Here is a 110,172-nt window from a genome sequence, read left to right as displayed (position 1 = left end):
CTCAGTGTTAAGTCATGGCATGTATTCAGAACACTGATTAGGGTGGCAACCCTTTTTATAAAAACCGGGAGAAATTAAAAAACAAGAACTTGAATTATTCTTTTGAATGCTGCGAAATTTTATTGTAACTGCCGCCTTTAATCATTTTTAGCGTTATCAAAACGTAACAACAGATGGCACCGCATGTCTTCTAACTCGCGCTATAATCTTTTTTTATTGAACCCTAATAAGTTTACTGATATGTACCAAATTTTAACTTTGCGCAGAGGCAATATCGTAACCAATGAGGTTAATCCGAGGTGCGATTATTGCTAGTTGAAAACTTTACCAATACCCCGCCGTGTGGACGTGAAATACCGTCCGCTATGGCAATTTTTGAACGGCCGTTAAGGCCTAATAAATAACTAAACAACAAAACATCTTTATAGTTTATACACAATAAACAATTACACATAATAGAATTTAGATAATTAATACATAAATGTGTACACTTAAAACCGGCTTCTCACGTACCTGCAGCAGGGGCAATTTTGAAAGTGGACCCTTACTTTACTTGGCTCCTTAAATTTATTATTTAATAATTGTGATGTGTATAGACAAGCAGGGGCAATTTAGAGAACAACTGAAGTTGTTCCCATATTGCCCCTGCGGCAGGTACCTACCGCGGCCTAATGAAACATTATAAGATAATCATCACAGATAATCATTATAAATGTAATACATTCCGAATATATTCCATAATTAATATTATAAATGCGAAAGTAACTCTGTCTGTCTGTCTGTTACTCAATCACGCCTAAACTACTGAACCAATTTGCATGAAATTTGGTATGGAGATATTTTGATACCCGAGAAAGGACATAGGCTACCTTTTATTGCGAAATATGTACCACGGGCGAAGCCGGGGCGGACCACTAGTCTCTTATAAATATATCTTAATTTTCCATTTTCCTAAGGTATATTTCTACTATACCAGACTTCGAAGCTTTCTTACACATTTAAACTATCAACCATTGCGCCTTCAGGAATTGAAATTAAACTAATATTTCCTCAAACGATAATATACCTACCAATTTTTAATGTTAATCATTGTTTGTTTTAAATATTAAGAGGTTACCAACGTGAACTGTAAAATATATTAGGCCCTTCGCTCATGGAGCTACTCAAAAAGAACTAGTCACAAACTCAAATTACTAACGAGTTGCCTGAGCGTCACAGCCCATACATGTTCTATGGAGATTCGCACACGACGCGACTAGTTACTAACTGGTGAGTAACGCGTTAGCAACCAATCACGCGCGACGCATCGTGCTGGTCTCCACGCTACTGGTTTCCCGAGTTTCTTTGTTTTTTATGATAAAAATGAACGAGCAAACATTGACAAGTGACTGAAACCTTATAACTTGAGTAGCGTTGTATGCGAGATACAATTTGTAACTGGTTTGTAATCGTAATTACTGATTAGTTCAGTCATTTTTGAGTAGCTCCATGAGCGAAGGGCCTTATGGTTATCTAATGTTGTATTTTTAGAATGACATTGTAAGTATAATAAACAAAACCATTTTATTATATTTATTTAAAAGTAGGTATAATAACTTAAAAACTACTAATAAAGGGGTTTAGTAATTTCCTAGTAAAAAAATCATCATAGTTAATTTGATTTTAAAACTGCTTTCCGAACCTGTGCTAATTATAAAATTACGTATTTTGACGATTCAAAAGTGCAGGAATCCTGTCCGATTAGGGCCCTTCTGGCCTCCTCCACTCAAGCGACAGCTCAAGCCGAGGTTCGTGGTCCCCGTCAAGGGGGGACGCCCTTGTGCATGTCGCTACCAGGATGAACCTTCAGTTCACCCCCGCGTCCGCGTTAAAATGTAGAAGCCCTTCTGGCTAACATTGAGAGACACCACACAAAAAAAAAAGTGCTTAAGGAAATCTAGTGGGGAATTTTCGAGCCGGATTATCGAAAAAAGTGTGCCGCGTCGCGTGTGTAAAGTGTGACGTGGAACCGGAAATCCACGTGTCCCATCTTCCCCCGTGATATTTATTCATCGTAAGCTCCTATAACTACCAGCAAGCAGTTTTCATTATTAAAGTGTCCCCAGTTGTCCGAAATCATAGCATTATTAGCAGCATTTAGCGCGACCTATATAGGTATACAGCCCCCCTAGTCAAGTGGCTTTCTGTTAGCGTAGCGTTCAATAGAATAGACTACGAATGTATGAGATTGACGTAGGCTGTACATAAACGTATCTACAGCTTACGTCAATCTCATACATTCGTAGTCTATTCTATTGAACGCTACGCTAACAGAAAGCCACTTGACTAGGGGGGCAGAAAGCCACTTGACTAGGGGGGCAGTCCACTATTAAAGTAATACGTAAACCGTACATTTTCGAATCTAGGAAAAGTTTGAGCTTGAACTCAAACATTTCCTTCCACTTCCACACACCGAAAAATGCAAAAGATTCAAATCTTTTCAATTTTTCTGATGTGAAATAATAATATTTTAGGTAGTTACAAACATTATACAGACTAAAAGTGATTTGAACCTTCCATCGTTTGAAAAGTGTGTTTGTTTGTTTGCCTTTGTTTCACATCAGGGTCACGCTACAATTTTTGATACGATTTTTGTATATAGGCTACTTTTTACCTCAGTTTTAGAGAGTAAGATAGGCTACACCGGTGAAACATCTCATTCCCACGGGAATTACCTTTGACTTCACAGACGAAGCTGTGGGCAACAGCTAGTCTATACCTACTAAATATTATAATGCCGAAGAGTTTGTTCGAACGCGCTAATCTCAGGAACTGCTGTTCCGATTTGAAAATTTATTTCGGTGTTAGGTAGCCCATTTAGTACCTAGCTCCTAGTTATTATACTGTGTAAGACCAACAGGAGCGGAGCACTGCGGCTGAAACCGCGCGGCACAACTAGTATATAATATGATTCATAATTCATAAAACCACAGTGGTTTAGCGGTTAAAACTGACCTACAAACTCGAGGTCAAGGGTTTGAGAATGGAGCTCGCATAAAATTATCTTGATAGGTCTTTACCTATCAAGATAATTTTATCGACATTATCCTTTGATAGTAAAAGTTGTGTTAATAAATCGGCTAGGCTTTATGTCATAAACTTATAAGCTTTCCGCTCGCAGCTTCGCCCGCGTTACCTATCTATAATTTATTAAATAACATGTACTAAAATCTGCAACCACTCTATCCTATTAATATTATAAATGTGAAAGTTTGTATGGATGTTTGTTACTCTTTCACGCAAAAACTACTGAACCGATTACAATGAATTTTAGCACACATATAGAGGGTAACTTGGATTAACACATAGGATAGGTTTTATCCCGGAAATCCCACGGGAACGGGAACTATGCGGGTTTATCTTTGAAAATGCGGGCGAAGCCGCGGGCGGAAAGCTAGTATATATTATAGCTAGGGTCATAGGCATAGGTCATAGGGTTCCGTCTGTAGAAAGCTGTCGGTAAGTTGCCTGACGAGACGTTTTTTATAGGAAAGATTTTCGCTTAGGCTTAGTATACTATTCGTAATTAAAACGGAACGTTTCTCAAATATAGGACCCGGGCTTATGCCCGGTTTCTATAGTTCCTATTTAATAAGAAATTATCGAATAAGATATAAATCTTATTCGATAATTACGAAAATAATAATGATAAAAATAATTTGGAAAATCCAAAAGTGCACGCCTCATAATTTTTTTTTAATAAATATTTATTAATTATTATTTTTGTTTATTTAATAACAATTAAACCACATCGAATCAGACCCTGAAAAATGAAAGGGTTCTATTCCTGAGCATACTCAAGCGTAAGAGAAAAAAAAAAGACTCGATTAGTAAAGTATTTCGGTCGCTATCGTGTTAACAAGAAAAAGGATCCGCACATACAGACACACGGACGTCCAAGACAGAACTTTTTTAAACTGTTATTTAACTAGTTTAAATAACAAAAATGACATCAAAAATATCATGAACGTTAAAAATAGTGTTTTTTCTTAATATGTGTGTGTATGTATTATCTTACAAGTGCAATGTATGATACATAAAGACATTTTAAGTTTGAAAAATCAGATGTTTTGCGCGAAGTGACAGTAGTACCCACCTCAACGCTTCGCTTATGAGGCGTGCAATAAAGCTTGATTTAAACCCGTTATTAAAACATTTAAAGACACTTCTGTATCTGTAATCACGTGAGAAGGTACCTATAATGGTCATATTTATCTTTGGTAATGGTTTCCTTTAATAGCTTTTTGGGAAAAATCTAAATATTTTACTTATTAAATTAAATTAACTGGATTTAAACCGGATCTAATATTTATTGCTATTGAATAGTAATTACAACATTTTTAATATGGGCCCTCGTCATCTATTCATATAAAACTCAGAGGTGACTGATATAGTCATCTATCAACGCACAGCCCAAACCACTGGACGTAGGCTGAAATTTGGCATGCAGGTAGATGTTAGGACTTAGGACGTAGGCATCCGCTAAGAAAGGATTTCCCGAAATTCTTGCGGGATCAGGGAAAAACGGGGATGCACGTACAAAGTCCTGGGCGGAAAGTAGTAGGTTTATATATATTGACCAACGGAAACTCAATCGTTTATTATTGAGAGTAAAATTTCAAAGACGCATCATGGCAATATATTCAAGTCATGGCGCAAGGCGGCGATTTTGATTTCTTTGAATCTTGCCAAAGAAGTTTCACTTCTGACACGTGTGCTCTGCACACACACTTTTTATTGTAACGCGGTTTGATGGTTTGAGAGCAATAGCAAATAATATGAACATTTGAATTTGTACGAGAGCTTACATGAAAAAATAAAAAGTAAATAGGTACTTACATATTATTTAAGGCATAGAGTTAAAGTACCTATATGTACCTATTTATTTAAGACCTATAAGACGATAAATACCGGGTTAGGTATATCCAAGGCATAAATTTAGGCGTAAGCGAAATCCTATGTGTATGATCAAAGGAAATAAATAAATAAATAAACAAATTATGATATCGCTTTCAACCAAGAATATTAAAAAGTAACAATATGCTAATGAAAAAAGGTGATAATGTATTCTGAAGAAATTCGTATGCATAAATTAATATAAATAAATCACAGCTGCCTAACAAGAATGATAAAAGGAATATTTCTAAACGTTGTGGTCAGTTTTTCATATAAATTTTTAATCTAATATCATTTACATACCTATTATATTTTTAACTCTATCGTTAAGTAACAAACTGAATTGAATGTGACAATTCAAGTTTTATAAATAAAATTTCCAAAATATTTTCGTAGAGGTTTTCGTAATTTACGTTACTGAAAAATGTACATCCTTATTTACTATATTAAATTTTCATAATAAATGCGGAAGCTTGTTTTTTTTTTAACTGAGTTCAAAAAAAAAGGAGGAGGATATCAATTCGGCCGGTATATTTTTTTGTATGTTTGTCCTCCCTTCACTTCACTTCGATTTTTGTATTTTGTGGTCGTACAGATATTGTTGCTTTTTAGTTAATACATCCGTGGGAATTTATTTTGACCACAGACGAAGCCGCGTGTACAAAGCTAGTATTTATTATTATTTCAATATTATATTATGCGTAAATTGTTTCTGTCATGATTGTCATTTCGTATTTACCGTCATGCACTACATATACCTAAATACGTGTGAACGTCTTCGCTTTCAAGGTAAAAATGTTATAAATAAAATACAATTGCATACCATTAATTTGTTTATAAAAATGAATTACTAAACGTTGCTAAGGGGCAGAACAACGTCTGCTGGGGCAGAGTTTAAACTTATAAAAACGTCTCAAAAATAGCCGCTGCTTTTTAAACAATAGGTACAATCGAAATATACATCTTCATATAGGTAAGTGATAATACAGAATTGAAAATATAAAATTACTACCTGTCCGCCCCGGCTTCGCCCGTGGTACCTACATGTTTAAACTATCCTATCTCTCAAGTTGGATCGAACTGTACATGTTGTGCGAATTTTATTATAATCGGTTAAGTGGTTTAGGAGTCCATTGAGGACAAACATTGTGACACGAGATTTATATATATTATTAAGATAATTAAAGATAAAGTTCAGGAGTCAGGACTGGACTAGGTTTGGGAATGGAAAAATCCGACCAACCATTGATTATTTAAACTGGAAACAACTTCCAATGATTTTTTTCATCGTATAAATGTATCAAAAATGTAAAGTAAATATCACTTACTTTAAATTACATTACTTGTTAAATTATTATTTTATCGTTTCCTTTATATATCAAGTTTCTTCCAAACCGGATAATAAAAAAAAAGACGGGTTGCACTCCTGAGGTGCCGGCAGAAGTGAAAACTTGATTATTAACGTTCAGCATGTTTGATATTTTGGAATGGTATCCGTCTTACGCATGGAAAAAAAAGGGCTAAAAAAAAAACATCCGTCTTACGCTTTTTCGATCAGGCCTCGTGTCCTGACGCGAGTTTAAGATTTTATACCCAACGCCGCTAAAGAAGTTTTCACTTCAAAAAGTGTGGTACTCGGGAACTGCCGCGGTAAAGCTATTGCATGCTATGACTTCAAGCCACACCTCCGAGCCCGTCGGAGTGGGGAGCGTGAGGTTATTTCGTTACGGAATTTCTCGATTCGGTCCCCACGCTCAAGGCCCGCGGTAGAAGCTATGCAATAGCTTAAATACATTATTTTGTAAGTTTTATAAATCGCTCTACATCTTGACGTGCGGACAGTTAAATGAAAGAATAATATTTGTAATATATTTTCTTTTCTGTTTAAAGGAAACCGGTATTATAAAACGACCGTTTAAATGATAAGGACTTATTTTTCAATATGTTTTTTTTTAAGTTGTAGCTAAGAATAAATAAATTTTATCTTGCGCAAGAATTTGCAAGAATCTCAAAGCAGTCTCAAGCACATTGCTTCGTCGACAAAATGTTTTTCCGTAAACTCCCCGGGAGTCCGGGACTAAAATTCACCGCTGCGAAGTGCGATGTAGTAAATATAAAAAATATAGGAGCTATTGCCTCAAATTTTCAAAATTATTTCAATTTAATTATTTAATTACGTCATTAATTACGATAAAAGCTATGATATTTATACAACGCGAACACAGTATTACCATAATAATATTTTAATACTGTGACGCGAACGTCACGTTCAAAGACCGAAAACACTCTTTGAGCGAAAAAATTGCACATACAAGATTTTCTTAGACTTCCTTTTTTACATGCGGCCTACTATAGAATATAGATATATGTACATATATACTATAACTATACTAATCTTCTTATATATAAAAATGAATCGCAAAATGTATTGGTAAGCGCATAACTCGAGAACGGCTGAACCGATTTCGATAATTCTTTTTTTATTATATTCCTTGAAGTACGAGGATGGTTTTTAAGTAGAGAAAACGTAAATATGTACCACGGGCGAAGCCGGGGCGGACCGCTAGTAATATTATAAAGCTGAAGAGTTTGTTTGTTTGAACGCGCTAATCTCGGGAACTACTGGTCCGATTTGAAAAATTCTTTCGGTGTTAGATAGCCCATTTATCGAGGAAGGCTATTATTGCCTATAGGTAGCTAGCTACTAGTTATTATTCTGTGCTATAGGCTATCTATTATCATCTCGCTAAGACCAATGAGAGCCAAGCACTGCGGGTAAAACCGCGGGGCACAGCACAGCACAGCAGGTTATTTTTTTACCATCGCGTCGTGCTTATAATTATCAAGCCCCAAATTGGGACTGACCACAAAGAATAGACACTGGATTCTGTTTTGTTAGACCAAGGTTTTGACCCCAACTGAAGTGAATGAAGGATTATTAGAGAGAGGCAAACGAACATCTGATTGCGAAATGTTTAGGTTCAGATATAGTGTATTAGATCATATCTAGATGGTCTGAAAAGCGAATGTATATAGTACATAATATATATTACTAGAGGCCCGCCCCGGCTTCGCCCGTGGTACATATTATTATTTCGCAATTAAAGGTAGCCTATGTCCTTTCTCGGGTATCAAAATATCTCCATACCAAATTTCATGCAAATTGGTTCAGTAGTTTAGGCGTGATTGAGTAACAGACAGACAGACAGAGTTACTTTCGCATTTATAATATTAGTATGGATTATAATAAATAGATAGTATCGCTTCAAGCGGTAAATGAAGAAGAATTTAAAATTAAAATAATGTATTCCTCAAAATGTAATAAAGTCGCATCGATCCTCAGTTTTTGGTACTTTTGACCACGAAGTGAGATTTTATTTCTCAAAATGTAGCAAAATTTTGTATTCCTAAACTTGTGTATAAGCCAGTCGAATAAGAAGTAAAATCTGTGAAACAAACTACGCAGATAAACCATTGAACATCATGCAGAAACATTGTTTTTTCACCAAAGAGGTTATCAAAAGTCACGAACCTGACCGTCAAAGAAGATAGAATTATCTACACAAGATTCTAGGTCACCACGAGGGCATTTAGTGCTTTTTTCTCAATCCAGATCAAAATCTAGAATAAATCGCGTTTAAATTTCGAAATTAATCGTCAATAAAAAAAATAAAAAAAATTAATACTCGCGTAAAACCAAACACAAGAAAATACTATAAATGATAAATCTAGAAAAATATTTTTAGCGTACTTTTATTAGCTTCACCTGTTTGTATGTGATCGACTCCTTTTATTTGAGTTTGTCAGGATGTGTATGTGTGTGTTTGTTACTCTTTCACGCAAATACTACTGAACCGATTACAATGAAATTAAGCACACACATAGAGGGTAACTTGGATTAACACATACTTGGATTAACAGGATAGGTTTTATCCCGGAAATCCCACGGGAACGGGAACTGCGTGTTTTTCTTTGAAAACACGGGCGAAGCCGCGGGCGGAAAGCTAGTATTTTATAATGGCGATGTTCAATAATTAGAACTTAGAAGACATCCTTAATATAATATTATTTAAGTTTATGAGTATCATTATGATGTAACGGAAGTATATTCTAAACAATACGCACATTGTATCCATAATAGATCATAATATAATATTGAATTGATAATAATTGATAATAGGAAAATAATAATAAAGAACTTACTGGAAAGATGTATGACATAATTGTAGAAGTACTATTTTTTGTGTTATCTGTGCACCCACTTCCTATACATTTAAAATTTAAATATTAATTGTGAGATGAAAGACGATACTTCAATTAAAACCGGCGGATTATCGTGTTTTGGCCCTGGAAGATAGATGAATGGTTCTTCGAGCTAAAGGTTATTATACGTTTCGCAACCGGCGACGAGCGCGCGCGTGAAAAGGCGCGCAAATTGACGTTTATATTTTTTAATACTTTTTTTTTAATTGCGCGTGCCATGATTCTGGAAATAAGTAGTGTTTGTTTGTGAGTGTTTTGTTTTTTTTTGTGTGCTGGCAGTTTTATTATATGGGTAAGTTACTTTTTAAAAATAATTATAAGAGTTAAATTTAGTCTTGAGACTTATTTTCGATTTAAAAGTTATTTATAGTAATTAGGTATGTACTATATTTTTGTCGAGGCAGATTTAAAAATAATTCTAGATATTGTATTTAAAACCATACCGGTTTTATACACATATTCGAATTAATAAAATAAATGTGAAATATTATTCTGGAAAACTCTTGCACAATTTTAACAAATAATAAAATAGAGAAAATTTAATTATTATTTTTAAAGATGAAAATTCTCGTACATTTTCGTATTTTTGACTTCATTTTAAACTAGACAAGTCTTACTAAAAACTAGACTTGGTTAAAGTTATTACAGGGACGGCAAGAAAAGGCAGTCACTTAGGTTCAATGTTCCTGCATAATATTTAGTCCACAGACTTGCGGTTAGGCTCTAAACATTGTTGAAATTTTTATACTTATGCGTTTTGAGTATGCATTTTGTACCTATTTCGAAAAAAAAATTGACAGATATGTATTGGATAAATATTGTATTATAATATAAAATATATATAATATACTGTATATTGTATTATCTGTGACTAATTTGAAGCGAGTTTTCTATCATTTGTTTTTTTTTTTAATTTTCAATTAACCTGTCTGTTTTAGAACTGCTGGATTTGAATAGAAATTAGAACTTTCGAATTCCAAACTCGCACAGGGTACTTTAAATTAAGAATTAGGTATGTAAAGGTCATGTTTTATAAAAAAATGTGATATTTTTCCTTGAAAGTAATAATTTTCCTAATTCAGGACTGTGTAGTGTGTTCATTATGATCGCTATTTATTTCAAGAAATTAACCGCATGTAACGTGTAAGTACTTGGCGTATTATTTAAGTAACTAAATATATATTCTACTTACTAGGTACATAGTTTGGGGTATTTTTAGTATCACTACATAGTTTAAAAAAAAGGTCGCTTTCTCCGTCCCTATGTCCCTATGTATGCTTATCTTTAAAATTTTGATGCGGTTTTTTCAATAGATACCTACAGTGATCATAATTTGTTAAATTTTAGACAACGCGGGCGAAGCCGCGGGCGGAAAGCTAGTAAAATATATTGTAGAGTAAATAAGTTAGTATTGGACTATGTTCGAAGTTAAAATTGAGACTTGAGAGCCACATTTTATTGAATCAAGTAAGCTTTATTTGTTAACACACAATAGCTTACCGCTCGCGGCTTCGCCCGCTTTGTCTAAAACCTATTAAATTATATAATAAAACCTTCCTCGTGAATCAATATCTATTAAAAAAACCGCATCAAAATCCGTTGTTTACTTTTAAAGATTAAAGCATACAAAGGGACATAGGGACAGAGAAAGCGACTTTGTCCAAGAGGAAGGTTTTAGTAGGTATATAGGTATATTAGGTTTTAGACAAAGCGGGCGAAGCCGCGGGCGGTAAGCTAGTATTGTGCTAGTATACTGCATATTAGCCTAACCATACTTACTAGCTTTCCAACCGCGGCACCACCCGCGTAGTCAAAGGTAAATCATAGTTGCCAAAATATATCATCTAAATCGTTTCTGTGATTTAGGCGAGAAGAAGAAACAGACAGGCGGAGTTAATTTCGCATTGATTGAATATGTAAAAATTAAGAAAAACCCTCAATCCAGATGGAACCGGAGTAAATTAGCATGTATTCAATATAATTAAACAAGAGGTATGTACCTCTTTATTTTTCCTTAAAAGCAACAGCTAAATTTTTATTAGTGACCATACGATAAGTGACAAAGTAAATATTGATTATATTTATTGACCTTTGCAATGTAATGCTTGTATCTTCAATTATTATACATACTTAGGTTGAATTTAAATAACTAGTATTAATCGCGTGGTTCTACTCGTACGTAATAAATATTCCGCTAATAAGTATACATAAAAATTTATTATATTAGTCCATAAATAGGCATTTAAAAATTTTAGAAATAATAGTAATACCTACTAGATTTCCGCCCGCTGCTTCGCTTGCAGTTTCATAGAAAAACCCGCATAGTTCCCGTTTGTTATTACTGAACCGAACAATAAAATTTGTATGTAGGTAGCTACTCATAATAAGACATAGGTTATTTTTATCCCGGAAATCCTACAGGAACGGGAACTATGCGGGGTTTTCTTTGAAGTCGCGGGCTAAGCCGCGGGCGAAGCAGCGGTCGGAAATCTATTTCAAAAGCATATTGCAATTCTGTCTGCTATTGAGAAGCATAAGAATGCAATTTCTTAAAGGCGACAATTTTGGTACCTATCTTTGAATTTTGCCAAAGAAGTTTCACTTCTGACAAGTGTGTTCGGCACGCACGCTCTTTTTTTATAATAAATCTACACCCTCACAAACTGTCGTATAATATTTGTAGGATTAGTATCTACGACTTGTAGGATGACGTCGGTTTAATGTCACTGTTATTATACAGGGTGTCCCAAAAAGTAGTGATGAACGGAAGCTGGGAGGTAGAGGACCTAGAGAGCTATCCGAATCACCCCCATGTATGTTATGCGATTTTTCGTATTTTCGGAGTTATGACATTTTTTTCAATTTTTCATCTATCGCTGAGTACGATGAGATTTTTATTTATGGTGACGTGACTTATTGCGCTAGATGCTTGATTTTGTGTGGTAAGCTGAAAGATAGGCCAATTCAGTATGGTAACATTTACTATCGTTAGATCTTCGAATGGAATAAAAAAAGAATTAAATGCCAAGAAAGATAAAATTACCCAGTATGTTCACAACTTCAAGGGCCCATAAAAAAATAAAATCACATAAAAAAAGTTTTCCATTTGGCTTTTAAAAACTCGCTCTATCTATCAGGTAGCTACCCTAAAAATTTCATTTTATTATTCAGAAGGCTTCAATCGAAAAATTGAAATCTAAATGTGGTAAGTGCAAAAATTTTATTAACATGATGATCATTAAAACCAAATTAAAACCCATAAATAGGTGTTTAATTACCAGAAATTTTTAAAATAACCCCGCTGTTGCTCAATGCAAGTGCGACATCACCGTAAAAAGTTGTCTTTTAAATGTCTGAATGCCCTTTTATCATTTTTAATGGTTTCTTCTGCTACTATGAATTTCCGGGTTATTTCGTCCAAATTGTAGCATTCTCTCAAGTAGCCGAGGTCTTTTTAGTATCCCCATTGAAACAAATCAATGGGGTTTAGGTCGAGGGACCGTGCAGGCCAGGCTTTAAGGCAGGCGTCACCAGCGCATGCGCAGGCTGCAACGACCAATCCATCTTTCAGGGTATTTTTGCCCTTTAGCCTGGCCTCGACGGTATCCGGACATAAACCCTATTGATTTTTTTCCGTGGGGATACTACAAAGACGAGAGACTGCCACAATTTGAACGAAATAACCTGGAAATTCATAGTAGCAGAAGAAACCATTAAAAATGATAAAAGGGCATTCAGACATTTAAAAGACAACTTTTTACGGTGATGTCGCACTTGCACTGAGCAATAGCGGGGTCATTTTAAAAATTTCTGGTAATTAAACACCTTGTTATTGGTTTTAATTTGTTTTTATTAATCATCATGTTAATTCAATTTTTGCACTTACCTCATTTAGATTTCAATTTTTCGATTGAAGCCTTCTGAATAATAAAATGAAATTTTCAGGGTAGCTACCTGATAGATAGAGCAAGTTTTTAAAAGCCAAATGGAAAACTTTTTTTATGTGATTTTATTTTTTTACGGGCCCTTGAAGTGGAGAACATACTGGGTAATTTTATCTTTCTTGGCATTTTAATTCTTTTTTTTATTCCATTCAAAGATCTAACGATAGTAAATGTTACCATACTGAATTGGCCTATCTTTCAGCTTAGCACACAAAAAAAATCAAGCACCTTCCGCAATAATTGACGTCACCATGAGTGAAAATATCACCGTACTCGGCGATAGGTGAAAAATTGAAAAAAACGTCATAACTCCGAAAATACGAAAAATCGCATAACATACATGGGGGTGATTCGGATAGCCCTTTAGGTCCTCTACCTCCCAGCTTCCGTTCATCACTACTTTTTGGGACACCCTGTATAGAAGAGTACTGTACTGTAACTCAGGAAGGAAATGTAAACAGACTAGAAAGATAAATGTAGAAGATTAGCTAATAGCTTGCTCTGTTCGCTTGCTGACTGACATCTTTAAAGTTTAAACAATGATAAGACTCAAGCAATAATAATACAAAAAAATCTACAAATCTAATTCTTTTCTTTACAACAATCACTAGTATTCATTTTAAATTATTAGAATTGCCATGCGTTATTGACTCAAAGCACCTGAAAGTGAATTGTAAAATATTTTGTATCCGCCTTTTAAATAAATAACATAGTTAAAAAAAACTAAAAAACATGGTTATTCTAATGAAATAATTATTGATTGTCACCGATTCTTGGTAGGTTTACAAAGTTTGAATTAAATCTGATTAAAGTGGGTCAAAATCGAGTCTAAAAGACCCTGCACATACAAAAGTACAGGTGAAGCTAATAAAAGCGTGTTAAAAAGTCAAAAATTCAATAATTTTGTTGACAATTTTGTTAGGTTAGGTTAACCGGTTCCCGCCATACGTCCAAAAACTAGTATCTTAATCCATCAAGATACCATTATAAATATTAATCGAAAACAAGTTTCGTCAGTCTGTGCAACCGTTCCCCTGAACTTAGTGCTACATTCACTGCGCGCGAGACCTTTAGAGGGTTGCCATGACTACGGGTTTTCCCGCGCATTTTCGGACGCAGTGAAATTGAAAAAACTTTTTGAAATATTTTTTTTTTAACCTTCGGAGTTCGGGCTTCGACGGAGAAAAGTACTAAATAAATAAATGCGCAATAATCCATTTTAGATGATTTTTCAGCGTTATTTTTGATATTATTTTCCTACTTTTTTTTTCTTTTTCTTACACTCGTTTATATAAATTGCTAACGACTATTTTCACATATTACGGTCTATACTTAAATTGTATAAAATTATATTATGATTCAGCGTTTAAATTATTAATTATCTACTATTTTATTAATTATTCTATTGTGCAATATAGACCGGGAGATACTGACACAAAATTTCGAGTCATTTGTAACAGGATGGCGGTTCTACAGGGGTCTTAGTACGCAATGACAAAAAGAAAAACGATGGTGTGAACGGTGGTACCGGCGTCTTAGTCGCGTGGGCGTTAGTCGAACTCGTCGGAAAAATAGCGAAGTCAAACGATTTGTAACACAAAAATTTTATAATTTACCGATAGCCCATAAAAAAGAAGTAGGCGGTAGTGTCATGCCATACTTTTCCGGTGTGACTTACAGCCCGCCATACCGACGCGAATGTGTTGATTTAAAAAAAACAATTCAACCATTTGTACCAGGCTAACTTTTGCACAGGTAACCATCGTCGTGCAGCCATTTACGAAAATCGCCATGCCATACTTTTCGGACGATTCCAAATGGTCGCCATACCGCCGAAAATCTGCAAATTTTTTTTTCGCCGAATCATTTGTAACACCCTAAATTTTTTTTTCAACAACTCCTGAATGATTATAAATAGAAGTGTGATAATGCCATACCTGTGGGAGGTGGCGAATGTGTATAAGATTTTTTTTTATTGTATGATTTTATTCGTATTTTGAACGATTTGTAACAGTATGGCATTAATCTTTCCTATAAGTTTGAGGTTCAACAAATATAAATACAAAATTTCAAAGATCTAGGTGGTAGAAATCTTCACTTCTATAAATTAATAATAAATTTATTTATGAAGTATGGCAGCACTTTTTCCCCCTACTAGAAGTATGGCAAATATAATAATGGTTACATTTTATCAAATACTCTCCAAAAATCCAAATGCAATACTGGTACAAAAAGTTTAACGAAAAAAAAATTTTTGCAGATTTTCGGCGGTATGGCGACCATTTGGAATCGTCCGAAAAGTATGGCATGGTGATTTTCGTAAATGGCTACACGACGATGGTTACCTGTGCAAAAGTTAGCCTGGTACAAATGGTTGAATTGTTTTTTTTTTAATCAACACATTTGCGTCGGTATGGCGGGCTGTAAGTCACACCGGAAAAGTATGGCATGACACTACCGCCTACTTCTTTTTTATGGGCTATCGGTAAATTCTAAAATTTTTGTGTTACAAATCGTTTGACTTTCGCTATTTTTACGACGAGTTCGACTAACGCCCACGCGACTAATCCGCCGGTACCAGTGTTCACACCATCGTTTTTCTTTTTGTCATTACGTACTAAGACCCCTGTAGAACCGCCATCCTGTTACAAATGACTCGAAATTTTGTGTCAGTATCTCCCGGTCTAATATTATTGTTTGTTTATGCAGTATTGCGTATTAGTAGGCATAAAGGTATTTAATATTTTTTTAAGTGAAATAAAATTGTTTTATTATGCTAATAATAAAAATTATGAATAAGAAATACATTTCAGTCGTTTTAAATTGCAATCCAATGACAACATGATCGATCTTTTAGATATTTTAACTTTTCGCGCTTTTTTTTTAATAAAAAAAAAACATTTACTAACTAAAGTATAATAATTATTAATTAAATATAGTAACCCTACTCCTCCTCACTATGTTTATATTGACAGCTATCAAAACTTATAGAACGTAATACATTGCTTACCATATACGAGACTTAAAATCAACATTCCTTTCAAAGCTAGCAATGTATATCACATTTATTTATACTCGTAAACATAAAACGAGAACTGAGTAAGGGTCGAGTTTCTCAATTTATACCAAAAGGGAGTGTTCGTTGAATGCAGCATTTAGACATAATTATAAGATTTCCTAATTGTACTGAGAAATACGCACGTGCCTAGATGATATTTACTTTTTATTAAAACTATAGGTATTTCCACACTACTGCAATGGTATTTAAGCCGGAAATTTCAAATGTAGGTTATATATTTACACAAAAGATATATTAAAGTAAAAAGTTCTAGATGTTCTGTGGTCTAGATAGGTTACTAACACAACCATAACACAACACAGGATTTTCAAAAACGGCACACTAATACACACATATTATATTTCGTAGTAAGTCATTATATTTGCATAAAATAAATAACAATAATAAATTATATAAAATGAATTTACGAAGTTCAAAGTTACTATAATTAGGAATCTTCTTTGACATTAATAAGTAAATTGTAAAAATAATAACTTACACGTACATTTTAAAATACACAGATTTCTGTTAAACTTGTGAGTGAAATGTTTTGTTTCTGGACCGCTTTTCATGACATTTTCAGTAAATAAAAGGCATTTAAAACCAAGCAAATACCTAAGTACCTTTGGTAATTAAGTGTAATTAAGTGTTAAGTAGGTACTCACTTGAAATAAACATAAGTACATAGTAAGTTTTGTTTATTTGTTTTTTCTCACGACCGCCGACATGACTATAATACCTACATCTAATAATCAATAATTATATTTTAAGAGATCAGAGATCATTGACCCCAACTTAAGTCAAGCAAGAACATTGTTGGCCTAAATTGAAATTAATTACAAAAATATTTACTTAACCAACTGTGCTAGAAAGGGGGTTATGTTTTTGCGTATATTTATGATAAGCTGCGCTTCGTGGTTTCACCCGCGTGGCTCCGCTCCTGTTGGTCTTAGCGTGATGATATTAATTATTATAATATAGCCTTATAGCCATCCTCGATAAATGGGCTATAGCTAACACCGAAATAATTTTTCAAATCAGACCTTTTTTTTTATAGTGGGGAAATCTTCTAAAGATACCCACGGCCCCCGGGGAAGGAGCCGTGGGTTATGTCGGATTCTTACCGACTAAAACCCCACTGTGTTCCGTCGAGCCGCTTTAATGATGGGGCCGCGGGTATTTGTTAGGATTCTTCCGCGACCAAGTTCCTGAGATTAGCTGCTTTCCGAACCGGTGGTAAATAATCTCTATGACGTATTTAAAAAATGACAAACCAAATCCTATCCTACCGTCCTATCCTATCCTACTAATATTGTAAATATGCGAAAGTTTGTGAGGATGGATGTTTATGTGTATAATGTTTGTCTCTTTCACACAAATACTATACTGAACCGATTACAATAAAATTAAATTAGCACACATATAGAGGGTAACTTGGATTTACAGTTTACACATAGGATAGGTTTTATCCCGGAAATCCCACGGGAACGGACACCAAGCCACGGGCGGTAAGCTAGTCATGGATAAATCATTAAAGTAACTTTTTTTGGAAACTAGGTTCTGTTATAATTTCATCCTATTCCGTAATAGTCGTAAGACGTTAAATCATAACAAACAAACAGACAAAATTTGCATTTTAAGTTCAAGTCATTAATTAGTAAAATTTACATACCGTCATATCCTCCAACATTGCCTTTCCAGCCTATCTTTGCCCAAATAGAAATTTTAACTTTCCCGAGTGTTTATGTGGAGTAGCATGACATTTAAGACTTGTTTTGTTTTTTGGTAGAAAATTAAAGTCTTTTCTCGCAATACTGATTAGATAGCACATGTATAACGTCAATCAGTCTGCTGCTACATGTCGACAAAGAAGGAGATGTTTTGGTGGTGCCAAATTTTTCTAAAAAAACTTGTCTCTGATCACTGGGAATCAATTAGAATACGTGAATATTTCTTATTATTTATTAAACTAGAATATAAAAAAGGAGGTTATTTGTTATTTCCAAGCAAAAATACGTAGTATTATAGGAGTTTTGTCGCTGGGCAATGTTAGGTTAATAAACGTAGTATGACCTATCCCAACATTGCCCAACCGTTTTGAGGTGCTAGGGCTGACACATTTTTAACAGACTTCTCAAATAGGTAGCAAGGTAATTTTTTTTAGGTGTAAATTAAGTACACAGCATGTTTTTTCTTTTAGGTACCTAGGTAGGATTGTACGAGTATGTATGCCTAGCTAGGTACTTTTTAAATGTTTAGTAGAAGTTACGTATAGGTACATAAATATTCATAATTTCAGTTTCATTTTAAAGATATACCTAGAAACAGTACGAACGCAATATTATTGCATGTGTACCTACCTATTACTTGTTACCCACCTACATATTTTATTAAACTTAATTTTTTCATCCTTTACCTAGTTTATTTTTTTGTGACAACCCTAAACCCTAAAGATTTTTGTATGAAGATTGTGAGAAAATTACACCTAACTTTGCCCATACAATTTAATGAAGATCTACTTATTTTGGATCATATTTTGTAAGAGATTCGGCATCTTTGCCTTGTCTTGTACTTTGTCTCTTAAAAACAGCTACGTAAGTCTTAAAATGGCTGAAATATTAAAGGTGGGCAAAGTTGTATACTTTTCCACCTTATTTCGCCCACCTCTTTCTTCCTTATTTTTAGAGAAACTATTAAGAATATAATTATTTCAAGTATATCTATTCATTCTAAATTCAATTCCCTACTCAAATAACAGCATCAATTCTGTCCATATTTTGTTTTTTCTTGTATATGATCAAAACACTGTGAAAAGCGGGCAATGTTGGAGGATATGACGGTACGATAACTACCTATATTAAATAATAATAAATTTATCATTGTTTGCAAAGCAAGTGTCGGCTATTTGCACAACATACATACATTGTTTACATGTTCTCTGTAGTATTTACAAAATATGTATTGATAAGAATTTATTTTTAACCGATTCCAAAAAATAAGTCGTATAATATTTTGGGTATGCTATAACAATACTTTTTAACCTTTGCTACTCGATAGATAAGGACCTTTTCATAACTAAATTCTTGAGTGAAATTTTAATAAACAATAAAATATAAAAGCTCTTCAAACAACAACAGGCTTTTAATTTAAAATTAATAAAAATAAACCAACTAAAAATTCTTCTTATTCAGTATCTATGGTATCTACTTAAGTAAATCAGATTTTGCGTGTCAAAGATCATTCAGAAGAAACGATAAAATACAATTTAATAATTTGTAATTTATTTATTTGGTTATATATTCATAGTACCTATGCATTTAATACAAATTTTGACGTTAATTTTGGCATGTTAACTTATTGCAATTATGATAAAAGTGAACGAGCAAACATTGACAAGTGACTGAAACCTGGCCCTTCGCTCATGGAGCTACTCAAAAAGAACTAGTCACAAACTCAAATTACTAACGAGTTGCCTGAGCGTCACAGCCCATACATGTTCTATGGAGATTCGCACACGACGCGACTAGTTACTAACTGGTGAGTAACGCGTTAGCAACAAATCACGCGCGACGCGTCGTGTCGGTCTCCACGCTACTGGTTTCCCGAGTTTCTTTGTTTTTTATGATAAAAATGAACGAGCAAACATTGACAAGTGACTGAAACCTTATAAATTGAGTAGCGTTGTATGCGAGATACAATTTGTAACTGGTTTGTAATCGTAATTACTGATTAGTTCAGTCATTTTTGAGTAGCTCCATGAGCGACGGGCATCTATATATGTACTAATATAATAAAGCTGAAGAGTTTGTTTGTTTGTTTGAACGCGCTAATCTCAGGAACTACTGGTCCGATTTGAAAAATTCTTTCGATGTTAGATAGCTCATTTATCGAGGAAGGCTATAGGCTATATATCATCACGCTACGACCAACAGGAAAGGAGCCACGGGGGTGAAACCGCGCGGAGCAGCTAGTTTATTTATATGTATCTATTATAATTAATATCCTCTGAGGTCGTTAAACTCCGTGAACAATAGTTATTTATACCAAAACAAATGAGGGAAGAAAATCATTGAGCATTTTTCATATAAATATACGATTTTACACACATAAATTAGCAACATAATGTCGAAAAGCACTGCATAATGTGATCACAAGGTCTAACAGAGGCCAAGTGTAAAATTGCGCAAATCCGAAACATCTTTCGATGTATTCACTATCATAATATATCTGATGTGACTTCGATAGAACAGTAATTCTTTAATATGTATATATATTATTATAGAATTAAAATAATTCAGTCTATAAAAAAATATTGTAGAAGCTCCACATTTTTCTTTTTTAAAGCGGTAAAACAGACTAGGTAGATGGTGTACGCAACTTGCGACTTGTTTTAATTTTTTACTAGCTGTGCCCTGAGGTTTTACCCGCAGTGCTCCACTCCTGTTGGTTTAGCGTGATGAACAGCCTATAGCCTTCCTCGATAAATGGGCTATCTAACACCGAAAGAATTTTTCAAATCGGACCAGTAGTTCCTGAGACAAGCGCGTTCAAACAAACAAATAAAACTCTTCAGCTTTATAATATTAGATAGTATAGATAGATAGATTATATAGTATATTTTTTTTATTATTTTTTTATTATTTGCTTGCTCTGTAATAAAGTTTAGGTAAAAAGTAACGCTTTTTTTATGAAAAAGTAAGCTGGGCCAAAAATACTGATTTTGACTTTAATTTATTATTTAATTTTATTTAATAACATTCATAATAATCACAAACTTTGACTGTAAAAGCTTCGATAGTAACCGTAAGTACATGCATTTTAAAAACAATTCTTATACGAGCGCGGCTTCGCTCGCGCAGTCAAAGAAAAACCCGCATAGTTCCCGTTCCCGTGGGATTTCCGGGATCGCGTCATTTTCCCGGGATAAAAAGTAGCCTATGTCCTTTCTCGGGTATCAAAATATATCCAAACCAAATTTCATGAAAATTGGTTCAGTAGTTTAGGCGTGATTGAGTAACAGACAGACAGACAGAGTTACTTTCGCATATTTTTATATTAGTATGGATTGTTTTAAATAATCACGCTACGCAAAGAAAAATATTGCAAAAGCTCAAAGTGCAAAAGCAGGATTTTTTTTTCTTTTTAGTTCAGACGAAATTGCGTAGGTACTTACATCATAGTAGATTATTTTCAGTTTTAGAATATAAATAATAATTGAAATTTAATTTAATTAAAACATTACCTTTCAAGATTTTTATGTAATTTATGAAGCAATAAACAACTTGTATTATAAATTTCACAATTCATAATGCTAGTCGTGACTTCATTCTTTACATTAAATTTGAAGAGACACGCTAATTATATAGATTACTAGCGGTCCGCCCCGGCTTCGCCCGTGGTACATGTTTACGTTTTCTCTACATAAGAACCATCCTCGTACTTCAAGAAATATAATAAAAAAAGAATTATCGAAATCGGTTCAGCCGTTCTCGAGTTATGCGCTTACCAACACATTTTGCGATTCATTTTTATATATAAGATTATCTTTATTGAAGGTTATTTTTAGAGTAGATAAAATTAAAGCACTATTGAACTGTTATTGAACTTTGTGATTTCAAAAAAGGAGCGGCCAAGTGCGAATTTGACTCGCTCATCAAGAGTTCCGTATAAACTTGTTTTTTATATGTTGTAACTGCAAATTTATAATTTTTCCTTTTCGTTGCTTCGTACCTTCAAGATTCTCTTAGCGAATGTCAAAAATTGCGAAAATTTCAGCTTTATACCTCCACGCGTCGTAGAAAAATGGTCTTAACAAATAAACAGACGGTCAATCTATACTAATATTATAAAGCTGAAGAGTTTGTTTGTTTGTTTGAACGCGCTAATCTCGGGAACTACTGGTCCGATTTGAAAAATTCTTTCGGTGTTAGATAGCCCATTTATCGAGGAAGGTTATAGGCTATATATCATCACGCTACGACCAACAGGGGTGGAGCCACGGGGGTGAAACCGCGTGGAGCAGCTAGTGAAGTGATACTATAAGTGTCCGTTTTTTCCTTTTGAGGTACGGAAACCTTTTTTTTAAGTGGGTTATATACCCACAGCCTCCGGGGAAAGGGCGGAATTATGTCGGATTCGCACCGACCAAATCCCCGCTGTGTACCAAGCCGCATCAACGACGGGGCCACGGGTATTGTAGAATTCGTCCTAACAACATCGTATTTTTATGACAGAGCAAGTAAAAGGAAAGGACCACCTGTTGTTAAATAGTTGACACTGCCTATTAAAACGAGCTTTGACGGCTTATAAAATAACTCATTAGTAACCATCGAGATAGAATGTACTACGTACTAGAGAGGCGATCGCTACTACACTCTCTTTAACACGAGCTAGAGGTAAGAATCACAAGTCTCTTTAGTCTGTGTCGGACTGTGCCCCCCGCTTGCCGCGTCAACACGTGTTATTGCTCTGTTCAAAATGCCTTCGTGTTTGCTTAGATATTGTTTTAACAGTTCCCATAATACAAACAAAGCCCGAGGAGTGACTTTTCACCAGTAAGTTTCCTTATTATGAGTAAGTCATGCATTTTACTAATATTGTTATCATTTTGCGAAAAATCACCACGCGTTCTGCGTTTCGCGCCATTTTTCATAGACTAACAGCACAGACGTGACACTATCGATGAGTCTGTTAAAAAAATGTAACTGGATTTTTTTAACTATGTGTATACAATATCTACTAGGAAAGATTACCGTGGTGTAGTACCTAAATATTTATACTTTTACCCGACTACGCAAAGTAAAACGGTAGGTTATATTAAGTAATATTTATTTATTTACCTATTTTTATTTATTAAAAAAAGCCTAATCAATAGTTGTTCCAATAGGATTTATAAATTATTATGCACAACAATTACAAATAAACACAACATTCACAGAAACTAATACAGTAAAAGTTCCTTAATCGCGCTTCCTTTATTCGTGTTTTCACTATTCGCGGATTAAAAAAATGCGACCCAATTTCTATATTCACGACTAAAATTTTTTTTTATTCGCGGATTTAATAAGTACATACATAATAATAAAATTATTCCAATAGGTATCTTACCCAATATCCTTGTCAAATGGACTAATAAGAAAGTAAAATAGATCTTATAACAAGTTTGCCTAAAGTACATAATATTATGTTCTTAAATGATATCGCCGAGGCCTTTGACACAAGCCGCCTTTGTCGCAAGCCACCTCTGCAGCGATTGATGTTTTTGAGAATGTAAATAAACAGAATGGAAGCAACCTTATAACTCAATAAATAAAGTATATTTTTAAATGTAGTTCCGTTTATAGTAAAGTTACAAAAATTGTGATCGAGTAAGGGGGCGTCCATAAATTACGTGAGGTGTTTTTTTAAATTTTCTGCACCTCCCTCCCCCCCTGGTGAGATGTCGTGAGAATTTATTCAACCCCTCCCCCATCCTCGAATCTCGCGTGAGATTTTTCAAAATGTGAGTTTCTTATACGTAAACGCCATCAACATTGAATCATCGTATCCATTTAAATTACATCATGAAGCAAAAACTGATAAAACTATTGATTACTACACAAAACGACAAAAGCTTAATAAATTGATATTATTTAAAGGAAATTAAAATACATAGTTTAATATAAAATCCTCGTTTTATTAATTCCCTAGTATCAGTACCACCAGATAGTACCGAGTAAACAGATTGCACAATGTGTCGCATCTGCACGCATTGCTTAATCTTTGAACTTGAAGCCACGCCTCGCTCGTTCCACACGTACCCCACCACATCGGCCGCGCGCAATGTTTTTGTTTGGAATAACCCCTCTAGTAATATATCTCGATGTTAGTAACACGCTTTTATTATCTTCTGTATGTATGTAACAGATTTTACACTCGATCTTGGCTTTAAACAGACAGATTTAATTTAAACTTTGTACACGTATCAAAGATCGGTGACAATACAATAATTTCATGAGATTATCTTATTATCCTGAAATTAAAATATCAAAATATAGCGTATAGTTAATAAATAAGCCAGTACTGAAATAGTACAGTAAGGAAATCTGTGCTACTAGGACTATGTGCATATTTTAAAGTGAAACTTTTATTACATCGTCTCAAACTTTTTGGTCTGTGTAGCGCATGTCGCGTCTATCGCGGCTGCCGAGTAGGTAATAGGTATACCTACTCGGCAGCCGACCGACACGCGACATGCGCTACACAAAGCAGTGTTCGGAACCGTTCGAACAGTTTCACTTTTACCGTGGTTTCATAAAACCACACATTTTTTTTTGTAGGTATTAAAATACATACCTAATTTATTATCTCAGCTTAGATCTTAAATATCAACTGTTTGAGCAAAATTTGAGCACAATATGGATACAATCTAAGAGTCATACATATTGAACTTTCAAGCATAAATAAATTGTATTACTGGTAATCTTCTGGTAATACATAAACTCACTCATTTGTATAGATTATGTGCAATACATTGCATTAAATAGACATTTTAAACATAACAGTATACTAATGATGCAATTATTTTTCATATCTCATTATAAATTATTTCTGAAGAACTATGCCACACAAATTGCTAAATCTTCATATCAAGTCAAAGTCAAAGTTTACATTAGGGCGGCGGTACACGGACCGCTTCAAGCAGTTGAGACCGACGGTTTGAAGCCGCGACAGCGCGGTGAACTATAGACATTCATTCACTGCCGTACATGGACTGCTCGAGCTCGCGACCGCTGCAAGCCGTCAACTGCGCGGTTTGTAGCGACAGCTCGAGCAGTCAACGACCGACCGCTCGAACAGTCCGTGTACGTCGCTCAGCCGTTAACTGCTGCTCGAGCCGCCCGTGTACGGCCGCTCTTATTTCGATTGTTCCTCAAAGATTCATCTGACCTTCAATACAATTTTAAAATACAATGTTTTATTTACTTTACACTTTATTGCTCATAGAATTAATTATTAACTTTAAAATAGAAACTCTCCGGGTTCCGTAAAAAATCTAAAAGCATAGCTGTAAAAACTTGGTTATCCATCTAATACGCTAATAAATTAATTCGTGTTGCTTATCTTATTTTTTATAATATTTTTTGTTTTAGCTTAAAAAAATGTCTATCACGTTTCATGAGTTTCATTGTTGAAAGACGCACGAAGAGACAGACAGACCTACGGATAGCGAAGTCATAGTATTTATTAGCACAGATAAAATAATACTCTACTAGTAGCATAGATAATAATAAGTCCCGTTTCACCTTTTAAGGTGCGGAACCCTAAAAACTCGACAACTTCCGACGTCCTTTCGAGCGTAGCTAAAAAATATGACCCACTTCTGTCGCCTACAAAGGGACAATTATTATTATTATTCACACGGTTAAGATGAGTCTATCAAGGCTACATAATTGTTGCCGTGACATTGACGATGTCACGCTTAATCCGAGACTTATGGTTGTATAAATATTGAAGTAACCTCCAAAAAAGGAAGCTATTATCACATCCATTATGATTTATGACTAACTAGCTGCTCCGCGCGGTTTCACCTCCGTGGCTCCACCCCTGTTGGTCGTAGCGTGATGATATATAGCCTATAACCTTCCTCGATAAATGGGTTATCTAACACCGAAAGAATTTTTCAAATCGGACCAGTAGTTCCCGAGATTAGCGCGTTCAAACAAACAAACAAACTCTTCAGCTTTATAATATTAGTATAGATTGGTTTGGGAATAGCGCTACAAGGATATCTTGGGCACGTGGTGAAATTCGGAACTAATGTCATCTTGTAAAACGTCATTTGATGACATATCGGGTGCATTGTTTGATGCAGTTAGGCTGCGTTTTCACCAATAATGTGCCAGGATGTGTAGCGAGGAATGTGTTTGTGAATAACCAATAGCATCGCTTCAAACGCTTCAAACTTCAAACTAAATGAAGCGATATGATTGGTTCTTTACAAACACATTCCTCGCTACACATCCTCATAATATGATGTTGGTTCCAGTATTTACAATAATTTGAAACAAGCCATTCCAATAACTCAAACTACTATTAGGTATATACTTAAATAAAAATTACGGAATTACAGAATCATAGCTTCATCGCTCACGCTCTTCTGAAAAAAAGAAATATAGTTATAGTAGTTATATGGTAGTAACTTACTTTCTTCTTTCGTAAATTGTTGGTAAAATAAAAAAAATGTGTTCACTAAAAACTCAAACAATTGACGTTAAGTTTATCAAATTATTATTATCGGATAATTATTTGATTTTACTCAATGACTCAACCTTATAATAATTTCTCTAAATGCGTAGTACATATATTATGATTCTAATCATTTTCATTAATATTCAAGACCCTGTTTTAAATTACATTAAAAAAATCAGTTTTATCAACAACTAGCGGTCCGCCCCGGCTTCGCCCGTGGTACATGTTTTCGTTTTCTCTCCATAAGAATCATCCTCGTACTTCAAGGAATATTATAAAAAAAGAATTATCGAAATCGGTCCACCCGTTCACGCGTGATGCCGTGACCAAGGGTAATATGGATTCATTTTTATATATAGAAGAAGATTGATTTGTGAATTCATAAAAGATTAAGAAATATAAATCCTTGAAAAAGCTGTATATTAAGTTAATATGAGTTTATTATCACTGCAAAGTAATGTTTTTCTTTAAATACACAAGGTCTGCGGTTATGTTTGTGTGTCAATGAAATAAAACTACGCCGCATGTCTATCAATATTTTTTATCTATAACTGTATAATAATAAATATTAAATATAATTATAGCGAAGTGGAAATAACTTAGTTCTAATAGGCATAGAGAATGAAAGACTATAGATTATAGCGTTATTAGTTTTTTAAACGTTAATTTTGACGTGAAAATTATGACGAATAAAAACCGGCCAAGTGCGAGTTTGACCCGCGCGCCGAGGGTTCCGTATAAACCTGTTTTTTATATGTTGTAACTGTTAATTTATACTTTGGAGAATTTGAACCCTAAAAAGGTAAAAAGTGGAAATTTAATACAATTCTCTTCTTTTTCAGAAACCAAATCCAACATGGCAGATGACATACCAACTGTCAACTTGGATGACACATCGTCAGCCAAGACAGATTCGCCGCCAGACAGCAATAGAGATTCACTAAATAGTCTGTTACATAAGACCAAAGACAAGAATGAGAATTGCATAGACGACTGCGATCTAGGGAAGCAGTGCTCTATGATATGTACCGATAATTCAAATGATTCGAAGGCGCGAAATGCGTTTTGTTGCAGTAAGTTTTATTTTTCTTATTAAGCTATGCAATTTATCTGACACTTTGAGCGCGTCGATCGAATGTAAAAATTCCGTAACGAAAAAACCTAACACCCCCCACTCCAACCGGCACAGCGATGCGATGCTATGCATTAGCTATACCGCGGCAGTCCTCGAGTGCCACACGTATTTTTTTGTTGTAAGCTGAATATAAACTGCATAAAAATGTATATACATATTACATACAATGGCGTTTCTGAATTTCTGGATGAAATAAAATTAAGGATTTGTTTTTATCATGATACAATATTAGGATCCAACGGATGTGCTAAAGTTGCTATTAATTGTATGAATAAGAGCCTTACTTAAAAACAGTATAATGTAATTAATTTTTATGCATTCTATTAGTTTTTATGCACTACTAGCTCTGCCCCGCGGTTTCACCCGCATTGCTTCGCTCCTGTTAATACATGATGATATAATAATATAGCCTACTAGATTTCCGCCCGCGGCTTCGCCCGCGTTTTCAAAGGAAAACCCGCATAGTTCCCGTTCCCGTGGGATTTCCGGGATAAAACCTATCCTATGTGTTAATCCAAGTTACCCTCTATATGTGTGCTAAATTTCATTGTAATCGGTTCAGCAGTTTTTACGTGAAAGAGTAACAAACATCCATACATCCATACATCCATACAAACTTTCGCCTTTATAATAGTATTAAGATATTACTCGTGGATAATGTAGCTTTCGAATGGTGAAAGTATTTTTAAAATCGGTCCAGTAGTTTATGAGCCTATTTATTACAATCAAACAAACAAACAAAGTTTTTCTCTTTATAATATTAGTATGTAAGTATGTTTAAACAAGCCTTGCAAACACGAACAAACGTTATTTTCAATGCATAGAGTTACGAAAGCTAGTGCAATAAAATTTAAATGTTTTACTGTTTCTTTATGAACAATGATGACATTGAAATTATGAATTAATTGCTTACGAGATTTGAATAATAATTATAATATTAACACGTGCTTAGTAGTGTCATTGAACGATAAAAAATAATGTATAAAAAATTAGCTGAAGTGTTTGTTTCTTTGAACGCGCTAATCTCAGTAACTACTGGTCCGATTTGAAAAATTCTTTCGGTGTTAGATAGCCCATTTATCGAGGAAGGCTATAGGTTATATTATATTATGGCATATATTAATTAATAAGGATAGACGAAATTTGACTCATTCATGTAAGTTGAATTGACTTTACTGCATTTTGATAAATTGATGGCCCACGCCCCAAGGGTAGATTCTAAAATTTATCCAAATTAAGCAGTCTATAACATTATTAAAGAATATTTCTTCAAATCTTTTGCTTTCTCTAGTTTTTTTTATAGTAATCCTATATCCAAGTCAAAATAATCCAAATTTCATTAAAGTTTTCACGCACAGACATAGTGATTCATTTTATATTACTTAGCATGAAAGTTGCGCTTAGATTAACATCAGAATCGAACCAAATATGTATATCAAAATGACGTACTTATGACGTCATAATAGTAAGGCTATCGATTGTATGCACTAACCTAGTTTTTAATTAGGTATGGAAACACCTGATGGGACATGTCATTTGAATATATTAATGGACCTAATTTATCAACATACCTATCATAGTACTAGAATTAGAACTACTACCAGCCCCCCTAGTCAAGTGGCTTTCTGTTAGCGTAGCGTTCAAAAGTAGACTACGAATGTATGAGATTGACGTAGGCTGTAGATAACGTTTATCTTCAGCCTACGTCAATCTCATACATTCGTAGTCTATTCTATTGAACGCTACGCTAACAGAAAGCCACTTGACTAGGGGGGCAGGGCCAGGCAGGGCCGTATTAGCACCTCTTATTTCCTTTTCCAGTCAGATAACGCCGTGAATTGAACTGACTGGCAAATTCATATTTTGATCGCAATAACCAGCCATGGTTAATTATGGTGTTATAGATATGTATTTGCTAGTTAGTTCAATTCACGGCGTAAACTGACTGAGAATAAGAGGTCATAACTCATAATATGACCACAGATAATATAATACTGTACTAGTATTACACTACTAAACTTACAACCTACCTACTTTTAATGGATTTTAGGAAATACTATGATCTACTGAACCTGACGATTAACAGATATATATAGAGGCATACTACTTCTTACTACGTTTTACCCACGGACGAACTCGCGTGTAAAGTCGAGTATTTCGATAGTTGATGTGTTATTCTATTAGGTATATTATAACCTATATACCTGTAAAGTTTCATTCAAATCCGTCCAGTAGTTTTAACATGAAAGAGTAACAAACATCCATCCATATTCCATACTTACAATCTTTTTTGCGTTTATAATATTTGCTCGCGTTTTCCAAGAATCCGCATAGTTCCCGTTCCTGTGGGATTTCCGGGATATATCCTATGTGTCCAAGCCATCTCTGTAACAAATTTCATCCAAATCGGTTTGGTAGTTTATTTTTAATGCGTCAAACATCCAGACGTTCATCCATCCATACTTTTTTGCTTTGATAATATTATTAGTTTGATCTATTACCTCTAAAAACTATCTCTCGACCTAATTACCTAACATCACGATGCCTATGAAATACGTGTGCGGTGTGACTGTTGTCATAATATCTGTAATAAAACCAATTGTATTGAAATAATGACTGACCATATATTTTATACATCCATCGTGAGAAAAGAAATATTCAAATAGGTACAACTAAGAGGTACAATTCATTCCTCCCGCGGCTTCGCCCGCGTTTTCAAAGAAAAACCCACATAGTTTCCGTTTCTGTGGGATTTCCGGGATAAACCTTATCATATGTGTTAATCCAAGTTATCTTCTATATGTGTGCTAAATTTCATTGTAATCGGTTCACTAGTATTTGTGTAAAAGAGTAACAAACATACATACATACACATACATCCATCCTCACAAACTTTCGCATTTATAATATTAGTATGTATTTAAATAGTAGTCGTAGTAGTCGACGACTCTATATGACTCTATAATTGTAATTCTTTGGGAATCGTGGAATAAAAAATATATTATTTTTATATCTACAGAGAAAAACTGAAAAAAGTTGTTTATAATTGACATAGGTACAAATTACAAGCCTAATAAAAAGCCTATAAAAGGTTATTGTAATATTGTATATATTTATGTTAGAGTTTTCCATAAAAAAGATTTACGCATAATTTAAATTATTATTACCTATCATACAGTTGTAAATATTCATATACCTGTATATATATAATACTAGCGGTCCGCCCCGGCTTCGCCCGAGGTACATATTTACGTTTTCTCTACATAAGAACCATCCTCGTACTTCAAGGAATATAATAAAAAAAGAATTATCAAAATCGGTTCAGCCGTTCTCGAGTTATGCGCTTACCAACACATTTTGCGATTCATTTTTATATATAAGAAGACTAGCGGTCCGCCCCGGCTTCGCCCGTGGTACATATTTACGTTTTCTCTACATAAAAACCATCCTCGTACTTCAAGGAATATAATAAAAAAAGAATTATCGAAATCGGTTCAGCCGTTCTCGAGTTATGCGCTTACCAACACATTTTGCTATTCATTTTTATATATAAAGAAGATAAGAAGATTCATATACCTGTATATATATGTCGTGGCCATATCGTAGATTTGCTCATTTCATGAAATGGCCAACATAGTTTGGCCAGATCGTTAAATCGTCAACGTTTCACGATTTGGTCATCGACATTATTTTGGCCAGATCGTATAAAATATCTTAGAAAGTCCATAAAACATTAAAAAATTCAGAATATTTTAAGAACTTGTTTATTGTCATTTAAGTTAGTGCCGCGGTAGCGCCGGCCGCGGCGAATACCAGAAGCGAATGGTTTTTTCAATAGAAAACAGTTAGGTTAGGTTAGGTTAGACTGTAATAAACAACGCACGAGCCGAGCGAGCAAAGCGAGCGTGCCGCGGCAGCGGCCGGCGGCGAGTGCCAGAAGCGAATCGCTTTTTAAAAAAGAAACAAAAATGGTCGCATTTCGTGAAATGGCCATCCACGTTTGGCCAGATCGACGATCCGGCCAAATGTGGATGACCAAATCGTGAAACGTTGACAATTTAACGATCTGGCCAAACTAAATTGGCCATTTCATGAAATGAGCAAATCTACGATATGGCCACGACATATACATGTCAACATTGAAACTAATTGATATCTTCTAAGACATAAGAATTTTTAAGAAAAGGTTTCTTCATCACCACATAGTATAAAACAAAGTCGCTTTCTCTGTCCCTATGTCCCTATGTATGCTTAAATCTTTAAAACTACGCATCGGATTTTGATGCGGTTTTTAGGGTTCCGTAGCCAAAATGGCAAAAACGGAACCCTTATAGTTTCGTCATGTCCGTCTGTCCGTCTGTCCGTCTGTCCGTCTGTCACAGCCGATTTACTCGGAAACTATAAGTACTACAGTGATGAAATTTGATGGGAATATGTGTTGTATGAACCGCTACAAAAATATGACACTAAATAGTAAAAAAAAGAATTGGGGGTGGGGCCCCCCATACATGTAACTGAGGGATGAAATTTTTTTTTTCGATGTACATACCCGTGTGGGGTATCAATGGAAAGGTCTTTTAAAATGATATAAAGTTTTCTAAAAAACATTTTTCTTAAAGTGAACGGTTTTTGAGATATCAGCTCTCAAAGTCGTAAAAAGTATGTCCCCCCCCCTCTATTTTTATAACTACGGGGTATAAAATTCTAAAAAAAATAGAGGTGATGCATGCTAATTAACTCTTTCAACGATTTTTGGTTTGATCAAATTATCTCTTATAGTTTTTGAGATAGGTTGATTTAACTGTAATTTATTATATTTGCTGCTACGGAACCCTTTGTGCGCGAGCCCGACTCGCACTTGGCCGGTTTTTTTTTAATTGATAGAGTGATTCAAGAGGAAGGTAGGTATATAATTTATTATGTTTTAGACAAAGCGGGCGAAGCCGCGGGCGGCAAGCTAACTGTATACCTATAATATTTTCATTAAGTTTCTTTGTGTAACGGAAACTATAATTTATATTTTAAAACAAGATAACTCTTATTATAATAACACTAGCTTTCCGCCTGCGGCTTCGCCCGCGTTTTCAAAGAACAACCCGCATAGTTCCCGTTCCCGTGGGATTTCCGGGATAAAACCTAGCCTATGTTACTCGTGGATAATGTAGCTTTCGAATGGTGAAAGAATTTTTAGAATCGGTCCAGTAGTTTATGAGCCTATTCATTACAATCAAACAAACAAACAAACAAACAAAGTTTTCCTCTTTATAATATTAGTGTAGATGTAGAAGTGTAGATATTAGTGTACCTAGATTAGTGTAGAAGAATGTATTTCTCACTATTATAATAATAATCTTTCTATCTGTGACTTTATTTTCATGGGAATAGTGACGTATAACATTACCTTTTAAATTATAATTACAACGTTGAAATAACGTTAGAGCGGGGGCACACGATGCGTTGCGGCGGCGCGGCGGTGCGGCGCCGGAGCGGTATCGCTGCGTCGTCTTACATAGAAATATCTGTGGCATGTCACACGATGCGCTCCGGCGCAGCACCGGACTTGTAACCACCAAGACGAGGCGGGGAGGGGTGAATGCGGTGCGACGTCGGAGCAGCACCGCTCAGTTGTTTTGCATCACAAGGAAGGACACGCTGTGCAACGCTGCTACGACGCCGCTGCGACAGAACAACGTTACGGCGCCGCACCACTCGTGTGCCCACTGACACGGTGAAATCTTTGCGGTGCGGCGCCGCAACGCATCGTGTGCCCGCGCCCTTACTTGGGCCGTAATATGACCTCTTATTTCCAGACAGTTTACGCCGTGAATTGAACTGACTGGCAAATCTCTTCCCCTATCTTTCAAGTTGGATGAAATTGCATACAATGTTCAAAATTTTGATACCTAAAATCGCTTAATATTATAAAGCTGAAGAGTTTGTTTGTTTGTTTGAACGCGCTAATCTCAGGAACTACGAGTTCGATTTGAAAATTTCTTTCGGTGTTTGATAGCCCATTTATAGAATTCTTTCGGTGACCATTTATCGAGGAAGGCTAAAAGGAAGGAAGGCAATTATATCATCACGCAAAGATCAACAGGAGCGGAGCAATGCTGGTAAAACCGCGGGGCACAGCTAGTTTAGAAATCAAGTCTACTTTATTTTTCTAAATTATGAAACGCTATTAGTTATTTATTATTTTAATGTATTTATAGATGTATTTTAAACTATATTCATATAATATTATTATTATTACAGGTTCCATGGGCCAATCAGTATGGGGCGTAATTCTGATGATAATGTCAATTAGTGGTTTTATTTATTTTAATCCCACCGACATCATGCTATGGGAGAAACTAAATATGAGACCTGGTAAGTTGTTTTTTTTTTTATATTTTTCATTGATATTATGAGCAATGGCAACTTTTTTATAAGTATTAGGTTCATTTTGCACGCCTCATAAGCGAAGCGTTGAGGTGGGTACTACTGTCACTTCGCGCAAAACATCTGATTTTTCAAACTTAAAATGTCTTTATGTATCATACATTGCACTTGTAAGATAATACATACACACACATATTAAGAAAAAACACTATTTTTAAAGTTCATGATATTTTTGATGTCATTTTTAGGGTTCCGTAGCCAAAATGGCAAAAACGGAACCCTTATAGTTTCGTCATGTCCGTCTGTCCGTCTGTCCGTCTGTCCGTCTGTCACAGCCGATTTACTCGGAAACTATAAGTACTACAGTGATGAAATTTGATGGGAATATGTGTTGTATGAACCGCTACAAAAATATGACACTAAATAGTAAAAAAAAGAATTGGGGGTGGGGCCCCCCATACATGTAACTGAGGGATGAAATTTTTTTTTTCGATGTACATACCCGTGTGGGGTATCAATGGAAAGGTCTTTTAAAATGATATAAAGTTTTCTAAAAAACATTTTTCTTAAAGTGAACGGTTTTTGAGATATCAGCTCTCAAAGTCGTAAAAAGTATGTCCCCCCCCCTCTATTTTTATAACTACGGGGTATAAAATTCTAAAAAAAATAGAGGTGATGCATGCTAATTAACTCTTTCAACGATTTTTGGTTTGATCAAAGTATCTCTTATAGTTTTTGAGATAGGTTGATTTAACTGTAATTTATTATATTTGCTGCTACGGAACCCTTTGTGCGCGAGCCCGACTCGCACTTGGCCGGTTTTTGTTATTTAAACTAGTTAAAAAACAGTTTAAAAAAGTTCTGTCTTGGACGTCCGTGTGTCTGTATGTTCGGATCCTTTTTCTTGTTAACACGATAGCGACCGAAATACTTTACTAATCGAGTCTTTTTTTTTCTCTTACGCTTGAGTATGCTCAGGAATAGAACCCTTTCATTTTTCAGGGTCTGATTCGATGTGGTTTAATTGTTATTAAATAAACAAAAATAATAATTAATAAATATTTATTAAAAAAAATAATGAGGCGTGCACTTTTTAGTCCATTGAATGAGTCCCTCCAAGGGGGGTCTAGAGTGCGTGAGTTAGTAACGTAAGATGTTTCTTCGGAAACATGTCAAGAGTCCCTAGGTAATAAACATACTAAAACCCCGGGACACTAGGAGGAGCCCCGGAGTGGGGGGAGGGGGGAAATGGGTCCATTTTTTCATTTTTCGCTTAAATCTCAAAAACGGTACATGTTAGAGAAAAACTTTCAAGGAAAAGTTGAAAGGCCATAAAATTATCTATAAGTTGTACCTAAATCATTTTTTCCTATATCCTACCGTTTCTGAGTTATACGCAGTAAAAAATGATTTTGGCTCAAACAATTTCCCCATACTATACATCAATCGATCAAAAAATATTTCTTTCTTCCAAAAAACTCAAATGTGCAACTTGTGACCGGTACTGATAGATTGCTCATAATTAGGTCTATAATTGGTAAAATAAACACATTCCTCCATGGAAGCCTTTAGGAGGAATCGATTGTCAAAATATTATATTAGGGTAGTTTGAGTTACTGAACTTGATCTTTTTATTTTTTTCTTCCAAAAAACTCAAAAGTGCAACTTGTGACCGGTACAGATAAATTGCTCATAATTAGGTCTATCATTGATAAAAATACTAGATTCCACCACGGAGGCGTTTACGGGGAATTGAATTTTATTAGGGTAGTTACGATACTTGAACTTTTTATTTTTTTTCTTCGAAAAATCTCAAAAGTGCAACTTGTGACCGACACCGATAGATTGCTCATAATTAGGTCTATCATTGATAAAAAAACCAGATTCCACCATGGAGGCGTTTAGGAGGTATTGAATTTTATTAGGGTAGTTACGATACTTGAACTTTTTAACTAACTACACTAATAAAATTCAATTCCCCGTAAACGCCTCCATCGTGGAATCTGGTTTTTTTTATCAATGATAGACCTAATTATGAGCAATCTATCGGTACTGGTCACAAGTTGCACTTTTGAGTTTTTTGGAAGAAAAAAAATAAAAAGTTCAAGTATCGTAACTACCCTAATAAAATTCAATTCCCCGGAAACGCCTCCGTGGTGGAATCTAGTATTTTTATCAATGATAGACCTAATTATGAGCAATCTATCTGTAATGGTCACAAGTTGCATTTTTGAGTTTTTTGGAAGAAAAAAATAAAAAGTTCAAGTTCAGTAACTCAAACTGCCCTAATATAATATTTTGACAATCGATTCCTCCTAAAGGCTTCCATGGAGGAATGTGTTTATTTTACCAATTATAGACCTAATTAAGAGCAATCTATTAGTACCGGTCACAAGTTGCACTTTTGAGTTTTTTGGAAGAAAAAAATAAAAAGATCAAGTTCAGTAACTCAAACTATCTTAATATAATATTTTAACAATCGATTCCTCCCAAAGGCTTCCATGGAGGAATGTGTTTATTTTACCAATTATAGATCTAATTAAGAGCAATCTATCAGTACTGGTCACAAGTTGCACATTTGAGTTTTTTGGAAGAAAGAAATATTTTTTGATCGATTGATGTGTAGTATGTGGAAATTGTTTGAGCGAAAATCATTTTTTACTGCGTATAACTCAGAAACGGTAGGATATAGGAAAAAATGATTTAGGCACAACTTGTAGATAATTTTATGGCCTTTCAACTTTTCCTTGAAAGTTTTTCTCTAACATGTAACGTTTTTGAGATTTAAGCGAAAAATGATAAAATGGTCCCATTTCCCCCCTCCCCCCACTCCGGGGCTCCTCCTAGTGTCCCGGGGTTTTAGTATGTTTATTACCTAGGGACTCTTGACATGTTTCCGAAAAAACATCTTACGTTACTAACTCACGCACTCTAGAACTTTTTATTCAATGGACTATTTGGATTTTCCAAATTATTTTAATGTGTCTTCAAAAAAAAGTTTTTTTTATTACATATTTTAACCCACTTCAAAATGGTAGGAGATTTTCAATTCGACTGACTAACCTATTTTTTATACCTACTTAATATTTCTTTGCTGTTCTTAAAATTATCCAGATTTAATTAGCAGTTGTAAAGTCTACTCGATCATGCCTTCCAAGCCAGCGGTCGTGGGTTCGATTCCCACCCAGGGCAAATATTTGTGCGATGAACGTAGATGTTTGCTCTGTGTCTGGATGTTAATTATCTATATAAGTATTTATTTAAAATTATATACGTATGTTTATCAGCCATCTGGTTTCCATAACACAAGCGAAAGCTTAGTATATGGGATCAGATCGTGCCGTGTGTGAAAATTGTGCTGAAATATTTATTTATTTATCAATTATCATCATTGTCAGCATCGTTTGAGATCTTGTTTTAATAAAAAAAAAAAATTTGAGTATTTTTTCTTTTCTTAATGGTAATGTTTTCTTAAAAATATAACAGACTAGGTTTCCGCCCGCGGCTTCGCCCGCGCAGTCAAAGAAAAACCCGCATAGTTCTCGTTCCCGTGGGATTTCCGGGGTTGCGTCCTTTTCCCGGGATAAAAAGTAGCCTATGTCCTTTCTCGGGTAAAATTGGTTCAGTAGTTTAGGCGTGATTGAGTAACAGACAGACAGACAGAGTTACTTTCGCATTTATAATATTAGTATGGAAGCTGTATGGATGGTGATAATCTGTATTTTCTTATACACACTTTTTAATCTGTTTATGTTCTGACAGGTCTCCCGCCGTACGAGTGGTGGTCTGATCCACCAGACCAAGTGCGTATGAGGGTGTACGTTTTCAATATAACGAACCATGATCGATTTCTGGCGGGTCTGGATGAAAAAATCAATGTAAAAGAAATAGGACCAATTACGTATTTGTAAGTATCGTCTGTTAATATTTTTTGTTTAGTTTATATTTTTAGATAAGTATGTGAAAGAAAAAAAAATGTTGTGTGGTTTTATGAAACCACGGTAAAAGCACAGACTAATAATAATATACTACGTATACAAACGTAAAAGTGAAACTGTTCGAACGGTTCCGAACACTGCTTTGTGTAGCGCATGTCGCGTGACGGTCGGCTGCCGAGTAGGTATACCTACTCGGCAGCCGCGATACACGCGACATGCGCTACACAGACCAAAAAGTTTGAGACGATGTAATAAAAGTTTCACTTTAATATTTTATTTGTGACGTGACAATGTCCTATAATTCCTACAGGAGTGGAGCCACGGGGGTGAAACCGCGCGGAGCAGCTAGTTATAATATAAAACGCATTGTTTTCCTCTAAATTATTTTACAAGATTAGATTATATTTACATATATCTATATGTATAATATATATATGTGTATTTGAATATTGCTTAATCTTTTTTTAATTACGACATACTTAACGACACATTTTACGACCGTTACATTTCCAAATATCTTTATTTAAAACTTTCTTATCAGTGTTCTGATTTAATTAATGGTTTTATTATACGCGTTATTTAAATTGAGAGTTTCCGAAACTATTTCCAAAAATTTTCTCGTTTCAATAATTATTGCATTGTTAAGTAACTCATCAATACTAAGCAGAAGAGTTTGTATGTATGCTTGAACGCGCTGATCTCAGGAAGTACTTGTCCGATTTGATTATTTCAGTATTATATTGCCTAATTATTGAGGTAGGCTAGTTTTATAACATCACATTAAATACCAATACGAGCGGAGCAATGCGGGTGCAGCTAGCTATAATGTAGGGTTGCCTGGAAGATATTGCCTTTCAGCAATAAGGCCGCCTTTTCGTATATAATAAATAAATAATGAATAAAAATAGATTAATGTTACGTAAAGTTTTTGTTTGTCTGTGGATATCTCAAGAATTATTGCGCTTGTTGTGTTACTATTTATGTACCTTTAAGTATAACTAACCCTACATAAATATATTTTTCCCAAAATACTAGACTTAAGACAAGTATACAGAGTGTCCCACTGTTGGTATACTCAGCTCAAAGGAGGTTATAAATTTGCATACGATGAGTACGTAAAAAATACTTATAAAATTCCAGATGCACTTATGTGTACCTACACCCATAACAAGCAACCCGCCCAGCTGTGCCACCAGCACGTGAGCTATTTTTCATAGAGAATTCAGTATTGATATACTAAGCGCGAAGTCTTACTTTGCGCTTAGTATATCAATAGTGGGACACCCTGTATATATTATCTGTTGATATTATCTGTGCTTATATCATCTTATTTATTTCAGAGAAAAATTATTACATTCCAAAATACGTTTTAACGAAAACGGAACCATGACATACGAAGCGAGGAGATTTTTGATCTATCTTCCAGACGAAAACACCATCAATATGAACACAACAATTATTGTTCCTAACTTGGCTTTGTTGGTATGTATAAAAATTATAATATTATCACTACATAGTATAAAACAAAGTCACTTTCTCTGTCACTATGTCCCATTATATGCTTAAATCTTTAAAACTATGCAACGGATTTTGATGCGATTTTTTTAATAAATAAAGTGATCCAATCATTCAAGAGGAACGTTTTAGTATACAGGCAATACGCTCGGATTTGCTCGGGCCGAGCGTGCTCAGGCTTCTCAACTTGAGCGGCTCGGCTAAATGAGCCGCATTCGCCTGAGCATGCTCAAGTGGATACAAAGCTTTAGTCATATGTGTTATAGATACAGATGAACAAATAAAAATACGTTTATATAAGTATTAAAAGTTAAACCTAAGCAATAAGCATACCTTCATATGCCTTTCATATCATATTTAAATAAAAGCAATTTGTTTGTAAATTATTACCGTTGTTTTCTTAAAATCTTGTTAGTATAGGAATGAACCTACCTACAAGTTGTTTTTAATAATGTTCTTGCGAACTTGAAGTTTAACAATTATTATATATTTGTATTAAAATAATATTTTATCACTTTCCCATAAAAATAATACTAAAACTTTCAAGTTCACGTCCTTTCACAACACAACCTCATGAATATTGAATTCTATGCAAGAATTATTTTAATAATCTGTCAAAATTACGATGTCAAGGTGAAAGATTGTGTTTTTACGTAATTATTAAACGTTTTTAGGGTTCCGTATACAAGGGCAAAACGGACCCTTTAGCGTTCTAACAGACGAACGGCAAGTTGAGAACGGGAGAGGCTATTTCAGCCAGCAGGCAACGGCTGCCGTCAAACGTCAAACGCTTGCAGTTTGCCGTCAACGCAAACTGCAAGCGTTGTTACTTGTCGATGGCAGCCGTCGACGTTTTGACTGCTGCCGTCGACGCGTTGACAACTGACGTCGACAGGTGGCGACGGCTGAAGTAGCCTCTCCTGTTCACAACTTGCCGTTCGTCTGTTAGAACTCTTAGTGAGATTTCGCTGTCTCTCTGTCGGTCGTCTGTCATCAGGCTGTATCTTATGAACCGTGATAGTTACTGAAATTTGCAGAAATTATATTTCTGTTGCTGCTATAAAGCGCAATACACATTGAGCCCGCCGGGCCGCCGACATATGTCGGCAACTTTTTGTCGGCGGGCTAGTTGGCGGCTTCACTTATTACAAGCCGGAAAATTTAGTCGGTGACATGTCGGCGGCTTGAGATGAGAAATTTATTTGACAGTCAACTACAGGTCGAGCGTCGTCGGGCAACTGAGCGCAGGCGTACCCAAGCCGCCAACATGTCGGCGGGCAACACGCGCGGGCGCATGTTGCCGACATGATTCTTTTCATACAGGCCGCCGGGTTGTGTCGCCGGGCTTTGTCGGCGGCCCGGCGGGCTCAGTGTGTATTGCGCTTAACAAAAAATATGTATAAATACAAAATCGAGTTTAAGCAACGGTTGACACGATCATAAATTGGACGGGTGACCGATTTGTTGCAGTTACGCTTTAGCTTATATCTACGGAACCCTGAGCAACACGCGTCCGACTCGCACTTGGCATATTTTTATATTATTGGTACTTAGCAAAATTACTGCAGTAAGAAATAAGAATTATAATAATTGTGGATCCTTATTTATTTAACGGAAACCTTAACCTTCCTAATGTGTTTTGATTTCGTAATGGCTTAACAGTTTCAAATGTGTTTATTATTATTTATTTCGGCGTTGTTGCATTGAATTTAATAAATAAGTACGTTTATTGACCGCAGAGCTTTGACCATTCACTTGTCATAGATAAAACAGTATTTATAATAATTAATACACTACACTTGTTCATATAAGTACTCTTCTCATAGCTAAAACCGTAATTTTATAAATACGCTACACTTAACAAATAACAACGTATATGTCGCAGGCAACTGGCTAAATCAGACATTTCATGAATAGTCTAGACTCTAGGCTCTTAAATAAACTGCCTGAATTATTTACAACAAATATATGTATGTATTTATTATAATGCTGTTCAGCAATTAACCACCTAATTTACCATCATTAGATTGTATAAATAGTTATTGTCTGTTTGTCTGAATTAGGGTCTGATTTGTGAATTAGGACCTACTTCAATATATCTTAAGCGGTTTGTCTGAAATTCAACATTATATTTTTTTTACCTATTTATTTAAAACACCCAACTAAATAGAATATTACGAATTGTATTTTTTCTTTCGAAAATACTGATTATTTGTTTTTACTGATTATTCTTCTACTTCTATCGTTTCCTATATATGTATATGTTTATTTTGTAAACAAAAATACTTATCTGTGTTTATTATGTCTAGCCGTGTTATCATAATCATAATATAAATAAAATACAATAGTATCTATCTATACTATAATATTATAAAGAGGAAAGGTTTGTGTATGTATGGTTTTCACGCATAAACTACTGGACCGATTTTGATGAAATTTGGCACAGACAATCTTTAGGCCCAAAAAAAGAACATAGGCTACCTTTTATTGCGAAATATGTACCACGGGCGAAGCCGGGGCGGACCACTAGTTAGTTATAATTATAACGTATTCTTGTGTATTGTATCGTAGTTTTTCTTTCATGAATGCTGTTAAGTCTTAATATTTCAATGTGCCTAAATTCTCATATTATGTCTGAGTGGATGGGTTGGATATATGATCTCCGTAATGTCCAAGAATTAAAAGAGGTTATTACCCATATTATGTAATAATAATATAATAAAATAATAATACGGGCATTTCTCCGCAACTCGACGTCTTTGCGCCTATTTTGCATGAGAGAGGGAGGTGGGGGAAACCAGCTAAAACTGAAACCACCCGAGCTCCTCCATGAAGCCAAGCAGCTTGTGAGGGCTGCCAAAGGCTTCGGGGAGGGACCCAGGAGACCCCAGGTGTCTAGCCCTGTACTCCGCAACCCCCTTACATTCCATGATGACGTGGGCTGCCGTTTCCTCGGTCGCCATGCATGCTCTGCATAGCGGACTGTCTGTGATCCCTAGATTAAAGAGATGTTTGTTAAAGGGGCCGTGCCCTGTGAGGGTCCCTGTTATTACGCGTAGTTGCACTCTACGTAGGTTGAGAAGCCCATATTATGTAACTGCAGTTTCATCCAAATCCGTCCATTATTTTTTTTTCGTGAAAGAGTAAAAAATATAGAATCAGCACAAAAAGAGAAATTCTAAAATATATCTTTCACTTTCGAAATTTTAAATTCTGGCATGAACTCTACTTTTGTTTTGCATGCACATTAAAGATTAAGATATAGTACATAGTTATGTATAGTTACGTAAGTAATATGTAATGTTTTTGAAATGAAACTTCTAGGCGCGTTGAGAGTTAAATTTCAAGGTCGCGTCCGGGCAATACCGTCACGACATGGAGTAAGGCGACGATTTCGGTATCTCTGAATCTTGCCAAAGAAGTTTCACTTCTGATACGTGTGCTCGGCACAGACAGTTTTTTATTTAATTAAGTATTTGTTTCTTTCAGGGTATAGCATCCCGTCTCCACGACGCAAACTATCTCGTGCGTACGGGTTTCTACATATTAGTAAATACACATAATTCACAATGGTTCGTCAAAAGAAGTGTATATCAATACTTATGGGACTATAGAGAAGGTATTTTGGAGACAACGAAGAATTTAGCGCCTCACATGGTGCCTACTACTAATATGGGCATGTTGCATAGTGTAAGTTTTTTTATTTTGGCATTTCTCGATTTTGTAAAAGCTTGAACTGAATAACTTTTTATTGTATGTTGATATTAGCTTGATTTCATTGCAAAATAACGTACCAAATGTAACAAAAACCTTTTACAGACAAATATTATTGTACCTATTGTAAAATAATTTTGGATACAATTAATTGAGAAATTATAACAATTTACAATATAATAATTAATTTTTAATGAATGATAGTAAAATGGAAGTTTAATTAGAATTTTGAACTGCTACAGAATGAGTTGTAGCTAAAATGCTGAATAAAACAGTATTTTTAGGAATTAAAACCAATTTTTCATCCATTTATTGTTTTCCGGCCACATTTCATGAGATATAATTTTTATTAATAACTTTGCAAATTTACTTTATTAATATTTATTTCATCAGATATACAAAGACTTCGTGGATAATGTGACAGTTAAAATAGGCCCTGAATGGGGTCACGAAAACTTCTTTAAAATAGATAAATATGGAGGAAGGGAACAGTTAAAAGGCTACGATATAGAGGTATGTTATTCTTGAATTAAAATAAACTAATTTTTCGCCGTGGCTTCGCTCGCTGGTTCAAAGAAATTAACAGTAAATATTATCACAGACTAATAATAATATACTAATTATCATACATGTCACGTTTTTAATATAGCACCATGTATCGATTATGGATTTATAAATTTATTAACATTTTTATTTATAAATATAGTTAAAATAAAACTAAAAAACACGCTTTATTATTAGCCTTTAATGAGAAAAACTCACAAAATTTTATAATATATTGTCACCGATCCTTGATAAGTGTTCCTACAAAGTTTGAATGAAATCTGTCTGTTTAAAGTGGGTCAAAATCGCGTCCAAAATTGTCGGTTACATACAAACATACAAATGAAGCTAATAAAAGCGTGTTAAAAAGTCGTAATAATCATGAATTTTCGACATCTATCGTGTTTTAGTGGAATTCCTAGGAATTTCGTGAAATCTCTGATATTCTCATCTCCCTGTGACATAGAAATTGATCACAAAAAAAATATTTTTAAAAGTTAAATAGTAATTTAGAAATATGCAATATATGTATTTGAAGATAATAATCATCACGCTTTTATTTTTAATTTTGAAATTTGCTAAATTTTACATAATAAAATTATCTAATATTGCTAATAACTACTATTTACGTAACATTTGTTATTTTGGTAAAGAATTATCAAACAATCAACATACCTTTAACAAAGCAAACATTTTAAGCTATTGCATAGCTTCTATCGCGGGCTTTGAGCCGAATCGAGAAATTCCGTAACGAAAAAACCTTACGCTCCCCACTCCAACGGGCGCGGAGGTGTGGCTTGAAGGCATAGCATGCAATAGCTTTACCGCGGCAGTCCCCGAGTGCCACACGTATTTTTTCTAAATTGACCTGCAACAACTACACTTACAATCACGTTCAAAAATTGTCCGAAGCAAAACTATGCCTATCTATTTATAAGACAGAGTTTTTAGTTAGCGATACAATAGACTTTGAACATTATTGCAACGTAATAAGGTGTTAATTTCAATGAACGTTTTATACAACGCCACTCGGACATTTTTTGACGACCTTTTAAGAGACGATTGTGAGTAGTTTTTTATACTACCTACGTCAATTTTCTACTGTTGAAGCGAAACTTTAGTACTAACTTTAGCGCGTTCAGAGTAAAATTTTAAGGTGTCATGGCAATACCGTCACGTCATGGAGTAAGGCGACGATTTTGGTATCTTTGAACCTTGCCAAAGAAGTTTCACTTCTGACACGTTTGTTTACTGCCAATTTTTTATTTATTTACTAGCTGTGCTCCGCGGTTTTACCCGCAGTGCTCCGATCCTGTTGGTCTTAGCGTGATGATATTACATAGCAATTGCCTATTATTACACCGAAATAATTTTTCAAATCGGACCAGTAATTCCCGAGAAATTTTTCAGCTTTATAATATTAGTAATGCTAGTATTTTATATATTTTGTAGACTTGTAATGAGCGCCTGACCGGATCAACAGAGGGCGTCCTCTATCACCAACATTTGAAAAAAGATGATGTTCTATACTATTTGAGGAAAACTATTTGTCGAACTATGCCTTTGTATTTTGATCGTAAGTATTGTTATATATATGGGACTAGGACAAGAAGCTTATATCTAATACACTGGAGATTTCAGTATGAACATTAACTTGTAACAAGAAAATATGACATGGAATGACGCCTGTATGTTTTTTTATCCCTTTCACACCTAACTAGCCAAGTTAGGTGTGAAAAGGATAAAAAAGCCATGTTAGGTGTGAAAGGGATAAAAAAACATACAGGCGTCATTCCATGTCATATTTTCTTGTTACAAGTTAATATTCATACTGAAATCTCCAGTGTATTAGATATAAGCTTCTTGGATTAGGGATACAAAGGAAATAATACTAAAACAATATCTGTCTTACAGCGCGGGTTCTCTTTAATCTGTTTTTTTCGTATTTCACATAGACAATTATTAAAGTGACAGATCCCTGGTTTAAAGTTAGACTGTGTTTAATTTTTTTTTCTGGTAAGAATGTGTTTAAAAGTTCTAAGAAAAGTTGTTTTCGTTCATGCGTTAATGGCGAACAGGAAAATGACAAATGGACAAAATTTTCAAATTAATTTATATTCACCGTAGAGATTTTATCCTGTTATAATTATTTTAATATTAACTTAACTTATACATGATAAAGCCACGAATAAGCAGTAAAAATGTAATATACCTACCTACCCATAAACTCAAACGATTTTTTTACAGAAAACTTTCTTTTGTTGAAAGAATAATTTTTGGAAATCGATCAATTAGTTTTTAATTTAAACGTTTTTCTTTATAATATGTGTTGCTTTAGATTTTCAAAATTATTATAACAACTATAATAATTATTTTTACTTTTAGAGGAACTAACCATAGACGATGTACCAGCATATCGTTATAATTTATCAGAAAAAGCATTCGATCGCATCAAAAACGATACGGACTGTTATGATATGGAACCTTCTCTACCAGACGGACTGAGTGACACTTCTAAATGTTATGATGGTAAATATATGTATTTTTTATTTGCTTTCTCAACCGACTTTTTAATTAGTTTGCTTTTTCTAGATTTGTTTCCTCATAGTACAGGATCCATCGCCCATTTTTGCAAGTGATTACTATCAAGCTAATTTTCTGTGAGTAGCTTTATTTTGATGAGACGCCCAATAATTTCCTATACGAAACTCTCGATTGTGGTAGCTAACAGAGGTAACAAGGATACAATTTTTTAATTTGATGGTTCTCAAATATTTAGTACTAACTGAATTCTTTTTTTTTGTTCAATCTCAAGATAATTATCTAAATTATTCGAAAAAATATTTGTCCTACAAAATCTATGGTTTGATCAAAGAATCCCCTCTTTCCAATGTGTATCGATACGAGGTCATCATAAATGATTACTAGCCAGCTGATTTTTTTTTTTGTTTTCACTTAGTTAATATTTATATAATTCATCAGACATATTGTCCTACAAATTGCGTAATAAATATTTGAGAACCATCAAATCAAAATTTTTTATTCTTGTTACCTCTCTTAGCTACCACAATCGAGAGTTTCGTACAGGAAATTATTGGGCGTCTCATCAAAATAAAGCTACTCACAGAAAATTAGCTTGATAGTAATCACTTGCAAAAATGGGCGATGGATCCTGAACTATCAGAACTTTCAATAGAGTGAACTGATTTTGATGATTTGTTTTATTTGAAAACTGCATCACGAGTCCCATATAGATTTGTTTTATCTATAATCTATTATAATATTATAAAGCTGAAGAGTTTGTTTGTTTGTTTGAACGCGCTAATCTCGGGAACTACTGCAACTGGTCCGATTGGAAAAATTATTTCGGTGTTAGATAGCCCATTTATCGAGGAAGGCTAGGAAGGCTATATATTATCATCACGCTAAGACCAACAGGAGCGGAGCAATGCGGGCGAAACCGCCGGGAACAGCTAGTACTTAAGTAATATAAATGAAAAACATTACCCACCTGACACCTCCTGAAGCATTCGAGTAAATACATCCACAAAGATATTTTTAACCTATAATAACTTCAGAGAAACCGTAAAAATCGATATTTACTACTCAAAAGAATATACGGGTCACTTGGGTATTTTCAACACTAAAATACAATACTTGAAAAGTTATTTGTATTCTCTTTTGAATGATGACGATGACTATGGTAACGTTCACGATGACGATAGTGATCATGACGATGATAACGATGACGATAGTGACTATGACAATGATAAAAATGACTATGGTGACTATGACGATAATGATAATCCATACTAATATTATAAATGCGAAAGTAACTCTGTCTGTCTGTCTGTTACTCAATCACGCCTAAACTACTGAACCAATTTGCATGAAATTTGGTATGGAGATATTTTGATACTCGAGAAAGGACATAGGCTACCTTTTATTGCGAAATATGTACCACGGGTGAAGCCGGGGCGGACCACTATTTGATAATATAAGATAGTTAATACTTATAATGTGTAAACTACAGAAAATTCTAATATTGTTAAATTGTATTGTTATTTTTTTTTGCTGAAATAAATATTTTTTCATTTTCAATATAATTAGTGTTTAATTTAATTTATAAGTTACTAGTGGTCCGCCCCGGCTTCGCCCGTGGTACATATTTAGTATGTTATGTCCTCGTCCTGGCTCTAAACTACCTCCCTGCCAATTTTCAGCTAAATCGGTTCAGCCGTTCTTGAGTTATAAGTGGAGTAACTAACACGACTTTCTTTACATATATATAGATATTTAATTTATAGTAACTAATAACTATGTTCATAATAATAATGTTTCTCAGGTTTGCCCTTAGTAGCGTCATATCCACATTTCTACACGAGCACTAAACCAGAAGAATATGTGACCGGCCTGGAGCCAGATAGAGAGAAACATAATTCATTTGTTGTTGTTGAACCGGTATGTATTTAATTAATAAATCTATTGTTATACCTATTTAAAAGGAAGATAACGTTAGTTACACCCTTTATTTAAAAAAACCGTTTGTTATATCTAGACGGCTTAGATTAGAATTATACAAGGGATGTAACGATACATGATTTTGCCGATACGATACCGATACCGATATTTGTAATAAAATATCGGCGATACCGATACCGATACCGATATCGATGGCTTGGTAGAAAAATAAATAGTGAATTATGCATAGAAGTTACCAACATTTAACAGAGACTCTACTGTAAATCGTATTCTTTGCCAAATCAAAAAAAAAAAGAAAACCATTTATTTTAGTATTATTATTTTACAAAGTCAGTTAAACTTTAAGTTATACACATACAATCAGTACCTAATAAAAGTTTACTATTGGTAGAGTTTTTTCAGAAAACAAAGTGGCAGGCGCGGGCGACCTCCCGCATCGTTCATTGGGCGTGGTTTTTTGAATTGTTTGATATCGGTATCGGTTGTTTTATAATCGGCGATACCGATATATCAGCTTGCCGATTATATCGGCCGATATATCTGTATCGGTATCGGTATCGTTACATCCCTAAATTATACTATGAATTGGGAAACTCACAAAAAATATTGCGCAAACATCTAGTAATACTATATCTTTCACACCTGAACAAGTGAACCGATTTCGATTAAATTTGAAAAGATATAGACTACTTACTTTATCCTTTTAAGACAGGCTATTATAAAAGGTTTATGAATATTAATATTCGATTTAAGAAATTAGAATAGAGGTCATCAGTCATCATTAATCACTAAATAGTATAAAACAAAGTCGCTTTCTCTGTCCCTATGTCCCTATGTATGCTTAAATCTTTAAAACTACGCAACGGATTTTGATGCGGTTTTTTTTAATAGATAGAGTGATTCAAGAGGAAGGTTTTAGTATATAATTTATTATGTTTTAGACAAAGTGGGCGAAGCCGCGGGCGGAAAGCTAGTAACTCATAACTCATAATATTACAAATTAAAATTAAAAATCCTTTAATAATTATAATATCCCTTTCAGTTAAGTGGAACACCATTCAGGGCTGTCGCTCGAATGCAGTGTAACATGAAAGTTTCAAATTTGTCCGACTTCAATATGAAACCGTATGATCGCTTCTCAAACCTTGTTATACCTGTTGGATGGATTGAATATGTAAGTAGAAAATAGTAAAATAATTAAAATAATAAGAAAGAGTATTTTTTTCAATTAAATCGTTTGACAATTGCCGAAAATATAGTCTTACAAAAGCTTACAATCATCACACAGACGAGCATAGAACCTCCTTTTCTAAAAAAAGGTTTAAAAAAAACTGAAACTCGACTGTACCTAACTACTAGTAATATCAAATTTTCATTGTTGCTTTTGAAAATGCTTGTGATCTTATTTTACAAGAAATATATTCAGAAGGATACAATATTTGAAAAACATTATCATTTTAACAAATAGCAAAAAAATTGCAACTTTTCACAAATAAATTCCTACATAATCAAATTATTTTTTTTCAGAGTCAAGAAGGGCTACCACCAATCATAAAGAACACAATTTACTTCATGGTCGTAATCCTACCACCGTTATCAACGGTTTTTATTTGTACCACACTATTAGTAGGATTTTGTTTAATAATAAAACAAATTTATCGTGCTAAAAGAGATTTATTTAACCGTAAAATCGACAGATTGACAAATAATAAAATACTATCATTTGAAACAGAAACATTTATTAAAGTGCCTAGTTAACATTATTGAAAATAACCGTAAATAAAATAATTTTTAAATACGAACTAAATTTAATTTAGAAGTTAAAGATAGAAGGTAGCTGTCAAAAAATGCGATGTACATATTTCGCGCCAACGAATTCTTTGACAGCTACCAAACTTAAAATAATTATTATCTGTCAAAATGTGACTAAATTATTTTTGTTCGTACAAAAAAAACTAGGTATATATACAGTGAAACTTGGTTAAGTGGGACCTGGATAAGTGAGAAACCTCCATAACTGGAACTCATGCTGAGGTCCCAACACTTTGGCACGGAATTACCTCTGTTAGTGGGACGAGCTAAACCTCTATATCTGGGATTTGTTCTTCCGATTTATCATCATAGTTACCTCTATAACTGAGTCAGCGAGTAAATTTTATATGCATAAACCTCTGTAACTGAGATAACCATAGAGATAACATTGTTTGTTTCCTCATTCTTATTTTACCCACAAATTATTTTATTTAATGATCGCACCTGTATAACTGAAATAACCTGTATTCTCACCTCTAATAATGGAACCCTCTGTAAATGAGACAGATATTTATTTATACCTGTATATCTGAGACACTGGGTAAGTGGAATACCTCTATAAGTGAAACGAAATTGCAGGTCCCTTGATGTCTCACTTAACCAGGTTTCACTGTATATTGCTTTTAAAATAATGGGGATTTTTTTTAAATAAGACTGAAGAATGTTGTTCTGGGAATCTGGGATGAAATAAGGGTACTGGTTAAGTGCATTTTTTTAGTTTTTGTATTCACTGTTTTGTATAAGTAATACGTTACATAATATTATAGTTTGATTAGGTTCAATGAATTGACCAGAATTCTATAATCCATACTAATAATATTAATGCGAAAGTAACTCTGTCTGTCTATCTGTTACTCAATCACGCCTAAACTACTGAACCAATTTGCAAGAAATTTGGTATGGAGATATTTTTATACCCGAGAAAGAACATAGGCTACCTTTTATTGTGAAATATGTACCACGGGCGAAGCCGGGGCGGACCACTAGTAGTAACTAATTTATAAATTAGTTCATTTTACGCACGGCACGCTTTTCATATTCTCTGCTATGATTATAGTTTTCGTGCTCACGCTTCTAATACATAGTATAAAATAAAGTCGCTTTCTCTGTCTCTATGTCTACACTTGTAGTTATGCTTAAATCTTTAAAACTAAGCAACGGATTTTGATGTGGTTTTTTATAGATAGAGTGATTCAAAAAAGATTAAAGTGAGATGCACTAAGTATAACCGTAATAATTAAAAAAACAGTCTTGCCCTATGATTTATTATTGTACGAATGAAACTTCTTAGATTTAATACCTCAATAGCCTTATTATAAGGTGTATGTGATATTAATCATATTATAGCTGTTAGTAAAAAGGTATGATGCCCATATGTTTTGTAAAAGGGGTTTTGGTACTTTTCTATGGGCTAGGGAGTAGGGGCCGGGCGTCGTGATGACATTTCGCGGCCAGTTATGAAACTTGGATATTTTAAAAGAGCATTTTACTGCATATATAAGCGTTCATAAACATCGTTTTTATTAGGATTCTTAAATAAATAAAGGAGGAACCTCACTGGCCGCGAAAGTTCATCACGACCCCAACCTGTGACCCCAACTATACCCAAACCCCTTTTTACGTCAAGTTAATTAATATAAATAAAGTTACTTAGTAAAGATTTACATTTTAGATTGTTATGTTTTGTAATGGTTTTATATTAATTTAAGAATTAGATATATGACCTACATACTTGTACAAATTTATGACTAGTGGGCTGAAGGAAATGGTTTAAATATAATATTGAAGAGTTTTTTGTACAAGATTATAAGGATTTACCTAATATTAAATTCGCGCCATTTAAAATACGCAATTAAAATACATAAATATCTCTGATACGATCATGGTGTTTTTAAACTTATTTTTTTTATAATTCCTTCAGCGGCTTTTAGTTTATGGATTTTAAATGGCGTGAAATGAAACTAGTTTTAAGATTAATTTTAGCTGTGATTGTTCCTGATATTATTATAACGAAATTGCTCATTTTTTACTTGTAAATAAATAAATGATATTTTATATTGAATGTGTGTTTAATTTAAAAAAATGTACCTACCTACCTACCTAATAATTCTTTAAATCCTTGCTAACGATCGATTATAGGCCATAAGCCTATAATCTATATTCTATATTAATAGAAAAAAATCGATCACGAGGCGGGACTCGAACCCGCATCTTCTCACACCAATCCGGGGCGTTATTTTTCTATTATAATTATAAATTTATATTTTTAAAGTATTTGTATTCCATAAAACCAAATATATCAAATTCAACATAAAGGTCGTGTTCCATCGTTACAATATTGTAATTTATTGAAAAATGTTTCGTATTACACACTCACTCAATCCAGTCAATAGATGTCGCTATGTGTAAGAATAGTTTATACTAGAGCTAGGGCTAACAGAAAATTGTGACCGTCCAATAATAATAATCTTCTTCTTATATATAAAAATGAATCGCAAAATGTGTTGGTAAGCGCATAACTCGAGAACGGCTGAACCGATTTCGATAATTCTTTTTTTATTATATTCCTTGAAGTACGAGGATGGTTTTTATGTAGAGAAAACGTAAATATGTAGAGATTGTCTAATCTAAAAATGAACGCCCCTCCACTGTGTTTATGCTCACATTCAAAGTACGTGTATAGACGCAATACACACAAATTGGTCTGCCTCATTGGTCGTTCAGTCCTCCAGTCCCGTCCATGCCCGAACGACAGGACCAGTTGGCCAACTAGTGCATAAATGACGCGATGCACGACAGAACGGACGTGTCATTCCGTACATAGCGCGCTCTCCCCGCCATACAATGCTAGGCACCTGAACTGATCGCCCGATTAGTTGACAAATCAGTGCGCGAGTGTCATAGACTACAAGCCCGCATAGGACAAAAATATGGGTCAAATGGACCACCAGGGGACATATCTAGATCGATAGCAGAGCAAAAAATAATAAGATTCATCACTATGCCGTCACTTGTAAGCTGTCCAACTGAGTGCAGATGAGAATTGAAAAGTACAGGTAGACTCGGTAAATTTTGGTCATATATTTTTGTACGGCATTCTTAACCATCGATAGATCCATTAAAAATAATAAGAAACCGCTCAGTGCCGTACAAAAATGGTGGTCCACCAAGTCGGTGTAAATTTGGTCATTTGACCATGAACGGCATCTGTGTCATACTATTGCTATACTGCTTTTAATCCATTATTCCGCAACGCCGTACAAAAATCATGGGGACAAGGGGAAAAAATCGAGAGTTGTAATCCCCTCTCTTTCCCCACTCCAGGGGGTCATTTGACACAACACGAAATAAATTTATTATTTAAGTATTTTATGCATAGATAATATTTTTTCATGTGCCGTACATTTTCGTTGGTTCAAAGGGGAAAAATCTGAAAAAGAAAAAAATCCATATAACGAAATGTTTGCTTTATATTTTTATAATAAAATATAAATATACATTAATATTAAGAAGCTCGAGGTGGTTAATTATCACCTTGGAAAGTCGGAGTCAGGTGGAATGGACTCCGTTATATGCAATCAGTCCATGAATACAGGTAAAGTCACAAGCAAATGCTAGTAATATATACATATTCAAAATGTACAAGTAAAGCGCTTTCAAATGATACCACACACTGCATATTTATCTTAACTTTATTTTTTTACTCTGTATGTTTTGTCCGCTAGAGGGCGCCACATTAGATTTTGTGAAATCCCATATAGCCTTTAGCTAGCTGGTCGTTGGTTATCCAGTGAACAATTCAGACGCTTCTAATGATATGTCATTTGTCGAATTCTGATAAGTAGTTTAGAAGTTACGAGGGAATAGATGAACATACATACATGACCTGTAAACAACCATAACCCTCCTTTTGCTTTGCCGTAGTTGGGTAAAAATATGTTAATGCCGTACTGTATCAAATGGCCATAAAGCACTCTTAAAATTGTAGCTTTCGTCGCTTTCATCAGCCTAAAAGATGTGGTCTGCACAAAAATGTACGGCATCGTTTTTTCCTAATTTATCTATGTTAATACTACTGAAAACAACGGATAAAGTGTAGAAAACTATTATATTTCATTAATCTACGATGTTTAAACTTTAACAAAATTTCTGGTTTTGCATTTCTCTATAACTTTTTTTAGAACGGTTTCTTTTGAACGGCAATACTACTTATACAACAATTGAATTTTACAATATCATGTTAAAAAAAAAGTTCCCGTACAGGGTCAAATGACCTTACAGCTCTTTATATCAAGAATTAGATGAAATTAAGATGATTATTGGTATACATTTATAAGAACAATTATTTTTTGACGGCATTGCTTTTAATAGTACTTTTGAGTGCTAGATAATGTTTTGGAACCGAAGCCGTACTTAGTCAAATGACCCCCTGGAGTGGGGAAAGAGAGGGGATTGCATCTCTCGATTTTTCCCCTTGTCCCCATGATTTTTGTACGGCGTTGCGGAATAATGGATTAAAAGCAGTATAGCAATAGTATGACCATGTATGACACAGATGCCGTACATGGTCAAATGACCAAATTTACCCCCGGTAACTCTCGGAAATTAAATAAAAATTCCGACTTGGTGGACCACCATTTTTGTACGGCACTGAGCGGTTTCTTATTATTTTTAATGGATCTATCGATGGTTAAGAATGCCGTACAAAAATATATGACCAAAATTTACCGAGTCTACCTGTACTTTTCAATTCTCATCTGCACTCAGTTGGACAGCTTACAAGTGACGGCATAGTGATGAATCTTATTATTTTTTGCTCTGCTATCGATCTAGATATTATGTCCCCTGGTGGTTCATTTGACCCATATTTTTGTCCTATGCGGGCTTGTAGTCTATCAAAGTTTGCAGTAGAATCGACGCGCGCACACATATAAAGTGGTTCAATAATTATTTGTCCTCACACATTGAAACAATTAAGTTTAGTGGAGGGGCGTTCATTTTTAGATTAGACAATCTATACCACGGGCGAAGCCGGGGCGGACCGCTAGTATGTAATAAAATAATTTTTCGACTATTAACTGAGATGTAATCTCTCCTATCTTTCAAATTAGATCAAACTGAATACGGAGTACAAATCAAATTTAAAATCGGTGCAATAGTTTTGGACTCCATCGCCGACAAAGTGTCACGTACTTTTTATTTATAAAGAAGAAGGTAAAAAAGATATACGGGATTTTAAATGGATAGAAAATAAAACAAAAATTTGTCTAATACGTTTATTGTTAAATATATAACTAATACAATATTATTTAGATATTACAGGCAATAATATTTTTCCAGTATCAAATTTTCGAACAAAAAATAGAATAGAATACATTTTTATAGAAATTATGGCATGATACAAATAACAAAATGTTCAAATACAGGAATGTAACTATATTATAATTCTTATTGCCATTATTACGATAAAATAAAGATATAGTTTCACGTAAAAATATAATTTAACCAACAGCGGCCAATAATAACTGCGCCAAATCTTCTCTAGGTGACCTGGCCACTAATTTCATTGTAACCCCAGAGCTGCTAGACGCTATCCTGGCTCTTACCAAAACTGGAGCACCACCTCTGAAAATACCCCCACCACGAATTTCCTTAACAGCATCTCCGCTTATAGCATTCTTGGGCAGTCCCAAATGCTCACAAACTGCTTTAGCAGCATCATTAATATCATTTTGTGGTAAAACAAAGGTATCTGTTGCTTCGGGAGCTCTTTCTGCGCGTTCCCAGGCTTGTTCCCAGTCATCTGTACCGGCTTTCGCACGGAGTTGGTCTGAACAACCCATATCGAACTCTTCCAATGGGTAAGAATCAGCATAACCCTCTCCGGGGTCCGGTACACCGGTATTTGGATCGCAATCGCGAACAACGAACTCTAAAGTAGCACCAAATGTTCCAAGACTGTCAAAGTACGCGGAAGGATACTCCAATACTACGAAAACACTATCTGGTTTGTCGTAGACGAGTCTCTGGCAAGGTATGACAGTTTTCAAGTCATAATCCTGTGGAGGTTCCAAACGGACATGCACTTGCTCCAGAATCTGATCATTCAGTGTGTTAATGCACTCAAATTGCAGAACCACGTGGCGTGCGTAAATATGCTTCAATAAACGCACTCTGTATTCAGTTTCGGCTTCTGTTAACTCAATATGCGGCACCGTTTTAAATAGCGGTCCAAGCCGCTCAATGCCAGGTATCTTTGCCAATTGCTCAGAATAAATCTCTTCAATCGAAACTTGTACCGGCTTACGAACTTCGACTTCCACGATATCTTCCTTTGCAACTTTCTCGTCTTCCGTCGGTATTGCCATGATATCGAATTCTTCTTCAGGACGTGCTTCAATGTGGTCACGTAGAGCGCGCTCTAACATTACTGGATTCGGTTTTTGAACGTTCACAATATAATCGTTTATCAATTGGGCATCACCAGTTTCCAATATAGCGTTGTAGAAAATAGCTCTATCGCGGACTTCGTCTTCGTCATCTAATTCGCATCTTGATAGCAATACCTTTATATTTGGCAAGAGTTCTGGTCTTTGCGCTCCAAATTGAGCCACAGCAGATACAGCTGCAGCTCTAACTGGCCCAGATTCCAGAATGACTCTATTATAAATGAATCGTATGTAGCGAGACGGTTGACGCGATTTTGGTCCTTCACGTCCTAGCAAATGCAAGATGCGAACAGCTAGAGTCGTGTGCTCACAATCTTCGATAAATTCGCACAGATGAGCCAACCCAGTTTCCTTTGCATCTGGGTTTTCTTCTACCAGAGCAATTATAGCATCAGCGATTGCCGCTTTATACTCCAGCCCACCTTCATCTCTCAACATACCAGCCAAAAACAAGGCCAACGACTGATGTTTACGCGGAAATTTCGTGCAGAGACGCCGTATAGCTTTAACAACGACAATTTTGAATTCATCCGAAATTTCCGACACAAACGACGATATTTGTTTCATCAGTCTGTCTATGGAGCTCTCTGCACCGGTGGCTAAGAGTGTAGTCACAGCCAATGTGGCTACAGAGCGATTGGGGTCGGAAATTAGATTTTCCAAGTCAACAGCACATGCGGCGACTGCAGTAGGATGTTTTGCTGTCAATCTTGCTAAAGTCCGAGCTCCGGCCAAACGTAGAGACGCTTTTGAAGATCCACAGAACAATTGCAAGACAGAAACTGCTGGTGCAAGATCTCTGGCTGTTTTTCGCAAGTTCACAATCGCGTGGGCCGCTTCATATATGACCATTTCGGATTTATGGCGTAAGCAGCATTCGATAAACTCGATGTAGGGTTGGGAAGCCTCTGAATCGTCTTCTTCCACTAGTTGTGCAGCCAAACGGATAAGTAGGCATAACGCATATGGGGATTTTATGGGTGACTTTGCTAGACGCGTCACGAGTTTTACGGTAGATAGTTTGTCGTTCTTTCGTGTGGCTGCGACGAGGCCGAGCGCGTGGTAGGAGACCATGGCATTGTCGGAGTTGATTCCTTCCTGTAATGAAAATAAAATAAATGAATTACTTTCTGGGATATTTTATTACATCTATTCTCAAATGGAATATTATTTATACTATACAAATTAAATAACACAGTTATCAAGTTTGTATTATTAAAATTATTTTAACAAACAATTCATTTTTGCCACTATTGCTGTTTTTTATACCTGTTGTTTTAGATAGTTGATTGTTTTAAATTGTAACTTTAACCGCACTAGCAGTACTGCACATATTAACCTACAGACAACCACAGGCAAGAAAGTAAATTCTACAGTGTATGTGTTATTCCATAAGCGACATTACTTCTTAGTATCATCAAAACCCATAAAAACATACATCCATACATTCATAAAAAAAATTGTTTATAATATATGTAAGATTGGTATCATATTATGCCGCGATGTTAATATTAGATAGGAAATAGCTTCTTCTCATAAATTTTACTAGTTATGTTCCAATTAGATCTCTTTTAGTTATCACATCGGGTTGACTTTAGAAACGTGCGGCACGAATTTCGGCGCGATTTTAATTTTTATCGATCGATAATGATGCCCCGAAACATACATTAGCGGCTTTTCGTGCGGAAACGTGTAATTACAGAGAAATCTTTTTTTTAATTTTTGAGATTATGTTCAAAATTGTTTGAGTTACATTGACAAAACTACAAGAATTGTGTTTGAAAGAGATAACAAATGTCTTAATGTACATATTAAAAACCATAGTTCATTCAAAAGCATGTTGCTGAGGGGACAACAATTCATACGGGTTATTGGCGAGCATAGCATATGATTGTTTGGGGCAATATGGGTATGTTCATAAAAAAGTTAATCACTCAGACCCAGACAACCCATTTGTTGCCTCTGACCCATTTGAGTCCCAGTGGCATGTTGTAAAAAGATTTTTTAAAAAAGATAACTATAACCACCCAGCAAACTTCGGTGATAATATTATAGAATATGTGGAGACGATGGGTGGAAATAAATAAAATGGATCCATTCATTGCCATTGTAAATTGTATCAAACATGTATACAAGATTTGAAAAATAATTATTTAAAAAAAATGTTTTTATTGTATGTAAGTATATTGCACACAAATTGTTAATCACAGAACCGAATCTGTCCGATTCCACGTGGTACTTGTCTGTCATACACTAGAGTGTATTTAAAAAGTCGGAGGCGCGGAGGAGCGTGGCGCCCGCGTGTGCTGAGGAGCAGGCAGAGTCAAGCGAGCCGGAGTGGCTAAGGCTGGTCGCCAAAGGCGACCAAAAAGCCGAAGCTACGAAGGCGAGTGAAGACTCCTGCCTGCAACGAGGTACACGGGGGCAAGTGCCACGTTCTGCAGCGCCGGAGCAGTCAAGAAAGCCCATAATCTTCGTTATATTTCTAACTACATCACTACATAGTATAAAACAAAGTCACTTTCTCTATCCCTATGTCCCTTTGTATGCTTAAATCTTTCAAACTACGCAACGGATTTTGATGCGGTTTTTTTTAATAAATAGAGTGATTCAAGAGGAAGGTTTTAGTATATAATTTATTAGGTTTAAGTCAAAGCGGGCGAAGCCGCGGGCGGTAAGTTAGTATAAATATAATCTCAAAAATAATTAAAAAAAAAATAGAAGGGGGGGTTTCCTCACCCCCCCACTTTATAGGGGGTCTCCTCTTACCTCCCCTCCCCCCCCTTAATTCGTGCCGCAAATTTCTAAAGAAATACCATAACATCTATTTCCTATAGATTATAAAAGTAACTTTTAACAAAGAATAGATATTAAGAAAACAAAGTATCTGTGTTTTATTATAACATCTACCTCCATGATCATACAAAACATTGTTCACGCAGAATCATTTTGATAATAATTACAATTCTTATTAAATACTGTAAATAGCTATAAAACTATTTACCTGAGCTTCATTAGCCCATCGTTTAACCAGGTCTGGAGCAGTAGACGACAAATGCAACGCAGAAACCAGCGCTGCAGAGCTGACAGCTGGGTTCTTGTCAACTATTGCCTGCTTCATGTATCTTTCAATCGCTTGCAACATTGTACTGTCTGTAATACTACATAACGCTCTGATCGCTGCAGCGCGGTACAAATCCTCCTTCCCAGTCATGTCCTTCGTCAATGATGAAGTCACGATGATGACATCCTGAGCCAACTTACTCAATTCTTTGATACACAAATACACCATCCTACGTAACATCACATCTTTGGACTGAAACAGCTTTGTGGTCGCGAAGAACGCATCTGTAGCCTCTTGGGTTGTTAACTTCTCCCCTTGATTCAGTAAATACAAGATCTTCGACAAAATATGAGAACATTTTCTCGGGTTAACGGGCGTCTCGTTGAAGTATCTAGCTTCCTGTAAAACGATTGTTTTATCGAGATTCTGGTAAGGATTTCCACCTGTATCCTCCTCCTCCTTCTTGTCACGCTTAAAAGAGCTCATTTTGAGCTTTTTCTTTGATTTTAACACGAAATTATTTGGTGCCGACGAATACAGCTTAATACACGTCACTTCTGTCAGAATTGGTGCTGCTAGACTTTATTTGAAATTCCCTCAAAATAGCTATTTATTTCGCCACGATTCATTCGAGCAATATGTTATTTTGCGTTAATAAGTATAATGTTTTATTCTTTTTGTTCTTTGAATAATATAAATAAATCTAATCTGTATTCACAAAAATTCTGTATAGACAATTTCAGAATATAAGTAATATGAGTAAGTATTGTATTGATACGAAATAGTATTAATTTGTAATAATTTCTCCCTAAATATGGTAAAATCCAAAAAAGTTGGCAATTTTGTATTGCTATGTTGTAAATTGCAGTGTCAAAGAATTACAGATAACATAATCAGACAAACACAGACAAACTAAACATTAGCAGACTGAAATTTATGGAAATATACAAATGAAATAATTTATGTACTAGCTATGCCGTGTAGTTTCATCCGTGAACGAAGCGGTCTGCAAAACTTAGGGCAAAAGCGAGTATTTCAAGACTCGAGATGGTCATAAGCCAATATAATATTATGTACTATATTATGGTAGTTACTAAGCGAAACGCTTATTTTTATGTATTTCCAATTGTGATACATTGAACTCTTGATTGAACTACATCACTGCCATGTATCAACAAAATCTGTGAACAAAATTATTCATTCCGTGTTTTTCAAAATACAAGTCATTAGAAAACTGGGGGTAGGTGTACCAAAACTAATTTTCATTGTAGTTTTGCTACCTTTTTTATTACTATTTCTCGAAATCCATCGTGTAAATAAGACGTGTACCTAGACCATGAATTAATTATATTAGGTACTTACCATCATTTGCATTTTATTGTACCTTTTTGTGTCATTATTTTGTGCAAAATATGAAGCAGGCAGTAATCTGACAATCTATATGTTAAATATTCCATTTACTTATATATTTGGTAAGTTACGAATTCTGTTATAATTCTATTGAATGCAAAAAGGAAAATAAAACCACAAATATATATAAATATTTACACTTTATTTATGTTTTCCGATTGTTTTCACAATCACTCGGCTAGTGTTGCAATATGTAAAAACGAAACAAAACAAAACCATAATCTTTACCAAAACAATTTTTAAACATTGCAACACTGCCAAATATAAAGATATTTACATCAGTCGATAAAAATAATATTCGTGAAAGACATGGCTTTAAAAATTAAGACTTAAAAATAATTTTTCAATACATAAGTATTCTCCTATATAATGACTATTTCAAAATTTTACAGTTACCTTGTGTTGCATATTTTACATATCAAGGTTTTAGAATTTATTAGAAAAAAAAATTATTTTGTGCATAGTTCACACAGGTGCATTGATTTATTAGAAAAACCTAGGAACAAAATACTAAATTATTTGTTAATATTATTATTACCTCATTATGCACATGGTATTTAAGTTATTAAAAGTTAAAGTATTACAAATTAGGACAGAAGCATGATAAATTAAATTTATATAAGAACTGGTAATGTTAATTTTACATAGGATTGTTTGTTATACAACTTAATTATTAATTCATAAGCTCTTAATTAAATAAAATATGTCTAACAAATAATCAATTTTTCTTTATACATTTTGATCTTAAAAATAAGTTGGGCATTGAAAATCAAACATTAACGGCCTTACTAATAAAAAGTTAACAATGGATAAATTTCTACCATTTTCTACCATAGCTGTGTCCTGCTCTTGCTCACATGAAACGTCAATCATAAAAACGAGACAGGTTATTGCAATAACTAATCCATTGCAAAGCGAATGGGTAAACATTTTATTAGTAAGACCGTAAGTTTATATTTTAGATTCAATTCAATCAAAATGTTAAAATCAATGCACTTGGATGAAATATGTACATTATTAAGAAAATAATTATTAATAACAGCCTAAATACATTGTGTATTATATTTATCGGAACATGAATTTTCATTACTTTATTATACATTTCTTGAAGTTAATGTATGCATAATTTTGCAAATAGTACAGACCTTTTGCTGTTATTAATAATTATTGTATTCCTTGATAAACTTTTACAAAAAAAAAAAAAAAACATAATTTTTGAGTTTTGGGTAAGGGGGCGTTCAATTATAACGTATCGTAATTTGGGGGGAGAAGGGGGGGGTGGGTCTCGTAAAACGTTACGATACTGTACGGTGGTACAGAAAAAATGTTAGTGCGTTACAAGGGAGAAGGGGTCCAAAATTAAAAATTCGTTACATAATACTTGAACGCTCCCTAAACAAATTAGTTTTAGAACTCATACAAAATGGGTAACTTATAATTATAATTCAAACATTGAAATTTGGCCTCCGAATATTTTTTAACTCTCCATATAAAATATATTATATAAATGGTACAAAATTGACAAGTTCATTTTTTATAACATTCCCTTCCAAAGCAGTTCCTAACTAACAAAAAAGATATTTCTATTTACTTTAAAATAATGAAAAATACAACGTAGGTATTACATTATATTTTCAAAATAATTAAATGCTTAAATCCTTGATTTTTACATACACTATCTATTTATTTAATTTTGGCCGCATATTCAATGACTGTTGATAAATTTCTGTGCTTAAAATATATTACTAATACCATGGTAATACATATACATAATATTGAACAAACTTATTTTTGGCATATTTATGTATTCTACAATGTACAATAAACAGTTTTTTAAGAGAATATGTGACAAAATTGTGATGTGACATCATTATCATAACTTATAATAAGATCTCTAGAAATAAAATAGTTTCTTTTAGGTTCTTTTATCTATAAAACATATTTTATTACCAAGATATTAGCCACAGACTACATAAAATACACAACCCAAATGACATTATTTTTTAGAGAAATTTAAATTATGATTTTTGAGTGAAAATAATAACTTGTATAATAAATTTGGTTGTTAAAGTTGTAAAAAAAAATATACCGGCCGAATTGATAACCTCCTCCTTTTTTTTGAAGTCGGTTAAAAATGCTGTAAACCTTTAGTTAATAATGTATAGTCTGTGCTAAAACCCAGATATTGGATAATTTTGCTATTCTGAACTAGGCCAAGAGTGTTCTTCTTCAATTTTTTCTATAAATTTGCTATTTTTAACAGCCAAAAAGTTTGCAAATATAATAAATATGAACCACAAAAGAAGTCAAATGATAAAATCTTGCATGATCTAAAAAACTGTGGTCTTCTATAATAAAACAAAATATCATACATTACTATATAATATTATTTTCAATTTACCATTGTTATGTACAAATAACTTTTTACAAGTACATCCTGTATTCATAACTATCACATGTTATGTGTGTCAATAAGGTATGTAATTATAAACTGTAGTATTTTTAATTTTATTCTTTATTGACACATATCATTTGATAAAAGTGAAGTCCCATGTCCCCTAGTGGGGTAAGGGGCAGATGTATTATACATGTTTCACTGATCGATTTCCTTTAGGGACAAGTAGGTGATCAGCCTTCTGTGTCCTGCCAGACCGAAACATTTTTTTTTCTGCGTCTCCACCGGGAATCGAACCCAGGACCAACCACTGTACCAAGGAGGCGGTCGATATCATTTGATACCACAGTTATATTAAAAATCTATTATTCAATTTGCTTGTTACATCCCTGTATAGATAATGTTTCAGGTTTTAATTTTTGGGACTCGTTAGATATAGTACAATAAAACTTGAAAAAAATAAAGGAAAATATTGAATTAAATCGTTAGCTATATGACTCCAAGAACTCTAATATAACTCAGAAGTGTATGAAAATAAATTATCCAATTAGTATTTGCTTGTAAGAGTATCACATATAGAAACAAACTTTTTTAATAATTAAGACACTTCATTTCAAACTTATCCAATTAAAAATGTATATTACTTGTGTGATCATAAGGAATTTTCTAACAATTTAGTTCTTTTCCCTGTTATAGGTTGTCTAATACCAAGGTTTGAACAAAGTTACTGAACCTTGTTTACAAAAAGTTACATGCAAATTGAATAATGCTAAACACAATTCAGTAAAAACGCCATACAATCAATTCTGGCCCCTACGCACCCAGGTTAAAAGTTAAAATCCTGCATCACAAACTATGATAGTTATTGCAAAATGTTTTCAATTACTAATAGTTTAAAATCCACATTTCGTACACACACTACTATATCAGTCCGTCCATATTTAGTTTACACTAAGTTCTGTTACTTTACACCACTTTTGGCCTTACTTTACAGTTATTACCAACTTTACCGTCACTTTACACCAACTTTTCCATCACTTTACACTTTCCTTTTGTCATTTTCAAGTTCGCTGTAATGTTACACCACTTGCCGTTCACTTTACCGTTATTAAGTTGGTTTACCAACTTTTTTAACTCCTTACAACAACTTTACTTTCACTTTATCACTATTTTTAGTCACTTCACTTTCACTTTACACCTTTTTAGTCACTTTACTTTCACTTTACAATTTACACAGTCCGTGTGTCACTACACACATACACACACAATGCCGAGGCTCATTCATGAGTGTAGAAAATGAGTTGCGGGTTAGAATCGTCCGGGGACATTTCTAATTGGACATATTGTGGGGTTGTTCGCGCTGACTCGTAATTCGCACCACCATTTCGTGATAGCGAGTTTCTTGATCTGAAAAAGAGATGGTTTTATAAGTAATAGAAAGGATTATTTTCTCCTACTTCAATATTAAATATAAAAATACACTATAAGATTTATGTTGTTAGCTGTTACTAATTCATACAAAAATTAACACAAAAAAAATTAATGAAAAATATATGTATTGTTCTCTCATTTATTTAAATAAATAATACTATAACTTACTTCGCCTTCGCATGTGTTAGTATGTGCGATTTCAAATTGGTGCTTTGCGCAAATTTCTTGTTGCAACCGTCGAACGGACAAACGTACGGCCGGTCGCCTGTATGTATACGTACGTGAGTTCTGAAAGGGATATATAGCTTATTATATAATAGGAAATCAATATGTATAGAGTAAAAAAAAACATGTTTACAGTCATGAAATGGTCAAAATTAGTTGATCATATCGTAAAATGAAAAATCCGCGCGTTTAGTTGCCCATATCGAGAAACGATTTCTTATCATTGATATGCTCAAACTACATCATGATGTGGCCAATAGACATTCAACCATTTCATGAAATGCGACCATTTCGTGAAATGATTGATGAAATTCATTTCATGAAGCGAGCAAATCTAGATATGGCCACATCATATACATTTTGATATACATAGGTAATAAACATCTTAGTAACCTCGATTGAGTTTAATTTAAAAATTAAATAACGTAAATCTCTGAAGTAGAATCCAATTTTTTATTTTTTAATCAAAAATGGAAATAATTTTGGTACAAAAATCTCTCACACATAATCTCATTACTAATATAATTAAAAAGAATATACCTTAAATTAAAATCTAACGAAAACCTCTTGCCGCAGCCTTCAAACGTGCACTGAAAAGGTTTCTCGCCCGTGTGTACTAGTTGATGCCGTTTTAACTTTGAACTTTCTACAAATGCTTTCCCTGAAAATTAAATAAAACCATGAAATACTTAGATATTAAAAATCTAGATAGATAATACGAAAAAATCATCATTCATTTCATCATTGCAAGCACTTTTCACTGATATATATAACTTTAACATGATTACTTGCTAAAAGTGCGAACTATTTTTAAACTGTTAATAAGTTAATATTATATACAAAGTAAGAAAGAAAGTTATGTTATTGTAAGTAAGAAAGTCATGTTATTCAGAACTCATAATTGAAAAACAGATATTAATGACTTGTTAAAATGTTATCGCTCCTCCTAACACTTCAACATGCATTATCAATTCTTCAACAACAATTTGGATTCAACTTTAAGCTTTAGCATAATAATTATATCATAAACCAGCTGTGCCCCACGGTTTTACCCGCAGTGCTCCGCTCGTTGGACTTAGCGTGATGATATAAAGCCTATAAGCTTCCTCGATAAATGGGCAATCTAACACCGATATAATTTTTCAAAACAGACCAGTAGTTCCCGAGATTAGCGCGTTCAAACAAACAAACTCTTCAGCTTTATAATATTAGTATAGGTGATTTAATATAAAATATAAACATACCACACTCCGCACACACATGCACTCTCGGGCCATGTGTGTGTAAATGTTTCCTCATTGCCGAGTTGTCTCTAAACATTTTAGCGCACCCCTTGTGAGGACAGGCTGCAAATAAATAAATAAAAAATAATAAAATACATCTTAATATATATAAATCTCGTGTCACAATGTTTGTCCTCAATGGACTCCTAAACCAATTAACCAATTATAATAAAATTCGCACACCATGTGCAGTTCGATCCAACTTGAGAGATAGGATAGTTTAAACATGTAGGTACCACGGGCGAAGCCGGGGCGGACCGCTAGTTAATAATAAATATTATTCGAAATACATTTTCAACAAATATAAGCACTCCTTCATTCATAAGATTACTGGGTATGTAGATTAAAGTAATTTGTTTGAACTTTAAAACATGTACCTATATTGTATTTCTTTTTAAACTTTCATATTGCAAGGTTCAAAGTAAAAAAAATAAAATAAATAATAATTCAATGAATACAGGTATAGACGTACCTTGAACAAAAACTTTTTATCATAAACACAAAACGAAAGAAAATAAATTCTTTACTTTTATTCAAATTATTTGTACAAGAATTTCCTCTTTACTTTCACAATTCAAGAGCGCATTTAAACCAACAATATCTTATGTTTTAATTACTAGTTTGAGTTTAAAGAGGACTTTTTTCTTTCATTTTAATTATTTACTGTTGTATATGTTCTTACAACACTAGAAACTATAAAATCATTATTTCCCATTGAAATAGGATATTTCTCACCTATAGTCCGATCGGAAGATTCCGGCGATGGTTTCTTCAATCTAATCTTGTGTCCCGGCCTTGCGAATTCCGCCAGTTGCTTTGGGTCCGATAGATCTAAGCCTGAAATAAATAACTTTCTTATAAATACATTTTTGTATGACGTAATCATCATAATATTATGTCAGTCATAGGTAAATTTTGAATCTAAATTGGTATCTTGCCAAAGAAGTTTCACTTCTGACACGTGTGCTCGGCATTGTCCATATATCGAGGAAGGCTATAGGCTATATAACATCACGCTACTAACAACAGAAGTGTAATGATCAAAGGAAATTTTTAAAATAGTAACATCCTATTGAGCGCGAAAGTCGTATGGGTAAGCTAATGGGTGCTTTTATAATTTACCGTGGCATGGCACGGTACCGCACGTTTTTATCGTCACGGTAAATTAGGAAAGCAAAATGTATGCATTTGTATGCAAACGCTTTTAATTTACCGTCCACGGCAACGGCACGCCGTGAACGGCAACGATCTACCGTGCCGTTGCCGTAGCATACTGCGCTCCCTATAAAATCGTCGCGGCATTGTTGAGAGTGTAGTGTGTGCGTACAAGAAATTTGTATGTGTGCGTGCGTAGCCAAGAGGCGCGGGAGGCAGGGCGGCGCTTTTAAATTATTACTCAGATGAGAAAGTATGTAATAAAACGATTTTGTTGACATCCGAAAATAATTGAAAAACTTATTTGGGTCTTCCTTGAGCTTATCAAATAGCGTGTAGTATGACCCTTCTAAATATTTTACTTTTAAAAGCGGATGTTGCCAATACTTTCTAGTAATATGTCTTTTTTTACGTCTTAAATATAACAAATAGAGTATAAGTAGTCGCTGTCTCTTCGAGAACATGTCTGCACTTTGAAGACGCGCAATATTTAACGGCGAATTATAAAATCACCCTACGGCACGGCATGCCGTCCACGGCCACAAAACTTCTATCTCGTCCACGGTAATATCGTGCCGTGCCGTGAAACGGCAAATTATAAAAGCACCCAATAACTTATTGTCGAGCCAATTTAATAGGCAACATTTGACGTCTATCAATTTTATCTTCATAGGGTGGTAACCTGCTAAAAAACATCGATTAAAGTGAATTAATCGATACGGACTTGAAACATTTGTCAATCGAACTTGAAACACATGTCAATAATTTATGTTGATTTTTATTCCCAAGTAATCAATGCATTCGATTCTAGATGTCAGATTTCGATTTTTAGAGTAACGTCTCTGGTATTTAAAAAGAAAAAAGGTTTATTGACACAAAATTATAGCAACGTCAGTTCTTTAAATCAGAAATTGTTTATTATGTTTAGAATGGTTTATCAGTAAAATCAAATCCTAAAATTACTTGTATCGGTCATTATTATTAAAAATATGTAATCGTAATTGAAAAAAGTTAAGCAAATGTGCAGTTCTAACAAAACGAAATATCATGTTATTCTATGTCGTCGTTACTAGGTTAGGTTGTTGAATTTTGTTGAACTGTCAAATGTTGCCTATTAAAATGGCTCTACTATAAGGGTGGTTTTCCATCAATAATGTGAAAGGATATGTAGTGAGTAATGTATTTGAAAAAAAAAAAAAAAAACAATCATATTGCTTCATTTAAGGGGTGTTAGGCGGTCAGCGAAAATTTAGCTATTCGGGCCTGAGGTAAGGGGTGAGGAGGTCCGCGTTTAGTATGGAATCAACGTGCTCGAAACTAAAAATCGTAAGCGCCATTCACATTTTTATCAAAAAGTGAATGAAAATATCTAGTTTTTTCTAAAATCTAAAACAGTCACGAAATCGAGAAGGTAAATACCTATGTATTTGTGATTTTATACAAATTATTATCGTAAAATACGGTTGTAATGAGCATTTATATGATATTTTAGAGGTAACTTCAGGATTTTTTTTTATCCAGCAAAATTTTTCCAATCGTGTTTTGGAAACAGTAATCCCATCACACATATGTTCTGTAATACATATAAAAAACTTCAATATTTCCAGTTATAGCTCATAGAAAAAAGGCCATTTTTCCGTTTTCACCTACCTTAAGAACATTTTGTTTGAAGCGATACTATTGGTTACTTACAAACATATTATTCCACACATTATTGGTAGAAAAGCACCCTTACATTTAAGTTGTAAGTTATCAGAACAGATACCCTACTTACCTGGCATTGTGTCATTGCCGAGTACCGTCTTTTTGCCTGTCATATATTCCGTATAATCGGGGTCCAGTTCAGGGTTCGATCTGTCATCTGAAAATAAGGCATTAAAATAATTAATTATTTCTTGAATACTATAAATTCCAAACCACGGTTGATTTGGAAATTATGGAGTTTTTATACAGCACATAAGCGAAATTATATTCTATCGTACCACATATTAAAAATTATGAAAATGTATACTTCGATTATTATTTATAACAACCAGATACACAAATAGAGACAAGAACGTCATCGGTTTAGTAAATTTGACTTTAATTCATCTGTAACTATGTTTCTTGACTAGAATGTTAACAAACACATTTGAGCGCAATTTTGAGTTCGTTCTTATAAAGGAATACATATTGTATTTACTTGTTGAAATGATTGACAGTATAATATTGCTTTTGAAGTGAAAACTTCTTTAGCGGCGTTGGGTATAAAATCTTAAACTCGCGTCAGGACACGTGGCCTGATCGAAAAAGCGTAAGACGGATTTTAATTTTTTTTTTAGCCCTTATATTCCATGCGTAAGACGGATACCATTCCAAAATATCAAACATGCTGAACGTTATTAATCAAGTTTTCACTTCTGCCGGCACCTCAGGAGTGCAACCCGTCTTTTTTCTAATTGAATTTGATATTTTGGTTTTATGGTATTCAAATGCTTTATAAATATAATCGTTTTAAAGTAAAGAAAAAAATATATATTTTTCTAAAAAGTACCAAGCTTGACCCAAAATTAAATAAAACAGATAGCCATTCGTATCTATCTATCTTTCTTACCATCATCCTCCCCGGTAGCCCACATAGTGACAGAAAACTCGCCTTCCATAGTCTTTATTTGCACCTGTTTTTGTTCCCATCGTCTCGCCGTACCGCGATTCGTGTTGTTTTCCATCAAACCCATTGATACTTCGCCTGTAAATTAAATAAAAAGGTTAAAAAGTAAGAAAAAAAAAATGTTGTGTGGTTTTATGAAACCACGGTAAAAGTGAAACTTAGGCACCAAATTATCGTATTTGTACGATAATTATCGTACGGTTCCGAACACTGCTTTATACCTACTCGGCAGCCGACCGTCACGCGACATGCGCTACACAGACCAAAAAGTTTGAGACGATGTAATAAAAGTTTCACTTTAAAATATATTTCATCACTATATAGTATAAAACAAAGTTGCTTTCTCTGTCCCTATGTCCATTTGTATGCTTAAATCTTTAAAACTACGCAACGGATTTCGATGCGGTTTTTTTTTAATAGATAGAGATTCTCGACGAAGGTTTCATTATGTTTTAGACAAAGCGGGCAAAGCCGCGGGGGGAAAGCTAGTCCACATATATTTTTGTAAATTTTATTGATATAACGTTCATAATTATAAACTTACCAATCGGCATCAAATGTTGAATATTACTATTTGTATTAACTCTCGGCCTGCCGCGACCTCTGCTGTGAAAAAAACATTTCAATTAAAAAAATACATTTGAATAATGGTCTCACAGAATCTCAAAAAAATTTATGTTTACAAAAAAAAAATAGCATTTACATTAAAACCTAACACACAATCTTATATATAAAATTCTCGTGTCAAAATGTTAGTCTGCATACTCCTCCGAAACGGGTGGACCGATTCTCATGAAATTTTCTGTGCATATCGTGTAAGTCTGAGAATCGGCCAACATCTATTTTTCATATGTACCACGGGCGAAGCCGGGGCGGACCGCTAGTATATGTATATAAATCTCGTGTCAAAATGTTTGTCCTCAATGGACTCCTAAACCACTTAACCGATTATAATAAAATTCGCACACCATGTGCAGTTCGATCCAACTTGAGAGATAGGATAGTTTAAACATGTAGGTACCACGGGCGAAGCCGGGGCGGACCGCTAGTAATAACATAAATCTCACCAACAATTTTTTTTACAAGTTTAAAAAAAATCCAGCATTTACATAGAAACCTAACACCATAAATTAAAAAATCTCACCTATTACTAGTAGACGCAGGCGTATAAACAGAATCGTAGCTAACTTCGCTAGTATTATGCAATACCTCCTCCCCGGGCATGCCTGGTAGTATAACCTCCTCGCTGCCCACTGAAATTTTATAGTCTGTCAGCGATGCCGACAAATGTATGAGTTTTGATGGATGATAATGAGTTATGTGTATGTAAAAGACACTTATACAGAAAAATTAACATTAAGATTTTACTAGTTATAATTGTATGTTAGGAACATATTAACAGAAATTTTATCGTCTGTCAGCGATGCCGACAAATGTATGAGTTTTGATGGATAACATGATTACATGACATTTTTATGATTTAAACATATTTCTACAGAAAAATTAACTAAAGATTACACTTAATTTGGAAGATTTTACTAGTTATGATGGTATGTTAGGAATATATTAATAGATATATTAATTTTATGGTCTGTCAGCGATGACGACAAATGTATGGATGAGTTTGATAATAATGACTTATTCATGTAACAGACACATTATAAAGCAAAATACATGATTATAAAACAATGATTGAGAAAAATCTTACTTATATTCTACTAGTGACATTTTGTAGTCTGTCAGCGACGCCGACAAATGTATGTATGTGTTTTGATGGATGAAAATATGAGACTTATATGAATAAGACACAATAGGAAAAATTGATTATTATGGAACATTGATGGTGTAAAACGTACTAATATTCTTAGTCATATTTTATAGTCTGTCAGTAATTACAACGTAAATGTATGATTACTGAAGAAACTCTTAATATCCTACTACTCCTCTTGCATCCTACTAATGTTATAAATGTTAAATGTATGTTAGTTACTATGATATGTGTTAGGAAGCCTGTATCTCTACTGCAGTGCTGCTAAGATAATAAATTCTACTAACCCTCTTCCAAATGCTGCATTCCAATAACCTGTTCCTCCACCTCTTCATATTGATCATCTGTTATGTATTCCTCATATTGACCAGTTTCTATTTCTTCATACTGAAAATATAAAATACATATTTAATGATTAAGTGTATTTTTGTTTGATTGATATGAATACTTCATTGTTTAATTTGAAATATTCAGCAAATAACAAAAATAAATCTGATGTTTAGAACATAAAATATTAATTATAAAACCAGGCCACAATTAGAATAAAAAAAAATGTAAATAACTGCTAAGAACATAAAGCTAAAGGCAAATTAAATGGCAAACGGAAACCTAACACTGGCCTAGTAATAATTGAAAACTTTGTTTATTATCTATACTTATATTATAAAGCTGAAGAGTTTGTTTGTTTGTTTGTTTGAACGCTAATCTCAGGAACTACTGGTCCGATTTGAAAAATTCTCTCAGTATTAGATAGCCCATTTACCGAGGAAGGCTATAGGCTATTTTATCATCACGCTATGACTTATGACCAACAGGAGCGGAGCAATGCGGGTGAAACCACGGAGCACAGCTAGTTAATTATTGTTATCCAAGGCAATCTATTAACCAACATTCTGTTAATTATCTATATAAGTATTTATTTAAAAATTATATATGTATGTTTATCAGCCAATCCATACTAATATTATAAATGCGAAAGTAACTCTGTCTGTCTGTCTGTCTGTTACTCAATCACGCCTTAACTACTGAACCAATTTGCATGAAATTTGGTATAGAGATATTTTGATACCCGAGAAAGGACATAGGATAGATTTTATCCCGGAAATCCTACGGGAACGGGTTTTTCTTTGAAAACGCGGGCGAAGCCGCGGGCGGAAAGCTAGTGTGTATTTATGTATGAAAATTGTCCTGAAATATTTATTTATTTATTTATTCTAAAAGCTTCCAGAAGGTTCTCACTTCATGTTTCAACTCACCTTAACGCCAACCTGATCATCATTATCTATCTCCACCATTGAACCGTGCGTGTTTATTTCAACCTCGCACATTATCTCTTGGTTCATCATCTTGGCTGGCTATCTGCAATGAAAATATATCTTAGTGTGTTCGAAAATATTCTATACAATGTTCTAATACTGAACAACACTGAATATGAGTTTTCGTTTACACTAAAACATCACGAAAGAATACTCTTGCTTTAACTCTAGTTTTATGTTCGTTTGATTATAAATGCACCGTAAGTCTTCAAAAAAAAAAATAATTAGGTTCCAAATCAGAAAAGTATGTAATATACAACAATAGGATCTTAGATTGAAATAACAGAATTACCATACGAAATAACAGAAGAATTATATAAAGACGGGAACCACTACCTATGGATATATATACAAAAACTATCGCTAAACATCGGAGCCATTTACAAACCTGGAGACACAAATATAAAAGATTTTTTGGAGGTATATTCTCCACAACTCGAGAGCAGAAAAAGATCAATAGTACTCGGGGATTTTAATATAGACTTGCTTACCACAGACACAAACTCCACAAAATATCTACATGAAATTAATGAAAATGGATACGAGATTATAAATAAAATTAACAAACAATACTGTACTCGAGAAACCAGCACTTCTAAAACCATTCTGGACCATATATGTACAAATATAAACAATCACGTATTTAACATATCCTTAATAGAATCAAGCTTATCAGATCATAAACAAATCTACCTGGAAATAGGATCCCTAACGCCACCCAAACCCAAGAAGATACAATATAAGGCCCTAGACTATGAAAACTTATCCAAGAGTGCGTCATCAGCTACCTATTGTAATGAAGACAATGACTATTGCTACCTCGAGAATTTTATAATAGAACAAATAAATAGTAACAAAAAAGACAAAACAAAATTTATGAATTTACCACAAAAAGATTGGATAAACCGTGAAATAATAGAATCAATAAATTTACGAAATCACTTATGGCAACAAACAAAATCTCAACCAAATGACTATAACCTACAAGAAAAATTTATCAAGCAGCGTGAAAATACTAAAGAACTTATAAAGATGAAAAAAGAGACCTACTATATCAATTTATTCCAAAAGACCTCAAACCAACCGAAGAAAATGTGGGAATTAATAAATAATTTAGCTTTAAATAAAATAAAAGAAACAAGTGCTCCTCCAAAGCTGTTATCGGGTTCCAATTTAATTACGGATGGCGATTCTATATGTGAGTTATTTAATTCTTATTTTTCCGCAATAGGCGCAGAATTAGCAAACAAAATACCTAGCATGTACCACACGAACACTGACACTACACTTTATTATACACAACTTTCATACGAGAACAAACTAAACGAACTAAAACCTTGCACATCACTTGAAGTAATAAAAATAATCGATAACTTAAATAGTAATACTAGTACTGGTCTAGACGGCATAAGCACTAAAGCCATCAAATGCTTAAAAAGCTGTATTGCTGATCGCTTAACGCATTGCATCAATAAATGTTTAACTTTTGGGGTGTTTCCGGACTCTCTAAAAGTGGCTAGGGTCAGTCCAATTTTCAAATCTGGGAGTAGAACTGATCCAAGTAACTATAGGCCGGTGTCAGTTCTGCCCGTTATTTCAAAAATATTTGAAAGAATATTGCACAATCGTCTCAATGAATACTTAATCGACAACAGAATATTAATTGATCAACAATATGGTTTCCGTACAAAATCAAGTACTCTTACAGCTACCGTAGATTTAATAACGAAAATTAAAACTCAAATAGACCAAAAGAATTTCGGATTAGGTATTTTCATTGACCTAAAAAAAGCTTTTGACACCGTCAGCCACGAAAAGCTTCTTCGAAAGTTAAAAAGCCTAGGTGTGACCGGTAACGCCCACAAAATGTTTACATCATTCTTAGAAAATAGAAGACAAGTTGTCAAAATTGATAAGTACACTAGCTCAGTTCAAAACTTATCATATGGCTGTCCTCAAGGGTCAATTTTAAGTCCTTTGCTCTTTTTGATTTACATAAACGACATCGATAAAATTGGACTTACAGGATACTTGTCATTATATGCAGACGACACGTGTCTCTTTTACTTTGATAAATCCTTACATAACATTATATCATTAGCTCAAAAAGATTTAGACTTACTTTCTACATGGCTTAAATTCAATTTACTCACAATAAATATTAAAAAAACTTCATTCATGATATTTGCAGCAAAAAATAAACCTCTTCCAAATTCTACCCCAATTATTACCATAGATAACGAAATCATACAGCATTCGAACTGTGAAAAATACCTTGGACTCTGGCTAGACGATAAACTCACATGGACAGTACATATAAATCATATCAAAAATAAACTTACATCATTACTAAAATCACTCCATCGAGTAACACATTGTATTCCGAAAAAAGAACGTTTAATGATTTATAACTCCTTAGTTAAGACACATCTAGACTACTTAATTGAGATATGGGGATCAGCTTCCAAAACAAATTTAGATACACTACAAAGATCTCAGAACAAAATTATAAAAACGCTTTTTAATTACCCGTACCTAACTCCCACAAAAACACTCTATTCATCAACAAAACTACTTAAACTCTCACAAATCTACGCATATTCCACATGCATCCTTATAAAAAAAATAACAACAAACGCAACAAAATCAAACTTACAGCTACATAAAAAATCAACAAAGTATAACCTGAGAAGCCAAAATAATTTTCAACCTATCTCGACTCGAACTAACTACGGGAAAAAAACCATACTCTTTGAAGGAGCACAAATGTTTAATAAATTGCCAAACAAGTTAAAAAATTGTAAAAGTCTAAATGTATTTAAAAAATTACTTAAAAATCACATTTACTGTAATTTAGAATAGTACAGTAGAATTTATGCTTATTTTGTATAATTATTGCATGATAACTAAAACTAGAGAACTAAGTTAATTTAATTTAAGATAGCATGTAACTCATTTTAAGTGAACAAATTGTTCTTATGAGTAATAAAGTCTTTAAACCTAAATTACCAAGATTAATATCTTGGAGAAATGTGAAGGGTCTATACTCTATTTTCTGTTTGTCAACAAAACTGTAAAATTCTGTAAAGGTAAAAAAATGGTTAATTACCAAATAGTAATGAAAACATTGAACTGTGTGTTGATGATAATATTAAAGTGAAACTTTTATTACATCGTCTCAAACTTTTTGGTTTGTGTTAGTGTAGCGCATGTCGCGTGTATCGCGGAGCCGACCGTCACGCGACATGCGCTACACAAAGCAGTGTTCGGAACCGTTCGAACAGTTTCACTTTTACCGTGGTTTCATAAAACCACACAACATTTTTTATACAGAATGTTTGTTTTTATTTTACATTTAAATAAATATCAAGGTCGGAAAATTAATTTTATTTACGACTAGGTACACTCAATTTTAAATAATTATGATAATTTGGAATATAAAAAGACATGAAATACAGTACAATTCTATAAAATATGCTAAAATAAGATAAGTGTGTGTTATTATTATATACAATAAGTGTAAGAATTTTAATTACATCTGTCCATTTATAATAGGTCAAAATTGAGTCTTGTGGAGTCTGTTTTTTTATAATAAATTTATTTGTCCATTTCTCATTTATGAGTTACTTTTACACACATACAAACATACAGGCGAGCTAATAAAAATGTGTTAAAAATGATATCTGTTATTAAATTGCTTGAATAACATAAACAGGTTTCGAATGTAGCTATAATAAATGTTATCTTAAGGAAATAATTTATATACTGAACTGTATAAAAACATACAGTTACGATGTCTAAGTATGTATTTTAGGAAAATTTTCGGACATATTATATAAGAAATTGAAAAGATTATATATGAATAAAGGTATTAAATATGTTGAATCATTAAAAAAGCCACTTCTACAATAAATTACACTTTCTTTTACATTACACTATTTGCAAAATTAACATCGAAAATAATTTAACAATGAGTAGTCATATTTTTTGTACTGTAGTGTAGTCCGTGCCTACTCATATGGCCAACAAACTAAGTTCATACATATGTATGCCAATTGCCAATCTTTTCAACATGGAAGTCGCAAACTGAAATTACATATTAGATTACTTTATCTATTACTTGCACATGCAATTAAATTGAAATCATTTTTTCCCCAGTATTTTAACTTGTAAAATTCTCATTATACAGCAACGTATTATCATTTTTTTTACAGTTAATTTATTTGCATACATTTTCAACTTTTAAAGATCCTTGTTGAAGATTTAATATTCCAAATTCATAAAATATTACAACTTGTGATAAAGTAAAATTAATAACTTTGCTTGATGTATACCTATTATGAAACTATGTTGTATTTTCTATTTAGGAAATAAATTTAAGGAATACCTTACACAATAATATTAAATTATACATTGTAAAATCATGAAGGATAAACTGTAACTTGATAATTATTTTATTTTATTAAATACAAAGTACCTAACTCAACATTACATTTTTTTTTAAATTCAGAAATAAAGTTTTTTTTTTATATTAATTCTAGTGATTTGTAATGGACATCGACAACACTTAGAAATGTTATTTTAATTACCTCGTACATAATTAATTATTGTTACATTTGTTAAAGATTTTTTTCCTGTTTCTATACTTACAATTGATTTTTTGTATTTCACTATTGTGTATAATTGATATTTTGTTGATTTATTAATGTACAAATGTTTATTTATCGGACACGGGACAAGTAAAGTAAGAAAAAGTATGGCAAGGTTTTGAACTTTCGTAAATATTTTTCAAATTACCTTAAAATTAATACATCAGGAAATTCGTTCTTATGATATATTATAATTGTTGTCAACTGCTATAAGCATTCCTTATTTTTATTTATAGAGCTTAGCATAAACAGTTTGTTTTTGTAGATAACAACTATGGGCGTAACGCACTTTACGATTTTAACTTGTAGATATCGCATTACAAATTCACTTTTATGCGTAATTTATTGATGCCGTATATTCATTGATTATTTCTACATAATTATAAGCACCTAATATTGTATAAAACACAACATTAATTGGTAAAAACAGCAATTGTTCTGGGCAGGTGTGCCTCCGCTCGCGACCGGCCGGGTCAATGAATGGTTTTCCTGATTAATTATATAAAACGACCACGCCAATACTTCGTGAGACATAGCTCCCGTTCTATGACCTTCATTTTGTCACCTCTACATCCCATCTCAACACGTAATTACATAGAAAATAAGAAACACTTGTTATGATATGTCAAAAAGTAAGATTGTTTTCGGTAGAAGTAGTTTACCTTTATTTAGCATATAACAAAAGCTGAACGGCCCCCTGGACACCAATATGGACTGCTGCGTAGGCACGGAATTTTTTCGGATAATTTTCACTGCAATCTACGTTATACACTTCAGTGAAAAAAAGTTCAATATTTAGCCCTTAAAAATATTTGAAATTTACGCGAAAATGTTTATAAAATATGTCCGACTAAACATGGCGTCCAAAGATGTCCGACCAAATTCAATATGGCGAAACAAAATGGACGCCCGCTCGTACCGCTGCCAATGAGAAGAAAAGCAGCCACAATGGGGAATCAAAGAAAAAATAATTAATTGACAGTGTTGCCATAAAATATTCAAATTCTTGGGAGGATTTTTTTTCAAGAATACTTTTGTCAATAGAATAATTTTGGTTTAAAGCTTTCTTACTGAAACACGTTAGGTAAGCTAAAGTGAAAATAAATTGATGAAAATTACAAGAGTTTTCATAAAATTTATACTTAACTTGTCAACATGACATAAGATATAATAAAATTGCCTAAAGTAAAATTATTATTTTCTTCATAAAACATAATGCACACTGTACCCCGTCTTATTTTATAAAATATGAATTATAATAAAAACAGCACGTAATCATCGCAGATATATTTTAAGTAATGATTGTACACATTATATTGTCAATTTTATTTAAATTACTTGTTAAATCGTAGTTTTTCTTCTTTTTGTTAATATCTAGATCCATATTTAGAATTTATAATAATTGTCAGAAATATCATGTGCACATGCCCTACAAAGATGACATTTCGTCTTCCTCTTCCTGCGATTATTTAACAAGTAGTCTTGGATTTCGCTGAATATTTTATTTATTTATAACAGAATGGCGCTACGTTTACTGTCTAAAGTTAAAGTGATCCCAGAGCTGCGAAATGCTGCTTTCGCCAGCTCCGCAGCTGCGCCAGCTGAACTCTCGGATTTTGATATGCAGCATAAGACTCCAGTGATCAGGAAACAAAAACTGATCCCCAAGGCTCAGTACGGAGGGCGTCATGCCGTTACCATGCTTCCAGGAGGAGGAATCGGCCCCGAGTGTATGGGTTACGTCAGAGATATTTTCAAGTAAGTTTACGGCGAGTAAATTCGTCTCCGTCGCAATTTCGCATCACGTGAGAAATATAAGAATAATGATATCGAATTACACATTTATAACACACAATTGTTGATTGCGACATAGCTGTACTTATATTTTACTTGTATAGACCGATTAGATGGGTATAATTAATAATAGTTATAACCATATACATAAATGTATACATGCATAATATAACAGCTGGTTAGTGTTACCCGCTAAGTTTTAAATGTAATATGAAAACCAACTTAAAAACTATGTTATAAGTATAACATAAAGCTGGAATACCAACAAACTTAACATTTTACATAGATTGAAAAACATCTCGATCGTAAACCTACTTTACAAACAACCAATTTTTTTATTTAATTATTTCTGTTTTCAGGTACATTGGTGCACCGGTAGACTTTGAAGTGGTGGACATTGATCCTACAGTAGACAATGATGATGATGTGCAATACGCTATAACTACGATTAAGAGGAATGGTGTTGGATTGAAGGTATGGTCTTATAAAATGTTTTTTCTTTTCAATATATTCTGTATACAGAAGTTTGGAATGATTCCCATTATTATTATAAGTGTCTTATGTAATCATTTTTACTGGTTTGACTTTCAAATTAAAAGCATTATTTAAACAAAAGCAGGAAGAGCACTAAGTGAAAATGATGTTAAAAATACATAATATACTTAATTGATTGAGTACCATACAAACGAATTAACATAAAAAAACATAACTACTTGCAGCATGTATTTCACATGCATGCATTTCACACACTTATAAACAATGCTATCAAACTCGGCCATTTTTTACATTTTTTATTCAATTAGACTTTTTCTTAAAGCACTTTAGAATTGCATGACATATTTAAACCATTATCCACCGATTCGGAAAGCAGTTTCTACAGAGAATTACCATAGTTAATCAAGCTTTCATAGTCAATCAATGTTTTTGGAGTGAAACTTCTTTATCGGGGTTGGACAAAAATTTAGTGTAACATTTTTGCGTTACGCCGTACGCGTGCCATTTTTAAGGTCATAAAGAAGTTTCACTTCTTACGTGTGTACTCTAGTACACGCATACATTTTTTATCCCATTAATATCTCACTTACAGGGTAATATAGAAACAAAGAGCGAAGCCGCGTATGTAACATCACGTAATGTAGCGCTGCGTAATGAATTGGACATGTACGCTTATGTGTTGAACTGCAAATCATTTGCGGGTGTGCCCACGAGACATAAGGACATCGATATTGTTATTATTAGGTGAGATTGTAATACCTTAGGGTCGCCGCAAACGAAACACCGACCCCAGACTAAATTTTTTCATACATTTTGATTGAAGCGCCTGTTAAAAGGTCAAAAAATATGTTAGCAATGTTGTATAAAAATTAATAAGGGTTTTTGTATTGTTCATTAGAAAACTCTGCCCAGTATATGCATAGGCAGATTTTTGCTTCGGACAATTTTCAAGCGTGATTGTGAGTTTATGTATGTAAATGACCATGGTGCTGGTTCAAATTTTTTTGTTTCTTAAAAGGTACAAATCGTACTTGTTTATACAAAATGCTCACATGTTGCAGTTTAAAGGCATTGTAAATTTTATTAAGACAAGTCATAAGCTAAAATAATATCATCACTCTTATTATTGGGCGATAGATATTCATGAAAGTAATAAAATTGAAATCATAAAATTGATTTAAATTCAAAATTTATGTCTATCTATTTTCAGACAAAACACAGAAGGCGAATACGCGATGTTGGAGCACGAATCCGTGCGCGGTGTGATCGAATCTATGAAAGTTGTGACCGCTAGCAACTCGGAGAGGGTTGCCAGGTTCGCGTTTGAGTTTGCCAAGAGGAATGGCAGGAAGAAGGTAATCTATATCTTCTTATATATAAAAATGAATCGCAAAATGTGTTGGTAAGCGCATAACTCGAGAACGGCTGAACCGATTTCGATAATTCTTTTTTTATTATATTCCTTGAAGTACGAGGATGGTTTTTATGTAGAGAAAACGTAAATATTATGTACCACGGGCGAAGCCGGGGCGGACCGCTAGTTATTATTAAAACTTTGTATTGTTACCTGATGGAATTGCATTTTAATTTAGGTTATTAAAATAAAAAGCGTGTGTGCTATTTGTTAGGTTATAATTTACATGTAAGTTGTTTTAAATTATAAATGACTGCGGCTTCCCTCTATTGTCTTAAATTTAAATAATATTCTCAAACCTGTTGAATGATAATTGATTTGAAGTTTATCGCGACACACAAACAGACGCGGCCGACGACTTCATACATAATATTGTATGATGTAACTTCCAAACTAATAATATTTTTGTGGATGAATGATGATGAAAAAAAATTAAGTATATTTTTTCTCTAAATCATCCTATTTTTAACCAATAGAAAATTTATTTCCTTTCATACTGTTACAATTTTTGTAGAAAAGACAATACTCTATCATTCGCTATTTAAGATGTTATCTAACAAACAATTTTCGTCTTTTTCTTATATTCTAACATAACAATTTTCCAAATATATTAAACTAGCTGTGCCGCGCTGTTTCACTCGCGTGGCTCCGCTCCTGTTGGTCTTAGCGTGATGATATAATATAGCCTATAGCCTTCCTCGATAAATGGGCTATCTAATACCGAAAGAATTTTTCAAATCGGACCAGTAGTTACCGAGATTAGCGCGTTCAAACAAACAAACTCTTCAGCTTTATAATATTAGTGTAGATTAATTTAATAAGACATATTATATTTCAATTCCAGGTGACAACAGTCCACAAAGCGAACATAATGAAGATATCCGATGGCTTATTCCTTGAAACATCGAGACGTATGGCCAAAGAGTACCCAGATATTGAGCATAACGATATGATCATTGATAACTGCTGTATGCAACTGGTTGCTAGGTAAGTATATTATACTAGCTTTCCGCCCGCGGCTTCGCCCGTGTTTTCAAAGAAAAACCCGCTTTGTTCCCGTTCCCGTGGGATTTCCGGGATAGAACTTATCCTATGTCCTTCCTCAGGTCTCACGCTATCTCTGTAGCAAATTTGAAATAAATCCATGCAGTACTTTTTGAGTTTAACCCGGACATGCATACAGACAAACAGATAAAAATTCATAAAACAATATTTTTGGCTTCAATATTGATTGTAGATCACATCTCAAGCAAAAAAAATTTCATTGTATAGTTTTGAGTTTTCTACGATTTTATTATATTAATATGTAATCTTATATATAAAAATGAATCGCAAAATGTGTTGGTAAGCGCATAACTCGAGAACGGCTGAACCGATTTCGATAATTCTTTTTTTATTATATTCCTTGAAGTACGAGGATGGTTTTTATGTAGAGAAAACGTAAATATGTACCACGGGCGAAGCCGGGGCGGACCGCTAGTATGTAATATAGATAAATTATAAAAGTAAACCCACTTATAACTAAAGATCGGAAGAACATATTTTAATGCTGATTGGGTGGATATGTCTCCACTGGTATAAAAAAAAAAACTAAAAGCATGACGAAAAAAAAAAGTGAATTACGACCCGAGTAGAATCCGGGCGAACAGCTAGTTTTAAGATCAATTTATATGTTGTCAAAAAGTAGACTGTTTTAAAAATGTATCAGACCTTTATCTTTATTACTACTTGTGTGCTCTTTTAAACTCAAACTGAAACATTTATTTATTCAATTAGACTTCTTATAAAAGCACTTTTGAATCGTCATAACATTTTTTAACATTTACCACCGATTCGGAAAGCAGTATCTATGGAGAAGAACCGGCAAGAAACTCCATAGTTGCTCTTTTAAAATCGTGTCAATATTACTATTAAATTTTATTTTGTAACTTACAGTAGAACTTTAAATATTTAAGTACTTTTCTACTGCTGATTTAGGGCCGATTTTTCAATGCTTGGATAAAACTTATTCGTCGAATAATGTATAAAACTACCATTTGAAAAACGTATTCTAATTGCCCGTATTTGACAGTTTACGTGACATTTTAATATTATCGTGTAATACTTTATTGGACGGATAAGTTTTATCCAAGCATTGAAAAATCGGCCCTAAGAGTTTCAAAACTATTTTTAATAACTAAGTATTTTTTTCAAACATCTATAATTACTAGGGATGTAACGATACATGATTTTGCCGATACGATACCGATACCGATATTTGTAGTAATGTATCGGCGATACCGATACCGATACCGATATCGATGGCTTGGTAGAAAAATAAATAGTGAATTATGCATAAAAAGTTACCAACATTTAACAGAGACAACTGTTAATCGTATTCTTTTAAATAAAAATGCCAAATCAAAAAACAACAAAACCATTTATTTTAGTATTATTATTTTACGAAGTCAGTTAAACTTTAAGTAATACACATACAATCAGTACCTAATAAAAGTTTACTATAATAATTGGTAGAGTTTTTTCAGAAAACAAAGTGCGCACGCGCGGGCGGCCTCCCGCATCGTTCATTGGGCGCGGATTTTTGAATTATTTGATATCAAAAAAATTGGTTGTTTGTAAAGTAGGTTTACGAACGAGATGTTTACGTGATAACATAATGCAGTGGCAGCGCTCGAGATGAAACGGGAGATCGGTCCGTCTCTCTCTCGTTATACCTGCGATCGCGCTCGTGAGGTTTTGGTGTGACACAAGTTTATGAACATGTCACCCGACTAAAACGATTTTAAAAACGTTATCACGTTAAAAATTAAAAAAATTCAAAATTATTTCTTTCTTTCCTTTACATAAACAAATTTGTGATTGGAACACTCCTAGTAAGCAAATAAAATGCTTGTGTCAGGAGGTTCCGCTCTTCCTTAACACTATTACAGAAACAGAAATAAAACAATATGAATGAATACAATGCAAAAACATAAAAGAAAAGAAAGAATTTAATAAAAAAATATCGGTATCGGTTGATTTATTATCGGCGATACCGATATATCGGCTTGCCGATATATCGGCCGATATATCGGTATCGGTATCGGTATCGTTACATCCCTAATAATTACTATATTTTCGTTCCAGACCGCACCAATTCGACGTGATGTTAATGACCAATCTCTATGGCTCTATCGTCTCTAACGTTGTCTGTGGTATAATAGGTGGCGCCGGTCTACTCTCCGGTAGGAATTACGGAGATCATTATGCTGTGTTCGAGCCTGGTACCAGGAATACTGGTGGGTTTTTGTTTAAGTTTTATTGAAAACTAGGTTTCCGCCCGCGGCTTCGCCCGCGTTTGCAAAGGAAAACCCGCATAGTTCCCGTTCCCGTGGGATTTCCGGGATAAATAGGGAAAACAAGTTACCCTCTATATGTGTGCTAAATTTCATTGTAATCGGTTCAGTAGTTTTTACGTGAAAGAGTAACAAACATCCATACATCCATACATCCTTACATCCATACATCCTTACAAACTTTCGTCTTTATAATATATATTAGATATTAGAAATATTAGAATATTAGATTGTTTAGCAATTCAAGGTGTTCTTATAACTCTTATGTTATAATCAATATTACTGTAAAGTTTCACACAAATCCGTTCAGTGATTTTTACATTAGAATAACGGAAATACAAACTTTCGCAATTATTATAATTTAAAATTTATATTTCAAAATTATTATAATTTTAGGATTCCTTACAGTATTTTATATTTAGTGTTATAGCATTCAAATGCTTTGTAAATGAGAATTTTAAAAAGAATAGAAATATCGTTTTGCTTTAATTTTTTTGAAGTAAAACTTCTTTATTGGGGTTGGAAAAAAATTTAGTGTAACATTTTTCCGTTACGCGTGACATTTTTCCGTTACGCGCCATGTTTTTCTCATCTCTACTACGCGTGATTCGACGTATTTCTGTAAAGTTGTATATTATAGTAAATTATTTTTGAAATATAAGGTCATAAAGAAGTTTCACTTCTTACGTGTGTACACTAGTACACGCACACATTTTTTTATAGTACATACTTCATTATTTTATAAGCATACAAACAGATCATTATTTAAATGTTTATATCAATATTCCAGGTACGGCAATCGCCGGTAAGAACGTTGCCAACCCCATAGCAATGATAAACGCATCTATCGACATGCTGGAACACTTGGGACATCACTTCCACGGCGATCTGTTGCGTAGGGCTGTGAACAAGACGATAAACGTCGATAGAATTCTAACACCCGACGTAGGTGGGAACAACTCATCGTCGGAGGTCGTGGATTCGATTATAGGTAATATCGGCAGGTGCTAAGTGTATGGGGGGTTGCACACGTTAATTTTGAAGTAAAAAATAAATAAAAATACTTAATAATTATTCAAAATAATGACGATTAAAAGCGACAAATAAACAACATTATGTATTTAAAAAGGTCTTACAAATGCATACATTAATAATAAATTGAAATTTAAAAATAAATAATAATAGTTCAAATAAATAACGTATTGAAAGAAGTCAGATAAATAATATTGTATTAATTGATTGATTAATTGTTCTTTAGATTCATCAATAATATAGTATTTTAATAAATCTTATCTAACTATCTCACTCGCTCACAAGTAGGGCAATTACCTGATTTGTATTTACTATTTTCATACTAGAGCGTGTATATTATCTATAAATAGATAAATAAAACATCTATAGGTCAATATTTCTAAGAAGTGGCTTAGTAATTTTTATTTTCTTTGTAATCTCATTATTCAATGGATCAAAATTTGACAATAAAATGGCGGTTTTTTATTGTCATTCTGACACTTGATACTTTATAAATGTCAAATGATACATTTTAAAGTGAAACTTTTATTACATCGTCTCAAACTGTTTGGTCTGTGTAGCGCATGTCGCGTGTATCGCGGCTGCCGAGTAGGTATACCTACATGCGCTACACAAAGCAGTGTTCGGAACCGTTCAAACAGTTTCACTTTTACCGTGGTTTCATAAAACCACACAACATTTTTTTTAAACTTCTCGTTTTTCCAATTTTTATAGTAAATGGTCTTTAACATTTATCTAAACATAGAATAATTGCTATATTTATTAATATTTAATATAAAACGTAAATAAGGTCACATCAAATGCGAATTAAAATATAATTTAGCGTGTGTAACAACCTTTATGTATGTTTGTGTATCCCAATCATTTTTTTAAATAAACTCATAAATCGAATAGCTATGAATTTTATGTTATTTTAGCAATTTTACAGTCCGCTTGCCATTCTCATTTACTTTTATATTTTCAACAAATATGAATTAATACAAATTACAAATGATTTTAAAATTTTACTATGAAAAAGTATTTGTTGAATTTATATGTACCTATTGTTTTTTTTTCGCGCCAGATTTGTAGAATTTCCCGCCAGAATTTGACATTGACATTTGGCATAGATAAGCTAAGTAAATTTGAATTGTTTTTGCATTCATGTTTAGATAATCTGTAATAAATTAGGCTGTAATAAAGTTACCCCGTAAGTATTACCTACCTGTGTAATGTATTTATTTTAGTTTGTAAAAAATGTGAATAAATAGCTAATGCGTAGATAATGTAGTTTTATTTTATCTGTTTTCAATTGTTACCTGTATTGCTCTCTCTAGATTAAGGAGAATATTTTAAGACACTAGAATTTTATACAAAGAGTGGAAATTTTTAATGGGCCCTGTAGGGGAAGTACTTGAAATATTGGAAATAGCCATTTTGAATGCTGAAAGGAAACATTTCTTTATTATTAAAAAGAAATAGAAATGCATTAATAGATTTTTCAAAATTCACTTACCATACCATAAATTACAAAACATTTAAAACATTCCAATCCAAACAAATAATGTTCAAAATAGGTTGTACACTGTTCTTTTCTACAAAATATTACCAATAAAATATTTATTATTCAGAATGAATGGGCCTTTGTATTTTTTTTTAAATATATACAGGGTGTACCAAAAAGTAGTGATGAACGGAAGCTGAGAGGTAGAGGACCTAGAGGGCTATCCGAATCACCCCCATGTATGTTATGCGATTTTTCGTATTTTCGGAGTTATGACGTTTTTTTCAATTTTTCACCTATCGCCGAGTACGATGATATTTTCACTCATGCTGACGTCAATGATTGCGGAAGATGCTTGATTTTTTTTGTGTGCTAAGCTGAAAGATAGGCCAATTCAGTATGGTAACATTTACTATCGTTAGATCTTTGAATGGAATAAAAAAAAGAATTAAATGGCAAGAAAGATAAAATTACCCAGTATGTTCACCACTTCAAGGGCCCGTAAAAAAATAAAATCACATAAAAAAAGTTTTCCGTTTGACTTTTAAAAACTTGCTCTATCTATCAGATAGCTACCCTGAAAATTTCATTTACTTATTCAGAAGGCTTCAATAGAAAAATTTCAATCTAAATGTGGTAAGTGCAAAAATTGAATTAACATGATGATCATTAAAACCAATAAATAGGTGTTTATTTACCAGAAATTTTTAAAATAACCCCGCTGTTGCTCAATGCAAGTGCGACATCACCGTAAAAAGTTGTCTTTTAATTGTCTGAATGCCCTTTTATCATTTTTAATGGTTTCTTCTGCTACTATGAATTTCCGGGTTATTTCGTCCAAATCGTGGCATTCTCTCAAGTAGCCGAGGTCTTTTTAGTATTCCCATTGAAACAAATCAATGGGGTTTAGGTCGAGGGACCGTAGAGGCCAGGCTTTAAGGCAGGCGTCACCGGCGCATGCGCAGGCTGCAACGACCAATCCATCTTTCAGGGTATCTTTGCCCTTTAGCCTGGCCTGCTCGGTCTCCGGACATAAACCCTATTGATTTTTTTCCGTGGGGATACTACAAAGACGAGAGACTGCCACAATTTGGACGAAATAACCCGGAAATTCATAGTAGCAGAAGAAACCATAAAAAATGATAAAAGGGCATTCAGACATTTAAAAGACAACTTTTTACGGTGATGTCGCACTTGCATTGAGCAACAGCGGGGTTATTTTAAAAATTTCTGGTAAATAAACACCTATTTATTGGTTTTAATGATCATCATGTTAATTCAATTTTTGCACTTACCACATTTAGATTGAAATTTTTCTATTGAAGCCTTCTGAATAAGTAAATGAAATTTTCAGGGTAGCTATCTGATAGATAGAGCAAGTTTTTAAAAGTCAAACGGAAAATTTTTTTTATGTGATTTTATTTTTTTACGGGCCCTTGAAGTGGTGAACATACTGGGTAATTTTATCTTTCTTGCCATTTAATTCTTTTTTTTATTCCATTCAAAGATCTAACGATAGTAAATGTTACCATACTGAATTGGCCTATCTTTCAGCTTAGCACACAAAAAAAATCAAGCATCTTCCGCAATCATTGACGTCAGCATGAGTGAAAATATCATCGTACTCGGCGATAGGTGAAAAATTGAAAAAAACGTCATAACTCCGAAAATACGAAAAATCGCATAACATACATGGGGGTGATTCGGATAGCCCTCTAGGTCCTCTACCTCTCAGCTTCCGTTCATCACTACTTTTTGGTACACCCTGTAGATAAGATATATTATAAAAACTCTTAAAATACATTTATAGCCATTGTTTAAAAAGCATTGACAGTCCTCTGACATCACAGAGTACTTAAGTAATATTTATATTTGTCTATGGTAATATACTGGAATAATAATTATACATGAAAATCGTGCTGATATGAGCTATTTTCTCTGTAAAATCTGCTTTCATTGGTAAAAACATATTTGTATAATGAAAAGCGCTAAAGTCTAGTTAAGTAAATAAAAGTGAGTTTGAGTCGGTCCTATTTCAGTATAGATGGTAAGTACCTATGCTATTTTGCATCAAACACTATGATTTGCTTGAAAAAATATCTATCCGTTGTTTAATTTGTATTTGTCATCCTGTGGGTAGTTATTGTAGATATCAGTACATAGTATAAAACAAAGTCGCTTTCTCTGTCCCTTTGTATGCTTAAATCTTTAAAACTATAGATAGAGTGATTCAAGAGGAAGGTTTTAGTTTTTTATTTTATTAGGTTTTAGACAAAGCGGGCGAAGCCGCGGGCGGTAAGATAGTTGCTTATAAAGTAATGATGTTCAGCTTATGGTTACATATTTTATAGAACTTAGCTTAAATTTATTAGATAAAATAAATATTCTATAAAAGTTAAGGCAGGTAGGAGGTAAAGCTCTTATTGCCTACATTGTTTAAACTAGTTCTGCCTATTCTTCATTTAATACTAAAAATAAATCTTAAAAGTTAAACCTTTTGAATGAATTCAGTAAGAATCAGAGAATAGAGAACTCAATTAAAAGAGTTTTTAGAGTAACGACTCTGCTTTCTTTTTAAATGGTCGCATTAGACTTAAATGTTGAAATATTTGCAATTGTTTTTTATTTGTATTGATACGCTTGTTTTTTTTTACAGATAATGTAGGAAAAATGGCCTTGACAGAACCTGTTGTTGTCGTCTGAAGATAAATCAATATTTAAAAATTGTAAATTGTCTATGTTCAAAACTTTAGTCGTGTCAACTCGTGTGTAAAATGTTTTATATAGAAAGTTCATAAAATTAGAGGTTGTGTAAAATAAATTATTTTGTTGCTATATCATAGTTATTTATTTTCTTAATTACAATTATAATCAATACAATATACAGGTATAATCACTATTACAAAATGTTATTTATTAATATTGTCATACAGATAATGTACAGTATATAATAAAAGCATAAATTATATTTATGAATTACTATTTTATTTTTATTTAAGATCCCTAAGCTCATTGTCCTCATAGTAAATGATGATAAGTCACTGAAAAAAACGTACTTATATATTTATAACATACTTAATTTACTTAGGTGGGTTGTTCGCTTTGAATTATTTTCTGAGATTGCTGACAACTAAGTACTGAAATCTTCGTGATGAGATTCATTACTACAGCTAGGTTGTAGATCTTTTAATTCCGTTGCGATATCTACGTTCTCAACTTCACACTTTATTAAATCTTGTGGCACATCAGAAATAAACATTTTGTTCAGCCAATTTCTATTCTTCCTTGTGAAGTTTGGCATGAAACTGCGACAATCTTTATATTTCTTCTCAATTTTAGAAATAAAATTACTAATAGCCTCATGTAATTGTATTTGTTGATCTTCAGTAAATTGTGGTTGTAATGTATCACCAAGTGCTGATTTAATCACGGAAAGTCGTTCTTCTTTATTAAGATCCGACGGTTTTGCTGATCGTCCGTTGATTTTCTTGCTTTCTGCTACCAGAAGATTAAATGCATCTAGTCTGGTTAACGCGGTTGAAACGTTTTCTGTTATTGTTTTCTTAGCTTCGGACGAATTATTTGTCTGTTCGGTTGAAGTGTAGTTTTCTGAAGGTAAAGATTTTTTAACTTGAGAAGTATTTCTTTGTTCAGTTGAAGTATTAGTTTGTGAAGAATTTAATTCTTCGGTCATAGCGTCGTTATCAATAATTAGTGAAGTGCTTTTGTCTTTTGATGTATTTCTTTGTTCGATTGTAGTATCGTTATCTACTAGTAAAGCTTTATCCAATTCGGTTTTTGTCGCTAAGGTTTTCTTAGCTTGGGAAATATTTATTTTTACGGTAGTATCCAATTCGTTATCTGCTAGTAAAGTTTTCATAGCTTGATTAGTATTTATCTGTTCGGTTGAAACTAATTTGTTTTCTGTTATTAAAGATGTTTTCTTGTCACGAGAAATATTTCTTGTTTTCTTAGCTTGACGAGTTTTATTTCTTTGTACGGTTGAAGTGCTATTATTTGTTAATAACGTTTTATTAGCTTGAGAAGTAATATCTATTCGTTCAGTTGAAGCTAATTCGTTATGTGCTAGTAAAGTTTTCTTGGCTGGACAAGCGTTATGTGCTATTGTTTTCGAAGCTTGCGAAGTATTACTTTGTTCGATTGAAGCATCGTTAGTTGCTGGTAAAGTTTTCTTAGCTAGAAAGGCATTTCTTTGTTCAGTTGAAGTGTCGTTATCGGATATTGTTTTCTTGGCTCGACACGTTTCATATGCTTGTGCCGTTGAAGCGTCGTCATTGAGTATTGCTTTCTCAGGTCGAGATTTGTTATTAGTGTCTTCAATTGAAGCCAATTCGTTTTCTAGTATAGGTGTTTTCTTTGTATGACGATTTTTATTTGTTTGTTCAGTTGCATTGTTGTTATTTGCTATTAGAGGCTTCTTGGCTTGACAAGCGTTATGCTCTTGTTCAGTATCGTCACCTGCCATTATTTTCTTAGCTTCTGATGTATTCTTTTGACCAACATTCTCAGCTTGCGAAGTATTTATTTGTACGGTTAAACCAACGTTATAAGATATTACTTTTTTAGTATTTGTTTGACCAACATGAGTATCATGTTCTCCTTGCTCTAAGTCATCCGTTCGGAGCACGGTTAGACATCCCTCAGCACGCTGGGTCGGGTCGTGTTGAGGCAATACGCAGCTCTGGGTCTTTGGCGGCTCCATGGCCTCACCCCCGTTCCCTCCAGGTACTATGTATGGATGCGGGGTTTTAGTTTCGGGTCACTCACTTACGAATATTATACGAATGCTTGTGTATGGAAATAAATTTGCAAATTTCCTATACTAGTCTCTATTATTAGAGTTCGTGTGAACCTAGCACTCACTTGCAAACGTTCGTTAAATGTACGAATATTTGTGCTCGTGTATGGAAAACATTGCAAATGTGAGGACGATGCTTGAACTATTGAGTTCGTGCGAATGTGAGTGACCGGATTTACCTTACGAGGGTGGACCCCTTCCCGCATCACATAGTACCCTTCATAGGAAAAATATGTGTTCAAGGACTTGTTTATCATGGAAATTGATTTATTTATTAAAATTCAGTCTTTTAATATGTAGGTAGCGTAATAAATATTCAATAATATTTTGTGTTGTAACTACGTAAGAATTGTTTTTTGGTACACTGAGAAAAAATAATTTTAGTTAAAAAAATCGTTAATATTAACTAAGCCCCTTTTTTGGACAGAAAGAAAAGAAAACCTGGTCAATCTTTTTTACCGTAGAGATTACTTACACCTAGAGCGATTAAGCGAATCGCTCGTATTTTTTTCTAGTACCTATCCCTTTTTTTAAAATAAATTTTAAATATACACCTACATACCAAATAACCTTACATTTTTTATAATTATTCGCAATATGAATTTATCGATGTTTCATTAAAACAAGCAATTAAATAAAGGATCAAAGGAATCGGAATGAGGAAATAAATAAAACACACCAAAGGGTTTAAGATATATTCATACATTGTATTTCCACAAGGGAGATATGACATCAAGTGCGCGCTCATCGCAAACTACACTACTTACATACAATTAAATACAAATAATAATAATAATTTAATACAAAACGATACAAATTAAATGCGGCGATTACAACGTTTTCAATTTCATCTGTGATTTTGACGCCATTCCTGGCAACACTGACGTTTAAATGACACTGACAGATAAGAATAAAAAAAATCCGCTGTCACTTTTTATGTCTTAAAAAATAGATGCGAATTCATATTTATACTTATAAATAACTGTTAAATTGATAATGACTAGCATTTGATTGTTTTATCAGATTCAATAATCGTTCGTCTCAATTATTTGCCATGAAGAGTCATACTCCGTTTAAAACATAAATATATAAAAAGTTTTTAGAACTTATAACTAAATAAAGGCTAAAAACTTGTGTCAATAAATAAAAAAAGAATTGAGATAGAATTGTTCTCTTATAAATAATATGTAAACGTTTAAATAATGTTTCTTTTTTAATAAATGCTCTTATAAATGAGATAGAAAATCAGTGTTGCCAGCATTACAATTTGCCAATAAAATACAAAAATGATTGATTGCATGTTTGCTTAGGATGTAACTTCCCCAAAATATTTTTTTGGGTTTATTTTGTATATAATTCAATGTATTTTCGACAAATTGTAAAATGAATATTCGATGACAGATGAGGCACAAAACCAGATCAAAATTAAAATAATTTAAAATGTCTTTATGGTTTTAATTACCATAGTTTTTCAATCATCGAGGGCATGATATAACGTACGTTATATTCCTTAAACTCCTTCACAAAACCACCAATAACATAAATGAAAAAAAAAATCTCTAAATAAATAATTGTCAATAAATAAAATAAAAAATACTTGGCAAGAAATAAATGCATCTTATCGATTAGAACAATCGAAATTTTTTAAAATTTTACCTATACGACATTTTGGCAATTTCCAAACATTTATTTAGCACCAATTTTGGCTAAATTACATTTCAATAAATTAATAATAATAATTCGAGCTCAAATCATATGGACCTCTGTCTATTCGCTATGAAAATCTGTAGTCATAGAGTTTGACCATTATATCTTTGCACAAAAAGGGCGGCAAATTGAAAAAAAAAAAACATATTTTTGAATCAAAATAAATATTATAATATTATGTATCTCAATTCCATAATACTCGGGTACCATCATAAGGAAGGTACCCGGTCCTTTGGAAGGCTTACGTGGGGACACGGATCCAACACGCAGAGGCCCTTTCGAGAACTTTACTGTGTTGTGGGACACTAGCCGCAGCCTGCCCATGACTGCACTATAGAGATACAGCCCTGGGCAGTCCGCGGCCGATGTAGGACTATTGCAAGATAAGGGAAAAAAATAAACTGGGATTATTATTATCTTACTTACAACAATCTTCATTTTATATTGCATCTACTTAGTTCATTTATTATTTCACTACAAATAATAATTGTATTTTTGAGTTAATTGTATCCCTAAATAAATAAATAAGAAAAATATTTTTTGTCTCCTGTTTTACTGCAGAGATACAGTGGTAGAAATTGACAATAAAAATAAAGTTATATTGTATTAAAATTGATATAAAAATTAAAAATAGATAGACAGAGGTATTTTAAAAGAGTTCAAAATAAACAATAAAAAGGCACTCAGCTAGGCTGAGCGATAAATAGCTTTAATTGTATTTTTTATTTGCTTTTACTTATAATTGATACAAATAATATAAGTTTGTTATCAAGTAAATAATATACTTATGTAAGGAAATACAACTTAATTTTAGCGTCTTTTTAAACTTTTTAAAATAAATAAATAGCAAATGAGATCTCTTTTGTTTAAAAAATAGGATATGAAATCTAAGAACTGAAGGAATTTTTAAACGAAAAATCAAATTTTTAACCAACTTCAAAAAAGGGAGGAGGTTCTCAATTCGGCCGGTACATTTTTTTTGCCTTTTGTGCTTTTTTCTTAAATATAAAAAAAAAAACAATTAAAAATACAATTAAAAATACAATTAAAGCATAAAAACAAACATATTTTACTCATTGGATGAGTAAGCGACGTCAGTCTATCCATCGTCAAATTTGTTACGATATGTGTTAGTGATTTAGTGGAAAAACATATTTTTCTACACATTTAATATAGAAATCAATTGAAACCTATCTAAAACCAGAATTATTTATCTATCTATGTCGTACAGGATTAATTTGGACCGCATTATTACAACCCTGTGTTAAAAGTCTATTTAAAATTTTGTCTGCGTTCCCCTTGATGCTAACTGCCCTTAAATACTACAAAATTTCATTTCATACCAAATATTCTTAAAATTTTTGTTTATAAATACGAAAGCATAAATTTTACTATCTTTTAATAACCATCAAGCGAAACGCATCTATTTTTAACGATGGCAACAAACAGTCGACGCATTTGAATATGGAACGGTTATTGATTCGAAATTTAAAAATCACTAACACATATTTTAAAGCTAAATAGTATTTCAATCATAAATGGCGCCAAATCGGCGCACTAAAATTGCCAAATTCGACATAACGTGTAAAACATAAAACATAACCACTTAAAGGGTCGACTATAATATACAATGGCATCAGAATCACAGATGAGTGTAAAAACGATAAAACTATCATAAAAATCACATTTATAATTAAATAATAATATTTAAAAATCACAGGTTTGAGACAGATCTCTATGCTTAAAACTAAGAGGAATACAAATTTGGCGGGAGCGGCGCTAAAATGCCGCTGAGACGGTGCGTAATATGCGCATGTACTCTTGCGGCATTTGAGCGCTCCCCCGACTTCAGATAAGTAATATTTTTCATTATCTATGGCATCACTCTTACACAGACATCCCAAAAATTCGTTAATCACATTCCCCCTATCGACTTGAACACATGTACGCATATCAAAAGCGGATGCCATAGTATTGCTAGTGTAAATAATACTGAATACACGCTGCCTTATAGAGAGCTTAAAATTAAACACGCGAATTAAACAAAATAACGCAACGCACGAGCTGCGTCGCGTATACCGACGTCGAACGTAACGTGAAAAGTAATCAGTACATGAAAAAGCGGATAAAATAAACGCCGCGTAAAAAAAGTGCGACTCACGCGCGGTAACTACAACACTAACACTGACACGACATATACGCCCCGCGTAAAGGTACGGAATACGCGTAAACGTGACGCGACGCGTGACGCGCAACAAACGCACCAAACTGTTAACAACCAAAACTATTTCATCACTTGCTGAATCAATACCAAAACTGTTAAAACGCGATACGCAAGTTTTATCATCCCATTTGAGCGCAAAAACGCACAGCTGCGTCAAAATGACGCATAAGTAAACTTTTGTACGTAATTTTGTCACATTTGTGCGTTTCGCGATCGGTTTTTTCGCGTTTTCGTGCGTTAAACGTTGCGTATTACGCGCGTTATGCGTTTGCGTCACATTTACGCGTTTGGGGCGGGGAGGAGGGTATAATAGACAATAGGACAGGGGTATCGCGGTAATGCGGCAAGCATCCGCTTTTTCACCGTACTGACGTGGTTTTAAAGGTTAAGGGCAATGCTGTTTTTTGGGTTTCTTTAAATGCTCCTCGTCGATACCGGACTTGGGCACCTATGGGAGGAAGCGATAAACGACCGCTTAAGTATTTTTGCTTTTTATATATAAATTTAGAAAGGTATAAAAATAAGTAGCTATACCGCGCAGTTTCACGACGAAAACCCGGGAAAATCTTAGGTTGTGTTGTTGTGGTACTTACAAATTACTACAAAATAAAACCGCGCGGCATAACTAGTATTCAATAATTTCAACTATCAAAATAAAAAAAAATAGATGTTTCGTATTATTTAGATTGCAGTGCATAACTTAATTTTTACCATTTGAAAAACTAAAAAAATTGCATTCAATGCTACAAAAATAATAACTTAAATTCGACGAATATTCTTTAAAAAATATAAAATTACGATATTTTAAAACTAACCCAAAAAAAATACTAACATATATTCGATTTTTTTTTAAATTCGCATTAATTCTACAAAAATATCACATACCTCAGTGTACCGCTCCCCCTTAAGCGAGACAATCTTATTATCCCTGTAGCGGACCATTTTCTTCGGCTCGATTTTAGGAGCTAACGGCTTATGCTCTTTTGTCTCTGCGTCCTTGTCCACGTAGGAATAGCTGAAATTATATTTAGGATTAATAATAATTTGTTTTTGAAGTGAAAACTTCTTTAGCGGCGTTGAGCACTTTTTCTGTAATGGGTATAAAATCTTAAACTCGCGTCAGGACACGTAACCTGATCGAAAAAGCGTAAGACGGATGGATATCAAATATGCTCAACGTTAATAATCAAGTTTTCACTTCTGCCGGCACTCCCGGAGTGCAACCCGTCTTTTTTTTAAGGCTTTGACGTAAAAAAGTGATTTTAAAAATGTCGTACATTATAGAAAGTTATAAACAGTTAAACGAACTCAAAATTTATGTAAAATTTAAATAATCGTATTTTATTTAATCTATTAAAATTGTATGAAATGTAATAGTAAAATAATTATTATGATTAGCTAATGATCAATTACGATAGTGACTATCCTTGCTCGCAAATGTGTAAATCTTACCAACAATAATGATTCCATAACTGATTCCAGCTGGTAACAAAACGGTGTAAATGCGGCCCCACACAACAGACAAAATTGCCAACCTAATATCAAAAGCCCCATGTTATTTAACGGTGTAAAAGCAGCCTCACCGAGCAATGATCCTGTTCTTGATCTCGTGATCATCACACAGCGGTTGCTTCGCCACGGTGTGTATGGCGGCCGCGGATAGTGATTGTCCTTGCTCGCGACGGTGTAATAGAGTCGCTGCAGCACGCTCGGGGTCACCGCAAGCGATGGAAACGCAGTGTTTTATCTGTTAATGGTAAAAAAAACGTGTGCGTGTACTACCTAGTGTACACACGTAAGATGTGAAACTTCTTTATGACCTTATTTTTCAAAAAATAATTTACTTTATTTACAGAAATACGTCGAATCACGCGTGGTAGGGATAAGAAAAAGAACGCGTAACGAAAAAATGTCACGCGTAACGAAAAAATGTTACACTAAATTTTTTTCCAACCCCGATAAAGAAGTTTCACTTCAAAAAAGAAAAATAGAGAATATTTTTAATCTGTTACAAATTTCAAATAATATTTTGTGTGTATTATAAGAAATTACACGCGAAGCCGGGTTAAATATTAGTTTGAAATGTAATAAGAATGTACTGCGATTCTACACAGCTACCTAATTGATGTAGGTAGTCGATAACAAATCGCAGCAAGTCAACGACTATTAGCAAAGTGAGGGTAGTTGTGTCGAATGTCGTATAAACAACGTCCGAGCCCCCCCCCCCCCCAGGCACGATTCGTACGAATGCGCCACGAGTCAAAGGAACGCGGCATTTTACAGTATTCGACAGCTAGCATGTTTTGACAGGAAACAGTGACAACTATTTATTTATTCAACCACTAAAATATTAAATCAAAAGTTACGTCTAACAGTATGCTATTAAATCTTTAAATCCAAACTACCTTCACTTTTCTCATTCATATTATAATTTTGTTGATTCATTCATTTATTCATGTAATTTTATTCTAACCAATCATTTCGTTCATTCATTTATTTCATTCACATTGTTCGTTCTCGTTCATTACCTCCATAGCGCAAGTATTCGGGAACATCTCAGTTAAGGCCCTGCACTGCTCGGCATATTCTTCCGTATCTATGATCGGACGACGCTCCGCGCATTCAGAACTTTCGGAATTAGAGTGAGAGCTGATGAAAGAAAAATATTTTTTATGCAAATTTTTGAGCACGTTAAACTAAGGACTATACTTAGTTTAGTTTTGGAAATAATGTACTTATACCAAATAGAGCAAAAACTAGAATCAAATAATATTTTAATTTTAAAAAGACTAATAAAATCATCCTCAATATAAATAACACTCTATCTCTACATAGTATAAAACAAAGCTGCTGTCACTGTAATACTACGTAACAGATTTTGATGCTTATGGTGATTCTCGAGGAAAAACCTTCTTAAATTGTTATACCTATGTAGGTATATACTTTATTAGGTTTTAGACAAAGCGGGCGAAGTAGCAGACGGAAAGGAAGTTAAGAATAAATTGACATAAAAGCTCAATTATTCACAAATATTTAAAAAAATTGGTTGTCTGTAAAGTCCGTTTACTGACGATAGTTGAACGTGACAACGTCCGATTGTGCTTCTTTGTCGCTCGTTCCGCGCTCTCGCTTGCACTTCAAGCCTTACATGGAACGCCTCAGAGCGAGGTAACGCCGCATGAGTCATGTTTTTTCGTGCGTGCAGCCGGCTATATCGAATTATAAGACGTTGTCACGTCAAAAAAAGAAACTTGTTCAAAAGGTAACTTATAAATTTAAATATAACTTACCGATTGTTCTTAGTGCTTGTTGGTAACATGCCGTTCAGATTCAGTAGATTCAGGCTGATCTTGCCACTGCCGGCTGAATCGTCTGTAAATTATATTAAAATACATTTAAAATTATTATGATTGTTAACTCAAAGCATCATAATGGTAATAATAATAAATATTTCAGGACAACTTTCACACAAGGCACGATCTGATCCCATACTAAGCTTTTTCTCGTGTTATGGAAACCAGATGGCTGATAAACATACATATTATATAGTTTTAAATAAATACTTATACAGGGTGTCCCACTGTTGGTATACTAAGCTCAAACGAGGTTATAGTTTATACGCTGAGAACGTAAAAATTACTTTTAAAATTCCAGATGCAGTTTTTTTTCAAATAGATGAATTCTTAAAACTCTATGTGTACACACATAAAAAGCAACCCGCCCAACTTTGTTACCAGCACGTGACCTATCGCAAGATTATGTTTTCATAGGCAAAATGGTCACATTAGCGAAGCTAGAGAAGAAAACATGGATTTTCAGGAAAAATTAAAAATGTAGCAAAAAAATTTTTGATGTAATTTTGTTGTTTAAGTATTTTTTACGTGATCAGTGTATGCAAAACTACAAGTCCCTTCGCGCTTAGTATACCAATAGTTGGACACCCTGTATAGATAATTAACACCCAGACATAGAGCAAACATCTATGTTCATATATTTATTTATTTAACTATTTATTATTGTACCACACCATTTAACATTACAGTACATAGACTCATTTAGCCACTTTTACTGTTAAAAGTGGCGCCCAACGTATATCGATTTTCGATGTCTAAACAGAGAGCTGAGAGCTACCTACACGCTAGCAACGCGCCCACCTTATCAACCCGCGCATTCTTACTTTTAAGATTTCTTTGTTAATAATGCTTTTTTTTACAAAAATACTAATAAAAATAATAAAGTTGTAAGTGACTAATATTTTGAATAAATGGCGGCCTTATTGATACATAATGTGCGAAACTTAGAGCATAAGAAAAAAATGTAATCATTTCTTTCGACGAAATGATTCAATTGCCGATTCGACTGCCGCGGTAAAGCTATTGCATGCTATGCCTTCAAGCCACACCTCCGCACCCGTCCCCGTGGGGAGCGTGAGGTTTGTTTTCGTTACGGAATTTCTGGATTCGGTCCCCGCGCTCAAGGCCCGCGATAGAAGCTATGCAATCTTCTTCTTATATATAAAAATGAATCGCAAAATGTGTTGGTAAGCGCATAACTCGAGAACGGCTGAACTGATTTCAATAATTCTCTTTTAATATATTCCTTGAAGTACGAGGATGGTTTTTATGTAGAGAAAACGTAAAGATGTACCACGGGCGAAGCCGGGGCGGACCGCTAGTAGCTTAATAAAAATACTTGTATAAATTATAATATACATTACACATTGTAGTAAGTGGTCTGTGAAGCATAATGCTTTTAAAAGGGAATATCACTTGGAGAACATCTAAAACGTGAAAACGTCGCAACACCGATTTTCTGTGAGCCCTGAGCATAATTATACAAAGAGCATGAAATAATATGTTCAGTGTGGTGTATGTCCTTCCCTATTATCGGTTCTTAGACGCGCGTGCCCGCTCACTCCGACCGCCTGCAGCCAACTGGGTTGTGTGAGCTGTGTCACCGTTGCACGTGCGCAAGAGACGACATAATACTTCCCTCTCTTTCACTCACATACACTATATTCAGTATAAAATAAATATAACTCAATACAAAACTTCGATAGTGTTTCAGACGTACCTTGATTAGAGTTGCTATCACTCTCATCGCGTCTAGATATATCCGCTTCCACCTGGACCAACCACTCGTACACCATTTCAGTGTTGATGTTCTCGAAGCCGGGAATGTAGCCCGCCATGAACTCCATGAAACCTGTCAATTTTTTTTTATATTAACACTAGCTTTCCGCCCGCGGCTTCGCCCGCGTTTTCAGAGAAAACCCCGCATAGTTCCCTTTCCCGTGGGATTTCCGAGACCTATCCTATCTCTCAAGTTGGATCGAACTGCACATGGTGTGCGAATTTTATTATAATCGGTTAAGTGGTTTAGGAGTCCATTGAGGACAAACATTGTGACACGGTATTTATATATACTAGGTTGATCCAAAAGTAATGATAATTGGGTATTTCCTGTGCACATAAAAATACAAAATAAATATATTTTTCTTGCTCATGTACTCACTAAGTTATCACAAAAAAATCATATCAATAGGCCACGTTTCCAAGTATTTACATTAATTTGAAAGTGAACCGTGGGTGCCAGAATGTTTCCAGACGAAAAGAAGAAACAACGATTCGACATTTAGAGGGTGAATTTCCAAATTTTTTATGGGACCAGGATAATTTTTTGTCACGATTTGTGATTATGGACGTTACCCGGGTTCACCATGTTTATGCTGAAACCAAGAAACAATCAATGGCCTGGATGCAAGCTTCCAAAGTGACGATGAAGAAATTCAAAGTGAAAATTAGTGGGATAGATTAAAGCGGTAGTTTTTTGGAACGCTGAAGGAATAAAATTATGGTGGGATATTTTAAGAAGGTAGCCACTAAATATTGGGCTCTTACTACACAGACCAAATTAAAAGATTGCGGTAGGTTAGTAAGGAAAAGAGACATGGCAAAATGCGGGCTTGAATGCTTTTTCACCCAGACAACGCACCAGATCACAAAGCGTCAGTTGCAATGGCTGCCATTCTAAAATCGGCATTCCAAATGCTTGAACACCCACCCTGTTTGCTAGATCTAGCTCCTAGTTATTTCTATCTCTCTCCTCGGCACAAGAAACACCTTCGAGGCAAGAAATTTTAAGACGACAGCGAAGTGATGGCCGCAGTAGAGGAGTTTTTGTGGATGAAGTCAAAGTTTTTTTTTTAAGTTTAAGAAAAAAAATATCGAAGTATATTATCTAGTTAGAAGACTATTTAGAGGAATACATAATAATTTTAACTGTAATGACCTTGTTTAATATTGATTATCATTACTTTTGGATCAACCCATGTACATAACTATTAAGATTTGTTTACGTTAAGGGAAAGTGGCCAATTAGCCAGTATTGAATTGATTATCATAACAATGTGTTATAGGTAGGGATGTAACGATACCGATACCGATACCGATATATCGGCCGATATAATCGGCAAGCCGATATATCGGTTTCGCCGATAGTAAAACAACCGATACCGATATCAAACAATTCAAAAAACCGCGCCCAATGAACGATGCGGGAGGCCGCCCGCGCGTGTGCACTTTGTTTTCTGAAAAAACTCTACCAATAGTAAACTTTTATTAGGTACTGATTGTATGTGTATTACTTAAAGTTTAACTGACTGTAAAATAATAATACTAACATAAATGGTTTTGTTGTTTTTTGATTTGGCAATTTTATTTAAAAGAATACGATTAACAGTTGAGTCTCTGTTAAATGTTGGTAACTTTTTATGCATAATTCACTATTTATTTTTCTACCAAGCCATCGATATCGGTATCGGTATCGGTATCGCCGATACATTACTACAAACATCGGTATCTGTATCGTATCGGCAAAATCATGTATGGTTACATCCCTAGTTATAGGTATAAAACCATTTCGTCCAGACAACGAAATTGTTGTAATAAAATAGATTTCATATGATTATTTTTAGTTCTTTTTAGAAACACTTTAAAAGGTCATAATACATAGATATTAAATAACAGTTTGGTAAGTCGTTCGATTGGTATTATAAGCTTTTTAGTAGGCTGAAGAATTTGTTTATTTTATTGTGCTAATCTTAGGACCAAATAGATTCAATTGTAACATAATTTTTATTTGATCTGTCAGTCTATTTACCTTAGGCTATAACAAGGCTTTATTATAATTTCAACCCATAGGAGCAAAGCAGTAATGAAAAATTATGCAAAAAAATATTAATTTTGAGAGAATATGGAGTAATCTGATAGCTATCTGGCTTTATCACTGAGGACTAATTCTAAAAGCTGCTGATGAAAGAATTTTTGAAATATTCCAGTAGTTTTAGTTTAAGAGTTTATTTATTACAATAAAATGCACTAACACCTTTCTTGTTTTTAGAAACAAAAAATTAGGTGTAGATGGCGTTCATCTGTTTATTTTTTATGTATGTACATCTGTATTTTTGTGAAATTGTGAACCAATAAAAAAATGTGTGCGTGTACTAGTGTACACACGTAAGAAGTGAAACTTCTTTATGACCTTTTTTTTCAAAAAATAATTTACTATATGAAACTTTACAGAAATACGTCGAATCACGCGTGGTAGGGATAAGAAAAAGATGGCGCGTAACGGAAAAATGTCACGCGTAACGAAAAAATGTTATACACTAAATTTTTTCCAACCCCGATAAAGAAGTTTCACTTCAAAAAAATTTTATTTAGTTCTAAATTATCTTAATTTATTTTTCACTTTCACTGCACATTTGTGGTGTTTAAGTTTATTTTCGTTTCAAATAATAATTATTATTTAGTCTAGACAAATTTCATTAAATAGATCTAAATTAGCTTTGGCAAAAGAAGCCTATATAGTACTATAGACCATAATCTTCTTGCGTAACCGATGTTATTTAAATCTTATATAAATCTGACTAAATTCTGTGTGAAAAACAAATCGCTTTGCTTCAGTTCTATACAATATTTAAATTTTAAATCTATACCAATATTTTAAATCTATACTAATATTATAAAGCTGAAGAGTTTGTTTGTTTGAACGCGCTAATCTCAGGAACTACTGGTTCCGATTTGAAAAAATATGTCGGTGTTACCCTATTTATTGAAGAATGCGAAGCAATGCGGGTAAAACCGCGGGGCACAGCTAGTTAATTATAATTATTTACTGAAAATGTATAAGTGAAACAGTAAAAGAATCTATCTGCTTCATAGTAAAGCTGGTTTTAAAATGCAAATGGATATTAAATACATAACAAATATTGAATATAAAAATCTCATGTTGTAGTGTTTGAATTTAAACTCCGTAATAGCTTGACCTATTTTCATGAAATTTTGTATGCATATTGGGTAGGTGTGAGAATCGGACTACATCTATTTTTCGTAGCCCACAGTGATAAGAGTAAGGCAGAACAATGTTTGCCGGGACAGCTAGTCTATATAATAAAAAATGAATCGCCAAATGTGTTGCCAAGCGTAAAACTAAAAAATGGCTCAACCTCAATGATAATTTAATTTTATAATGTTCTTGTTAAAGTTTAATAAAGGTTCTTATTGAGAGAACATGAAAAAGGGGCAATAGGGCAAAACAACATCTGCTGGGGCACCAAGGGGTGTATAAAAATTTAATTTGCACTTAAAAAAGAGGTAAAAATGGGATAAATTTTTTGTTAACATATAAATGCGAAGCATCTTACCTTCAACATCAAAACAGGAGTCCTGCGACGCTAGTTCTAAAATCGAAGTAACATAGGACAGGACTATCTCGTCAATAACAGTTAGATTGGCTGATGGTACGTTTTTCTCAATAAAATGAAATAAACTCTCCTTAATGAAACTTTCCTGCTGCGCTATCGCACTCATTTTTATCTAAAACAATGTAATTCCTATTGTAAATGTTAGAAATAAACCAAGGAACTATAGAATGCGTTACGGGTCGATAAACAAAGAGAATAAGAACTTATTTACGTTTAAATGAAAAGGAAAATCTGGTTAAGACACAATACAAGCACTTACAATTGCAATTGTAGTGTTTTAAAACGAAACTAGTTGATTTTAGATGAGAGAAGCTTTTAGCTGTGCGAATTACTTCGAAAAGCGAAAAATCAATACAAGCGATTATGTTTTTAATAAACAATGACGTCTGGGACATGGTATTGAATGATATCTGGAAAAAATGACACTTACAAAAACATTTAAAAAGTATATAAATAATTGGATTTATTAAAAAATTCTTGTTTTTTCCTGCCTATTTAATAACAATAAACTTTTGTTTGGACGTTATTAAATAATGTTTGTTATCTGTAATAAATTCTGTATATGTCAAACAGCAACTGTCATCATGACAATTGACATAATGACATTTAACATTAAGAATTTTCAATTCAAAAAGCGCGAACTGAAAAGTGATTAGTGATAACTTCGAAACTTAAATTACTTCATAATTAATCATACTTGCTCTGTTTTCGATAGAGAAGAGAAATTACCTAATTAGAGATGTTCACTTCTAAACATCTAAGTTGTATCAATAAAGCGCGTCACACACGGTGAAGATATTACTATTAGTTAGTTCTTTAAAGAAACGAATCTTCAATGGCGGCGCTTATCATTCCCTCTCGCTCACACACGGCCGTACGGTATGCAAAAAAAAAATGGAAAAATAAAATCACTAAAATGTATTTGATTTTCCCTATAATAGTTTTTATCATAAATTTACAATGACAATTATGCATTTGCGAAAGTAAATAATGTTTTATTGGAATTTGACAAAATATGTTCTTTGGGAAAAGTTGTTCAGTTTTATGGGCTTATTACAAGTATTATGGGGATTTTATTACATTCTGTATACGTAAATATGATAATTCATATAAATACACAAATACAATAACAAAAAAGTTTGTCAACAAACAATTTGAAATAATTAATAAAATAATTATCAATTTACGTTATTTTTATTTTCTTTTTTGATGATCCTACCATCTGTCAAAGTCAGCTTTGGCCGCCATTGAAGATTCGTTTCTTTATTGAAGTTAATTGAACTGACTAATATAATATTTTATCTTAAGACGATACACAAAAAAAAATCCACTGCTTGGCGGGCGGAGTCTAATAGCTCGCTATCGCGAACGCGGGTGCGCGCGAAGTCATTCTTACAAACTCGCCGCGCTGCCGCTGGCCGACTCGGGACAAACATGTATGGAGTCGTCATACAGTTATAATATTGTTATACATTTATTCAATTGTTGATTTATTGGTTTTATTTTCTTGCTTATAAACAAATAATCTTCTTTCCAACAACTACTTAGACATTATTAATAATTATTATTATTTCGTAATGTTTACTTTATTACAAAATAATACAGGTTATAAATAATCTTTAAAATAACAAAAAATATTGTTACTCTGAAAAAATGAAATGGTAATCAATAACGCGGACTACTGAATTGATTTAGATAGAATTTGATGCTGACGTAGATATTACATCATGCCCAGAAATGAAAGGTACTATTTCTGAAAGAAGTTATAAACCCTAATTCTTCTCAGTCAAAGTCAAGAGTGGAAGATATCACTAATACAGTAAAACTGATGCGAAACTTTGGATGTTAATTTGTATATTTTTTTGTTAGTTGTTACTTAACCCTAGAACACTAACCTTATTTTTCACCGTTTAATACTAACCTTCGTCGCTTCGACTACGCTTTTTATTGGAGGGGATTAAGGGGTTTAATTAAAACAATATATTTGTAGTTATGTTTTTATTTTAAGGACAATGTATTAATCTACATATAAAAATATTAAAATACTTATATTACCATATTTTTTATTCAAACAGTCATCAAAATGAGATCATAGTTTACATGCTTTATGAAAGTTCTTAAATTTTTTGAAAAATTCGTACACATAATATATACCACTAAATTGCTCGAAATAAACTTTTAATTGTAAAAATAATATCTGAAAAATTAATAAAAAATATAATTTTGATAATAGCTTAGGATCTAAAACATTTGTGACACACATCAAGTTTGTGTTCCGCACACAACGATTTTTTGCACTTAGTGCACCTATTTTTAGTCTACCTTTGCTTTACGGTGGGACATATAGCATATTTATGTTTCTTTTATGTTGCTTTGGAGGGACATAAGCATCATTACTTTGCTCAGTCTCATTTATAACATTCATATTACTTCTTTCTGGCATGTTTAAAATTTATGTGATTGAGTCCCGCAGAGTATCAGTAATGTCATCAGTAATTATACCTGAAAAACATGGAAGAGGATCTAAAATATCTTGAAAAAACCGTACAGGCCCTCGTGTTATGTTTCTATGTTCCTTGAAGGCCTTCTGCTGTGTGACCTTGACTATTGTGGTGACCATATGTGTTTATCTTTCCCAAGAAGAATGGTACGTGATGGTCTTATAATCAAATCACTTGGGCCAGCTGAAGTGCTACGTTTTTCGTCTTCAATGTCACGTGGGCAGATGTATTACTACATACCTCATAATCTTGATCTGGAAATTTCTCTTTATTTACAATAGAAACTTCATCATCACCCACTCCAATTCATGCCTCATCAGCCTCAAAATGGTCTTCAGGCTCTCTCGCAGATGAATTTTCCTCATCGCTTTCGACTTCTAATAATAACACATGAATCGTATCTAAAAAATAAAATAATAGGCACCATTATAAAAGATAAAATAACGTAATTTTAACGTAACTAAATAGTACGAAAAGTTACGTTAATACTAACCTTCGTCGATGTGACGAGCCATGGTTGCTGGTACAGCGCGTGTGGACCTTCCACACACAAAGCACTACCGTCCATCGCAAGAGCAATGGGTCGGCTGAGATTAGCTGAAGTTAGAAAACCATACGGTCGCGCGCGTAAAAGTTATAGCGATTTTTTTGGTGACGCGTCGTCGAATCGACGAAGGGTAGTAATCTAGGGTTAATCACGTCAAGACTACATTACCAATTTTGATAAAATACAGCTAATTGCCTGGATTTACACATAGGATACTTTTTATCCGAACTGAACACTTCTGTGGGATAAAACAGGATTCACGATATAACCTAATTCCAAGCGGGCAAAGCCGCGGTCGGAATGATATTTTTTTAAATAGAAAAATTGTTTAAAAAAAAACACAAAATATATTGACGCATGTATTTATTTTTTGCACTCTATTATAATTGTAATTATTCATTACAAATAATCAAAATAAAATAGCCAGAACAAAGTTAGGCCCTGGTAGGGTAGGTAGGCAGGTACAGCAATGTGAGACGAACACTGGCTTATTTATACCAATAAAAATGTTTTATAAACATTAAATTAAGTTTACAACAAAAATACATAATATTAGCTAATGTGAAAACGAATCAACCAATCATCCCACAACAATGAAATGTGCACACAAATATTCATCCAAATCGGTTCATGTGATTAGGAGGAGTGACTGCAGCGCCATCTTCCGGGCCCAATTGTGTTTCCAGATCACCCAGGAACTCAATTTAATATACTTACACAAAATTTTTCGAAATTAAAACTCACAATACTATGTAAATATGAATATAAACCTGTTTTAGTACTAAGCAATTTCCCGCACAGGTGTAGTAAGTATAAATGAAATAAATATCAACATCAAAGTCTTTATACAACATACTTATCTACCACCTACTAAGAAATGTAATTCTTGAAATTTTTTCGTATTTTTTTTAAAATATAATACTACTCCAATGAGCTCCTGTTCCATATCACGTCCGCCATACTTCCACTAAGTTCACCATGATTTTTTATTTCTTTGCACTTTGTTGCTTTTCGCTAAAAATGGAATCATGCGATAAAACCAGTAGAACGTTGATAACATACATTTTTGACTGAATAAAGGTACTTACGAAGGAGTGGGTTCACATTGTGAACAATCAGTGGGTTTATTTTCCTTCTGGATTCCGGATTTCTGAAAAGATTATCTATGCTATAAATGAAAAAAATCTTACACATTCGTTATGTACTTAAAACAGGGGTACATATCAAACATCGTCTATAATACAATTATCATCAAATTTAAAATAAAACCAACTTCTTCATTAATTTGTTCCAATTGTAAGCATTCTTTTTTCTCCAACCTTTATGTTTCTTCTTCTTATTTTCTTTATTGTCCCCATTTGTCTCATTTTGTCTTATCGTGTTGTCACCCTTTTTTACGATTGCGCGAGCGACACAAGTTCCCCGTGTGACGGCCGTAGCGGGAATGACTCGTGCAGCGATCGGGGTAGGAAGGTACAGGGCGGCTCTCGCTATATTGGCTGGTCGCGCGCTAATTTCAAGTATTTCTTGTTTATTTCAAAACCATCGCATATTTCAAAATTCTAAATCGGTAGACGTATAGGTTGTATATTTTATAGTTAATATCCAAAAAGTCGTAACTTTACGTTTGTTATTTTGAAGATGCCAGAGATTATAAAAAAATAACAATGAGAACTTTGTATTTTTTTTCTATCGAGAAAATATCATGGAATCATGTTTCTAAAACGGTAGACGTATTGTGTTACTATTGAACTTTCTTGTCAAGAATTTTCATCACGACAACTTTAATAATATAAAAATTACGAAGGTTTGAAAAGGGCCGTAAATGTTAGAAAAATTAATTCATCACCTTAAGATACTGTTATATTTTATATTACAGTATCTTAACGCATCCGGTATCAGCGTTCGGACCATCATTTTTCTTTTTGTCATTGCGTACCTACTAAGACCCCTGTAGAACCGCCATCCTGTTACAAATGACGCGAAATTTTGTGGGTCATTTGTTGTTACAGGATGGATGATGAGGATGGATGTTAATAGACAAATAGATGTTCTGTTGCGTTTTCAACTATTTATGTTGCTAATGCTTTTCAAATAATAGCAATATTTAAACTTAAAGCTAAAAACCAACATTTTACATTACTAGAATGGGTTAAGTTCTGAAATAAGTAAGTCGTCTTAAGAGGAAGTTATACCTAAATAATGTTATATCTGTTTAGGTTTAAAATAAGATATATATTACCTATACATTTTAAATTAATAACAAGGTATTTAATATTTGGAAACCACCACAATTGGTTATTTTCACA

The 110,172-nt window shown here is 33.7% G+C and overlaps 5 protein-coding genes and 1 non-coding gene across 10 annotated transcripts; 3 read left to right on the top strand and 3 right to left on the bottom strand.

Annotated features, from left to right (window-relative positions):
* Positions 1–254: 254 nt before the first annotated feature.
* Positions 255–393, top strand: LOC149895728 (U4 spliceosomal RNA). The gene has a single exon (XR_016458456.1). It is a non-coding gene; the product is annotated as a U4 spliceosomal RNA (small nuclear RNA).
* Positions 394–9,227: 8,834 nt separating this feature from the next.
* Positions 9,228–50,044, top strand: LOC149895727 (lysosome membrane protein 2-like). Its single transcript, XM_090118640.1, has 12 exons — positions 9,228–9,490; positions 27,273–27,503; positions 33,821–33,934; positions 37,709–37,853; positions 39,225–39,366; positions 42,889–43,089; positions 43,507–43,626; positions 45,109–45,232; positions 46,042–46,185; positions 48,002–48,117; positions 49,181–49,312; positions 49,666–50,044. Exons 1-12 carry the CDS (start codon positions 9,487–9,489, stop codon positions 49,894–49,896), a joined length of 1,704 nt encoding a protein of 567 aa, XP_089974766.1. The 5' UTR covers positions 9,228–9,486; the 3' UTR covers positions 49,897–50,044.
* Positions 50,045–55,212: 5,168 nt separating this feature from the next.
* On the bottom strand, positions 55,213–60,038 carry gammaCOP (coat protein (coatomer) gamma). The gene is made up of 2 exons (XM_090118511.1): positions 59,404–60,038; positions 55,213–57,497 (listed from the first exon to the last, which is right to left on the bottom strand). Exons 1-2 carry the CDS (start codon positions 59,947–59,949, stop codon positions 55,452–55,454), a joined length of 2,592 nt encoding a protein of 863 aa, XP_089974637.1. The 5' UTR covers positions 59,950–60,038; the 3' UTR covers positions 55,213–55,451.
* A 3,467-nt stretch (positions 60,039–63,505) lies between these two features.
* LOC149895725 (polycomb protein PHO-like) lies at positions 63,506–78,687 on the bottom strand. 4 transcript variants are annotated; one of them, XM_090118646.1, is made up of 12 exons: positions 78,408–78,687; positions 73,037–73,139; positions 72,068–72,167; positions 71,157–71,280; positions 70,557–70,615; positions 69,956–70,090; positions 69,137–69,223; positions 66,943–67,044; positions 66,169–66,270; positions 65,465–65,585; positions 64,868–64,987; positions 63,506–64,675 (listed from the first exon to the last, which is right to left on the bottom strand). In XM_090118646.1, the coding sequence occupies exons 2-12, from the start codon at positions 73,124–73,126 to the stop codon at positions 64,546–64,548; spliced, it is 1,170 nt and encodes a 389-aa protein (XP_089974772.1). In that variant the 5' UTR covers positions 73,127–73,139; positions 78,408–78,687; the 3' UTR covers positions 63,506–64,545. The 4 variants fall into 4 exon arrangements, with proteins under 4 accessions (XP_089974772.1, XP_089974774.1, XP_089974771.1 ...); XM_090118648.1 differs by having other exon boundaries at positions 71,157–71,265; XM_090118645.1 differs by having other exon boundaries at positions 63,507–64,675; positions 70,557–70,618.
* Positions 78,688–79,189: 502 nt separating this feature from the next.
* Positions 79,190–86,199, top strand: LOC149895724 (isocitrate dehydrogenase [NAD] subunit gamma, mitochondrial-like). Its single transcript, XM_090118543.1, has 7 exons — positions 79,190–79,503; positions 79,899–80,013; positions 80,627–80,778; positions 81,245–81,389; positions 82,293–82,435; positions 84,575–84,726; positions 85,574–86,199. Exons 1-7 carry the CDS (start codon positions 79,265–79,267, stop codon positions 85,792–85,794), a joined length of 1,167 nt encoding a protein of 388 aa, XP_089974669.1. The 5' UTR covers positions 79,190–79,264; the 3' UTR covers positions 85,795–86,199.
* Positions 86,200–92,798: 6,599 nt separating this feature from the next.
* LOC149895723 (CUE domain-containing protein 2) lies at positions 92,799–105,207 on the bottom strand. Of its 2 annotated transcripts, none has more exons than XM_090118590.1 (8): positions 105,075–105,207; positions 104,756–104,927; positions 101,122–101,253; positions 99,339–99,420; positions 98,577–98,697; positions 97,632–97,795; positions 96,934–97,063; positions 92,799–96,496 (listed from the first exon to the last, which is right to left on the bottom strand). In XM_090118590.1, the coding sequence occupies exons 2-8, from the start codon at positions 104,919–104,921 to the stop codon at positions 96,434–96,436; spliced, it is 858 nt and encodes a 285-aa protein (XP_089974716.1). In that variant the 5' UTR covers positions 104,922–104,927; positions 105,075–105,207; the 3' UTR covers positions 92,799–96,433. The 2 variants fall into 2 exon arrangements, with proteins under 2 accessions (XP_089974716.1, XP_089974717.1); XM_090118591.1 differs by having other exon boundaries at positions 104,756–104,944; positions 105,075–105,196.
* Positions 105,208–110,172: the final 4,965 nt, after the last annotated feature.

The sequence above is a fragment of the Colias eurytheme genome, chromosome 30 (genome assembly GCF_061535395.1).
Source record: "Colias eurytheme isolate Ceu_HAF_F1 chromosome 30, ilColEury1 Martin Lab GWU primary, whole genome shotgun sequence".
NCBI lineage: Eukaryota > Metazoa > Arthropoda > Insecta > Lepidoptera > Pieridae > Colias > Colias eurytheme.
The sequence above is the reverse complement of the archived record's forward strand: the minus strand, read 5'-3'. Positions and strand labels throughout refer to the sequence as shown.

Excerpts from the sequence above, each read along its gene's own strand:
- LOC149895724 (XM_090118543.1), top strand. The coding sequence starts at position 79,265 with ATGGCGCTACGTTTACTGTCTAAAGTTAAAGTGATCCCAGAGCTGCGA. Across the intron at positions 79,504-79,898 it reads TACGTCAGAGATATTTTCAA|GTACATTGGTGCACCGGTAG; the intron begins GTAAGTTTACGG and ends TTCTGTTTTCAG. Across the intron at positions 84,727-85,573 it reads GCCTGGTACCAGGAATACTG|GTACGGCAATCGCCGGTAAG; the intron begins GTGGGTTTTTGT and ends TCAATATTCCAG.
- LOC149895727 (XM_090118640.1), top strand. Across the intron at positions 37,854-39,224 it reads ATAGGACCAATTACGTATTT|AGAAAAATTATTACATTCCA; the intron begins GTAAGTATCGTC and ends TATTTATTTCAG. Across the intron at positions 46,186-48,001 it reads CACTTCTAAATGTTATGATG|GTTTGCCCTTAGTAGCGTCA; the intron begins GTAAATATATGT and ends AATGTTTCTCAG.
- gammaCOP (XM_090118511.1), bottom strand. The coding sequence starts at position 59,949 with ATGAGCTCTTTTAAGCGTGACAAGAAGGAGGAGGAGGATACAGGTGGA. Across the intron at positions 57,498-59,403 it reads GATGGGCTAATGAAGCTCAG|GAAGGAATCAACTCCGACAA; the intron begins GTAAATAGTTTT and ends TTTTCATTACAG.
- LOC149895723 (XM_090118590.1), bottom strand. The coding sequence starts at position 104,921 with ATGAGTGCGATAGCGCAGCAGGAAAGTTTCATTAAGGAGAGTTTATTT. Across the intron at positions 101,254-104,755 it reads CTCCTGTTTTGATGTTGAAG|GTTTCATGGAGTTCATGGCG; the intron begins GTAAGATGCTTC and ends AAAAATTGACAG. Across the intron at positions 97,064-97,631 it reads AAGAACAGGATCATTGCTCG|CTATTCCTACGTGGACAAGG; the intron begins GTGAGGCTGCTT and ends ATATAATTTCAG.
- LOC149895725 (XM_090118645.1), bottom strand. The coding sequence starts at position 73,126 with ATGATGAACCAAGAGATAATGTGCGAGGTTGAAATAAACACGCACGGT. Across the intron at positions 71,281-72,067 it reads AATGCAGCATTTGGAAGAGG|ACTATAAAATTTCAGTGGGC; the intron begins GTTAGTAGAATT and ends CATCGCTGACAG. Across the intron at positions 70,619-71,156 it reads CCTGCGTCTACTAGTAATAG|CAGAGGTCGCGGCAGGCCGA; the intron begins GTGAGATTTTTT and ends TTTTTTTCACAG.